Source organism: Hyperolius riggenbachi, chromosome 5, assembly GCF_040937935.1.
Source record: "Hyperolius riggenbachi isolate aHypRig1 chromosome 5, aHypRig1.pri, whole genome shotgun sequence".
Classification (NCBI taxonomy): domain Eukaryota; kingdom Metazoa; phylum Chordata; class Amphibia; order Anura; family Hyperoliidae; genus Hyperolius; species Hyperolius riggenbachi.
In genome coordinates this window covers 57,024,372-57,167,592 of record NC_090650.1, presented here as the reverse complement: position 1 = coordinate 57,167,592, position 143,221 = coordinate 57,024,372, and the positions used below count along the sequence as shown (strand labels likewise).

The following is a 143,221-nucleotide window of genomic DNA, read 5'->3' as shown; positions in this document are numbered from 1 at the left end:
AGATGGCCACTAATGATCCAATCTTTTCATCCAATTTTACCGAATCCATGTAGCATAAGGATAAACTGAGTGAATATACTGAATGGATAATTAATGGTGGCCACTAACTGTCCAATTTCTAGCGAAAAATCGTTTGAGCGATCAGAAATTCTGATCGGACGAAAAATCGTTCACTACACCATCAACTAACCAATCTTTGCTTCCTATCTATCACGACCACCAAGAAAATCCAAATTTTCGTTCGACGAAAATTCATTCGGGCGACATTTTTTTCACTCGTTCATAATCGATTGTGTTCACCAATGGAGATTATTTACAACCAATCCGATCAGAATTTCTGATCGCTCGAACGATTTTTCGCTAGAAATTGGACCGTTAGTGGCCAGCTTAAGGCAGATCCCTTATGTTACATAGAAATGGTAAGATTGGATGAAAAAGATGTATCATTAGTGTCCACCATCAAGAAAGTAGCACCAGTGTAGTCATTCCAGTCTGGTTGGAATGCGAGAAATATTTGTACTATAAGGTCTCATTCACAGTGGGACGTTATTGTCCTGAGTTATAAAGTCATAACGCAGGATAACGCACTGTAATGTTAAGCCTATGCGACTTTCACAGTGCGACGTTAACGTTGAAGCGTAAATGTTGCGTTATGGTAACTCACTGCTTGCAGTGCGTTACCTTTAACCGCAAACGTTAAACAGATACAGATAGGCATACTTTTCATTGCCTGTATGCTCCACTGTATCTACTGTATGCCACGGTAATGCAGCATCAATGTGCGTTACCACCTTTTTTTTGCGTTGTAATGCTGTGTTGCGACTTTAACGTCGCATTTGTATGTGGCTAAATGTGCCCACCAACGATCCAATTTCTAGCGAGAAATCGCTTGAGCGATCAGATGGATAATAAGTGAAATTGTTCAGTGCACCATCAATAAACCAATCTTTTCTTCCCATTTATCACAACTGACAAGAAAATCCAAATTTTAGCTTGACAAAAATCCAAGCGAACTAGTGTTTTTATAATTGTTCATAATCAAGAATATTTACAACCAATCTGATCACATCTGATCAGAATTATCTGATTGGTTGAATGATTTTTCGCTAGAAATCGGACCATTAGTGGCCACCTTTAGAACATGCTGTGCCTCCACATAAACAATTCAAAGTAGTACCTTCCAAAGGATTGCATGGGCACCAGTTGAAACAATAAGAATTGATTGTACTCCAGTGTAAAGACAGTTATCGCAGCATTGCACATTGTACATCACCCATCCAGGTTGTGGCACACACAGAGACCGCTTCAGCCAACTATTGTTTCACATGGACTGTGCTGGATCAGGCTCCATGGCCGGGATAAGGCTCCTACATCTGGAAGGTACAGCTTAGCAACATACAGCAATTCCTCTCTTCAAGCATAAGAATCTTCTTCCAAAATTAGATTGCCTCGTTACAAATTATATTGATAAAGAGATAAATACAATCCCTAATGCTGGGAATACACGGCTCGATTTTGAGCCATTTAGATGGCTCGATAGATAATTTCCAACATGTCCAATCTCCGGCCCGATCGTTTCGCTGCACGATTCCGCATTGAAGACAATGCAAAAAAGATAAGAAAAACAAGCTGAAAATAAGAGACTCACCTGCGGAATCGATCGAGCGTGAGAATCGAGCCGTGTATGCCCAGTATAAGCTTGGTCAAACCTGAATGAGAGATAGTGGTAAGGAAAACATCAGTTACTTTTGTCCATATAATTATCTTAACATTTGTATAAAGCTTTTCTCCTGTTGGACTCAAAGCACTTGAAAGCTGCAGCCACTAGAGGCACACTCAGTAGGCCACACCGCAGTGTTAGGGAGTCTTGCCCTAGGACTCCTTACCAAATAGGTGCTGGCTTACTGAACAAAAAGAGCAGAGATTCCAACCCTGGTCTCCTGTGTAAGAGAGGCCGAGCCCTTAACCAGTACCCTATCCAGCCATATAACATACCAACACTATTACTCGTCTGTCCTCGCTCACAAAATGATTAGGAAGTAGAACACCATTTAAACAGAATAGAGTGGGCCTGTTTATAAATGGTGGTAATTTGATCTCCATGTTTGGTTGTGGTTGGGTTTTTTTTTTTGCTTTCTCTCTTTTTTGTTTTCCCAATTTATGGTTTTGAAAGCCATGATGGAATGTGCTCCCAACACTGTTTTAAAGAGAAACTGTAACCAACAATTGAACTTCATCCCAATCAGTAGCAGACACCCCCTTTCCCATGAGAAATCTATTTATTTTATCAAACCGGATCATCAGGGGGCTCTGTATGGCTGATATTGTGGTGAAACCCCTCCCACAGTGTGATGTCAGGACCATGGTTCTGACATCACACTGTCGGAGCCTTGTTGCATTGTGGGAAATGACAGCTGTTTACAGCTGTTTCCAACTGCTAAAAACGCAAGCAGCATCTCCTTCCACTGACATCACTTGCCAGCAGTATAAACGTCACCATGTGATAAATGTCAGAATGTAAATCAGGGAGAGGAAAGATTTTACAATGGGCAAACACTGACTAAATCATTTATACATAATTATTGTAAAAATGAAGCACCTTTTTTTTAACTGTGATGAACTCAACTATCCCAAGGTTAACTCAAGTACCCCCAGGGATAGACACATTTCATATTGAGAACTCAGGCACTACAATGGCCCTTGTATCAATCATCCTCACTACCAGACTTTTTCCTGTTGTGACACCACAGATTATTTGCAACAGGAGAAAAGCTTTTACAATAACACAGTCATAGCTGAAATGAGGAACAAGAGCCCACGGTCACCTGACTGCAACTTTAAGTAAATAAACAAGATAAGTATACTTGTTTGTGACATCTGCCATGAGGCAAGCAAAAGAGCACTTTTAGGGCTTGTTCACACCTAGGGCATTTGTGCCTATTTTTTAGCGCTGGCGATTTTACAAATAGTCCTAAAAACAATGAATCCTTATGGGACAGTTCATATCAGCATGTTTCGTCTACTTTACGCTCAGCTGCCTGTACCATTTTTTGGGCGATTTTGCTACAATGGAACGTATAGGAAAAACGCAAAAGGCTCACAAATTCGCTTTGAAGAATAAATACATTGCACATTAACTCAAAGAGCTAATTTCCCGACTTGCGTCAGGGAGTGAATGACAAAACCGCTCTGGAAAAGTGCTTAGAAAAGCGCTTTTATGTCTTGCGTCAGGAAGTAATAAAGCAAATTGCTCGGCAAAAGCGCTTCGAAAATCGCTTTACAAAAAATCGTAACTCGCATGTAAGCGCCGGGGGGGAGAGGGAAAGAAAAAATTACTTACAAAATTGCAAAACGCTGGCTTCAGCGATTGCGATTTTAGATGTGAACAAAGCCTTAATGCATATCTACGATATTACAAAACATGACATATGGATTGTATATTTCATTCCCTGTCTTGAATTGGGCTTAAAAGTGACCCTGAATTAGAAAATGAGTACCGTTGCTGATGCTACATACACATGCCAGATTTTTGACACTTAAAGGGAATCTGAAGTAAACGAATAAAATAATGAATTGTAAGTGTAGTACAGCCAAGAAATTTAATATTTAGATATGGATTAGAGGTGCCAGCAGGATAAAAATTCATAAAACTTTTAAAAGTGCTTGGAGGAAGTGGTGGGCTTGCCTCCCAAAAGCAAACAAGAGATCCTGTTTTATATAAATTAACACATTTATTGTACGGTACCCCACACAGAAATGCAACGCATTTCGCAGGTCAAGCCCGCTTCATCAGGCAAAAAATGGGGACAACAGGAGATCTGTAGTAACGGATTCAGCGCCTCATGCTAGCCTGGATGCTAGCTTTTCTGAACCATCTTCCACCTCAGCTTACCAAAAGGACCATAAAGGGCAACCAACGTTAATTCCTTACCTAGGGCACCATTTAATCCTAATTCTTCTCTGCCTTGATGGAATATATTGGATGTTTATAGGTGAAAACATGAAAACTCAAGAAAGAAAAAAAAATATTTTCCTGTGGCTCCTCCCCCTTGTCCTGGAACCCCAATGCTGTGAAAGTGACTCGGCTGAGGTGGCCACCCAGGACCCCTCTGGCCGTGACTCTAGTTTGTGTTTTAGTGTACCCTGAGGTCCCATAAAGCTCTGGCATATTGGAACTTTGGCAACAGCAATGCCCAAACGAAGCTCAATACAACTGTTCCCCTTTCTCTCCCCGCCCACAGGAAACCACTCTATTGTCTGCCGCGCTGTTGTCCCTACTCCTTTCTCCATAAAAACAGAACTAAAGGACGACAGTGAAACCCAAAGGATCAAGCTCAATCTTGATGAATGACACTGTGGGCATGTGTACCTAGCATTACTTCATCTGTTAAAATCTCTGGAACTACTGAAAAATTAAATATGCACTTTTCACTGAAGGCATCCCCTGATGACATCATTTTTATCATGTGGTGGGTCACTAGTACTTGGGTTTGTATTGGAGCTTTAAAGGAAATCTTAACTGACTTAAAAAAAAAAAAAGAGTTTTACTTACCTGGGGATTCTGCCCGCCCCCTGCAGCTGCCCTGTGTCCGAGCTATCGCTGAACAATCCTGTGCGGGCCCGGCCGTGCATATCCTCGTTCGCGCTTTCGTTGCCGGAGCATCTTGCGCAGGCGTATTATGAGGTTTTCTCGTACTGCGCCTGTGCAGGACACTCCTTGCGACAGGACCGAGAAAGAGGAAGCGAGCAGCTGGGGCCACTGAGGCGCAGTGACTTGCAAGTCGGCGATAACGAAACAGAGGCGGAAGGGGACTGGAGAATCGTTCTGTGATGGGGCAGGCACAGGGCAGCTGCAGGGGGCTGACAGAAGCCCCAGGTAAGTAAAACTCTTTTTTTAATGTCAGTTCAGGTTTCCTTTAATATAGACCATTTGGGACTATTCGCGTTGCTTCTCTTGTGTCCTGGCGCTGCTTTGTAGTAGCCTACTGTTAAACACTTAAGGTCCTGGCGTTTTAAAGACAACAAACATGGATAGGGAACTGGCTAATGGACAGATAACAAAGAGTTGTGGTAATGCCTCAATGGATCATACTCAAAATGGGTGACTGTTAGCAGTGGGGTCCCACAGGGGTTTGTACTGGGTCCAGTGCTCTTCAATTTATTTATTAATGACCTAGTAGATGCAGTAGTGAGCAATGTTGCTATTTTTGCAAATGATACAAAATTGTGCAGAATCATAAACTCTCAGGAAGATAGTGACATATTGCAACAGGATCTGGATAGGATGGCTATATGGGCACATAAATGGCAGATGAAATTCAATGTTGAAGAATGTAAAGTCATGCATTTTGGTCGTACCAATGGTCTAGCACCATACAAAATAAATGGGATACAGTTGGGGGCATCAAACTTGGAGAAGGACTTAAGAGTACTCATCAACAACAAGTTAAAGTGAGCCTAAAGTAATAGCAGCATAGCAGCAATAGCAGCATAGGGGGCGATATTCTGGCTGGGAACGCGAAGAATCACTCGCGTTCCCAGCCTGTCGGCCGGTGACGGCGAAACCGGAAGTCGTCGCCGCCGTCCGGTCCAGGGACATCTGATGGAGTCAGCGTGGGCACTGATCAGCTTCAGGGGGCTGAGGGAAGCCCCAGGTGAGTTAAACTCATTTTTTCTTCCTGACTTTAGGTTCACTTTAAATAATCGAATTTAATGCCAAGCCGCTGCAGCTAAAGCTACTAAAATTTTGGGATGCATTAAAAGGAAAATAAAAACTCGAGATGCTAGCATAATATTGCCCCTGTTTAACTCTCTAGTAAGGCCACATCTGGAATATGGAATTCAGTTCTGGGCACCACATTACAAAAAAGATATTGCAGTTTTAGAGCAGATGCAGAGACGAGCAACAAAATTGATACGTGGGATGGAAAGTCTCGCTTACCAAGAAAGGTTAGATAAACTGGGTTTATTTAGTCTAGAGAAAAGACGCCTTAGAGGGGAGGGGATCTAATTAACATGTATAAATACATCAGAGGGCAATATAAAAGCTTGGCTGCTGAGCTTTTTGTCCCTAGGCCTTCTCAAAGGACTAGAGGACATGATCTGCGCATGGAGGAAAAACGTTTTAGCCATTTATTTAGGAAAGGGTTCTTTACAGTAAGAGTGATTAAGATGTGGAATGCATTGCCACAGGAAGTAGTTATGGCAAACTCTATACCTGCATTTAAAGGGGGCTTAGATGCTTTCCTTGCGTTGAAAGACATCTATGCCTACAATTACTAGGTAATGACCAGTGGTGATGATCCAGGGATTTTATCTGATTGCCATATGGAGTCGGGAAGGAATTTTTTCCCTTTTGGGGCTAATTGGACAATGCCTTGTAAGGTTTTTTTTGCCTTCCTCTGGATCAACAGGGATATGTGAGGGAGTAGGCTGGTGTTGTACTTTGTTCTCTGGTTGAACTAGATGGACGTACAGTGGTATGTTTTTTTTCAACTCAAAAAAAGTATGTAACTGTGTAAAAAGAAACTGTGACCAAGAATTGAACTTCATCCCAATCAGTAGCTTATATCCTCCTTTCCCATGAGAAATCTTTTCCTTTTCACAAACGGATCATCAGGGGGTTCTGTATGGCTGATATTGTGGTGAAACCCCTCCCACAGTGTGATGTCAGGACCATGGTCCTGACAGTTCCCTGTCTGTGAACCTCATTGCATTGTGGGAAATAACAGCTGTTTACAGCTGAGTCCAACTGACAAAAAAGCAAGCAGCATCTCCTTCCACTGACATCACCTGCCAGCAGTAAAAATGTCTCCATGTGATAAATGTCAGAATGTAAATCAGGGAGAGGAAAGATTTTACAATGGGCTAACACTGACTAAATCATTAATATATAATTATTGTAAAAACGAAGCACTTTTTTGTTACATTATTTTCACTAGAGTTCCGCTTTAAGGCCATGCTCACAGTGGGGTTGTGTTGCATTCCCTGGAACAGCAGAAACACAACACATCAGGAAAGCGGAACCACACATTATGCTTGCGTCACGGTACAGCGAAGCATACAGTCAATGAAAAGTATACTTCACTTTTACTGTTAGTGCACCTTTCGCAATAGCGCACTGTGAACGTCGCATAGGTGGTGCATTGCAGTGTGGTAAGCTGCCATTACAAAGCGGCTGTTACATTGCACATCACCACCATGAACGTGGCCTAAACTTTAAAGAGGAACTCCAGTGAAAATAATGTAATAAAAAAACGCTTCATTTTTAAAGTAATTATGTATAAATCATTGTTAGTGTTTGCCCATTGTAAAATCTTTCCTCTCCCTGAATTACATTCTGACATTTATCACATGGTGACATTTATACTGCTTTTGAGCAGGTGATTTTTTTTGGAAGTTGGAAACAGCTGCCCATAATTATTCATAGCCCCTGGCAAATTTTGACTTAAACTTACTTTTATTCAACCAGCAAGTAATTTTTTTGATGTGAAATGACATAGGTATCTTCCAAATGATAATAAGACAATGTACAAGAGGAATTATTGTGAGAGAAAAAAAACATTCCTCAGCTTTTATTTACATTTGAGCAAAAAGTGTCCAGTCAAAAATTACAGTCACAGTCTGTGGAAAAACCCAAAGTTTTATACCATTCCAAATAGTCCAAGCTGTTCTAAAGCATCATCATTACCCTGATTAATTGGGCACAGCTGTTTTAATCAACTCAACAGGTGAAAAACAGCAGCTCTCTGCAGTTGGTTTGTGGACAGTCATGGTTAAGACAATGGAGCTCAGTGAGGACCTAACGCTGCGCATTGTTGCTGTTCACATGTCAGGAAAGGTCTACAAGGCCATTTCTAAATGTTTTCAAGTTCCAGTGGCTACAGTGCAAAATATTGTTAAAAAATACAAGATGTTCTGCACTATGGAAAATCTCAGAGGACATGGTTGGTAGTCAAACAGTGACACCTGTGCTGGCCAGGAGGATAGCAAGAAGTGAAAGAGAATCCAAGGATCACCACCAAGGCCATCGTAGTGAATCTGGGCTCTGGTGGTGGCAATGTCTCAAGGCAGACAATTCAACGGACACTGGACACTGCACACTGCTGGATTCCACGGAAGCAAACCAAGGAGGACACCACTTCTCCAGATAAGGCACACAAAAGCTCACTTGGCCTTTGCAAATGCAGATCTGGACAAAGAAGAAGACTTCTGGTCTTCTCTGTTATGGTCAGATGAAACAAACATGGTGGTGGGAGCTTAATGCTTTAGGGGTGTTTTTCAGCCAGTGGACCAGGGAACCTAATCACAGTAAATGGCACCATGAAAAAAGAGCAATACATGAGGATTCTTAATGACAACATCAGGCAGTCTGCAAAGAAACTTAGCCTTGGGCACCTGTGGACATTTCAGCATGACAATGACCCAAAACACACAGCAAAAGTGGTGAAGAAATGGTTAGCAGTGGCCCAGCCAGAGTCCTGACTTGAATCCAATTGAGAATCTGTGGAGGAAGCTACAAATCAGGGTGATGGCAAGAAGACCCTCCAACCTGAAAGATTTGGAGCACATTTTAAAAAATGAATGGGCAAAAATATCTGTGGAGACATGCAAAAAGCTGGTCTGCAATTATAGGAAGCGTTTGATTGCTGTAATAGCCAATAAAGGCTTTTCTATTGATTATTGAGAAGGGTATGAATAATTTTGGACTGGACACTTTTTGCTCAAACGTAAAAAAAAAGCTGAGAATTTATTTTTCCACAATAATGCCTCTTGTAGGTCGTCTTATTATCTTTTGGGAAACACCTATGTCATTTCCCATCAAAAAATGACCTGCTGGTTGTATAAAAGTAACTTTAACCACTTCCCGACCGCCTAACGCACAGCGGCGGCCGGGAAGTGGAGCCCTGAAGGACCGGCTCACCCACAGAGGCGGCGGTCCTTCTAAGGGCATGGGCGGAGCGATCGCGTCATCAGTGACGCGATCCTCCGCCCGGGATCGTTACTCGGGCATTTTGTCTCCGCTCGCCGGCCACTTAGCAGAGCCGGCGAGCGGAGGAATCCGCATAGCTGCCCAATCAGGATGTATAAGGCACTTTGTTAGGTAAACAAAGTGCCTTATACGTGCTTCCTCCTCGCCTCGTGGTCTCATTGTTCCAGAGACCACCAGCGAGGAGGAAGCACTTTGTAAGTCTCACTGCACATTGCTTTTTTTTGCCCACAGCCCCCCTGATCTCTCACCCCAGGCCTCATACCCCCCCTGATCACCCCAGCAGACCCCTGCCCAGCACCCTAGCACCCTTATAAAACCCCCACCCCCCCCACCTGCCACTAACTAGCGACGCTGCCCTTTAGTTTAGGTCCCTAACTGCCTCCTAGTCACCCCTGATCCCCCCCCCCTACCTTTAGATCACCCCCACACCCCATCCCAGACTACCCCCCTGTATACTGTATACATCTGTATACAGCTACCTTACCCCCTGATCCCCCTCTGATCCCCCTCTGATCACCTGTCTATCACCTGTCCATCACCCCTCAGCACCCCCACCCATCAGAGCAGACCCTAACTGCCCCGCGGGGGTAACCGATCACCTGCCCAGGCCCTCGATTGCCCTCATACCCCCCTTCTGATTACATCCCCTGCTGTTTGTTTACATCTGTCCTCCCCAGCAATCACTAACTGATCTTTGATCAGTAACCCCCTGTGTCTGCCTCTCATCAGATCAGGACTCAGTCTGCCCCGTGCAGGCTCCTGATCAACCCCCCACCCCCTCAAATCGCCCTCAGACCCCCCCCCCCCTAATCACCGTCCAAGTGCATTGTATTTGACTGTGCTGCGCTTGTATTCAATTGTGCTGTAATTGTATTTGATTGTCCCGTGATCGGCTTCGATTGCCCCGTGATTGTTTGATTGCCTGAGACCCCACTTCCCGCCACACCCAACCCCACCCTCCCCCCCACCACACCCAACCCCACCCTCCCCCCCCACCACCTTCCGAGTGCATCAGATTTGCTTGTGCTGTGATTGGAGTCGATTGTGCTGTAATTGTATTTGATTGTCCCGTGATCGGCTTCGATTGCCCCGTGATTGTTTGATTGCCTGAGACCCCACTTCCCGCCACACCCAATCCCACCCTCCCCCCATCACCTTCCGATTGCATCAGATTTGATTGGGCTGTGATTGGATTTGATTGTGCTGTAATTGTATTTGATTGTCCCGTGATCGACCACGATTGCCCCGTGATTGTTTGATTGCCTGAGACCCCACTTCCCGCCACACCCAATCCCACCCTCCCCCCATCACCTTCCGATTGCATCAGATTTGATTGTGCTGTGATTGGATTCGATTGTGCTGTAATTGTATTTGATTGTCCCGTGATCGACCTCGATTGCCCCGTGATTGTTTGATTGCCTGAGACCCCACTTCCCGCCACACCCAATCCCACCCTCCCCCCATCACCTTCCGATTGCATCAGATTTGATTGTGCTGTGATTGGATTCGATTGTGCTGTAATTGTATTTGATTGTCCCGTGATCGACTTCGATTGCCCCGTGATTGTTTGATTGCCTGAGACCCCACTTCCCGCCACACCCAATCCCACCCTCCCCCCATCACCTTCCGATTGCATCAGATTTGATTGTGCTGTGATTGGATTCGATTGTGCTGTAATTGTATTTGATTGTCCCGTGATCGACTTCGATTGCCCCGTGATTGTTTGATTGCCTGAGACCCCACTTCCCGCCACACCCAATCCCACCCTCCCCCCATCACCTTCCGAGTGCATCAGATTTGATTGTGCTGTGATTGGATTCGATTGTGCTGTAATTGTATTTGATTGTCCCGTGATCGGCTTCGATTGCCCCGTGATTGTTTGATTGCCTGAGACCCCACTTCCCGCCACACCCAATCCCACCCTCCCCCCATCACCTTCCGAGTGCATCAGATCTGCTTGTGCTGTGATTGGAGTCGATTGTGCTGTAATTGGATTTGATTGTCCCGTGATTGTTTGATTGCCTCTGAGACCCCACTTCCCACCAACCCCAGTACCTCTCAAATACTCCCTTTTTGCTAGGTAGGTGCTCTTTTTTTCTGGGTAGTCTCGGAGGAAAACCCCATAAATTTAGCAATCCAAAATGGCAAGAAGGGGGCTTTCCGATGACGAGGTATACAGGTACATGGACCAGTCGGATGAGTTCTTTTGGGAAGAATCATCCGTCGAATCTTCGGGGTCCGAATTTGAACCTGTAGAAAGCAGTGGTTCCCTGACCGATAGTGATGACGAGGCTATGGTCCCGGCTAGAGCCAGGCGTACCAGACCCCAAGTCGTTAGACCGCAGGTGGCGCAGGATCCGCCTCAAGGGCAGCAGGGTGGTGCTAGCGCTGTTGATAGTTTTCTTGGTGAGGCAGGCACCAGCAGCGCAGCATCTCCTGGACTTAGTGCCAGTGCTTCCGTAGACCCTGGCGAAGTGGTGAGCGTCAGCATGGAAGTTGATACTGGTACGGTGGCAAGTGCAGTAGTACCCCCGTCGCAGCCACCAAGAAGAAGACGGGCCCGTAGTACCCATAGACTCCCAGAGGTGCTGGCACAACCAGATTGGCAATCCCCTGATTCCGCCGCACCCGTAGTGCCCCCTTTCACCGCCCAGTCTGGAGTCCAGGTGGCGACAGCTCATCTAGGAACGGCCCTAGACTTTTTGCAGCTGTTCATCACCCAGGTTCTCTTGGACTTAATTGTGGTTGAGACCAACCGTAAAGCCACACAATTCATCACCGAGCACCCGGAGAGCATGTATGCCCAGCCTTTCCGGTGGAAACCAGTCCAAGTTTCCGACATTAAAATCTTTTTGGCCCTTATCCTTCACTTGGGACTAATGAAACAGAATGTACTGCGGTCGTATTGGTCTACGAACCCAGTAAATCATGTTCCCTTGTACCCTGCTGCCATGTCCAGGACACGATTTGAGTCCATCCTGCGCTTCCTGCACTTCAACGACGACGAAACCTGTCATGAAAAGGGCCACCCTGCTTATGACCGGCTCCACAAAATTCGGCCCCTCATAGACCACCTGTCATCAACATTTGCAGATGCTTATATCCCTGAACAGAACATCTGCGTAGACGAGTCCCTCTTACGCTTTACCGGGCGCCTTGGCATCAAACAGTACATCCCAAGCAAGCGCGCCCGGTATGGGGTGAAACTGTATAAGCTCTGTGAAAGGGCCACAGGCTATACATGTCGTTTTAGGGTCTATGAGGGAAAAGACTCAAAATTGGAGCCGGTCGGATGCCCTGACTACCTGGGGAGCAGTGAAAAGGTTGTGTGGGACTTGGTGTCACCCTTGTTCCAGAAGGGGTACCATCTTTTTGTGGACAATTATTACACAAGTGTGGCCCTCTTTCAGCACTTAAAGTTAGAAGGAATCCGATGCTGTGGCACTGCGCGGCCTAGTCGCCAGGGCTTCCCCCAACGGCTCGTTACCACCAGACTTTTACGGGGGCAGAGGGTCGCCTTGCGTACTGAAGACCTGCTCGCGGTGAAATGGAGGGACAAGAGGGACGTTTACTTTCTGTCCACCATTCACACAGACACGACAGTCCAAATTCAACGGGCAACTGCGGTCATTGAAAAGCCCCTTGTCGTCCACGAATATAATGTCAACATGGGAGGGGTGGACTTCAATGACCAGAGGTTAGCGCCCTATTTAGTTACCCGGAAAACAAGACGCTGGTATAAGAAAGTGTCTTTTTATCTGATTCAATTGGCAGTTTACAACAGCTTTGTTCCCTACAGTAAGGCTGGGAGAACTGGATCTTTCCTCCAATTTCAGGAAGAGATCATTATGGACATCCTGTATCCAGGAGGTGCCAGGCCCCCCCCCCCCCCCAGATGCAACTAGCCGACTGCATGGAAGGCATTACGCCTATCAGCTTCCGTGTGCCCCAGGTCAACGCATCCGAAGAAAACGTTGCCGTGTCTGCAGCAGGGCTGGAACAAGGACTGACACCATTTATTATTGTCCCCGCTGTCCTGACCAGCCTGGTCTATGCGTAGGGCCGTGTTTTGAGAGGTACCACGAGCAGGTACACTATTAGAACCTAGGGAACTCCAGACACAGGAGTAGGCACACACTCAGTGGTCTTTCGCACATTGTCGCAGGGAGAGAAGAGGTAAGCTTGAAGACCAAACGGGTAAGCATAAAAATGGGAAGAAGGATCGGTTTCCATGCTTGATATTGCTGATCTGTCCTGGGTTGGCGATATAAGACGGCATGTTTGAATTTCCCTTGAGTGTGGACACCCCCGGTTTATATGTGATTTGGGCCTATGATGATGCTTTAATGCCACACAGAGTCATCTCTATTGGCAGGCATATTGCTGTATCCTACAGGCATAATGCTGTATACTAAAGTTCTGAGGCCCAGTCACATAAGTTGGTGGCTCACCCTGAGTGCAGGGTGGCACGGGGTGTCTCTCTCCTGAGGTTATCACTGCCATTGATGTGGAGGAAGATCTGCCATTGATGTGGAGCAAGGTATGTTTGCCGTTCATTTTTCCTTTCAGCCCAGAGTGCATTACTTGTATACCCAATATAAGGAGTATAGCAGAAACTCCTAATGCTGGCCATACATGTAATGATTGCAGAGACCCTAAAATGCCAGGACAGACTCCACAAATGACCCCATTTTGGAAAGAGGACACCCTAAAGTATTATGTGAGGTGCACGGTGAGTTCATAAAAGATTTTAGTTTTTGTCACAAGTTAGCAGAATTTTTTTTTTTATTTTTTTTTAACAAAGTGTCATTTTCCGTTAACTTGTGACAAAAAATAAAATTTTCAATGACCTCACCATTCCCCTCATGGAATACCTTGTTGTGTATTCTTTCCAAAATGGAGTCATTTGTGGGGTTTGTTAACTGTCCTGGCAAGTGGGCGGGGTGCTAAATTTTGAGCACCCCTGTAAAGCCTAAAGGTACTCATTGGACTCTGGACCCCTTAGCGCAGTTAGGGTGCAAAAAGGTGCCACACATGTGGTATCGCGGTACTCGGGAGAAGTAGTACAATGTGTTTTGGGGTGTATTTTTACATATACCCATGCTGGGTGGGAGAAATACCTCTGTAAATGACAATCTTTTGATTTTTTTACACACAATTGTCCATTTACAGAGTTATTTCTCCCACCCAGCATGGGTATGTGTAAAAATACACCCCAAAACACACTGTACTACTTCTCCCGAGTACGGCGATACCACATGTGTGGCACTTTTTTGCACCCTAACTGCGCTAAAGGGCCCAAAGTCCAATGAGTACCTTTAGGATTTCACAGGTCATTTTGCGGAATTTGATTTCCAGACTCCTCCTCACGGTTTAGGGCCCCTAAAATGCCAGGGAAGTATATGAACCCCACAAATGACCCCATTTTAGAAAGAAGACACCCCAAGGTATTCCGTTAGGAGTATGGTGAGTTCATAGAAGATTTTATTTTTTGTCAAAAGTTAGCGGAAAATTGATTTGTATTGTTTTTTTCACAAAGTGTCATTTTCCGCTAACTTGTGACAAAAAATAAAATCTTCTATGAACTCGCTATGCTACTAACGGAATACCTTGGGGTGTCTTCTTTCTAAAATGGGGTCATTTGTGGGGTTCCTATACTGCCCTGGCATTTTAGGGGCCCTAAACCGTGAGGAGTAGTCTGGAAATCAAATTCCGCAAAATGACCTGTGAAATCCTAAAGGTGCTCATTGGACTTTGGGCCCTTTAGCGCAGTTAGGGTGCAAAAAAGTGCCACACATGTGGTATCGCCGTACTCGGGAGAAGTAGTACAATGTGTTTTGGGGTGTATTTTTACACATACCCATGCTGGGTGGGAGAAATAACTCTGTAAATGGACAATTGTGTGTAAAAAAATCAAAAGATTGTCATTTACAGAGGTATTTCTCCCACCCAGCATGGGTATGTGTAAAAATACACCCCAAAACACATTGTACTACTTCTCCCGAGTACGGCGATACCACATGTGTGGCACTTTTTTGCACCCTAACTGCGCTAAAGGGCCCAAAGTCCAATGAGCACCTTTAGGCTTTCACAGGTCATTTTGCGGAATTTGATTTCCAGACTACTCCTCACGGTTTAGGGCCCCTAAAATGCCAGGGCAGTATAGGAACCCCACAAATGACCCCATTTTAGAAAGAAGACACCCCAAGGTATTCCGTTAGTAGCATAGCGAGTTCATAGAAGATTTTATTTTTTGTCAAAAGTTAGCGGAAAATTGATTTGTATTGTTTTTTTCACAAAGTGTCATTTTCCACTAACTTGTGACAAAAAATAAAATCTTCTATGAACTCACCATACTCCTAACGGAATACCTTGGGGTGTCTTCTTTCTAAAATGGGGTCATTTGTGGGGTTCGTATACTGCCCTGGCATTTTAGGGGCCCTAAACCGTGAGGAGTAGTCTGGAAATCAAATTCCGCAAAATGACCTGTGAAAGCCTAAAGGTGCTCATTGGACTTTGGGCCCTTTAGCGCAGTTAGGGTGCAAAAAAGTGCCACACATGTGGTATTGCCGTACTCGGGAGAAGTAGTACAATGTGTTTTGGGGTGTATTTTTACACATACCCATGCTGGGTGGGAGAAATACCTCTGCAAATGACAATCTTTTGATTTTTTTACACACAATTGTCCATTTACAGAGATATTTCTCCCACCCAGCATGGGTATGTGTAAAAATTCACCCCAAAACACACTGTACTACTTCTCCCGAGTACGGCGATACCACATGTGTGGCACTTTTTTGCACCCTAACTGCGCTAAAGGGCCCAAAGTCCAATGAGTACCTTTAGGATTTCACAGGTCATTTTGCGGAATTTGATTTCCAGACTCCTCCTCACGGTTTAGGGCCCCTAAAATGCCAGGGAAGTATATGAACCCCACAAATGACCCCATTTTAGAAAGAAGACACCCCAAGGTATTCCGTTAGGAGTATGGTGAGTTCATAGAAGATTTTATTTTTTGTCAAAAGTTAGCGGAAAATTGATTTGTATTGTTTTTTTCACAAAGTGTCATTTTCCGCTAACTTGTGACAAAAAATAAAATCTTCTATGAACTCGCTATGCTACTAACGGAATACCTTGGGGTGTCTTCTTTCTAAAATGGGGTCATTTGTGGGGTTCCTATACTGCCCTGGCATTTTAGGGGCCCTAAACCGTGAGGAGTAGTCTGGAAATCAAATTCCGCAAAATGACCTGTGAAATCCTAAAGGTGCTCATTGGACTTTGGGCCCTTTAGCGCAGTTAGGGTGCAAAAAAGTGCCACACATGTGGTATCGCCGTACTCGGGAGAAGTAGTACAATGTGTTTTGGGGTGTATTTTTACACATACCCATGCTGGGTGGGAGAAATAACTCTGTAAATGGACAATTGTGTGTAAAAAAATCAAAAGATTGTCATTTACAGAGGTATTTCTCCCACCCAGCATGGGTATGTGTAAAAATACACCCCAAAACACATTGTACTACTTCTCCCGAGTACGGCGATACCACATGTGTGGCACTTTTTTGCACCCTAACTGCGCTAAAGGGCCCAAAGTCCAATGAGCACCTTTAGGCTTTCACAGGTCATTTTGCGGAATTTGATTTCCAGACTACTCCTCACGGTTTAGGGCCCCTAAAATGCCAGGGCAGTATAGGAACCCCACAAATGACCCCATTTTAGAAAGAAGACACCCCAAGGTATTCCGTTAGTAGCATAGCGAGTTCATAGAAGATTTTATTTTTTGTCAAAAGTTAGCGGAAAATTGATTTGTATTGTTTTTTTCACAAAGTGTCATTTTCCACTAACTTGTGACAAAAAATAAAATCTTCTATGAACTCACCATACTCCTAACGGAATACCTTGGGGTGTCTTCTTTCTAAAATGGGGTCATTTGTGGGGTTCGTATACTGCCCTGGCATTTTAGGGGCCCTAAACCGTGAGGAGTAGTCTGGAAATCAAATTCCGCAAAATGACCTGTGAAAGCCTAAAGGTGCTCATTGGACTTTGGGCCCTTTAGCGCAGTTAGGGTGCAAAAAAGTGCCACACATGTGGTATTGCCGTACTCGGGAGAAGTAGTACAATGTGTTTTGGGGTGTATTTTTACACATACCCATGCTGGGTGGGAGAAATACCTCTGCAAATGACAATCTTTTGATTTTTTTACACACAATTGTCCATTTACAGAGATATTTCTCCCACCCAGCATGGGTATGTGTAAAAATTCACCCCAAAACACATTGTACTACTTCTCCCGAGTACGGTGATACCACATGTGTGGCACTTTTTTGCACCCTAACTGCGCTAAAGGGCCCAAAGTCCAATGAGCACCTTTAGGCTTTCACAGGTCATTTTGCGGAATTTGATTTCCAGACTACTCCTCACAGTTTAGGGCCCCTAAAATGCCAGGGCAGTATAGGAACCCCACAAATGACCCCATTTTAGAAAGAAGACACCCCAAGGTATTCCGTTAGGAGTATGGTGAGTTCATAGAAGATTTTATTTTTTGTCACAAGTTAGTGGAAAATGACACTTTGTGAAAAAAACAATAAAAATCAATTTTCCGCTAACTTTTGACAAAAAATAAAATCTTCTATGAACTCGCTATGCTACTAACGGAATACATTGGGGTGTCTTCTTTCTAAAATGGGGTCATTTGTGGGGTTCCTATACTGCCCTGGCATTTTAGGGGCCCTAAACCGTGAGGAGTAGTCTGGAAATCAAATTCCGCAAAATGACCTGTGAAATCCTAAAGGTACTCATTGGACTTTGGGCCCTTTAGCGCAGTTAGGGTGCAAAAAAGTGCCACACATGTGGTATCGCCGTACTCAGGAGAAGTAGTACAATGTGTTTTGGGGTGTATTTTTACACATACCCATGCTGGGTGGGAGAAATAACTCTGTAAATGGACCATTGTGTGTAAAAAAAATTAAAAAATTGTCATTTACAGAGATATTTCTCCCACCCAGCATGGGTATGTGTAAAAATACACCCCAAAACACATTATACTACTTCTCCTGAGTACGGCAATACCACATGTGTGGCACTTTTTTGCCGCCTAACTGCGCTAAGGGGTCCAAAGTCCAATGAGCACCTTTAGGCTTTACAGGGGTGCTTACAATTTAGCACCCCCCAAAATGTCAGGACAGTAAACACACCCCACAAATGACCCCATTTTGGAAAGTAGACCCTTCAAGGTATTCAGAGAGGGGCATGGTGAGTCCGTGGCAGATTTCATTTTTTTTTGGTGCAAGTTAGAAGAAATGGAAACTTTTTTTTTTTTTTTTTTTCGTGTCACAAAGTGTCATTTTCCGCTTACTTGTGACAAAAATTAATATCTTCTATGAACTCACTATGCCTCTCAGTGAATACTTTGGGATGTCTTCTTTCCAAAATGGGGTCATTTGGGGGGTATTTATACTATCCTGGAATTCTAGCCCCTCATGAAACATGACAGGGGGTCAGAAAAGTCAGAGATGCTTGAAAATGGGAAAATTCACTTTTTGCACCATAGTTTGTAAACGCTATAACTTTTACCCAAACCAATAAATATACGCTGAATGGGTTTTTTTTATCAAAAACATGTTTGTCCACATTTTTCGCGCTGCATGTATACAGAAATTTTACTTTATTTGAAAACTGTCAGCACAGAAAGTTAAAAAAATCATTTTTTTGCCAAAATTCTTGTCTTTTTTGCTGAATATAATAAAAAGTAAAAATCGCAGGAGGAATCAAATAGCACCAAAAGAAAGCTTTATTAGTGACAAGAAAAGGAGCCAAAATTCATTTAGGTGGTAGGTTGTATGAGCGAGCAATAAACCGTGAAAGCTGCAGTGGTCTGAATGGAAAAAAAGTGGCCGGTCCTTAAGGGGTAGAAAGCCCTAGGTCCTCAAGTGGTTAAGTCAAAATATATATTTATATATAAATATAGTCTTGTCTTTAACTGTCCCCCAGAGGAGCTCACACAATCTAATCCCTACCATAGTTATACGTCCATTGCAGTGGCGTTCCTATTATGGGGCGGCAGGGGGCGCCCCGCTCCGGGTGTCGGGTAGCCCCAGGGGGTGTCATGAAGGCCTCCCACAGAGGGGGAAGCAACACAGAATGGAGGGGTGTGGGGAAAGCGGCGGGGAGGGGGGACGGACCCCCCACCTCCCTCACCTGGGTCCCCTCCTTCTTGCGCTTCCCCCCTCCTAATTATCAGCAGCTTTAGATATGCGGCAGGAGCGGGCGGAGAGGACTTACTCACCTGCTTCCTGCGTTCCAGGCGATGGCGCACAGCGTCATCGTCACGTGACGCTGATCTCCGCCTTCTCCACCGCCCACTGTGCTTCCTGATTAGCGGAAGCGCAGTGAGGGACAGAGAAGTCGGAGACCAGCGTCACGTAAGGATGACGTGTGCGCCATCTCCAGGAAGCAGGTAAGTTCTCTCCGCCCGCGCCTGCCCGCTTATCTAAAGCTGCTGCTAATTAGGAGGGGGGAAGTGCAAGAAGGAGGGGGCCCAGGTGAGGGAGGTGGGGGGTCTGGCCCCCCTCCCTGCCACCCCTCCTTCCAAGCTTCCCCCATACCTGGGGCAACTATACTACTGGGGCAACTATACTAGTTATTCTGGGGGCAACTACACTAGCTATACTGGGGGCAACTATACTAGCTATACTGGGGGCAACTATACTAGCTATACTGGGGGCAACTATACTAGTTATTCTGGGAGCAACTATACTAGCTATACTGGGGGCAACTTTACTAGCTATACTGGGGGCAACTTTACTAGCTATACTGGGGGCAACTATACTAGCTATACTGGGGGCAACTATACTAGCTTTACTGGGGCAACTACACTGGGGGCATCTATACTGGGGGCAACATTACTAGCTATACTCGGGGCAACTATACTAGCTATACTGGGGGCAACTATACTAGCTATACTGGGGGCAACTATACTAGCTTTACTGGGGCAACTATACTAGGGGCATCTATACTGGGGGCAACTATACTAGCTATACTCGGGACAACTATACTAGCTATACGGGGGGCAACTATACTAGCTATACTGGGGGCAACTATACTGGGGGCAACTATACTACTGGGGCAACTATACTAGCTATTCTGGGGGCAACTATACTAGCTATTCTGGGGGCAACTATACTAGCTATACTGGGGGCAACTATACTAGTTATACTGGGGGCAACTATACTAGCTATACTGGGGGCAACTATACTAGCTATACTGGGGGCAACTATACTAGCTTTACTGGGGCAACTATACTGGGGGCAACTATACTAGCTATACTGGGGGCAAGTGTACTAGCTACACTGGGGGCAAGTGTACTAACTACACTGGGGGCAAGTGTACTAGCTACACTGGGGGCAAGTGTACTAGCTACACTGGGGGCAAGTGTACTAGCTATACTGGGGGCAACTGTACTAGCTATACTGGGGGCAAGTGTACTAGCTACACTGGGGGCAAGTGTACTAGCTATACTGGGGGCAAGTGTACTAGCTACACTGGGGGCAAGTGTACTAGCTACTGGGGCAACTATACTAGGGGCATCTATACTGGGGGCAACTATACTAGCTATACTCGGGACAACTATACTAGCTATACGGGGGGCAACTATACTAGCTATACTGGGGGCAACTATACTGGGGGCAACTATACTACTGGGGCAACTATACTAGCTATTCTGGGGGCAACTATACTAGCTATTCTGGGGGCAACTATACTAGCTATACTGGGGGCAACTATACTAGTTATACTGGGGGCAACTATACTAGCTATACTGGGGGCAACTATACTAGCTATACTGGGGGCAACTATACTAGCTTTACTGGGGCAACTATACTGGGGGCAACTATACTAGCTATACTGGGGGCAAGTGTACTAGCTACACTGGGGGCAAGTGTACTAACTACACTGGGGGCAAGTGTACTAGCTACACTGGGGGCAAGTGTACTAGCTACACTGGGGGCAAGTGTACTAGCTATACTGGGGGCAACTGTACTAGCTATACTGGGGGCAAGTGTACTAGCTACACTGGGGGCAAGTGTACTAGCTATACTGGGGGCAAGTGTACTAGCTACACTGGGGGCAAGTGTACTAGCTACACTGGGGGCAAATGTACTAGCTATACTGGGGGCAACTGCACTAGCTATACTGGGGCAACTACACTAGCTAATACCTTAAATTACAGTTTGCTCCGTCCTCATCTGGTCATGACCACGCCCATGTTTCGCCGCGGCGCACAAAGCACGCCGCAGGTTGTGGCCACGCCCATTTTTCCGGGGGGGGGGGGGGGGGGGGGGTGTGATTGCGGTGGTGGGGGTGGTGTCTTTTAATACCCAGCACCGGGTGCCAAAAGCCCTAGGTGCGCCACTGGTCCATTGTAGATTAGGGCCAAATTAAATTAGGGGAAGCCAATTAACTTATCTGTATGTTTTGGGATGTGGGAGGGAACAGGAGTGCCCAGAGGAAACCCATGCAGATACAGGGAGAAGATACAGACACTTTGCAGATAGTGCCCTGCCCTGGCTGGGAGTCCAACCAGGCAGGGACACAAAGATGAGAGTGCCATCCACTACACCACCATGCTGCCGAATGTGCCTTGTTTGAAAGGAAATAAACATGGCAACCCTAGTATCGCTCCCACTTATAATTTCCTTTTTAATTAAAGAAAATTATTTTTGGTTAATTTAGAATAATAAAATATTTTTTCCTGTTTCGTTTTTAATGTTTTCCAGTGTTTGTGGAAATGGATAATGGGTACATACACTCACCTAAAGGATTATTAGGAACACCATACTAATACAGTGTTTGACCCCCTTTCGCCTTCAGAACTGCCTTAATTCTACATGGCATTGATTCAACAAGGTGCTGAAAGCATTCTTTAGAAAGGTTGGCTCATATTGATAGGATAGCATCTTGCAGTTGATGGAGATTTGTGGGATACACATCCAGGGCACGAAGCTCCCGTTCCATCATATCCCAAAGATGCTTTATTGGGTGTAAATCTGGGGACTGTGGGGGTCATTTTAGTACAGTGAACTAATTGTCATGTTAAAGAAACCAATTTGAAATGATTCGAGCTGATGTGACATGGTGCATTATCCTGCTGGAAGTAGCCATCAGAGGATGGGTACATGGTGGTCATGAAGGGATGGACATGGTCAGAAACAATGCTCAGGTAGCCTGTGGCATTTAAACGATGCCCAATTGGCACTAAGGGGCCTAAAGTCTGCCAAGAAACATCCCCCACACAATTACATCACCACCACCAGCCTGCACAGTGGTAACAAGGCATGATGGATCCATATTCGAATTTTGTTTACGCCAAATTCTGACTCTATCGAGACTCATCAGACCAGGCAAAATTTTTCCAGTATTCAACTGTCCAATTTTGGTGAGCTCGTGCAAATTGTAGCCTCTTTTTCCTATTTGTAGTGGAGATGAATGGTACCCAGTGGGGTCTTCTGCTGTTTTAGCCCATCTGCCTCAAGGTTGTGCATGTTGTGGCTTCACAAATGCTTTGCTGCATACCTCGGTTGTAACGAGAGGTTATTTCAGTCAACGTTGCTCTTCTATCAGCTTGAATCAGTCTGCCCATTCTCCTGTGACTCTAGCATCAAGAAGGCATTTTCGCCCACAAGACTGCTGCATACTGGATGTGTCAGGCCTGTCTGGTCAATAACCACAGGTCAAGCTGTATGCTCATATGACTGACCCAGAGCCCACCCCATAACACCTGCGCAAACTCTTACCTAACACAATACTACAATACACCCTGCAGGTAGCTGTAGCATACAGTTTGACAGATAGTTATCACCAAACAACCTGAATATTCGTGGCAATGTAATACTGGGCACAGTAGATGAAAATACAAGATATTCACCTGAGGCCTAGTAGATGAAGCTATCCAGATGAATGAGCCAAGTAGCAGAAGTGTCAAGAGTTCTTGGTGGCAGTAAGGGAGTCCCGTTAGACACTTTCCAGAGATAGCGTAGTCAAAGCCGGCCAAAGTTAGTCCAGGCAGAGTTCATGCAAATCCGTGTCCAAGCAGGGGTCAATCCAGACGGCAAACAGTGTAGTCCAGGTACAAGGCAATTGTCGGCAACAGGAATCAATCAGAGGTTAAGCATGTACAGGATACAAGGCAATAGTTGGCAACAGGAATCAATCAGACAGTGAGTGCTACCCAGCAACAAGCCAAAGCTAATGCTATCACGGGCAATGACTGGGGGCGCCCACCAGGTTTAAATATTAGGACTAACCAATCAACAGAAAGCAGAATTTAAAACAAACCAATAGTATTCCAGCCTGTTAGCTATCAGCCGCTGGCGTACACTGGCGGTTCTTACAGGATGTTTTTCCTTTTTCACACCATTCTTTGTAAACCCTAGAAATGGTGGTGCGTGAAAATCCCAGCAACTGAGCAGATTGTGAAATACTCAGACCGCCCCTCTGGCACCAACAACTATGCCGCGCTCAGAATTGCTTCAATCACCTTTCTTTCCCTTTCTGACATTCAGTTTGGAGTTCAGGAGATTGTCTTGACCAGGACCACACCCCTAAATGCATTGAAGCAACTGCCATGTGACTGGTTGATTAGATAATTGCATTAATGAGAAATTGAACAGGTGTTCCTAATAATCCTTTAGGTGAGTGTAAGTACACCTATACTCATTGCACCTGGGGAGGGCAGATATCTGGGGGACCGGTGAACTTAACCGCTTGAGGACCATTGGCTTACACCCCCATAGTGACCAGGCGAGCTTTCACAATTAAGGCATCTGCAGCTTTAAAAGCTTGCTGCAGAGCTATACAACTAAGCAAACGAATGAATCTCCCCCCTTTTCTTGCCACCAACAGAGCTTTCTGTTGGTGGCATCTGATTGCTGCTGCAATGTTTTTTTTTATTTCATTTTTTTTTTATACATTTTCTTATTCTTATTTTTGATTAAAAATGTGCTTATTTTCTTTTGCTTTCCCTTCCCACCCTCCCTCCTCCCCTGAGAGCCAATCAGCGTGATCAGCTCTCAAAGGCATTAGCTTATGAGAGGCGATCATCATCAGTGCCACTCGAGGAGATCACAGCGCTGTACATAAATAACGGCTGTTATCAGCAGTTACACAGCAGGCTGAACACAGAGCTCCGCGTCACGGCAAGGAACAATCGTGCATGCGTGTTCCCTGCAAATCCCTGCCCACCACTTTTGACGCCTTTCGGCTTTAGGCGGTCCTAGGGCTGCCACCTTCCACGCGTTAGGTGGTCGGGAGGGGATAAAGGGGGCTCTCAGATTGCACCATAAGTGTGCCCCTCCCCTTGGCGGCTTAAAATGCATTTTGTTTACAATGTGCAAATATCACCTAGGAGAAAACTTAGGAGAAAAAGTGGATTGGATCAGGCCCAGTGTGTCAAAAATAATTATAAGACTAATGTGGCCCCCTGAGCCGGCTAGAACACACCAATGAGACTGAAAGTGACATCACTTCTGGGTCTCATACAGTGACGCAATATGCAAACAGGTAGGACCATCCTGCTCTGTGTTGTGCTTTTCTGCAGCATATCGCGTGTTACCATAGTAACATTAGCATCACTCCCATACCATGGGTCACACTACTTGCGTATTGCGCAGTACACTGCTGGCATTAGTAATGGTTATATTGCACACAGCGATATTACTGGTGGTTATTGCATCAACCCCATAGTGTGAACTTAGCCTTGAAACTGCATCACTGATCATGAAGCAATTTAACACTTCCCAACTGAGGGGTTTTACCCCTTGACCACCAGAGCAATTTTCACGTTCCAGCGCTCCTTCCATTCATTCGTCTATAACTTTATTATTACTTATCGCAATGAAATGAACTATATCTTGTTTTTTCGCCACCAATTAGGCTTTCTTTAGGTGGGACATTATGCCAAGAATTATTTTATTCTAAATGTGTTTTAATGGGAAAATAGGACAAAATTTGGGAATTTTTTTTTATTATTTTTCAGTTTTTGGCCATTATAGTTTTTAAATAATGCATGCTACTGTAATTAAAACCCATGAAATGTATTTGCCCATTTGTCCCGGTTATAAAACCGTTTAAATTATGTCCCTATCACAATGTTTGGCGCCAATATTTTATTTGGAAATAAAGGTGCATTTTTTTCAGTTTTGCGTCCATCCCTAATTACAAGCCCATAGTTTATAAAGTAACAGTGTTATACCCTCTTGACATAAATATTTAAAAAGTTCAGTCCCTAAGGTAACTATTTATGTATTTTTTTTAATTGTAATTTTTTTTTTTTTTATTACAAAAAAAAATAATTGGGGAGTGTGGGAGGTAAGGAGTAAATTTTTCGTGTAAAACTAATTTATTTGTATGTGAAAAATGCTTTAGGGTGTAGTTTTACTATTTGGCCACAAGATGGCAACAGTAACTTTTTGTTTAATGCGACCTGCAAGCGTCCTTCCGGACGCTTGCAGGAAGTACTATGAGGCTGTGAAAGTTTTTTTTTCACAATGATCACACTGCGATCACGCTATCGGAGAAGCAGCGGATCATTGCGAGGCTTAGATCAACGAACGGGAATGGATTTTCCGGTTCATTGATCTCCGGGCGAGCGGCCGGCGGCATGTTTACGAGCGGTAGTGCGCGCTAGAGCGAGCGGGAGCGCGGGCAGCGGCGGGAGCGCGGAAAGTACGGATTTCTCCGTCCCTGGTGGTGAAAGGATGGAAAAAGGGACGGAGAAATTCGTACGCGTGGCAGTAAAGTGGTTAAGACCGATTTATTAATATTATTTAGTATTTATATAGCGCCAACATCTTCCTCAGCGCTAAACAGAGTTTATAGTCTTGGGCTCAGAATCTAGCCCCTACCGTTGTCATTTGTCTATCATAGTCTTGGGCCAATTTTAAGGAGAAGCCAATAAAGTTATCTGTATGTTTTAGGGATGTGGGCGGAAAGTGGAGTGCCTGGAGGAAACCCACGCAGACATGAGGAGAGGGACACAAACTCTATGCTGATAGTGCCGTGGCTGGGATTTGATTTCCAGTTATTTTCTTTTCGTTTTGGCCTCACGCTAAAGATATCTTGAAACTCTGTTAATTTCTAACAGAACTAGTAAGAAAAAACATGGCCGTTTAATAACAGGCGCTCATGGCCGTGAACCTCGTGCACCCATAGACGGCCCGCACGTGACTGCGCGCACTCCGCGCCCGTCCACTACTGCTGCCTGACTCCCGCCTTTGTGCCGCACATGCTTGTTAAGAGGCTGGCATGGACACAAAGGACACGGGAGGACACAGGGACAGGGAGATTATTATACAGGATAAGAAGCAGAATTTGCCGAATTCTCATGAAAACATAATAATGCTTACCATAAAACACAACCCAGCTATGATTCAGTATGATTCATTCTTCAGACCAAACACTTGATGACAGAGATATAATAATAAGTTCTTGGAACAGTGCTATAGTGTTGTATCTGATTTGCTAACATTTGGCTGCGGTTGTATGAGAAGAATATAGGAAGATTTATTTCCTGAATGGACTCTGAAATGTTTTTGTTGTGCCCTGAAGAGGTAATATAACAGGTAACCGCAAATGGTCTCATTTGCCTCATCTGATTTACAGCATACGTTACATTTTCTGATTGACTAAAGTACTTGTATTCAACATATACGGTATTTGTATTCACAAGTAACAATCTACAGTGGGATGCAAAAGTTTGGGCAACCTTGTTAATCGTTATGATTTCCCTGTATAAATTGTTGGTTCTTACGATAAAAAATGTCAGTTAAATATATCATATAGGAGGCACACACAGTGATATTTGAGAAGTGAAATGAAATGTATTGGATTTACAGAAAGTGCGCAATACTTGTTTAAAGAGAACCCGAGGTGGGTTTGAAGAATATTATTTGCATACAGAGGCTGGATCTGCCTATACAGCCCAGCCTCTGTTGCTATCCCAAACCCCCCTAAGGTCCCCCTGCACTCTGCAATCCCTCATAAATCACAGCCACGCTGCTGACAAACAGCTTGTCAGAGCTTACTGTGTTTATCTCTATAGTGTCAGTCTGCTGCTCTCCCCGCCTCCTGCAGAACTCCAGTCCCCGCCTGCATCCCTTCCCTCTCTGCTGATTGGAGGGAAGGGACGGGGCAGGGACCAGAGCTATGCAGGAGGCGGGGGAGCAGCTGAGACTGACACTACAGATGTAAACACAGCCTCACAGCACGGCTGTGATTTATGAGTGATTGCAGAGTGCAGGGGGACCTTAGTGGGGTTTGGGATAGCAACAGAGGCTGGGCAGTATAGGCAGATCCAGCCTCTGTATGCAGATAACATTCTTTAAACACACCTCGGGTTCTCTTTAAACAAAATTAGGAGAGTGTGTGGGTTGACTCTGACTGTTCTCACCATTCATCACTTCTGTCTATCCAAGATTTTTCTTGGTCTGCGACTTCGAGCCTTAACTTGAACTGAGCCTGTGGTCTTCCATTTCCTCAGTATGTTGCTAACTGTGGAAACAGACAACTGAAATCTCTGAGAAAGCTTTCTGTATCCTTCCCCTAAACCATGATGGTGAACAATCTTTGTCTTCAAGTCATTTGAGAGTTGTTTTGAGACCCCCATGTTGCTACTATTCAGAGAAAATTATAAGAGGAGGGAAACTTATAATTGACCCCCTTAAATACTCTTTCCCATAATTGGATTCACCTGTGTATGTAGGTCAGGGGTCACTGAGCTTACCAAGCCAATTTGAGTTCCAATAATTAGTTCTAAAGGTTTGTGAATCAATAAGATGACAACAGTGCCCAAATTTATGCACCTGCCTAATTTTATTTAAACAATTATTGTGCACTTTCTGTAAATCCAATAAACTTCATTTCACTTCTCAAACATCACTGTGTGTGTCTCCTATATGATATATTTAACTGACATGTTTTATCGTAACAACCAACGATTTATACAGGAAAATCATTTTATTTGGAATGCATTTTATTTGGAAATAAACGTGCATTTTTTCAGTTTTGCGTCCATCACTATTTACAAGCTTATAATTTAAAAATGTTTGTAGTATACCTCCTTCACATGCATATTTAACTAATTTATGTTTTGTTGTTTTTTTTTGTTTAACTGTAATTTTTTTTCTTCTATTAAACATTTTATTTGGGTAATTTTTTGGTTTTGGGAAATAAACAGTTAATTTTAAATGATAGTGTAATGCTGTCGGGGAGGGGAGTAACTGCAGCTCTGGGCTTCCGATATTGCTACAAATAAAACACAATGGCAGCGCAGTGCGATGTTGCGCTGCCTTAGTTTGCACTGTGCTGCCTTAGCGATAGCAAGTATTCACACAGGTACAAGACAGGACTGAAGATTGGAGCGTAACTAGTAGCAACCACAGCTCACAGTCATGTCCACAGAAGCAGAGCAAGCTGGCTAACAACAGTCACCAGCAAGCATTCAACCAGGCAAGACTACAGGATAGAACATAACCAATTCCAACTGCAGCCCATAGTTATGTTCCCAGAAACTAGAGTAGCAGGAATACTACCAGTCACCAACATGGTGATGGCAGAATCCAAGCTATCAGGATAATGGACTTCACTGATCCACCGTGGATGCAGCGAACGTCCATCAAGCATGGAACTAGGCAATACACAATGATAAGAAAAATAACAAACAACTCAACTAATGGATAAATATACAGTAGATTAGCAAGTCTGCATATATATTTATCAAGAACTAGCTAAAGCACAAGTAATAAGGTCGCATAGAACTACAATAACAGAACTATACAGAATAACAAGGTGCCCAGTAGATCAGCGTACTGACCACTATGACGGGCGAGGTACAAGATGGGAGGCAGACTTTTATGCAGGTATGCAAATCTCCACACAGCTGAACGGTAATCACTCAATCCTCAACTGGCTTGATTATCATTTGCTAGCTGGCTGTGAATGCAAAGGACCCCCATAAGAAATACATGCAGAATTATGTAACAACATGCATGCAGGAAATCCAGGGCTATTTGGCCACAGCTCAGCTGCAACAAGCAATTGAGGGAATGATGACAGCATCCTGAGCATCCTGCCCAGAACTGCAGAGCGATTGCATATGACAATGAGACCCATTTCAAATGCACAACCGAATGCAAGCAGATAAGCCAGAACTATCTGTTTGCAGCTCCACTGCAACAAACAGAATACGCTACAGGAGGGATCCTTACAGTACCCCCTCCTTTAAAGGCGGATTCCAGACGCCTATAGAAACTGGCATAATTCTCCTGAACCACCCAAACCAGAAAATCAGATGTAGAAAGTCCAGAAAACTGATCTAACTGATAACTCATGAAGGTCGGGAAAGCCCGACAAGACCAAAGTCCAGAATCAGGCACACCGAGACTGAACCAATCGGAACCAGATCCTCCAGAACTATGCCCATCAGTACTACAAGCTCCAGTGTGATACCCATCAGAACTGTGATTTTCAGGAAAAAGCCCCCTGAAACTCTCTGAGCGATACCCACCACCTTCCAAGGACTGTCCAAAAATACCAAACCTTTTAATGCAATGCCCACCAGAACTGTCCTTTCCAACACAGTACCCACTGTCGAACCAGTCCAAGGCACCAGGACAAGTTTCCTCAGAAATCTCCCAGAACATTTTGAAGCTCCATAGAGATCCCAAGAGGTTAGAATGCCCTTTAGGCTCACATGGAGAACTATCAAGAACCCCTATCAAACCTAGGGCAATTCCAAAGTCAGGGTTACAAGGACAAACATCGAGATCAGGGCTTTTAGGGACCAGAACCATCTCTGGGCATGCAGGCAGACTGGCAATATCAGAACATGTCACCACTAAGGAAGCATCTGAGTACGCTGACACACAAGACACACTTGTGCAGTCTGGCACACAGAGCACATCTGGGCACACGGGTACAAGATAAACTTCTGGGCACGTCAAGGAAATGCGGACCTCAGAGTGAGTCACGATAGGACCGAAACCAGGACTGGGCAAAAAAATCATCATGATTAGACTTTTCAGCTACTGGACTCTTACTAAAGAATACAGAATCAGACTTAGGGGTCACTGATTCCACCAAGGTTATTAACAAGTCATGTTCAGGGGCATTAACAGGACAGGACAAATCTTCTGATGTATGCACTGAACTAGATAGAGTCTTCACAACTTCCTCTGAACTGGACAGAGACTCATCGCCAACTACACTGGATTGGAGCTCCAAAAGAGCTTCCAAACAAGTCAGTATTGCAGCAACCCCCACTGAACTGGGCAAGACTGAGAAACTCACTGGACAGGAAGGGGACTCTGGAACCTCTGCCACACTGGACAGAGAACCACAATTTTCCAAGATACTAGGCATGATTTCAGGAACACTCACTAAACAGGACTGAAATTCTGAGACTTCTGTTATTTTTACCAGAGAGTCAGAATTATCCATGTTACAGGGCAAGACTTCTGAAACATTCAGAGGACAGGGCTGGAGTTCCCTGGCTGCTACAACATCAGACAGGGAGTCAACAACATTAGTCAAATCATAAAGTGTACAAGGCAAGGCATGCAAAACACTTGCTGACGAGGACAATGCTTCAATGGCTTCTGTTTCACTGGACAAAGATTCATCAAGTTTTACTAAAGTGGGCTGTAATTCCAAGACAGCTGCTAAACAGGTGAATATTACTGCAACACCAACTGAAGTAAGCAGAGCCTCTGAGTCCTCTGCTAGAGATCTTGAGGCATCCAAAGTATTGGGTGAAGCATAAGACTCTGCGACCTCAGCTTCACTGAACAGTCCAGGTTGCAGGGCAAAACCATGGAAGCACCTGCTGGACAGCATAATGATTCTGTGACCTGAGCTTCATTGGACATAACTACTGAGTAATTCATGGTACAGGGCGAATTTACTGGAACATTTTCTGGATAAGGCAATGATTCTGTGATTTCAGGTTCACATAACAGATGCTCTGAACCATTCGCGGAACTAGAGCAAGGTGTGGAAACAGAAGTATTATAATACAGAGTTTGCGAATCTAAACCACAGTTCTTCAACTGTGAAGTTGGAAAATTCAGTTGCTGGGGTTCTAAGGCTACCAAACATGATTGCTGAGACTCAGGAACTAATGCGGTGCATCCATTGGTGTCTGCTGGATCATATGGTTTGCAGGATGCAGAAAACAAATCAGTAGGAATTTGTTTGTATTTTTTCGCAAAACGGTTTGCGATCAATTTAACAAATTCCAGGGGTCATCAAAAACCTCCCCGTTTTCCTCAGCAACTTCCTCAGCCCAAGTTCTCATCTTGCTGTCAAGCAGGTATAAGATAATAAACCTGGACTGCTGAAATGTTGTAGCTGATCTGAAAAAAGAACATGAATTCAAAATTTTGCAATTCTGCAAGAAATTCAAAAAAGACATATTGCCACCATTATAACGGGTTAGAGAAGCAAGGTGTGCATCTGGAGTAAGGCTAGCAGGAGAAGTCGTTGCTAGGGGCAATGGAGAGACCAAATTGACATTGGTTACTGACTGTTGCTCACACTGACTCCCAGAGTGATCATTCAAGATCTCATTCCATGCATCAATTAGCGGGATTACAAACTCGTGCACACACAGATTTATTTCAATCAAAGAAAAAGCAGACTCAATGCATGTATGCAAAATGATGTTACTCTTAGCAGTGTAAAATTCATAGAAATGTTTTCGATCATTCTCCAATTCATAAATCAAAGCTTCAATTTCCCATTTTTCAAATGGAGGATCCCATTCATTCTTGTCAGGAACTAAACAATTATTCTGGGCATAATTAACAGTTGGACCAGTCTGCAGGAAGCTAGTTGGAGTGGACTTGGCTTGGTTTACTCCTGACAGAGAATCAACTCGATTAACTGGATCATTACTAGGGTATTTCCTATTTAAGAACCTCTAGGACTTGTAATAAGTGTTGAACTGCAGAATATGCAAATGTTCCTTGCTGCACAAACAATTTGATTTGCTCAATGCTCTGTAATATTTCCTCATAAGAATATTCAGACAATTCTTTTAAACAAAAATCTTTATTCTCCCTGGCTAGCAAGGAAAGTTCATTGATAGTTTCATAGGTCCATTTGACTCCCACTAATGACAATTGAATTTCATTACCTGCTAATGAATGCGCGGTTACTATGAACGACACTGATGGTTGTGAACATTTTCTGGAACTGTAACAGGTGGCGGGGATACCGCCGCGGCGGAGAGCGGCATGGACGCCGTCTCCGCGTATCAGCCGGCGGCGGTCCCCGCCTCGCTATCCCACACAGGTCCTTCGGACGCACACAGGGCACGCATTACGCATGCACGCGCCTGGCGGCAGGACCTTTATGCAGCTAGATGGAGAGTCAGCTGACTCGCCGGTCAGCTGACTCCAGCTAGCTGTCGGATTGGCTGGGCGGCTGGGCGGCGCTGCAGAAGCGCTCCCAGCATATAAGGAGCTATGTGTCAGTTGATCCTCGTCTGCTGTCGTGAATACTTAGGTTGTAACACAAAGAGGTAGCGCCACTAAGGATCAGCTGTACACCACACTATCCTTCTCCCAATTAAACAGGTGACATGGGCTCAACATCAATCTCTCAATATACTAATAGCTTATAACATATCCTATATCAGTCCATTGGGCTAAAATGGAAACAAAGCAGTCTCTAAAGTGACTTGATCGCCTATCTTCAGAATCCTTCAATTTTTTCCACGAACGATGGCAATAGATATCCTCCACCACACCCTTTGTGCCAAACTCACCGTCCACCTAGACCCTCAGACAGGTCTAGTCACGCCTTGGGACCATTACCAGGTTGTCCCCCACCTCTCTGGCACGGATAATGATGATTCACCCTTGTCCCTCTCTTCACCGATCACCGTCTTCTTAATATATATTGCTGGACTCCAAAACCTCAATAAAAAGGACCTCTCATAGCGTAATACTGTATAGCATTTATTACTTTAAAACACAGATTGCACTCACGTTTTCCAAGTTAAAATCAAAGCACAGAGTTTTTCTTGAGGCGGGCTCTCCCCCGCTACTGTTGGCCGCAGGCAGGCTGGTTGCTGTAGTCCCTCCGTGTGCTACACCGTTGGTGCGCGCTCCCCTCCGGCTACACTCCACGTGAGACGCCTGCCGCTCGATAAACGCTTCCTGCTTGCGTGGTTAGGCTCCGCCCGACATGTTTCGTCATCAAATGACTCATCAGGGACCCTGATGAGTCATTTGATGACGAAACATGTCGGGCGGAGCCTAACCACGCAAGCAGGAAGCGTTTATCGAGCGGCAGGCGTCTCACGTGGAGTGTAGCCGGAGGAGAGCGCGCACCAACGGTGTAGCACACGGAGGGACTACAGCAACCAGCCTGCCTGCGGCCAACAGTAGCGGGGGAGAGCCCGCCTCAAGAAAAACTCTGTGCTTTGATTTTAACTTGGAAAACGTGAGTGCAATCTGTGTTTTAAAGTAATAAATGCTATACAGTATTACGCTATGAGAGGTCCTTTTTATTGAGGTTTTGGAGTCCAGCAATATATATTAAGAAGACGGTGATCGGTGAAGAGAGGGACAAGGGTGAATCATCATTATCCGTGCCAGAGAGGTGGGGGACAACCTGGTAATGGTCCCAAGGCGTGACTAGACCTGTCTGAGGGTCTAGGTGGACGGTGAGTTTGGCACAAAGGGTGTGGTGGAGGATATCTATTGCCATCGTTCGTGGAAAAAATTGAAGGATTCTGAAGATAGGCGATCAAGTCACTTTAGAGACTGCTTTGTTTCCATTTTAGCCCAATGGACTGCTATAGGATATGTTATAAGCTATTAGTATATTGAGAGATTGATGTTGAGCCCATGTCACCTGTTTAATTGGGAGAAGGATAGTGTGGTGTACAGCTGATCCTTAGTGGCGCTACCTCTTTGTGTTACAATTGTTGTTTGATAAGGGAGGAGGCGAACAGGGGGAGGCTGTGTTAACCGTTAATACTGGTATTGTTCACTCTGCAGGGCACATCTAGTGCTGGCGCGCGTGTGCTTTGGTATAGTGAATACTTAGGTGTTAACGCTCAGACCTTAGTTCAGTTCCTAGGTGTTGATACCAAGGACGTCACACCTCAGTTTAGGATTGTTATTGTATATTTACCTGTGTCTTGACTCTGGCTATCCCTGACTACTCTTTTCTCTTATCGATCTTCTACCTCTGCCTATCTGATTCAAAGTTGCCGACCCTGCCTGTTTACCGACTCTGAATCAGCCTTCCGTTCCTGTACTGCTGCCGCCTCTCTGTTGCCGAACCTCTGCTTGTCTGACCTTTCTCCCTCCAGTGGAATGTCTCCCACTGGTGGGCTATCTCTGAGGCTTGCCTCTTTGAGACGCTTGCCCTAGCAGATTGTTACTGCTAGAGGCTGAGACTCCTCTTCCAGCCTTTTAGAGGATCTCACATACGGGGTTCCCATTCAGAGGTAACCACACCTCTGAGGAATCGCTGTGTGGTGGACATTTCCATGATCTTGTGTTTTGACATTGTCATTATTGTTATCACTGTTTTAGGTGTCCAGAGGTTAGTCATACTTGTATTATTGGTGATTCTGCAGATCATCAATAATCAGGTATATATCTGTATTCTTGGTGATACTGCAGATCACCAATAATCAGATTCTCTCTGTGTGTTGACACCGATCGTTACAGGAACGTTTATGTTTAGTTTTATGCAAGACTTTAGACTTTGCTGCATACAGATTACTTTTAAATACTGCTGAAGAGACATGTGATTGACTAGCAATCAGGAGTTCATTAAGAGGACATAGTAATGGATATATTCTTAACCAGTTATGAATCACAAAAGCTATGAATTTTAAAGGCTTTTCTCTCAGAGAAGTGTAATTCAAAACATCAACTGCCCAATCAAGAGCTTGCCCTTAACCTGCTGGGCGGTCAGGACGAGCTCAGCTCGTCCAGTACCGCCGGAGCCTGCCGCTCAGGCCCTGCTGGGCCGATTTGGCTCAAATAAAAAGCAGCACACGCAGCCGGCACTTTGCCAGCCGCGTGTGCTGCCTGATCGCCGCCGCTCTGCGGCGATCCGCCGCGAGCAGCGGCGAAAGAGGGTCCCCCCAGCCGCCTGAGCCCAGCGTAGCCGGAACAAAAAGTTCCGGCCAGCGCTAAGGGCTGGATCGGAGGCGGCTGACGTCAGGACGTCGGCTGACGTCACTCCGCTCGTCGCTATGGCGACGATGTAAGCAAAACAAGGAAGGCCGCTCATTGCGGCCTTCCTTGTTTATTCTGGGCGCCGGAGGCGATCGGAAGATCGCCTCCGGAGCGCCCTCTAGTGGGCTTTCATGCAGCCAACTTTCAGTTGGCTGCATGAAATAGTTTTTTTTTAATTAAAAAAAACCCCTCCCGCAGCCTGCCTGGCGATCTTAATAGAACGCCAGGCAGGTTAAACAGAGTGCAAACTATCTGATCAGCCCAGGTAGAAAATGTTGAAGCCTGAAAATCTGGATTTAACAAGAATCTAATCAATTCTGACATAAATTTGCTTGCTGTTTCACAGTCAAGCTTTTCAAATCTTTCAAAAGACAGGGAACCATAACACACGGTGTTAGAAGCCTCCTCCATGTGATTTTGTGTTGGGCCAGTCATAATGTAATGCTGGGGGGTCATACTTTCTGACCACCCAGCACAACAAGGCTAAGAACTGGATAATGGAAGAGGTTACACAGGCTGCCCAGAGTAACTGCAGCTCTGGGCTTCCGATATTGCTACAAATAAAACACAATAGCAGCGCAGTGCGATGTTGCGCTGCCTTAGTTCGCACTGTGCTGCCTTAGCGATAGCAAGTATTCAGACAGGTACAAGACAGGACTAAAGATTGGAGCGTAACTAGTAGCAACCGCAGCTCACAGTCAAGTCCACAGAAGCAGAGCAAGCCAGCTAACAACAGTCACCAACAAGCATCCACCCAGGCAAGACTACAGGATAGAATGTAACCAATAGCAACTGCAGCCCATAGTTACGTTTCCAGAAACTAGAGTAGCAGGAATACTACCAGTCACCAACGTGGTGATGGCAGAATCCAAGTTATCTGGATAATGGACTTCACTGATCCACCACGGATGCAGCGAACGTCCATCAAGCTGCAACTAGGCAATACACAATGATAAGAAAAATAGCAAACAACTAAACTAACGGATAAATATATATTAGCAAGTCTGCATATATATTTATCAAGAACTAGCTAACGCACAAGTAAGAGGTTGCATAGAACTACAATAGGAGAATTATACAAAGTAACAAGGTGCCCAGTAGATCAGCGTACTGACCACTATGACGGGCGGGGTACGAGGATGGGTGGCAGACTTTTATGCTGGCATCAGCCAATGGATGCAGGTATGCAAATCTCCCCACAGCTGAATGGTAATCACTCAATCCTGAGCTGGCTTGATTATCATTTGCTAGCTGGCTGTGAATGCAAAGGACCCCCATAAGAAATACATGCAGCATTATGCAACAACATGCATGCAGGAAATCCAAGGCTATCTGGCCGCAGCTCAGCTGCAACAAGCAATTGATGGAACGATGACAGCATCCTGAGCTGCCCAGAACTGCAGAGTGATTGCAAATGACAATGAGACCCATTGCAAATGCCCAACCGAATGCAAGCAGATAAGCCAGAACTGTCCGTTTGCAGCTCCACTGCATCAGACAGAATACAGTACAGGAGGGACCCTTACAGTTATAATGTGTGTAAATTGTCTTGAAAAATGAATTTAGATGTAGTTTTACTATTTGGCCACAAGATAGCCACATTGAGTTTTTTTTAATGTCCTCCTCATAATATGTGACCAAAAAAATGGAAAATGCTTCAGAATCTAACCCTCAACTGCAGACCTGATATTCATATACATCTACTGGACCTTAGCACTACAGGATCTTCTCAAAAAATTAGCATATTGTGATAACGTTCATTATTTTTTGTAATGTACTGATCAACATTAGACTTTCATATATTTTAGATTCAAATACACACAACTGAAGTAGTTCAAGCCTTTTATTGTTTTAATATTGATGATTTTGGCATACAGCTCATGAAAACCCAAAATTCCTATCTCAAAAAATTAGCATATTTCATCCGACCAATAAAAGAAAAGTGTTTTTAAAACAAAAAAAGTCAACCTTCAAATAATTATGTTCAGTTGTGCACTCAATACTTGGTCGGGAATCCTTTTGCAGAAATGACTGCTTCAATGCGGCGTGGCATGGAGGCAATCAGCCTGTGGCACTGATGAGGTGTTATGGAGGCCCAGGATGCTTCGATAGCGGCCTTAAGCTCACCCAGAGTGTTGGGTCACGCGTCTCTCAACTTTCTCTTCACAATATCCCACAGATTCTCTGTGGGGTTCAGGTCAGGAGAGTTGGCAGGCCAATTGAGCACAGTAATAACATGGCCAGTAAACCATTTACCAGTGGTTTTGGCACTGTGAGCAGGTGCCAGGTCATGCTGAAAAATTAAATCTTCATCTCCATAAAGCTTTTCAGCAGATGGAAGCATGAACCCACTTTTGAACCAGAAACAGCGTCAGAAGCACCTGACCTGGGCTACAGAGAAGCAGCACTGGACTGTTGCTCAGTGGTCCAAAGTACTTTTTTTCGGATGAAAGCAACTTTTACATGTCATTTGAAAATCACGGTGCCAGAGTCTGGAGGAAGACTGGGGAGAGGGAAATGCCAAAATGCCTGAAGTCCAGTGTCAAGTACCCACAGTCAGTGATGGTCTGGGGTGCCATGTCAGCTGCTGGTGTTGGTCCACTGTGTTTTATCAAGGGCAGGGTCAATGCAGCTAGCTATCAGGAGATTTTGGAGCACTTCATGCTTCCATCTGCTGGAAAGCTTTATGGAGATGAAGATTTCATTTTTCAGCACGACCTGGCAACTGCTCACAGTGCCAAAACCACTGGTAAATGGTTTACTGACCATGATATTACTGTGCTGAATTGGCCTGCCGACTCTCCTGACCTGAACCCCATAGAGAATCTGAGGGATATTGTGAAGAGAAAGTTTAGAGATGCAAGACCCAACACTCTGGATGAGCTTAAGGCTGCTATCGAAGCATCCTGGGCCTCCATAACACCTGATCAGTGCCACAGGCTGATTGCCTCCCTGCCACGCCGCATTGAAGCAGTCATTTCTGCAAAAGGATTCCCGGCCAAGTATTGAGTGCATAACTGAACATAATTATTTGAAGGTTGACTTTTTTTTGTTTTAAAAACACGTTTCTTTTACCGGTTGGATGAAATATGCTAATTTTTTGAGATAGGAATTTTGGGTTTTCATGAGCTGTATGCCAAAATCATCAATATTAAAACAATAAAAGGCTTGAACTACTTCAGTTGTGTGTATTTGAATCTAAAATATATGAAAGTCTAATGTTTATCAGTACATTACAAAAAATAATGAACTTTATCACAATATGCTAATTTTTTGAGAAGATCCTGTATATACATGCAAAAGAGATTCACAAATGGATGAGGTCTTTGACTTCCGAAATTTCTATAGTGCTACCAAGAGCTTTAATTCAGCCATCAAACAGTGTGGTTGATTTGGACAATACAGTGAACAGCTATTTTAATGCCCAATTGTTGCCATTACTAGAGCTAGCCAGTCTCCAAAATTCTAGTGTCGATCCATGACTCAATGCTCTTCAGACAGGATGACGTCTACATCATTGCAGATGGTCTGCCTGGTTTAGGGTTTGAAACTGTAAAATTTAGCTTACAAAATGGAGGTACCCACTACAGAAATGAAAGACACTAAAATAATCACTCTGCAATGTGACATAAGCCATTATAAAGATGTGAAAAAAGCCATCGAATCAGTGCAAAAAAGTTTTCCGAAAATTCCAATCAAAGGCATCTTTCTCAGTGCTGTTGTTTTGTACGATGGGCTGCTGCAAAGTTTAAATCTGTCACTTTTTAAAAAGGTCTCAGCCCAAAAGTTGATGGGGCAATCAATCTACATTGCGCTACACTGAACAAAAAGCTTGACTATTTTGTGTGTTATTCATCTGTGACGTCATTCATTGGAAATCCGGGACAAGCGAATTATGCTGCTGCCAACTCTTACCTGGACATTTTCTGCCAGTACAGGAGAAATATTGGCCTTTCTGCCCAGTCTATCAATTGGGGTGCCCTCAACCTTGGGGTATTACTCAATCAAAGCCACATTCATAAACTTTTACAAGCAAGAGGGATTCTTCTCTTGGACACCCAAGAAATTCACTAGTATCTGAAACAAAGTCTATGGCTCAATAACACCCAACAAGCAATAGTCAAACTTGATTTTAACACCATGTATGGCAACCTGATTTCACACATTCCAGGGTTGAAGAAGAGATTCTATAATGTGGTGTGTGAAGAACATAAAACACAAGAAAGAATACATGAAATAGATCAGTCTCCTAAAGTGAGTTATGAGCAAACAGAGGACTACATTTTGTCCGTAATGAGTGAACTCACTGGAGTGCCTTCAGGGGACATCACCATGAGCGATCTTCTGAACGCACTGGGGATTGACTCGATGTTGGCGCTGACACTACAAAATCGGATCTTTACTGAGAAAAGTTGTTTCAAGGGGCCTAACACCTGGACTGTAGCATGTCGGAGAGGGATCCATGGCAAAAGTCACACCAAAAATGACGTAGTTCATGCAGAGTTGTGTTTTAATTGCAGGGCAGAAATCACAGTACATTCCTACATTTGGGTCCAGAGTGTGTACACGTTGATCAGGTAGTGTAAGGGTTAGGCCCGCTTCAAACTGACAGACCAAATGCCGCGTTTACCAAGATTGAGCGCTAACAGGTCTGTAAGGACCTTAGGTGTGTGGTGCTACATGTGCGCTCAACTAAACAGACCAGCGTGGGCTTGTAGCAGAGGCCAGGATGGGAAGTTATTAGTGGAATTATGCAATGGAACCAAGCAGACCAGCTTTAGTGTACAACCGGATTATTATTTATTTTTTTTGGGCTTATTTGTGAACGCCTCCATGCTAACTAGTTACACGACCATGCAGCCATGCGAGATTGAGTGCTAACAGGCTTGGTATGTGTGGGTAGGCCTCTCATAATCACGTTCTTGTGACCAGAAGCGTTCTGTGTTTGCGTAGTAAGTCTGACTTGAACTGCAAAAGCGCAGAACACTCCTGTGATCACGAGAGGTGCACCCTGACGCCGTGCATATGCAGAAGATGACGACCCGGCCTGGGTCTCGGATCATTCAGAAGGGGACAGTGGAAAACTGAAGCACAGCGGAACAGCAATGTTAGACCCGATAGATTTCTACGGGTTGGGAGAAGCCCCAGGTAAGTAAAGCTGCACTTTAATAAAGGAGTACATACTATAAAAAAATGTTATGAAACACTGGTGTTCAGTGAGAAGCTAATCATCCTGAAATGCATTCTCAAATTGGGCTAACAAATATATATGCATTGAGGGGTACGTAATAATAATTCTAGCATTCGTATAGCACTTTTCTCCTGTTGGACTCAAAGCGCTTAGGAGCTATGAGCATGCTCAATATGCCATGGGGCAGCATATTGGCGTAGTGGTCAGCGCTCTTGCCTTGCAGCACTGGGTCCCAAGTTCGAATCCCAGTCAGGTCAACATCTGCAAGGAGTTTGTATGTTCTCCCCGTGTCTATGTGGGTTTCCTCCGGGCACTCCGGTTTCCTCACGCATCCCAAAAACATAAAGATAAGTTAATTTTAATTGGCTTCACCCAGAATTGGCCCTAGATTACGATATATATACTATATGATACATACATAGACATAAGACTACGGTAGGGATTAGATTGTGAGCCCCTCTGAGGGACAGTTAAGTCACAAGACTACAGACTCTGTACAGCGCTGCGGAAGATGTCGGTGCTATATAAATAACAAATAATAATAATGCCATCCTGCAGTGTTAGGGAGTCTTGCCCAAGGCCTCTGCACTGAATACTGAATAGGAAGAGCCAAGATTTAAACCCTGGCCTCCTGTGTCAGAGGTGGTGCCCTTAACCAGTATATTAAGACGAGAGATGTGGCGAACGGTTCCCGAACCGTTCGCCGGCGAACATCTCTAAATCCATGGGCCTCTTACTACTTCCGGGTCGCAATGACCCGGAGTAGTACGCCTGCGCTGCCCGGCGGAGCGCGTCCTAGATCGCGCTCCCGTTGCCGGGCACTCTCTGCGCATGTGCGTGACGTCATGAGTGACGTCACGCTCATGCGCAGAGAGTGCCCGGCAACAGGAGCGCGATCTAGGACGCGCTCCGCCGGGCAGCGCAGGCGTACTACTCCGGGTCATTGCGACCCGGAAGTAGTAAGAGGCCCAGAGAGGTTCGCCAGGCGAACTGTTCGGCCCAACACTAATTAAGACCCCTGTCAAACATGTGGTGTCACAGTACTTTCCTCTGCCATAGTTTATCACAGTGGCCATTAGTCTCTATGAGACAGGCCGCAGTGCAATGCAATGTGACAGATGTGCTCTGGGTAACGCAGAAGCTGCAGTGCATTACCCTGCGATTCATGGAACTAAGCAGTAAGTCCCGTGTTAATTCTCTAAAGAGGAGCTGTCAGCCATACTATCTCAGAAAAAAAACCCACATATATAAGTAGATAAATACTTGCTCCACTTTCATAATACATGTATTGCACTGTTTGATTGCCATCTGGAGTCGGGAAGGAATTTTTCCCTTTAGGGGCTAATTGGACCATGCCTTGTAAGGGTTTTTTCGCCTTCCTCTGGATCAACAGGGATATCTGAGGGAGCAGGCTGGTGTTGTACTTTATACTGGTTGAACTCGATGGACGTATGTCTTTTTTCAACCAAAATAACTATGTAACTATGTAACTGTCCACGTTTTGATTTTAGTAATTTTTCTATAGTAAAACAAGAGAAAATCCTTCTTAGGATTCGCCATTTTAACAGTGTTTATTTTGAAGCCAATCCTAATGTCATTTCCTCCCTTACTCTCCTCTGTCCGATTGTGTATGCATTGCCCGCCCTTGTCCCAGTCTCCAGGCACTCCCACCTAGCTCTGCAATAGAAAGTGCATTGCCACAGCATGAGAAATATTGGCCATTCAGAAAGGGGCTTCAGACACTTAAACACTTAGGCCACGCCCTTGCCACACCTATAATCACACCCCTAATCATGCATGCCAAAAAGATTTCATAAGAAAAAAACTGTATGTTGTATAATTTAAACCACAATGGTCCTTTCTATCCTAGATCATTTTCCTTATATCAATATAAAGGATGGGCATACCGTTTAGAGTCAGTTAAGCATATTTTTCAGTAGAAAGTTACATATATTTACCTAGATCTGTACATCAGTACTCCTGAAAGAGTGACAAATGAAGGAGGAAGATGGACAGTGGGACTGGCTTCCCAAGGAGGGCGAAGCACCAACACCAGGTGCCCCATAGCAACAATCGCCGGCAGAGCCGGGACAAAGTCCTCCAGCACCCAAGGCTGAAACACAAAAGTGCACCCCTCCATCACTCCCACCCCAGCCATCACATACTGATTGCTATTAGACTAAGAGGCGCCCCAGGACCCTCAACCCCCCCAACACCCTAATCTCTAGTTATCTGGCTTGCAGTCACAGCCATGTGTCCCCTTTTCTTATTTCTCTCTGCTACAAACACAATAGGGGAGTGATAGCTGAGTGAGTTGTGCGCCCCCTCCTACACTGAGCCCTGAGGCTGGAGCCTCTCTCGCCTCTGCCTCGGCCTGGCCCTGATCGACGGACCCTGAATTACACCTCCCTCGGAGGGGGAACAGTATTTAACGTCGCCGGGGAGTTTTGCGGCAGCAGGGAAAGCTGTCATGTGGCTCTCCTGGTGCCCAACTCACCCACAGCATACTATTACATACGCAAAGAGGGACTGTCCCTCCAAAAGAGGGGCAGTTGGGAGCTATGCATGTGTGGGTATGCCTCTCATAATCACACTCCTGTGGTCAGATGCGTTCTGTGTGTGCGCAGCAAGTCTGACTTAAACTGCAGAAGTGCAGAACACTCCTGGTCACAGGAGCGCAATCACGAGGTGCGCCCTAACGTTGTGCATATGCAGAAGACGACGGCACGGCCTGGGTCTCGGATCATTTAGAAGGGGGCAGCACAAGCCTGGAGAACAGCAGAAAAGCAGCGTGAGACCCGATAGATTTCTACAGGTTGGAAGAAGCCCCAGGTAAGAAAAACAGCACTTTAATGTGTGGAGTGGTGGTTGGATTACAGTGTAATGGTTAAGGGTATTGCCTCTGACACAGGAAACCTGGATTTGAATCTCGGCTCTTTCTGTTCATTCAGTAAGCCAGCACCTATTCAGTAGGAGACGTTAGGCAAGTCTCCCTAACACTGCTACTGCTATAGAGTGGCTGCAGCTCTGATGCTTTGAGTCTGCCAGGAGAAAAGAGCAATATAAATGTTATTTGTCTTGTCTTAATAAAGGAGTACATACTATAAAAAAATGTTATGAAACACTGGGGTTGCTAATCATTCTGAATTTGGGCTAATAAAATGCAATTCATGCCGTTTCCATAGGTTTATTTCCAAGATATATACACTAACCAGAAATCTTCATACAATACAAAATAATGTATTTCTTATTTCCCCTCTCCATTGAGTAATGAATAGAGTAGACCATCTCTTCTCTAATATATTCCAATCATATAGCCATACAGCGCCATCTAGGGAGTTCCAATGTTACTTCACCTCTGCCGTCACCCGGAAGAAGCTGCAGTAATTCTACCTGAAGCTGCGCGTTGCTTGATTACGCAGCCGTGACTCGCCTGGTATATTACCTCACCGTCGGGAGCGCGCACGCAGAGGTAGGCGGGGTGAAGATTCAGGAAGAGCGGACGCGCGTCTCTATCGGTTGTTGTCTAGACTGCCCAGGCAGCGGGAGCGCGCAAGAGTTGAAGGGTCGACGGGAACGCGCAGTGTCGTGCTGCGCAGCCGAAGGATGGAGGAAGATATTTTGACCACCCTGAAGATCCTCATCATTGGGGAGAGTGGGGTGGGCAAGTCCAGGTAAGGAGAAGCCAGGAGGCCGCCTGGACTGGTAGGGCTTGGCAGCTTGCCACACTGCTTTCACAAGGACAGGCCTGGGCAGTTCCAGGGCAGATAACACTGACATCTGGCACTATTGTGTGTACTCTCCAGCTGCTCAGGCCAGGGAATGGTGAGATCGGTAGTCATGTAATGTGTGTAGATGCTCCTCCTCTGTACAGCTTCTTCACTTGTTTTGTACAAGTCATGTTAGTAATTAGACTAACTAGAACTTTTTCAGGGGCTAAATAGATTTGGGAGTTTCTGATTAAAATGTACCTGAGACTAGAAAAAATAAAAGCATTTATATGTACCTGGGGCTTCCTTCAAGTCATCCTGAGCTGAAGCTTGGGATCAAAATCACCTGAAGAGAGAGAAGCCTCGGGATCCTATTGAGGCTTCCCTTAGTGGTCTGGTGTCCCTTGTTGCTGAGCGTGGCCTTCTCTCCACATTGGGGTCCGCAGCTTTTCTCCCTGTATAGTGGCCGCGCAGTAGCACGAAGACCGCAGGTCCAGCTTACTGTGCATGTGCAGGCGAGCTCGCATGTATCGTGGTCACGCAGGCTACTGCGTGGCCACGATACAGGGAGAAGGGCTGCGCTCAGTGACAGGGGACATCAGAGCAGGGAGTGAAGCCTCAATAAGGTCCTGACTGAGGATTTCCTATCTCTAGGTAAGTATCTGAATTTGTACCCGAGCTCCGGCTTGGGTCCACTTTCAGGCCATGGGCTCCCCCAGCTGTCTTCCTGAGCTGCTTTGACACTATGCTGGCCATTCTGGTAAATCCTCCTGCCGCCTTCTAGTGCCTATTGTGTAGATTAAGTCGTAGAATGTTCCTGGCCAGGATTGTAGAGTCGGTGCAAAAATCATCCAACTCCGACTTATTGAAACCACCGACTCGAGCAAGAGGAAGATTTACCAGGAAGGCCAGTGGAGGATCGAAGTGTCCTGAAAGGACGGCGAGGGAGCCCATGGCCTGAAGGGGGCTGGAGGAAGTCCCAGGTATGTATAAATGCTTTCATTTATTTAGTCTCAGGTTTCCTTTAAGAAAGACCTGTAAGAAAGAAAAGTGCCCCTGGGCGTTATTTACCTTGACAGGGGTATGTCTCTATTATAATAATAATAAATATCTTAAGAGGCTTCCCCTGTCCTCCTCAGTAAAGGGGGTCCAGCGTTGGGCCCCCCAAAGACCTACTTGTCGGCTGCCTTTTGGAATATACACTAGCGGCTTCCCGCTCAGGCTCCAGCGGAAATAGTCAAGCCAGATCGGATCCGCTTTACTGTGCATCTGTCTTCACTGACAATAGTTTTGTAAATACGTTTCTTGCGTTTTGTTCACAAGGTATGTCAAGGTTTTGCAGCCTGAAAATAGCTTCTGTTACCTGGGCTTATGTGTGCTTGTATAGTTTTGATAACATGCTAATGATAGGTCCCACTCTTTCATACTCCTTGTTAACTGCAAGAAGTTTATTATGTGTCACTGTTATGTGTCATTTCCATGCATTTAATTATCCCAACATTAATGCCTAATCCAGCTTGATGGCATGTTTTCTCCAGTTGATTTACGTTCACCTAATGCTGCAGCATTCTTTCAACAGGACTGTTTTAGCAGCATTAGCTAGGTATTGTTTTGTTCTGTTTAGTAGTGTCCCATCTGAATTTATTCCTGGCTGATAATTCTTTTCATCGGGTTAAACTGGACCTAAAATCTTGCACAGGACAGAAGGAAAACAGAGAGAAATGCAACCTGTATGTATTAAGGGCCCTTTTGTACTATCTTGCGTTTTGCGATCTTATTCTGAGCGCTAATGGATCACAAAACGCAGGGTACAGTAAAACTAATGGAAACGGCAGCAACATTTCCATTAGTACGATTGCATTGTGTTGCATTCGTCCTGAGCGCAATTGCTGTCCTGCTGCGTTTCGGATGTGTTTGAACTCCTATACCGAGTATAGTAGTTCAAACAAAAATTGCATTAGTGAAAATTAGTTTGAAACAAAATCGCAGCTCGATTGTGATTGTGATTGCATTTTATAGAGGAAAAGAGCCCTTAGAGAGTTTAACACATGCTGTAATTTGATCCCTCGGCTGTGTCCGCTCATTTGTGAATACAAGATGTTAACAATATCTTGGATTGTTAACAATCCATAAAAGCATGAAGTAGACAAACTGAAGATTTATTGCAGGATGTGTATCAGCTTTATCAGCTTTAAAGAGAATCTGTATTGTTACAATCGCACAAAAGTAAACATACCAGTGTGTTAAGGGAACATCTCCTATTACCCTCTGTCACAATTTCGCCGCTCCCCGCCACATTAAAAGTAGTCAAAAACAGTTTTAAAAAGTTTGTTTATAAACAAACAAAATGGCCACCAAAACAGGAAGTAGGTTGATGTACAGCATGTCCACACATAGAAAATACATCCATACACAAGCAGGCTGTATACAGCCTTACTTCTGAATCTCAAGACATCACTTGTGTGTGTTTACCTTCTGTCCCCTTCAGCTCTCACCCACTGAAGTGACAGGCTTCCTGCAGACAGCTCTGCCTATGTTCTTAATTCCTCGGTATGTGACAGCCCAGCTCCTTTTTACAGCCTAACAGAGGAGGATTTTTATCCAGCTCTCTTCTATCACTGATAAGATAGCAGAGACGCTGCAGGCTTATGTAAATAACACACACACTGGAGTGTGCATAGAGGAACAGACCAGCACGGAAGAGTTGGCAGCCTTCCAGACACAGGCCGACAAGTCTGACAGGGGAAAGATACATTGATTTATTACAGAGACAGTGATAGTACAAAGTGCTGCAGTAAGCCACAACACATTAGAATAGGTTTAGGAACTTGTAGGATGGTAGAAAAAACGTTGTAATTTTTGTTACAGAGTCACTTTAACAAAGAAATGTTTTAGTTTAAAGGACTTCCGAGGCCAAAATCCGGCCCCCAAATGTAAAAAAAGTTATCTACCTGTATGACTTTCTTAGGCACGGAGGACGCCGTCCGCGCCCTCCGTGCCGTTCCGCCGGGTCCCCGCCTCTCAATACGACCCCGAATGGCTCCCGACCCCACGGCCAGGGTCGGGCTCTGCTGCCTGTATAAAGATGGCCGCCGACCCTGGCCGCGGCTGCGCACTCCGCATGGCCGCTACTGCGGCTGCGCAGCACTAGGGCCAACCCCCCGATCCACGCTACAGGAAACAGCCTGTTGCGTGGATCGGGGGGTTGGCCCTAGTGCTGCGCAGCCGCAGTAGCGGCCATGCGGAGTGCGCAGCCGCGGCCAGGGTCGGCGGCCATCTTTATACAGGCAGCAGAGCCCGACCCTGGCCGTGGGGTCGGGAGCCATTCGGGGTCGTATTGAGAGGCGGGGACCCGGCGGAACGGCACGGAGGGCGCGGACGGCGTCCTCCGTGCCTTAGAAAGTCATACAGGTAGATAACTTTTTTTACATTTGGGGGCCGGATTTTGGCCTCGCAAGTCCTTTAAAGAAAATCTGTAACTAAAAAAAAAAAAACCCTGACGGGGATACTTACCATGGGAGGGGAAAGCCTCTGGATCCTAACAAGGCTGTCCCTCGTTGAAGTGCTGGGACCCTGCAAAGTGCGGCGAGGTAAATATTTACCTATCACGATCCTGCGCAGGCGTACTAGCTGCTCTTTGTTGGGGTAAGGTGGAAATAGCTGAACCCAATTGTATCAGCTCTACTGCGCAGGCACGAGCCGTCCTCCCTGCGCTCCAAACAGCTTGCAGGCGTCCTACTGTACGCGTTGCAAGCCTCACCACCGCGCGCTTCCTCCTTCCGTCTTGATAGAGGAAGTGCGCGTAGTGAGGCTTCGTGCAAGCTGTTTAGAGCGCATGGAGGACGATGGACTTATGGGTAACTAACCCCTTGTCGTCCAGCCGCACAGCTAAGGCAATTATGCCTCATTTAAATCACGAATTCGAGTCCTTAGGTAATAGTACTCGTGAGCCCATCACTGATTAACGCCGCCGGGAGTAGGGTGAGCCATTTTTCAGCTTTACCCTGTGCCCAAATTTTCAGGCAGCTTAATCCTATGTATGCTCTTTGTCCCCAAGTACAGCTCTTGAGTTTATATATAAATATGTTAATATAATATAATGGAATATTATATATTTTTCAGTTCTGCTTTGAACTTTCCTTTGTGTAACATGGACATGTCATAGATAGAATCTTATTTATGACATGTCTGAACCCATTATTATCTTTAATGTCTGTGAGCAGTTAGCTTGGCAAAATGTACTCCCCTCACTGTTTGTTGGCCACCAACACATCTGTTCAGATTTGGCCCTTGAACTGTGGACCAAGGGATCAAGTTTCAACCAAATATCTTTATTGCATTGGCCAAGATTCATACTGGCATTGCTAAAGCAAGGGGAAAGGGGAAGACATGGAAGGGGTGGGATCGGGGTACAATGGGTAAGCAGTCCATGGACATTTTTAGGTAGGGTTTACTCACCTTGGGACGGTGAAGCATCTGAATCCTAAAGGGGCTTCTTCAGTCCTCCTCTGTCCTCTCGATCATGCCCTGGGACCCCTAAAAGGCCTCTTCGCGTATGTGCGCTAGCTCCGTCTACGTCAGGGGTGGAAGGAGGCGGTGGAGCAAGGGGGCGAGGAGAAAAATGGGTCCTAAGGCATGGGGCCATCTCTCCTCCTAGGTGAGTATCTAACTTTAAAAAGTTAAGCTGTCCTTTTTAAAATAACTCCAGATACTTTAAGGGCCAGTTTCTATGAAATGCAAATCTCTGCAATGGATCTGCAACCAGTGCATGTCGATGGAGTAATTTCCGTTGAATGCAGTTGTGCTATGGTGGAGCAATACGGTGTGCTGCAGGGCAAAATATGGATTGCATGCTGCAGATTTCTGCAGCATGCATCCAATTCCCCAGCACTGCAGGGACAGCCCCATCTGTGGACTTACACATCTCGTCCCAGAAGACAACTGCGGGGAGACGCAATGTAGAATGCCTTCAGCTAGTGGAAATGTGCCCTAAAGCATGAGATGTAATTGTATAGCGCTGCACGCCCTTCGCCAGTCCTCACCGAGTGACCTACTCCCTGCCGGACAGGAAGTATGACGCTAAGATTCCCGCATTTCTCCGTCGTAATCATATAATTCTGTGCATGTGCACCACTGCAAAGATATTTACATTTTCTGCGTCGCCTATTGACTTTCTTTACTTGCGTTGCCATGGAAGTCCGATAGTGATGCACTGTTGACTTTGCGGCTTCTTGACTGATGCGGTAAGTGTGCTATGCCCCTGTTATGTGTGGTCGTGTTGTCCGGAAGCTCCCAACCACACTGCCTTTCACGCATGCTCACTTGGAAGTTAATTATGCTGCCAGTGGTAAAACACTAAATATCTCCGCTTTCATGCCTTCTACACTCCCCATATTTTCAGGGTAGAGAGGGGGCACTTGAACTACCTCTATGACAAATTGCTGCCCTGAGCCCTGCTGGTTCCAGAGATAGCTTACAGAAAGCCATCACAAGAACCAGCAGGACTCGGGGCCAGCAATTTGGCACAGAGGTAGTTTGGGGGTACTCTCCCTACCCTAAAATTTGGGGAGTGTAGGAGATGTGGAAGCAGGGCTGTGGAGTCGGTACAAAAATCTTCCGACTCCTCAGTTTCTGAAACCACGACTCCGGGTACCCAAAATGGCTCCGACTCCGACTCCTTAGTCTAATATTTAACAGGGCTGTGGATTTTGTACAAAAATCATGCGACTCCTCAGTTTCTGAAACCACGACTTCGACTCCGGGTGCCCAATATTGACCCAACTCCGACTCCACAGCCCTGTGTGGAAGTGGAGATATTTAGGCCTCTCACAGTGCAACGTTAGTGGAGTGGGGGTCGAGAAGTCGGGGCAATTTTGGGTACCCGGAATTGGAGTCGGAGTCATTGATTTCATAAACTAAGTAAGGAGTTGGAGTCGCCTGATTTTTGTTCAAAATCCACAGCCCTGTTAAGTATTAGACTAAGGAGTCGGAGTCGAGGAGTTGGAGCCATTTTGGGTACCCGGAGTCGTGGTTTCATAAACTAAGGAGTCGGAAGATTTTTGTACCGACTCCACAGCCCTGGACCTTAGTCGCCTGTTAAACAACATTTAACGCAGAATAACGCACTGCAATGAAAAATCAATGCCCCGTTCACAGTGCACACGTTGCGTTGGTGACGAACGCTGCACGTTAAGTGAAAGTGCTGCATCCAGTGCGTTATACATGTTATCAGCTGCGTAAAGGTGGCCACTAATGGTCCAATTTCTAGCGAAAAATCGTTCGAGCGATCAGAAATTCTGATCGGATTGGTTGTAAATAATCTCCATTGATGGGCACAATCAATTACAGACTATTATAAAATCATTCGTCCGATTGGTTTTTCGGCAAACCAAAATTTTAATTTTCTTGTTGGTTGTGATAGATAGGAAGCAAGGATTGGTTCGTTGATGGTGTAGTGAACGATTTCACTTCCGGTCAGAATTTCTGATCGCTCGAACGATTTTTTTGCTAGAAATTGGATCATTAGTGGCCACCTTTAGACTGTTTGAACATGCTCAGTAATGACTTGGAGACATACTTTTTATTGCCTGTATTTTCTACTGTATATGCTGTATGCGTTAGTAACAATGCATTGCTACTTCTTGGGCGCGTTGCGTTGTAATTTTCATGGCTGTGGAGTCGGTACAAAAATACTCCGACTCCTCAGTTTCTGAAACCACGACTCCAACTCCGACTCCGGGTACCCAAAATGGCTCAGACTTCCGACTCCGACTCCTCAGTTTATGAAATCAACGGCTCCACAGCCTTGGTAAGTTTGCGTTGCGACTTTACCGTCGCATCAAAACGCATCGTCCTACTGTGAAAGAGGTTTTAGTGTTTTACCACCGGCAGCATAATTACATAGGAAATGTGGCCGTGCAGGCTCCTACTGCGCATGCGGGACAGCTCAAATTTACCAGCAGCACAATCAGATACATCACACCATTGCCTTGCATTGTCATTGTGTTACCCTGTGGTGAATCAGGATAACACAACACACATTTGCAAGGCAAGTGTAAAAGGGGCACTGAAGTGTTTCAGGAGTGTTCTAGCTGTACTTCTTGTCTTTGTTTTCCTCAGAGATAGAAATGGACACTTACTTATTTTGGAAGTAATCCCAGGCCACAATCTGGCCTGTGCTGATGTGGCACTAGCAGATAGAATGTTCTGTGTGGGAGAGAAGGGATCTCTTCAGTGTGCTAAAAACTTTGTTTACCTTTTCACGGTGCATGTCATGTGACCATGAATAGACGTTCTGTCAGTGTGTCACCTGTTCTGTAGGTAGATGTTCTCTCAGTAAACTTCAGGTACTGTTAGGTCTGTTCTTACGGTTTCCTTTTGTAGTTTTAATAGTTAGTACTCACATTTCTAACTTATTTCTGTGTAAGAGTTTTCCTGTTAGGTTTGAAGTTTACAGTTTAGTTACAGCTTGGCTTACTTGTGGTGGTGTTTTTATTTTTTTCTCTGTAAAGTGAGTGTAAATGGTAAGATGTGCTTGGTACTCTTCATCTTCCAAATGAACTAGTTAAAAATGACAACTGTACCATTCGTTTTCTCTAGACAAAGCTTTAAAAGTTCATTCTGATCAATAATGCAGATATATTGCATTATTGATTTAGCCCCGGCAGCACTGCAGCTGTCAGAAATGAGGCTGAAAGCACTTGTCTCCATAAACCTCCAGCTGGCACTGTGCTGACAGGATCTGGCAAACATCGTTGTGAATGTGGTCTGTTAGTGCTGGTTCACACTATAATCGCTAACATTTCTGAAAGCGCTTGTGTAATGAAATCTTATGTGAGTGTTCTCACATGAGCGATGAGCTTTTTTTTTTTTTTTGCAAACGTTGGTCCTGCACTATTTTCTGGGTGATTGCGCTTCAATGCAAGGTATAGGAAAAAGTCCTTGGAACAGCGATTTTGTGAGATTTTTTTTTTTAAAGAAAATTTGCTTTTATAAATCCTTTAGTTCCAGCTCAGAGTGCCCATTTGTCTACACACACAAAATCGTAAAACAAAAATGCATACAAAATCGATTGCAAAAAAAACCGCAAATCACTCTAAAAATGCCAGGAATTGCTTTACAGTGTGAACTAGGACTAAGCATTTTTTATTTTTTTTTTAAATAGAAGGCAAAATGTGGTCATGTGGTAGAAAGAATGGGGCTGCAATGACAAAACTCTGATTTCCTGTTCACTCCTTTTTACACTGGCACCATGGACTGATAAGTAGGTATGAACTCCGCAGGTCGGGCTCCGCATTCTGAATAAACACGGAGCCTTTAAACTTGTGGCCACAGCAAAAGGGTACCTCACCCTTGTCCCCAATAGCCAATGTACTTCATTTTGTGTTCCATTGCGTTTCACATCACTCCAATTAGTCCTCCTTCCAGGTTTGAAGGAGGAAATATTGGAGAGATGGAATGCTACGTGGAGCGCATATGCTAAAGGAGGCGACAGGTTTAAAGGCTCAGTTTCATTTGGAACTACGGAGCTCTTACCTATTGGTAAGGCTTAAGTTTGTTTTAACCTCCCTGGCAGTAAGCCTGAGCTGAGCTCAGGGTTGGAGAACTTGGCTGGGAGTGGTGAGCCCGAGCTGAGCTCGGGCTAGCAAATAACCTTGTTTCTGTGGTGTTTTGGAGTCCCGCACGCGATCGGCGCTTCGCAGCAGGTCTCCAGCATCTCTCCCTTTCTCTCCCTGGGTGCCTGCATCACTATACGGCTGCCGGGATCCCCATAGCCCCGTTCTTCCTCCGGGGACCCGGCAGCCAATCAGTGCGGCGGCGTGACGTTGGAGGGGTGGGCCAAACTTTTAAAGTGGACCTGAAGATGAACGCAAGGCAGAAGGATAACAGAGAAATGCTGTGTGTGTGTGTGTGTGTGTGTGTGTGTGTGTGTGTGTGTGTGTGTGTGTGTGTGTGTGTGTGTGTGTGTGTGTATAGAGTTTAGCATGTCTAATTCCTCCTCATTTGTCTCTAATCACAAATTGTAATTTGATCTGTCACCTGACTGCCATGGCAGAGATGGCAGATAAGCTAATTTGAAAGCACAGGATGACAATACAGCCATTTGGTTCCCAACGCTTTCTGAGTTAAGTGCTTCTGCCTAACTGTTGGTGATTTTTGCCTGGATTTTGACTACTCTCTGCCTGCCGCCTGCACTGACCTCTGCCCGTATCTTAACTGCACCGACCTCTGCCTGCATTTTTTTTACTGCTCTCAGCCTGCTGCCTGCACTGACCTCTGCCTGCATTTTGACTACTCTCTGCCTGCCGCCTGCACCGACCTTTTCCTGGATTTTGATTACTCTGCCTGCCACCTGCACCGACCTCTGCCTGGATTTTGATTACTCTCTGCCTGCCTTATTTGTACAGTTTCACAATTTTTTTTAAAGTTTATTCATATTTTATTTAATTCAACAAATTTGTGTTTTAGTCTTTTATTTATATGCAGAATGTCTACCAGGCTTTTATTCTGACATATTTTGGTGAGTTATGACTTACGAATTGAAGGCCTAAAATTCTTAAAAAATTTTTTTCCTCTTTTGACTCATAATACCAGACAGAAATGCACCGCCAGGGAGGTTAAAGATTACTGCTCCGCTATCCTCTTGAATCCAGCGTGAATGCTGGATGGCTGACGCAGCTTTAAGGTGGCCATTAAAGCGGATCCGAGATGAAAAACGAACTATAACAAGTAACTTGTCTATATATCTTATCTAGAGTGCAGCTAGATTTGCTGTGTAACCTATCTAAAAACGGCTTCAATAGTTTATGATTTATTCCTGTGATACAATGAGGGCAGCCATGTTCTGTTTGTCACACGCTGAGGGCTGGAGATGCTATCAGCTTGCTTGTGTGTACCGTGACAAATTCAGTCCCCTCCCCGCCTCACTCCTCCCCTCTGCCTCTGAATTCTCTGGCTAGTAACCTCCTCCTCCTGCCCAGACTGAGCTCCCATAAGCCCTTGCTACAGTGCCAAGGCTCTCTAAAAAGCTGTGGGTGAGGCTTGTTTAGTTTATAGGCAATTAGAGTATTAAAACAAAACAAAAGTATTTGGCTTGAGGAATGCCCTATAAACTATATAGCCTCATCTACACGTGTAGATGAGGCGGCGATCCGGCGGCTCGATTAGCCGCCGGATCGCCTCTTCCGCGTCCCCGCTCGCTGCGCCGGATTCGATAACCCGCTCGTCCCCGCCGGCACCGCTTATCTTCCGCTCGATTCCCTACCATTGTCCCCTCGCGGGGAGCGAGCAGGGAATCGGCGGAAGCAAGATCCGTCCTGTCGGATCCTATCAATCGAGCCGCATGAGCGGCTCCATTGATAAGGAACATCGCGGCCGCATCTACGCGTGTAGATGCGGCTTAAGAAAGGAACACAATTATGTAATGAGTGAAAGTTTTTATCTCGCATCCACTTTAACTATACAATTTGTTTGGATGATAGATTCCTCGTTTCGATACTAATATCAATTCCATCAGTATTACTATTGAATTGGAGCATCGATCCTCCGAAGAAGTGTATCGTTATATTCCTCCTCTAGGTTAATGGCTGTTCATTCTGCTAGGCCCTTATTTCCCAGACTAAACTGGGAATGTGATCTTAGCTAGTGTGACAATAGTCAGGTGAAATCGAGAAGGGGGGGGGGGGGGGAAATACCTTTCCCAATTTCCCCCCTGTACTTACCCATGGCCAGTAATTCATATTTAATTTACTCTTCTGAATATATTCAAAAACTATGTACTGCATTATTTACCTCCCATCTGTGTACGTACCCCCATTCCCATACCTATACCATACTATAGTATATACCAGTGATGGCTAGCCTTGGCACTCCAGTTGTACTGGGACTACAAGTCCCATGAGGCATTGCAATACTCTGACAGCTCTAAGCATAACTCGGGGAGGCAGAGGCATGATGGGATTTGTAGTTTTGTCACAGCTGGAGTGCCAAGGTTAGCCGTCACTGGTGTATATACTATACTATACCATAATCTATATATAATTCCCCTCCTGTCTTACCCTGTATATATTTATATATTTATGTAATAGATATATAGGCACAATTTCACTTTCCCCATAAACATAAGTCTCCCTTTGTTATACAGATAGAAAACTGCGCTCCCCTTCCCTCACACTTCCCTGTATGCAGAAATACAGTGTAGTATTTATCACCCTGTGTATACATGAAATTGTGTGAAATGTTTGTAATATAAAATAAGTTTTGTGTGAGCCACATCCACTTTTGGTCATTACAACTTTTTGACCAACCAGTTGCTACATAACTCCACCCAGGTGAATTTATTTTGAGCACTCTGTATGAAGTTAACAGTCCAACGCCGTGTTCTCTCTTAGTTGTTGGCAAAAATATACCTGTAAGTAACTAACTTGCTAAGACAAATTAGCTAAATACAGTAGACTCTCGTTACAGTAAACACTGTTATTGTAGACTTCTGCATATAGTAAACTCAGTCTTCAGGTCCCAGCAGATGCGTCTGTATAAATATACAATGTATGACCAATTCATATGTGGTAAATTATTTTCCTGGACTCTTGGCGTTTACCATAAAGGAATTCATTCTACTATAGTGTTACACTGGTACACTGCACATCCAGTGGTTTAGACACCCGGTACACTGCACAGCCAATGGTTTAGACACCCGATACACTGCACAGCCAATGAGTCAGCTATACAGCTTCTTGTGTCACCTGCTTGATCAATGGATAGTGACTGGACAGTGACTCAGCCATATGACCCTGAATATGACTGTTCCTGGATTTAGCAATACACAAACCGCATGCAGAGAGGTTACATGTGAGAAATTGCTGGCAGAAGGCAACGCTGAGGTCACAAACACTGGATGGTGCATGAACTTTGCGCTACAGGCTAAAACGTGAAGAAACATGACACAGTGGGGGATGTGATTCCCATAACGGCATAACAGCTTACATTTTTGAGGTTTAGTGGCATTCTTCAGCATGAGTTATGTATGTGTGTACAGAATACCAAGGCATTTCAGCTTCACACAGCCTCTGACTGTTGAGTCAGACAACCTTATCTATATGAGCAAGAGGGAGTCGATTGCCACATTGCTAGGCTACTTATTTGGCAAGAAGACCTTTGATTGTTCTGGAAATGTGTATGGAAGGGGCCGTCCCTCTCATGCCCAATTTTTTTTTTCTTTTATTTTATTGTCCTCTTTAACCACTTGAGGACCTAGGGCTTTCTACCCCTTAAGGAACGGCCACTTTTTTTCCATTCAGACCACTGCAGCTTTCACGGTTTATTGCTCGCTCATACAACCTACCACCTAAATGAATTTTGGCTCCTTTTCTTGTCACTAATAAAGCTTTCTTTTGGTGCTATTTGATTGCTCCTGCGATTTTTACTTTTTATTATATTCATCAAAAAAGACATGAATTTTGGCAAAAAATGATTTTTTTAACTTTCTGTGCTGACATTTTTCAAATAAAGTAAAATTTCTGTATACATGCAGCGCGAAAAATGTGGACAAACATGTTTTTGATAATAAAAAAAAAAAACCCATTCAGTGTATTTATTGGTTTGGGTAAAAGTTATAGCGTTTACAAACTATGGTGCAAAAAGTTAATTTTCCCATTTTCAAGCATCTATGACTTTTCTGACCCCCTGTCATGTTTCATGAGGGGCTAGAATTCCAGGATAGTATAAATACCCCCCAAATGACCCCATTTTGGAAAGAAGACATCCCAAAGTATTCACTGAGAGGCATAGTGAGTTCATAGAAGATATTATTTTTTGTCACAAGTAAGCAGAAAATGACACTTATGTGTATTTGTATGTATTTTTACACATACCCATGCTGGGTGGGAGAAATATCTCTGTAAATGACAATTTGTTAATTTTTTTCTTTTTACACACAATTGTCCATTTACAGAGATCTTTCTCCCACTCAGCATGGGTATGTGTAAAAATACACCCCAAAACACATTATACTAATTCTCCTGAGTACGGCGATACCACATGTGTGGCACTTTTTTGCACCCTAACTGCGCTAAAGGGCCCAAAGTCCAATGAGTACCTTTAGGATTTCACAGGTCATTTTGAGAAATTTCGTTTCAAGACTACTCCTCACGGTTTAGGGCCCCTAAAATGCCAGGGCAGTATAGGAACCCCACAAATGACCCCATTTTAGAAAGAAGACACCCAAAGGTATTCCGTTAGGAGTATGGTGAGTTCATAGAAGATTTTATTTTTTGCCACAAGTTAGCGGAAAATGACACTTTGTGAAAAAACACAATTAAAATCAATTTCCGCTAACTTGGGACAAAAAATAAAATCTTCTATGAACTCGCCATACTACTAACGGAATACCTTGGGGTGTCTTCCTTCTAAAATGGGGTCATATGTGGGGTTCCTATACTGCCCTGGCATTTTAGGGGCCCTAAACCGTGAGGAGTAGTCTTGAAACGAAATTTCTCAAAATGACCTGTGAAATCCTAAAGGTACTCATTGGACTTTGGGCCCTTTAGCGCAGTTAGGGTGCAAAAAAGTGCCACACGTGGTATCGCCGTACTCAGGAGAAGTAGTATAATGTGTTTTGGGGTGTATTTTTACACATACCCATGCTGGGTGGGAGAAATACCTCTGTAAATGACGATCTTTTGATTTTTTTACACACAATTGTCCATTTACAGCGGTATTTCTCCCACCCAGCATGGGTATGTGTAAAAATACACCCCAAAACACATTGTACTACTTCTCCCGAGTACGGCGATACCACATGTGTGGCACTTTTTTGCACCCTAACTGCGCTAAGGGGCCCAAAGTCCAATGAGTACCTTTAGGATTTCACAGGTCATTTTTGTTTCAAGACTACTCCTCACGGTTTAGGGCCCCTAAAATACCAGGGCAGTATAGGAACCCCACTAATGACCCCATTTTAGAAAGAAGACACCCCAAGGTATTCCGTTAGGAGTATGGTGAGTTCATAGAAGTTTTTATTTTTTTGTCACAAGTTAGCGGAAATTGATTTTAATTGTTTTTTTTCACAAAGTGTCATTTCCGCTAACTTGTGACAAAAAATAAAATCTTCTATGAACTCACCATACTCCTAACGGAATACGTTTGGGTGTCTTCTTTCTAGAATGGGGTCATTTGTGGGGTTCCTATACTGCCCTGGCATTTTAGGGGCCCTAAACCGTGAGGAGTAGTCTTGAAACAAAAATGACCTGTGAAATCCTGAAGGTACTCATTGGACTTTGGGCCCCTTAGCGCAGTTAGGCTGCAAAAAAGTGCCAATCATGTGGTATCGCCGTACTCGGGAGATGTAGTATAATGTGTTTTGGGGTGTATTTTTACACATACCCATGCTGGGTGGGAGAAATACCTCTGTAAATTACAATTGTTTGATTTTTATTTTTTTTTACACACAATTGTCCATTTACAGAGAGATTTCTCCCACCCAGCATGGGTATGTGTAAAAATACACCCCAAAACACATTATACTACTTCTCCTGAGTACGGCGATACCACATGTGTGAGACTTTTTTGCAGCCTAGGTGCGCTAAGGGGCCCAACGTCCTAATCACAGGTCATTTTGAGGCATTTGTTTTCTAGACTACTCCTCACGGTTTAGGGCCCCTAAAATGCCAGGGCAGTATAGAAACCCCACAAGTGACCCCATTTTAGAAAGAAGACACCCCAAGGTATTCCGTTAGGTGTATGGCGAGTTCATAGAAGATTTTATTTTTTGTCACAAGTTAGTGAAAAATGACACTTTGTGAAAAAAAAACAAAAATCAATTTCCGCTAACTTTTGACAAAAAATAAAATCTTCTATGAACTCGTCATACACCTAACAGAATACATTGGGGTGTCTTTTTTTCTAAAATGGGGTCCGTTTCTGGGGTTCCTATACCGCCCTGGCATTTTACGGGCCCAAAACCGTGAGTAGTCTGGAAACCAAATGTCTCAAAATGACTGTTCAGGGGTATAAGCATCTGCAAATTTTGATGACAGGTGGTCTATGAGGGGGCGAATTTTGTGGAACCGGTCATATGCAGGGTGGCCTTTTAGATGACAGGTTGTATTGGGCCTGATCTGATGGATAGGAGTGCTAGGGGGGTGACAGGAGGTGATTGATGGGTGTCTCAGGGGGTGGTTAGAGGGGCAAATAAATGCAATCAATGCACTGGGGAGGTGATCGGAAGGGGGTCTGAGGGGGATCTGAGGGTTTGGCCGAGTGATCAGGAGCCCACACGGGGCAAATTAGGGCCTGATCTGATGGGTAGGTGTGCTAGGGGGTGACAGGAGGTGATTGATGGGTGTCTCAAGGTGTGATTAGAGGGGGGTATAGATGCAAGCAATGCACTGGCGAGGTGATCAGGGCTGGGGCCTGAGGGCATTCTGAGGGTGTGGGCGGGTGATTGAGTGCCCTAGGGGCAGATAGGGGTCTAATCTGATAGGTAGCAGTGACAGGGGGTGATTGATGGGTAATTAGTGGGTGTTTAGGGTAGAGAACAGATATAAACACTGCCCTTGGGAGGTGATCTGCGGGCGATCTATTGGTGTGGGTGGGTGATCAGATTGCCCGCAAGGGGCAGGTTAGGGGCTGATTGATGAGTGGCAGTGGCAGGGGGTGATTGATGGGTGGCAGTGCCAGGGGGTGATTGATGGGTGATTGACAGGTGATCAGTGGGTTATTACAGGGAAGAACAGATGTAAATATTGCACTGGCGAATTGATAAGGGGGGGTCTGAGGGCAATCTGAGCGTGTAGGCGGGTGATTGGGTGCCCGCAAGGGGCAGATTAGGGTCTGATCTGATGGGTAACAGTGACAGGTGGTGATAGGGGGTGATTGATGGGTGATTGATGGGTAATTAGTGGGTGTTTAGAGGAGAGAATAGATGTAAACACTGCGTTTGGGTGGTGATCTGATGTCGGATCTGCGGGCGATCTATTGGTGTGGGTGGGTGATCAGATTGCCCGCAAGGGGCAGGTTAGGGGCTGATTGATGGGTGGCAGTGACAGGGGGTGATTGATGGGTGATTGACAGGTGATCAGGGGGGATAGATGCATACAGTACACTGGGGGGGGGGGTCTGGGGAGAATCTGAGGGGTGGGGGGGTGATCTGGAGGGGGCAGTGGGCAGGGGGGGAGATAAAAAAAAATAGCGTTGACAGATAGTGACAGGGAGTGATTGATGGGTGATTAGGGGGGTGATTGGGTGCAAACAGGGGTCTGGGGGGTGGGCAGGGGGGGGTCTGAGGGGTGCTGTGGGCGATCTGGGGCAGGGGGGGAGAAATCAGTGTGCTTGGGTGCAGACTAGGGTGGCTGCAGCCTGCCCTGGTGGTCCCTCGGACACTGGGACCACCAGGGCAGGAGGCAGCCTGTATAATACACTTTGTAAACATTACAAAGTGTATTATACACTTTGTATGCGGCAATCGCGGGGTTAACATCCCGCCGGCGCTTCCGTATAGCCGGCGGGATGTTGCGGCGGGCGAGCGGTGACAGGCGCCGGCGGAGGATCGCGTCACGAATGACGCGATCGCTCCGCCCATGCCCTTAAATGGACCGCCGCCTCTGTGGGTGAGCCGGTCCTTAAGGGCTCCACTTCCCGGCCGCCCCTGTGCGTTAGGCGGTCGGGAAGTGGTTAAAGAGGAATTTCAGCCTAAACAAACATACTGTCATTAAGTTACATTAGTTATGTTAATTAAAATAGATAGGTAATATAATCACTTACCCACCCTGTTTTAAAAGAACAGGCAAATGTTTGATTTCATGAGGGCAACCATCTTTTTGGTTGAAAGGAGGTGACAGGGAGCATGAGACACAGTTCCAACTGTCCTGTGTGCTGATCACTCCTCCCAGTTGCTAGGCAACGCATCATGCTTTGCAAATAATTAGGGGGGAAAAGCCCGGGCAGTTTTCTTTGATGGGTGGAGCTTAGCTAAAAATGATGCTTTGGTAAGAAAAACAAAGTTCTGATGCTGTGAAACTGTTAAAGAAAGACCAAGCCTTTTCAGTTCTGCTGAGTAGATTTTTAGTCCGGAGGTTCACTTTAAGGAATGATTGAGGTCATACATGAACTGTTAAAGGTAACCGGATTTGAAGCATATGGAGGCTGCCATCTTCATTCTCTATTAAACAATTCCTATTGCTTGTAATAATTGTTGTAATACTTGAAAGGCCTGTACCCACCACGCGATTTCCCAGATGATTTTTCTGACTGGCGGTTTTTTTGCTTTTTTTGAGCGACGAGCAATTGTTTCTGCAATCTCGCAATGTGGATACAGGCGCGCGATTACGCAAACATCATTTAGCACCGTGAGACAATAATGACCTTCACATTGGTTCTTTAGGATCCCTGACAACTCTGAGCAAAGTAATGCGATCACTTGACTTCCCATTCGCACCCTCCATGTAATCTTGTGTATCATCGTGTGATGCCGCCCTCAGGAGTATGGATTAGGCAGCACTTGTCGTTGGGGGACGTCGCTGGATCCTTCTCCCAGGGGTGAGTATGCAGATTAAGGGTGCATACACACATAGAATTTTGATTAGCCAATTATTGACCAAATTTATCACCTCCCTGTTGTATGAGGGCTAACAGATTTTGAATATTCTGAACAGATTGTGTCAGTAAAATCGTATACTGTATGGAAGTGGTAAACGCACGCATTCATGCACAGTAGCCGTGAGCACAAATGTGGTCGGGGACCTTTCAGAGGGGACAGCGAGACTACAGAAAGGGACCTGATAGACTGCTAGGGGCTGGAAGAAGCCCCAGGTAAGTACAGTGTTCTCCCCAGAAATTTTTTTCCAGCCGGGTGGCATGAACAAGTAGCCGGGTGGGGCAATATGAGAGAGTGCAGGGCCGGTGCTTCTGTGCGCAACTCTGCTTATAGCATAGGAGGAGGTGAGCTGATGACAGCCGGGTGCTCTTCAAAACTAGCCGGGTGGAGCACCCGGCTAAAAGAGCCCATGGAGAACACTGTGAAGTAAGTCTAATCTCCCCCTGCAAGACAATAAGCTGCAATACAATAGAGAGGAAAATGTGTCATCTGCATTTTCATTTGAGTTACCCACACACTAACCTATTTGCTTGTTCGATTTCCTGCAGATTCAATTAATTTGCTGGCAATCTATACCCCCAAAATGGCCAATTGATCGAATTTCATTGGATCTTGACCAAAAATCCATTAAAAGTATTGATTGTACAGGACAGAAAATCTAGATCAGTAGTCAATCTATAGATCATAACATTGTACAGCATCAAACAGTGCAATGTTGCAGTTTATTTTTCAATAGCTTCCCTGCTGCGATCTATTGGAAATCGATATGCAGCATATGGTTGGAGTTGATTCCTATCATATGCAGCATATGGTAGAAGATGATTCCATTGTGAATACTATTCCTATCAGAGAGGAATTAATCATTTTGCCAAGTTGGGTGGCAATCTATAAAATATGGCCAGCGTTACCCTCGTATACCTCATTTATGCCAGTCAATCAGGTTTATGTTTACGGGAATAGGAGTAGTGGAACATGAGACAAGTGACTTTGTGTTAGAGAACAAGGCTCAATACTATTGATATTTGTGCTTCCAAGTGGGATAAATCGGAACGCTTTGTTGTTGTTGTTTTTTTTGTTGTTTTTTTTCTTGTCGTGATTCCTATTATTTTTGATGAATGAAGCAGAAAACTGTACTTTGTTGGTACATGGCAGGTACTGTTCAAGTGCACTTGAATTCTTGCACAGTACAGGACAGAAGGAAGACATAGAGAAATGCACCCTGTATGTATTTAGAGAGTTCAGCCTGTCCAATTCCCCATCATCTGGGACTAATCACCATCATGATTTGATCCCTCAGCTGTGTCATCTGGCTGCCATGGCAGAACAGCTAATTTGTAAGCACAGGATATTAATTTGTCTGCTTCCATGAAAGCAGGAAGTAGACACACTTAGGCCCGCACAATTTTAGGAAAAAATTGAATCACGATTTTTTTCTGTCAAATTGCGATTTCGATTTTTTTTTTCACGATTTTCTTCAAATCTAGCTTTAGCATTAAATTCACAATGTACAGTAACATTTACAAACATGCATTTACAGAAAATGACATCATACTATCAAATTGATAGTCTGTCATTTTCTGACATGTTTATAAAAGTTACTGCATTGTGAATTTATCCAAACAAATAGCAGCTATTAATAAATGGAAAGCTGAGAGCCACAGCAGATTCTGGGCAATGGCCTCTTACTGGGCAGTGGTGGTGATCCAAGTTGTTTGCTGGACAGGATAGTGGAGAGAACAGATCCTGGGCAATGAGCAAATGTACAGTACAGAGTGTGACCACGGGAGAGAGGGTGCAGAACAGGAGTGCCTGATGTGCGGATCCTTCTCCTCCACAAACACGGTGCTGGCCGCATTACACTACTCACTACCGCTGTGACTCCTTCCGGCCGGAAAGAGGAAGCATGCAGCGTGACCAATACAAACAATTTTACGCATGATACGCTTAAAATAATACGCATAAAAAAGGCCGCATGCTAAAATTCTACGCGTGAAAAATTGCCACTTTGACCATTAGGAAATCGTCTTGCCGCATGATTTTCAGGTGAGTGATTCAGACACTACTGCAGCCAAAGAGATCAGTAGGATAGCCAAGCAACTGGTATTGCTTAAAAATAAATATGTAAGCCTCTCTTTAGGTTCCCTTACAGATTACAAAAAAACAGTTAAACTTCTTGCCAACCGCTCCATGCCAATTGGCGTGACGCGACGGCAGCCCTAGGACCGCTCCACGCTGATTGGTGTTGACAGCCTTCTATGGGGCTAGCAGGAGATCGGTACGCTCCGCCTTCAGTCTCCCAGCGCCGTCTATAAACATTGTACAGCGCTGCGATCTGCAGCAGCGCTGTACTGGGGACAGCCGTGTGACACAACTGTCCCCGCTGTAGGCACAAAAGTGATAGGCTTCAGCCTATGACAGCCGATCACACTGATTGGCTGGCGGGCGGAGGGACTTGGGAGTATAAAATAAATGAACAAATTGCAAAATGTAATTAAAAATAAAATATTTATTAAAAAAAACAAAACAAAAAACTGGAATCACTTGTGGTGTGAGGTGTGCGGCCCTGCAGCTATGCCTTAAAGCAGCAGTGGCCCAATTAGTAACATATGGCCACATGGGGGGTTTAACACTGCGGTCCTCAAGTGGTTAACTTCTCTGAACCCCCATTCTATGCCCATACTGTCCTTCAGTGACCCTCCACTCCAGCCCCCAGTTGTGGCCAGTCCCGTGCATCACTGGGAGTGTCCTGTGCATGCACAGCAGCGATTTTCCCATACTGGGCATACGCAGAACGCTGCTGTGCACAGGGACGAGCCGAAGAGGCCCATGGCTGGCCAGCTTTGATGAGGTCACTGTTGCTTGTTGGAGGGTCCCCGAAGGACAGCGTGAGCTCAAATTGACAGCAGGGGGCTGCAAGAAGCCCCAGGTAAGTTACACTCCCTTTTTTTTTTTCTTTTACTTTACCTTTCTTTTTTCTTTAAAGGGAACCTTAACTGAGAGAGATATGGATGTTTCCTTTAAACCATACCAGTTGCCTTGCAGTCCTGCTGATCTCTGACTGCAGTAGTGGCAGAATCACACACCTGAAACAAGCATGCAGCTAATCCAGTCTGACTTCAGTCAGAGCACCTGATCTGCATGCTTGTTCAGGGGCTGTGGCTAAAAGTATTAGAAACACAGGACCAGCAGGAGAGTCGGGAAACTAGTATTGTTTTAAAAGGAAAAATCTATATCCTTCTTAGTTTAGGTTCCCTTTAAAGATTTCCTTAATGAAGATTGCTGTAAAAACAGTTTGACTTACCTGGGGCTTCCCCTAGCCCCCTGCAGCCATCCTGTCCCGCGCCGGTCCTGCACGATCCTCTGTTCTCCTGCCTCGGTGCAGTTCCGTTACTGCCAACTTGTAAGTAGACGGGAACTGCGCCAGCACACCCGGGCCACGCGTATCATTACCGTCCTGCAGTGGACGGTAACGCGAAGAATGATACACGTGGCCCGGGGTGCACAGGCGCAGTTGCCGTCGACTTGCATAGATCACATCCCCCCACCCCCCCAATATTGTACATAATTGTTCAGAGATCACCTACTATCTGCACGTTTGCTATTCTCTCTGCCTTCCTGTAAAGGCTGGGGTGGTAATGAGCTTGTAAATAGAAGAGACTTTTAAATAACTCTCTATATACTCGATGAATAATGAGTCTATGGAAGCACCACATAGCAAGTGCTCCATATTAAGACTATTTAATTATAACTATTATTGAAGAGTCAAATCCCACTGTTTAGTGTGAGTCACTCAAGTTTTAACAATAAGCTCAAAAGCCTACTGAGCTATTAAATCCTCATCATAAATGGACCTCCCCTGCTCCTGTATATTTAGCTTCTTTCCACAAGCTCAATTTCAAAGAAGCAAAAACAGATCACTCCTGGCACCTTTGTACTCTGTTTATAGTCTGGAACCTTGCTGTTCTTTCTATGAACACTTGGAATATTATTCCAAAGTGCATCCTATATTTAAACTGTGCAGCCGCCGAAGGTGATGTCGCAAGTGGCATTGTGATTGCCCTGTGACAGTGCGAAATTCCACTCGCAGTGATGTCGTATTATAAATGACCACATTGAAATGGAGCAAGAATGATTTTAATGGGGCCTGTTTATGAAGCTGTGGTACAAATGTAGAACGTAGGTTCTCACCTTTTAAAGCAAAATCTCCAGTTTGTGAAGATTCAGTGAAGCATTGTATCTCTCTATGGTCACGTGAAATGTGGTGATAGTCCAGTAGTCATGTTTATGGGACTGTGGAGGATCTTGCCATGGACAATGACTCCCAACATGTGTTTAAACAGTATATTTTAATGTAATAGTTTTTACTGCATCCCCATTATTCTGGTTTCCCTATTACATTTCTCCATTTGACCTGTGATCCTGTGGCAGCATGTCAGACTGTGTGCAAGGCTTCTGGTTGGATTTCCCAGTATTGCAGGGGAAGGTAACTCTCTTGCTCAAGCAAAAACCCTCAGGGAAATATAGAGGCACATGGACGCATTATTCAAATGAAGAGACTCTGTGATTTGGAACTCAGTTTTTTAGAAAGCCAACAGAACTTGAAGATTGTGAAGTACTGTATATACATATGAGAAAAATGCAGAATGCTGGTCTGGTCAGCAAACTGTGTTGCGGTGAGCTTGCATTTTTACCACAATAGTGTCGGGGATCACTGTGGAGGGGTGCACTCAGTTTTGGAAGAGGGGTGTGAAGGTGCACACACTCTCACAGATTGAGTGAATGGTGATCTGATTCTGGACATAGTGTTTGAACTGGATTACGCCATGTTGTGTCCTGTTTTCTTTTGAGGAAATATATAAGAGAAAACCTGAATGCTGGGGTCTGAGAAAGGATCATAGTAAGCCGATTATGCTGATCTGTGATTAAATCAGCCATTTAATAACAATAATATTTATATAGCGCTTTTCTCCCTGGGGACTCAAAGCGCTGTGACCCTGCATTATGCAGTCTCAAAGGCTAGGGAAAAGAGGTGAGTTTTTAGCCTTTTTTTAAAGTTGTCCAGAGAAGAAGCCTCTCGTACTGATTGTGGAAGTGAGTTCCATAGAGTAGGGGCTGCATAGGAAAAGGCCCGAGCACCAAATGTTAAGTGTATCCTGGGAATAACCAGCTTCATCTTGTTGGCAGAGCGGAGGGTGCGTGGAGGGGCATAAAGTTCCAATAGATCCGCTATGTATTTGGGTCCCATGTGGTGTAGAGCCTTGAATGTCAGCAGGCAGATCTTAAAATTGATTCTCCATTTTACTGGCAACCAGTGAAGAGTTTGCAGTACTGGGGTGATGTGTGAGCTGCGGGGGGCATTGGCTAGGAGTCTGGCTGCAGCATTCTGTACTAGCTGTAAGGGGCGCAGAACCTTATCTGTAGATCCGATTAACAGGGCGTTGCAGTAGTCTAGGCGGGAGGATACAAATGCGTGAACCAGGGCAGGTAGGTCTTCAGCTGGGATAAGGTGTTTGATTTTCGCTATATTTAATCTGGTGAGCTTGTATTTTATCTGGTGTTTAAAGCACGGTGTGTGTAATACACACGGAGGGCTGCACGAGGAAGGTGTTGGTGTAAGGGACGTATTCTGCAAGGAAAACTGGATTACGCTATGTTGTGTTCTATTTGCTCCCTTTGAGTCACATACAGGAAGAAAGGAGATCGTTGGAGTGAGATTATCTGAAAATACCTGTGTTGCTGTTCTGTAATTAAATCCGCTACTAACATCGGTCAGGGTTGTGGAGTCTCAGTTGGAGTCGAGGAGTCGGGGCAATTTTGGGCACCTGGAGTCGGAGTTGGAGTCGTGGTTTCATAAACTGAGGAGTCGGAAGATTTTTGTACCGACTCCACAGCCCTGGTATTTTGCATTACTTGTGACTGGATTCTACTGTTGAAGAAGTTGTGGAACTGTTCTTTTCAGGCACTTATTGGGACTGTTGATATATGAGGAGTGAGCACTGTACGGACTATTTGTATACATCAAGATTACGTGCCTACCCTAGTTCCAGTGACGGGCAGCTTCCCCCTCCACTATGGATGGCATCCAGCCTTGTACAGACTTGATAATGTCCTGAAGCCGGGACCCGACGGTAGAGTAAGTGCGACGCTGGATGCCGTGATGAGCGGAGGGGAGCAGCAATTGTCAGGAGGAAAGGTGAGAGGCATTTCTCTTCTGTTGCTGCATTTTATGACCACTACGATAACTGGTGATCATAGTGATCACTTGATCCTGATCTGTGCGGGGAGAGGTCAACTGTCAAAGGACAGGCCCTGGCAAAGATGGTACACAAATGGGGTGTAGATTTCAATCAGCTGCCTCCAGAAGTGGTTAAGATACTTGACCCCAGGGCTGTGGAGTAGGTACAAAAATCTTCTGACTCCAAATCCTTAGTTTATGAAACCACTTACTCCGACTCCAGGTACCCAAAATGACTCCGACTCCTCGACTCCGACTCTTTAGTCTAATACTTTCCAGGACTGTGGATTTTGTACAAGAATCATCCGACTCCGAATCCAGACTCCGACTCCTCAGTTTATGAAATCACCAACTCCGACTCCAGGTACCCAAAATTACTCCAACTCCTTGACTCCGACTCTAAAGCCCTGCTTGACCCGATGCAAAACTAACTTCGGTAAGGTAGGCATAGAGCTATGTTGATGCTGGATCCATATACCTTATATACTCGCGTATAAGCCTAATTTTTCAGCACAAAAAATGTGCTTAAAAGTTAAGCGTGTTGGCTTATATGCGAGTATATACGGTACCTTTTGGCATTGTCCGTTGCTATCCTCATTTTCCCAGGTCCCCATAATCACTCCTTTTCAGACAGGAAGAGGCAGGCTTGCTGTGATGTTCCCTTATATCGCTCTCCCATTTTCATTTCTCCTTGAAGAGACTTATTTTTTTTTTTTTTTTTTTCTTCAAGGATTCGTTATGGAGACCGGGGAGGAAGGAATAATAAGAGTAACGCAAAATGCACAGAAGCATGTGGATCCAGCATGACTATACCTCTGTGTTTGCCTCAAAGTAGCTCTGCCTCGGGGCAGGTGAACTTTAAAGAGTTCTCTCTTTTGGAACAATCATAGGACAGTCAGGATACACTTTTGATCAATTGGAGCCCATTGTAAAGTCTTCACACAAAATATTGCAGCCTATTTTTTCCCAACATAGTCTCGCAAACGCCATATGTGATTTGCCTATGTGAGCTTCACTATTCACTGTAAGGAACACTCCCCAAGCATCTGCTTCAGTCTGAGTCATTGCTTTTCACAAATGCTTGTAAAGTGTGCAGTTAAGACACCTGTCTGAACATAGCCTTAAAATGCTAATACTGCTGTGTTGTGCTTTGCGGTTGAGGCGTGCTTCTGTACATGGAGATGCTACAGTGGGTTAACTTCTTTTCTTTATATCAACATGCAGAGTTGACATTTAGGGAGTTGCACTGTATGGTTGTTTGTGTTGAGTGTGAAGCACCTATCCACCGGCCTCTATCTGGGTGGGGTGGGATTGTTGATGGAGCCTGTATTGCTGTGTGAAAGGAATGAATTACGTAATATTGCAGCTTGGCAATTCACTGTGAATAATACACTGATGTGATTATGTCATTCTTGAACATGTTGGTGCTGCTCACATTTGCCTCTGTTCAGTAGAGCTGCTTGTCCTTGCCTCAACTCTTGACTTGTGATCGTTATGTGGGCTGTCACTTGATAAAAATGACTGCAAAATTGTTTACTACCGTGCTTGAAACCGAAAGTAATCTTGGTATTTCTTCTGTTCCTCAACTAATAACAATGCTTTAAAATTTTGTTTCAGCACTGAGGCCATGCATATCATTTTTTTTTTTTTACCCCCTCAGGGGCAAATCCAGGATTTCCAAGGGGGGGGGGGTTCCTGAAAGCGGTGTGTGGGCGTGGCCAAAACATAGTGTGGGTGGAGCCAAATACTAGCAGTTTCTAGGCTAAATTGCACCCAGGGTTAGGGCGTAAAATGCGCCCCCAACGTTTAGACAGGTATAGGTGCCCGCAGTATAGGTAGCCAGCTATAGGTCCCCCCCCCCCAGTATAGGTAGCCCATATAGTTGCCCCCAGTATAGGTTAGATAGGTATATGCCCCCCAGTATAGGTTAGATAGGTATATGCCCCCCAGTATAGGTTAGATAGGTATATGCCCCCCAGTATAGGTTAGATAGGTATATGCCCCCCAGTATAGGTTAGACAGGTATATGCCCCCCAGTATAGATTAGATAGGTATATGCCCCCCAGTATAGGTTAGATAGGTATATGCCCCCCAGTATAGGTTAGATAGGTATATGCCCCCCAGTATAGGTTAGATAGGTATATGCCCCCCAGTATAGGTTAGATAGGTATATGCCCCCCAGTATAGGTTAGATAGGTATATGCCCCCCAGTATAGGTTAGATAGGTATATGCCCCCCAGTATTGATTAGACAGGTATATGCCCCCCAGTATAGGTTAGATAGGTATATGCCCCCAGTATAGGTTAGATAGGTATATGCCCCCCAGTATAGGTTAGATAGGTATATGCCCCCCAGTATAGGTTAGACAGGTATATGCCCCCCAGTATAGGTTAGATAGGTATATGCCCCCAGTATAGGTTAGATAGGTATATGCCCCCCAGTATAGGTTAGATAGGTATATGCCCCCCAGTATAGGTTAGATAGGTATATGCCCCCCAGTATAGGTTAGATAGGTATATGCCCCCCAGTATTGATTAGACAGGTATATGCCCCCCAGTATAGGTTAGATAGGTATATGCCCCCAGTATAGGTTAGATAGGTATATGCCCCCCAGTATAGGTTAGATAGGTATATGCCCCCCAGTATAGGTTAGATAGGTATATGCCCCCCAGTATAGGTTAGATAGGTATATGCCCCCCAGTATTGATTAGACAGGTATATGCCCCCCAGTATAGGTTAGATAGGTATATGCCCCCAGTATAGGTTAGATAGGTATATGCCCCCCAGTATAGGTTAGATAGGTATATGCCCCCCAGTATAGGTTAGACAGGTATATGCCCCCCAGTATAGATTAGACAGGTATATGCCCCCCAGTATAGATTAGACAGCTATATGCCCCCCAGTATAGATTAGACAGGTATATGCCCCCCAGTATAGATTAGATAGGTAAATGCCCCCCAGTATAGATTAGATAGGTGGAGGAAGGTGCCCCTGTGTGGGGAGAAGATTGCCCTGGGAAGAGAAGAGAGAAAAAAATTGTGGCGGCGCCAATAAGGGATGTGGGAGCCGGCTTTATTCCTCGCTCCCTCCCTCCCTCTGAATTCCCCTCACCTGCGGTGATTGTGTGCCCGGCTCCCCCATGAGTGTGTGCGCAGCGGAGCGGTAGGTCCTCTTACCGCAGATCAGGCGCATCGGCAACTGGAGTCTCCTGCTTCCTGTTTACCATGACGTCACAGGAAGCATAGAGACTAGTTGCCGGTGCGCCTGATCTGCGGTAAGAGGACCTACCGCTCCGCTGCGCACACACTCATGGGGGAGCCGGGCATACAATCACCGCAGGTGAGGGGAATTCAGAGGGAGGGAGGGAGCGAGGAATAAAGCCGGCTCCCGCATCCCTGGGCCCCTCGCTCTAGTCAGAGTCCTTCTCGCCGCACACAGATATGAGCAGGCGGCAGCTGTGCATCTGTGGCTGCCGCTGCTCAGATTTAGAGGGAGACTTCCGGTCTTGGTGCAGGGGGGTGTTCTGTACACCCGGAACAACCCCTTCCGTGCGCTTCTGCCCCTGTGGGTACTGCTGGTGTATAACCTGTACATGCTGAGTTGAGTCTCCTTATCTGGGGCTTTTTGCAGCCCCCTGCAGTCATCCTGTGCCCACACCGTCCTTCCACAACCCTTCAGCCTGCAACCCCCTCAAATCTGGCTGGTCGTGGCCAGTCGCAGGCTACTGCGCACGGCCGAGCCTGCACACACCCTGATCGTGCTCCTGTTAGTGCCTGGGGCGTTTTGCGGTAGCAATTTTTTTTTTTTTTTTTGTACTGCACATGTGCAGGACACGGCAATGCACAGGGCCACGATGAGGAGGCCCGTGGCCAGCGCTAATGGCTGGGGCATCGCGGAAGGACGGTGCAGGCACCGTTTTTTTAAATACTTGGTGTACCTGAAATGGGTTTTGTGGGGTTATTTATACTTACCTGGGGCTTCATCTAGCTCCATTAAGTGTGTGGGATCCCTCAACATCCTCTCAGTTCCCTAGGAAATCACCCCCAACCGTAATCTGGCCAGTCATGCACTTTTGCTTATGCATGGCCTGGCAGCCTCCACGCTACTGTGTCGGGGAACGTGACGGCGGTTGCGCAGCCGAGCCGCACATGTGCAAAAGAGCTCGGCTGGCTGGATTACCGGGGTGATTTCCTAGAGGACAGCGAGGCACCCCGCGCACCTAATGGGGCTGGAGGAAGCCCGGGTAAGTATAAATAACTGTACAACACCCATCTCAGGTTTACTTTTAAGTAACAAAACCTGAGGCACTGATTTTCCTCAACCAGGAGACCATGTTGTTAAAGATATCGTGACAACGTTTCTGTACTGTGCACCACTCCAATATAAAACTCTTTACAATTTTTTGAAAGGGTATGCTCTTTGTGTGTTCATTTCTGCTGGTTGCAACTGCTAATGGAAGATTATGGGGTTAGGTAGGAACCTAAAAGCTGTTTGTGTGTTTCTACTGGTTTCAATAGCCAAGGTAGGAACAAAAAAATGTGGTAGGAATTGTGCTATAATAGCACCAAAGTGTGTCCACCAGTAAAGAGGTGCCTAATAGTTGCCTGCCAGGTTTTGGGGACTGCATTGTTACAGCTGAGGGTTCTGGAAAATAAGCCAGGTGCAGCACCCAACCACTGTGGTCAGATATCTCGGGTTCAGTAGGTCACAGGAAGGCTCAATTAAAGTAATTGAAACTGCCAAAAAATTTACCACTGCATTGTCACCTGTTCCTTTTGAAGGAGATAAAACTGTAGCAAAATCTTCATGAAATCAGAAGTCAGGGCTGGTGCACACTGAGCGGCTTTTTCAGTGTGAATCCGCTTGGCCAATGTATCTCAATGGGGTGGTTCACACCAGAGCGGGAGGCGTTTTGCCGAAACGCATACTCCCGGGGTGAGGCATTTTTTGAATTGTGGATGCGTTTCTGCCTCAATGTTAAGTATAGGAAAAACGCAAACCGCTCTGAAAAACGCCAGTTCAGAGCGGTTTGCCAGGCGTTTTTGTTACAGTAGCTGTTCAGTAACAGCTTTACTGTAACAATACATGAAATCTACTACATCGAAAACGCTTCACAAAACCGCAAAATGCTAGCTGAAACGCTACAGAAAAAGAAGAAAAAGCGTTTCAAAATCTGCTAGCATTTTGCGGTGTGCACCAGGCCTCATTGATTGTTACAACTGGTTTTGGCTGAAGAGACCCTTTCAATTGGGTTGTGGTAATGGAGAAAAAAGTTAATGAATTCATTTGATTTTAGAGTATCCTCACCATGCTGATGGTGAGGTTGCATGTACAAGTTCTGACATTTTCACTTTGAATTCAATATGCTAAAAACTGCATTTTCTTTCTCATTTTGCAGCCTTCTGCTGAGGTTCACAGATGACACATTTGACCCCGAGCTTGCTGCTACCATTGGTGAGTGGCCTTCTACATAATACCCCTGCAACTTTGTATAAGAGAATTGTAAGCTTAGATGTTCAAATAGGACAGCATTGCTACATATTGGAAAGTGTCTCTGTAAATATCGGCGAATCGGCGGGTAGCGGCGGCGATCGAGTACCACACGCAGCTAGCAAAGTGCTAGCTGCGTGTAGGGAAAAAAAAATTATGAAAATCGGCCCAGCAGGGCCAGAGCAATCCTCCTGCGCGAGTTACCCCGAGCTCAGGTCGGGATAACCCGCAAGGAGGTTAAACTAATACCACACTAATAAATAAAGGTTTCAATGTTTTTATTAAACACACCATGTAAACATTCGCAGTGCAGGTGGAAAAAGTATGTGAACCCCTAGACTAGTGACATGTCCAAGAGCTAATTGGAGTAAGGTGTCAGGCAGCTGGCGTCCAATCAATGAGATGAGATTGGAGGTTTTTTTTTTTTTATTTACAGCTGCCCTACCCTATAAAAAACACACACCAGTTTTGGGTTTGCTTTTCCTAAGAAGCATTGCCTGATGTGAATGATGCCTCGTACAAATGAACTCTCAAAAGACCTACAGTTAAGAATTGTTGACTTGCATAAAGCTGGAAAGCGTTATAAATTATCTCCAAAAGCCTTGCAGTTCATCAGTCCACGGTAAAACAAATTGTCTATAAATGGAGAAAGTTCTACACAGCTGCTACTCTCCCCAGGAGTGACCGTCCTGTAAAGATGAATTCTAGAGCACAGCTCAGAATGCTCAATGAGGTAAAGCAGAATCCGGGCTGGTGCACACCAAAACCCTGCTAGCAGATCCGCAAAACGCTAGCAGATTTTTAAACGCTTTTTTTTATTTTTATAAGGCGTTTTGCTAGCGTTTTGCGGATTGCTGCTGCGGTTTTCAGTATAGTAGATTTCATATATTGTTACAGTAAAGCTGTTACTGAACAGCTTCTGTAACAAAAACGCCTGCAAAACCGCTCTGAAGTGCCGTTTTTCAGAGCGGTTTGCGTTTTTCCTATACTTAACATTGAGGCAGAAACGCATCCGAAATCCAAAAAATGCCTCACCCAGGCATTTTTCGTTTCTGCAAAACGCCTGCCGCTCTGGTGTGCACCACCCCATTGAAATACATTGACCAAGCAGATCCGCAGCCGCAAGCGGATCTGAAAACGCCCAAAAAGCCGCTCGGTGTGCACCAGCCCTCCTAGAGTGTCAGCTAAAGACTTGGGGCTTGTTCACACTGAGTGTTTTGCGTATTTTTTTAAGTGCTGGTGATTTTAGAAATTGCCCTAAAGGCGCTTGTGCAATGATTCCCTATGAGAGTTTACACATATGAGCGGTTTGATTGCGTTACGCTTCCAAAAACGCTGCCTGTACCATTTTCTGAGCACTTTGGCTCAATGGAAGGTATTGGGAAATTGCAAAGCACTTAAAGCGCTTTGTATACCGATTTCCCCATCGCTTTTATGAATAAATACATCGTATTTATTCATTTCCGGGTGAAAGAGTTCACTTCCTGACGTCAGGAAGTGGAAAAAATGAATCACTCTGCAAAAGCACTTACACAAAATCGCTTAACGCTAAGAAAACGCCGGGAATCGCTTGAAAAAATCGCGCACAAAAGCACTCAGCGCTTACGATCGCGCTTGCGATTTATAATGTGAACAAATCCTTCCAAAAGTCATGGCATATGCTAACATCCATGTTAGTGAATCTACAATATGTAAAACACTAAACAAGAATGGAGTTCATGGGAGGATACCACAGTGGCAGCCACTGCTGTCCAAAAAAACATTGCTGCATGTTTAAAGTTTACAAAAGAGCACCTGGGTGTTCCACAGCAATACCAGCAAAATATTCTGTGGACAGATGAAACCAAAGTTGAGTTGTTTAGAAGAAACACACAACACTTTGTGTGGAGAAAGAGGAACCGCACATCAACATCAAAACCTCATCCCAACTGTGAAGTATGGTGGTGGGGGGCATAATGGTTTGGGGCTGCTTTGCTGCGTCAGCCTGGACGGATTACTATCATCGAAGGAAAAATGAATTCCCAAGTTTATCAAGACATTTTGCAGGAGAACTTAAAGAAAACCGGTAGGGGGAAGCCTCTGGATCCTATCTCTGCCTCCCCCCGTCCTCCTGTGTCCCACGGCGGTCTCGCTCTGGCCCTCCGAACAGCGGGAATGTAAATATTTACCTTACCGGCTCCAGCGAAGGCGCAGTATCGGCTCTCCGCTCAGAGATGGGCGGAAATAGCCGATCGCTGTCGGCCCGCTCTACTGCGTATGCGCAATAGCCAACGGAGATCGGCTATTTTCTCCTATCTCCGTGCTGAGAGCCGCAACAGCGCCCCTGCTGGAGTCAGGGAAGGTAAATATAGCAAGCCTTGTCAGGCTTGTCGAACGTGGATTGCAGGAGACTTCGGGGGAGTCAGCGCTGGATTCACTGCAGCTACAGCAGAGGGGGAAGCCTCATTGAGACCCTGACGCTTACCCCTACCGAGGTGAGTACCCCCAGGATAACTTGTTTTTGTTACAGCCTCTTTAAGGCCATCTGTCCACCAGCTGAAGCTCAACAGAAGGGAGTTGCCACAGGACAATGACCCAAAGTAAATCAACAACAGAGTGGCTTAAACAGAAGAAAATATGCCTTCCAGAGTGGCCCAGAGTCCTGACCTCATCCCGATTGAAATGCTGTGGTATGACCTCAAGAAAGCGATTTACACCAGACATCCCAAGAATATTGAACAGTTCTGTAAAGCGGAATGGTCAAGAATTACTCCTGACCATTGTGCACGTCTGATCTGCAACTACAGGAAACGTTTGGTTGAAGTTGTTGCTGCCAACGGAGGTTAAACCAGTTATTAAATCCAAAGGTTCACATACTTTTTCCACCTGCACTGTAAATGTTTACATGGTGTGTTCAATAAAAACATGGAAAAATTTATTATTTGTGTGGTATTAGTTTAAAAGAAATGTCAAGCAAATTAATTTAACCAGGCTCTACTTACCTGGGGCTTCCTCCAGCCCCTTGCAGCCGACATGTCCCTTGTTGTAGCTCTGCTCCCAGCCGCCGGCCCGGGGTCCCACACCGCAGCAGGGGGGTTAACTCACCCTTGATGCCACCTCCATGTGCTGCACTCCATGTTGCGATCTACCTCTCCAGCTGTGAAGGTGGAATGCCCAGTGGAGGGCAGCACACAGAGGCATCATTAAAGAGAACCCGAGGTGGGGTTCTGACAATGCTATCTGCACACCCAGCCTCTGTTGCTATCCCAATCCCCTCTAAGTTCCCCCTGCGCTCTACTGGCCCCCATAAATCACAGCCGCGCTGTCGACACGCAGCGGGCTGTGTTTACCTCTTTACTGTCACTCTTGCCGCTCCCCCCGCCTCCTGCATAGCTCCGGTCCCCGCCCACATCCCTTCCCTCCAATCAGCGGGGAGGGAAGGGACGTGGGTGGGGACCGGAGCTATGCAGGAGGCAGGGGAAGCGCCGAGACTGACAGTAAAGAGGTAAACACAGCCCGCTGCGACACACTGCGTGTCGACAGCGCGGCTGTGATTTATGGGGGACAGAAGAGCGCAGGGGGAACTTAGGGGGGATTGGGATAGCAACAGAGGCTTGGCTGTATAGGCAGACCCAACCTCTGTGTGCAGATCGCATTGTCAGAACCCCACCTCGGGTTCTCTTTAAGGATGAGTTACGCCACCCCTGTCACGGTCCGCTGTGCTTGTGTTCTGATCCAAATTATCTGGAATGCTCATCCCTAGTAATATTCTTTATGTAAATGAAAATAAATTTGACGGCGTCCACATTCCTCTTCCTGTTGCTTCGGGTAGGAACCTCATGCTAGTCTGTGTAAACTTGAACAGCTTTTAAAGGGAACCTAAAGCGAGGCTTCCATATTTGTTTCTTTTTTAATGAAAACCAGAGCTGCTGCAAGGAAAACGTTTTATACATACCTGGGGCTTCCTCCAGCCTCATAAGCTCCAATCACTCCTGCGCCGCTGTCCTCCTCTCCCCGCAGCTCCGGTACCTGGTCCGGTCACTTCTGCTAGTGACGGACAGTCTGACGTAAGAGAAGTGCGCTGTTTGCGTATCTCTCCAGCAGCCGCTACGTAGAGGGCGCACTTCTCTTGCACAGACTGCCCGCGACTGGCAGAAATGACCGGACTCTGTACCGGAGCTGCGGGGAGAGGAGGACAGCGGCGTGGGATCGATCGGAGCTTATGAGGCTGAAGGAAGCCCCAGGTATGTATAAAACTTTTTCCTTGCCGCAGCTCTGGTACACTTTAAGTAATACCAGTTGCCTGGCTGTCCTGCTGATCTCTTTGGCTGCAATAGTGTCTGAATTACACACCTGAAACAAGCATGCAGCTAATACAGTCACACTTCAGCCAGCGCACCTGATCTGCATGCTTGTTCAGGGTCTATGGCTAAAAGTATTAGAGGCAGAGGATCATCAAGACAGCCAGGTAATATGCACTGTTTAAAAGGAAAATAAATATGTCAGCCTCCATATACCTCTCACTTATTGGTGGCTACTAACGATGCAATGTTCCAAATTATCTTTTACGAAAGATTATTTGCATGAACAATTGTAAATGATCGTTTGGGACCACTAATAGACAAAAATGTCCTAACCAATCTGATCAGACTGATGGGATCATTCTGAAAATTGGATCGAATTCACAAATCTGATTGGATTGATTAGGGGATTTTTTTTCCGTTTAGTGATCACGAATGATCATTTCCGATTATTCATACGAAGAATTGCTCGTTCAGCAAATTGTATCTTTAGTGGCCACCTTTAGGTTCCCTTTAACACTTTTCAACAAATCCCAGTGTTTCAGTCTTGGCAAATAGCTGCTTGTTGTTGGGCCTGATCCCTCCTGCCTCATTACTCAGAAATGGATACACGTCTGGCTGTAGCTGCAGAGTCTGTAGTTACTACATATCCACATACCTCCCTACTTTTTGAGATGAGAAAGAGGGACACTTAAGTCATGCCCCGGCCACACCCCTGATCACACCCCTATCACACGTCTAGTCACGCATACCATAAAGATTTCTTAAAGGGAACCTTAAGTATCCAGAGCTATCCTCATTATTAACCACTTGAGGACCTAGGGCTTTCTACCCCTTAAGGACCGGCCACTTTTTTTCCATTCAGACCACTGCAGCTTTCACGGTTTATTGCTCGCTCATACAACCTACCACCTAAATGAATTTTGGCTCCTTTTCTTGTCACTAATAAAGCTTTCTTTTGATGCTATTTGATTGCTCCTGCGATTTTTACTTTTTATTATATTCATCAAAAAAGACATGAATTTTGGCAAAAAAATTATTTTTTTAACTTTCTGTGCTGACATTTTTCAAATAAAGTAAAATTTCTGTATACATGCAGCGCGAAAAATGTGGACAAACATGTTTTTGATAAAAAAAACCCATTCAGTGTATATTTATTGGTTTGGGTAAAAGTTATAGCGTTTACAAACTATGGTGCCAAAAGTGAATTTTCCCATTTTCAAGCATCTCTGACTTTTCTGACCCCCTGTCATGTTTCATGAGGGGCTAGAATTCCAGGATAGTATAAATACCCCCCAAATGACCCCATTTTGGAAAGAAGACATCCCAAAGTATTCACTGAGAGGCATAGTGAGTTCATAGAAGATATTATTTTTTGTCACAAGTAAGCGGAAAATGACACTTTGTGAGGAAAAAAAAAAAAAAAAAAAGTTTCCATTTCTTCTAACTTGCGACAAAAAAAAATGAAATCTGCCACGGACTCACCATGCCCCTCTCTGAATACCTTGAAGGGTCTACTTTCCAAAATGGGATCATTTGTGGGGTGTGTTTACTGTCCTGACATTTTGGGGGGTGCTAAATTGTAAGCACCCCTGTAAAGCCTAAAGGTGCTCATTGGACTTTGGACCCCTTAGCGCAGTTAGGCTGCAAAAAAGTGCCACACATGTGGTATTGCCGTACTCAGGAGAAGTAGTATAATGTGTTTTGAGGTGTATTTTTACACATACCCATGCTGGGTGGGAGAAATATCTCTGTAAATGACAATTTGTTAATTTTTTTTACACACAATTGTCCATTTACAGAGATATTTCTCCCACTCAGCATGGGTATGTGTAAAAATACACCACAAAACACATTATACTACTTCTCCTGAGTACGGCGATACCACATGTGTGGCACTTTTTTGCACCCTAACTGCGCTAAAGGGCCCAAAGTCCAATGAGTACCTTTAGGATTTCACAGGTCATTTTGAGAAATTTCGTTTCAAGACTACTCCTCACGGTTTAGGGCCCCTAAAATGCCAGGGCAGTATAGGAACCCCACAAATGACCCCATTTTAGAAAGAAGACACCCCAAGGTATTCCGTTAGTAGTATGGCGAGTTCATAGAAGATTTTATTTTTTGTCACAAGTTAGCGGAAAATGACACTTTGTGAAAAAACACAATTAAAATCAATTTCCGCTAACTTTTGACAAAAAATAAAATCTTCTATGAACTCACCATACTCCTAACGGAATACCTTGGGGTGTCTTCTTTCTAAAATGGGGTCATTTGTGGGGTTCCTATACTGCCCTGGCATTTTAGGGGCCCTAAACCGTGAGGAGTAGTCTTGAAACGAAATTTCTCAAAATGACCTGTGAAATCCTAAAGGTACTCATTGGACTTTGGGCCCTTTAGCGCACTTAGGGTGCAAAAAAGTGCCACACATGTGGTATCGCCATACTCGGGAGAAGTAGTACAATGTGTTTTGGGGTGTATTTTTACACATACCCATGCTGGGTGGGAGAAATTTCTATGTAAATGGACAATTGTGTGTAAAAAAATCAAACAATTGTCATTTACAGAGATATTTCTCCCACTTAGCATGGGTATGTGTAAAAATACACCCCAAAACGCATTATACTACTTCTCCTGAGTACGGCGGTACCACATGTGTGGCACTTTTTTACACCCTAAGTACGCTAAGGGGCCCAAAGTTCAATGAGTACCTTTAGGATTTCACAGGTCATTTTTGTTTCAAGACTACTCCTCACGGTTTAGGGCCCCTAAAATGCCAGGGCAGTATAGGAACCCCACTAATGACCCCATTTTAGAAAGAAGACACCCCAAGGTATTCCGTACGGAGTATGGTGAGTTCATAGAAGTTTTTATTTTTTTGTCACAAGTTAGCGGAAATTGATTTTAATAGTTTTTTTTCACAAAGTGTCATTTTCCGCTAACTTGTGACAAAAAATAAAATCTTCTATGAACTCACCATACTCCGTACGGAATACCTTTGGGTGTCTTCTTTTTAGAATGGGGTCATTTGTGGGGTTCCTATACTGCCCTGGCATTTTAGGGGCCCTAAACCGTGAGGAGTAGTCTTGAAACCAAATGTCGCAAAATGACCTGTGAAATCCTAAAGGTACTCATTGGACTTTGGGCCCCTTAGCGTACTTAGGGTGTAAAAAAGTGCCACACATGTGGTACCGCTGTACTCAGGAGAAGTAGTATAATGCGTTTTGGGGTGTATTTTTACACATACCCATGCTAAGTGGGAGAAATATCTCTGTAAATGACAATTGTTTGATTTTTTTTACACACAATTGTCCATTTACATAGAAATTTCTCCCACCCAGCATGGGTATGTGTAAAAATACACCCCAAAACACATTATACTACTTTTCCTGAGTACGGCGGTACCACATGTGTGACACTTTTTTGCAGCCTAGGTGCGCTAAGGGGCCCAACGTCCTATTCACAGGTCATTTTGAAGCATTTGTTTTCTAGACTACTCCTCGCGGTTTAGGGCCCCTAAAATGCCAGGGCAGTATAGGAACCCCACAAGTGACCCCATTTTAGAAAGAAGACACCCCAAGGTATTCCGTTAGGTGTATGGCAAGTTCATAGAAGATTTTATTTTTTGTCACAAGTTAGTGAAAAATGACACTTTGTGAAAAAAAACTAATAAAAATTAATTTCCGCTAACTTTTGACAAAAAATTAAATCTTCTATGAACTCGTCATACACCTAACATAATACCTTGGGGTGTCTTTTTTTTTCTAAAATGGGGTCACTTGTGGGGTTCCTATACCGCCCTGGCATTTTACAGGCCCAAAACCGTGAGTAGTCTGGAAACCAAATGTCTCAAAATGACTGTTCAGGGGTATAAGCATCTGCAAATTTTGATGACAGGTGGTCTATGAGGGGGCGAATTTTGTGGAACCGGTCATAAGCAGGGTGGGCTTTTAGATGACAGGTTGTATTGGGCCTGATCTGATGGATAGGAGTGCTAGGGGGGTGACAGGAGGTGATTGATGGGTGTCTCAGGGGGTGGTTAGAGGGGAAAATAGATGCAATCCATGCACTGGGGAGGTGATCGGAAGGGGGTCTGAGGGTTTGGCCGAGTGATCAGGAGCCCACACGGGGCAAATTGGGGCCTGATCTGATGGGTAGGTGTGCTAGGGGGTGACAGGAGGTGATTGATGGGTGTCTCAAGGTGTGATTAGAGGGGGGAATGGATGCAAGCAATGCACTGGCGAGGTGATCAGGGCTGGGGTCTGAGGGCATTCTGAGGGTGTGGGCGGGTGATTGAGTGCCCTAGGGGCAGATAGGGGTCTAATCTGATAGGTAGCAGTGACAGGGGGTGATTGATGGGTAATTAGTGGGTGTTTAGGGTAGAGAATAGATGGAAACACTGCGCTTGGGTGGTGATCTGATGTCGGATCTGCGGGCGATCTATTGGTGTGGGTGGGTGATCAGTTTGCCCGCAAGGGGCAGGTTAGGGGCTGATTGATGGGTGGCAGTGACAGCGGGTGATTGATGGGTGGCAGTGACAGGGGGTGATTGATGGGTGGCAGTGACAGGGGGTGATTGATGGGTGATTGATAGGTGATTGACAGGTAATCAGTGGGTTATTACAGGGGAGAACAGATGTAAATATTGCACTGGCGAATTGATAAGGGGGGGTCTGAGGGCAATCTGAGCGTGTAGGCGGTCGATTGGGTGCCCGCAAGGGGCAGATTAGGGTCTGATCTGATAGGTAACAGTGACAGGTGGTGATAGGGAGTGATTGATGGGTGATTGATGGGTAATTAGTGGGTGTTTAGAGGAGAGAATAGATGGAAACACTGCGCTTGGGTGGTGATCTGATGTCGGATCTGCGGGCGATCTATTGGTGTGGGTGGGTGATCAGATTGCCCGCAAGGGGCAGGTTAGGGGCTGATTGTTGGGTGGCAGTGACAGGGGGTGATTGATGGGTGATAGGTGATTGGCAGGTGATTGACAGGTGATCAGTGGGTTATTACAGGGAAGGACAGATGTAATTAATGCACTGGCGAATTGATAAGGGGGGGGGGGGGGGTCTGAGGGCAATCTGAGCGTGTGGGCGGGTGATTGGGTGCCCGCAAGGGGCAGATTAGGGTCTGATCTGATAGGTAACAGTGACAGGTGGTGATAGGGGGTGATTGATGGGTAATTAGTGGGTGTTTAGAGAAGATAACGGATGTAAACGATACATTTGGGAGGTAATCTGACGGCGGGTTTGCGGGCGATCTAATGGTGTGGGTGGGTGATCAGATTGCCCTCAAGGGGCAGGTTAGGGGCTGATTGATGGGTGGCAGTGACAGGGGGTGATTGATGGGTGATAGGTGATTGGCAGGTGATTGACAGGTGATCAGTGGGTTATTACAGGGAAGAACAGATGTAATTAATGCACTGGTGAATTGATAAGGGGGGGTCAGAGGGCAATCTGAGCGTGTGGGCGGGTGATTGGGTGCCCGCAAGGGGCAGATTAGGGTCTGATCTGATAGGTAACAGTGACAGGTGGTGATAGGGGGTGATTGATGGGTAATTAGTGGGTGTTTAGAGAAGATAACAGATGTAAACGATACATTTGGGAGGTAATCTGACGGCGGGTTTGCGGGCGATCTAATGGTGTGGGTGGGTGATCAGATTGCCCGCAAGGGGCAGGTTAGGGGCTGATTGATGGGTGGCAGTGACAGGGGGTGATTGATGGGTGATAGGTGATTGGCAGGTGATTGACAGGTGATCAGTGGGTTATTACAGGGAAGAACAGATGTAATTAATGCACTGGTGAATTGATAAGGGGGGGTCAGAGGGCAATCTGAGCGTGTGGGCGGGTGATTGGGTGCCCGCAAGGGGCAGATTAGGGTCTGATCTGATAGGTAAAAGTGACAAGTGGTGATAGGGGGTGATTGATGGGTGATTGATGGGTAATTAGTGGGTGTTTAGAGGAGAGAATAGATGTAAACAATGGATTTGGGAGGTGATCTGATGTCGGATCTGTGGGCGATCTATTGGTGTGGGGGGGTGATCAGATTGCCCGCAAGGGGCAGGTTAGGGGCTGATTGATGGGTGGCAGTGACAGGGGGTGATTGACGGGTGATTGATGGGTGATTGACGGGTGATTGACAGGTGATTGACAGGTGATTGACAGGTGATCAGGGGGATAGATGCATACAGTAAACAGGGGGGGGTGGTCTGGGGGGGGGGGGTCTGGGGAGAATCTGAGGGGTGGGGGGTGATCAGGAGGGGGCAGGGAGCAGGGGGGGGGATAAAAAAAAAAATAGCGTTGACAGATAGTGACAGGGAGTGATTGATGGGTGATTAGGGGGGTGATTGGGTGCAAACAGGGGTCTGGGGGGTGGGCAGGGGGGGGGTCTGATGGGTGCTGTGGGCGATCTGGGGCGGGGGGGGGAGAAAATCAGTGTGCTTGGTGCAGACTAGGGTGGCTGCAGCCTGCCCTGGTGGTCCCTCGGACACTGGGACCACCAGGGCAGGAGGCAGCCTGTATAATACACTTTGTAAACATTACAAAGTGTATTATACACTTTGTATGCGGCGATCGCGGGGTTAACATCCCGCCGGCGCTTCCGTATAGCCGGCGGGATGTTGCGGCGAGCGAGCGGTGACAGGCGCCGGCGGAGGATCGCGTCACGGATGACGCGATCGCTCCGCCCATGCCCTTAAATGGACCGCCGCCTCTGTGGGTGAGGCCGTCCTGCAGGGCTCCACTTCCCCGCCGCCCCTGTGTAGTGGGCGGTCGGGAAGTGGTTAAGGGGCACCTGTAGCTCGCTATGATGATTAAGGGAGAAGTGACAGCTGGGCCAGCCAGCACACTTGAAGTTTGGCAGGTGTTTGTAGGCTCCTGGAGGGTGAAGTCTAGGGTGCCAGGACATCTGTGCCTATAAGCTCCTGTGATGTAAATCCGGGCCTGCTAAGCCAAATGTTCCCTACATACATAAGTTAAAGAGACTCTGAAGCGAGAATAAATCTCGCTTCAGAGCTCATAGTTAGCAGGGGCACGTGTGCCCCTGCTAAACCGCCGCCATCACGCCGCTAAACCGGGGTCCCTTCACCCCCAAACCCCCCACTGCAACACTTGGTCGCAGACTTGGTTGCTCCTGGAGGCAGGGCTAACGGCTGCAGCCCTGCCTCCAGTCGCGTCTATCAGCGGCGCATCGCCGCCTCTCCCCCGCCCCTCTCAGTGAAGGAAGACTGAGAGGGGTGGGGGAGAGGCGAAGATACGCGCTGACAGACGCGCGTGGGGCAGGGCTGCGGTGGATAGCCCTGCCCCAACCAGGAAGCGCTCCCCTGCTGCACCGAGGGGATTTGGGGGTAAAGGGACCCCCGTTTAGCGGCGCGTTAGCGGCGGTTTAGCAGGGGCACACATGCCCCTGCTATTTATCAGGTCTGAAGCGAGATTTATTCTCGCTTCAGACTCTCTTTAAAGAGAATCTGTATTGTTAAAATCGCACAAAAGTAAACATACCAGTGTGTTAGGGGACATCTCCTATTACCCTCTGTCACAATTTTGCCGCTCCTCGCCGCATTAAAAGTAGTTAAAAACAGTTTTTAAAAGTTTGTTTATAAACAAACAAAATGGCCACCAAAACAGGAAGTAGGTTGATGTACAGTATGTCCACACATCGAAAATACATCCATACACAAGCAGGCTGTATACAGCCTTCCTTTTGTATCTCAAGAGATCATTATACACAGGCAGTGTGCATAGAGGGGCCAGGAAAGGGGAGATGCATCACAGAACCACAACACTGAAGAACTTTGCAGCCTTCCAGACACAGGCTGACAAGTCTGACAAGAGAGAGATAAGTTGATTTATTACAGAGACTGTGATACTGGAAAGTGCTGCAGTAAGCCAGAACACATTAGAATAGCTTTTGGAACTTGTAGGATGATAAAAAACAGGATGTAATTTTTGTTACGAAGTCTCTTTAAAGGAATACTATCGACTCACATATTTTTTTTTTCAATTCACACAGGAATTGTTTGGGAAGTGCTGCTAAGTACTGGTGTATACATATACATGCTGGTGTAAATAACTTCTTTGTTTACTGTTAGCAAAATACCTTCAAACTTTACTGAGGCTGACTGAGCCATGAGGAGAGGGGAAATTCCCCTCACACTTGATCAGTTAACTCTATGTGTAGCTCTGTGTGTGACAGAGAAGAGAGCTCCCAACAGCTGCAGCTCCTGTGTTTCTGACTGACGTGTCTGAAGAGAGCAGAGGATATGTAACTAATTCTCACAGCTTTTCATACTGTTTTTGCTTTCAGATTTTGATATGTTTGATATTTGCTTTCTGTAGTCTGATATGCAACTCTGGCTGTGCATTGAAGCAGACACCCCTTCTGCAATTGATTTGTCCCAATATAGCTAAATCCTACCCTCAATAAATTACAGCTTTTGCCTCTGATATTTAACATGAAAAGTAGGAAAATGTTTACACAGCTACTTAGACATTATTTGTACATTGTCATTTTAGAACATTTGGGTATCGATAGTATTCCTTTAAGTAGCCATGTTCCTCAGATAACAAAAAATTAATCTGATCTGAGTGACAGGGAGGCACAGTGGCAGGCCTGGGGGCACAGCACAGGAGCAGGCTTGGCGCCCATAAGGTTGTGGTGCCCATGGCATGAGCCATACCTGCACCTCTCTAGACACGCCTGCGGGTGGTCCTGCTCCTGTGAACTATCGCTACCACGATATTTCACTCGCTGCTACTGTTAATTTATATAACGATGTAAATTAAGACAGAAGCGGCCGCGAGTGAATTATCGCGGTAGCGATAATTCATAAGAGTAGGACGACCCGCAGTTAATGTTACGCACATTGCTAAGGAAGCAATGCGCATAACTTAGGAAGGCACTCTCCTTACATGCCAGCGATCGCTGCTATGTAAGGCGTGCATAGCGCGCACTACAGCTCTTTAAGCTGTGCTGCTTTGGCAGCGCAGATTGATGAATCAAGTCTAATGTATGCAGTTTTATGTTCACTAGCAGCTACACTGCAGCTTCACTACAGCTTGATGAACCAAGCCCAATGTGAACTGTCCATATGAATTGCATTTTTTGGTGCATTATGCATTGCACAGACAGAGGGTAATTGTGTGCTTTGCCTGAAGGTTAGAATGTGTAAGGTGTAAGTTGTAGCTACAGTAATGGCACAACTAACTATTCTGCATCTACAGAGTGAGGACATTGAGTACTATACCACGGTACGGTTACTGTTCTTTTATTGTCTAAACCAAATATTGAAGCTGCTTGAAATTTCATGTGTATATTTATAATTTCAGGCAGCAATTTAAAGCAATTTACTGTTGTGTATTATAAAAGATAGCCTCAGAGTCAACTCCAGTGAGCAGTGAGTTACTGAGTCAAAACCAGGTTGCCACAGATCCATCATAGGCCTGGTGAACTGCAGCATTTAGACACCTGGGAGTCTCGAGTATAGCAGCCCTAATCACTGCAGTATATAGAGCTGAAGTGAAAGCCATGCGTTTTGTTCCCAACAAAAGTGATCCTTGAAGCGTAGCCCGCATTACTTTTGCGGTACGGTGCTCCTCCCGATCGCATCGCACTACAACGCACAATGCGTCATTCATATGATCCTGCGCTAGAGTGCACGAACAGGGTCATATGCTGCGTGACGTACTCCCTGCTGGGTATAAAGTACGTCACTTAGATTCCTGGGTTCCACCGGCATATTCCTGTCCCGCAAATGCGTGCTGCACATTCGCCGCCAACATATTTAAAATTTCTGTCACCCATTGGCTTACATAACGTGCGTTGCTGCAGATGTCTGGTAAAAAAACAAGGTAACGCAACTCACACTTGCAAGGCAACTGTAAAAAGAGGCCTTAAAGAGATAATGAAGCCTCTTAAAATCCCACTTTTTTTTATATTTATTTTTATTATAGGAAACGGCAAGAATAATGACCTCTGGTCAACACAAAATTACTTACAACCACATTGTATCACAAAGTTAACGATAATAAAGTGTTGCCTACAAATATGATGTACAATAGAATAACACAGTAATACAATTGAACTTTGGTACAGCTGAGACCCTTTTTATTATGTATTATAAAATATAGCCTCAGAGTCAACTCCAGTAAGCAGCGAGTTACTGAGTCAAAACCAGGTTGCCACAGATCCACAGATCTCTTAGAGGAGATCTAATTAACATGTATAAATACATCAGAGGGCAATATAATAGCTTGGCGGATGAGCTTTTTGTCCCTAGGCCTTCTCAAAGGACTAGAGGACATGATCTGTGCATGGAGGAAAAACGTTTTAGCCACTTATTTAGGAAAGGGTTCTTTACAGTAAAAGTGATTAAGATGTTGAATGCATTGCCACAGGAAGTCGTTATGGCAAACTCTATAGCTGCATTTAAAGGGGGCTTAGATGCTTTCCTTGCATTGAAAGACATCCATGGCTACAATTACTAGGTAATGCCTAATGATGTTAATCCAGGGATTTTGGCTTCTTGCACACTGCAGGCGATTCCGATTCAGATTCCGTTTTTTAATCAGTTTTTACCTCCGATTCCGATTTGCAGTGTGCAAGAAGCAAACTGCAAATCGGAATCGGAAGTAAAAACAGATTAAAAAGCGGAATCTGAATCTGAATCGCTTGCAGTGTGCAAGAAGCCTTAATCTGATTGCCATCTGGAGTCGGGAAGGAATTTTTCCCTTTTGGGGCTAATTGGACCATGCGTTGTAAGGGTTTTTTCGCCTCCCTCTGGATCAACAGGGATATGTGAGGGAGCAGGCTGGAGTTGTACTTTGTACTGGTTGAACTCGATGGACGTATGTCTTTTTTTCAACCAAAATAACTATGTAACTGTATTTAACAAGATGGGTGAGGGAGGAGGAAAGAGGGAGGGGGAGAAAGTGAGGGGGAGTTGGAGAGAAGGTAAAGTTGGGAGGAGAACTCAGAGAGAATATAATGTGGGGAAAAGGGAAAGGGGGAGAAAGGGGGATAAAAGAGTACCACCAAAAACATTTATAATGGCAATGCATTCTTCGAGATCCCGTATGAATGCACTACCATAGACCTGCTAGGTTGAATAGCTCTTCTGCACTCCTCGATCAGCCTTTGGAAATTCTCGCATACCTGACTTGTTCCAAAGATGAGTACATGCATACTTCTGCACGCAGGGTGGAGTGCGCTTGTCTTTGGATCTACTCAGAGACACGAGTAGTTCCAAAGGTTGCCTCAGGAGTGCCAAACATCTAGCAGGATGACTAACTTTAACCAGGTACAGCGCAGGAAAAAGGGGAAGGACTGGGAAAACTTTATGGTATCCAGAGCCTTCCTTCTACCTAGGTAGTTTTCCAACCTGAAATGTGTTTTCGTGCTTCAGGATTGCTTGGAAGAGTTGAAGCTTTTCCTGTCCAGCCTACAGTAATTAAACTAACTTGACTTTCTTATTTTCTAGGTGTTGACTTCAAAGTGAAAACCATTTCAGTTGATGGTAATAAAGCAAAGTTGGCGATATGGGTGAGTACTGCAAGTACTGCACAGCCTGTTTTCTGTTAGTACTGCAAGTTGGAAATAATAGGCAGGCAACTAGCATTATCGTATGGGCGTAGGGTTTGGCAGCTTAGAAATTTGTATCATGACAGGTTCCCTTCAAATGGTGACAACAACTTGGAAGTCCGTTTCATATATAGAGCCATGAGTGTACACTGTATTAGTGTATACAGAACAATTAGTGAATAGATTTGTGCGTTCTAGTAAATTAATTTAAAGTGTGTGTTACATTTGGCAGTGCTGTCTGATTTGTTTCCAAGTTTGCACATTCTCACTGTTTGCGTTGGTATCTTCTGGCTACCAAGGTTTCCTCTCACATACCTAAAACATACAGCAAAGTTTGATTCTCCCCAAAAATTGGCCTTTGGCAATGTACTGTCTATGGTAAGGATTAGGCGTTTTTTACACTGCAATTCTGATTTTTCGATTTGTGATTTTAATTGCAGTGTTCTCCCCAAGCTCTTTTAGCTGGGTGCTCCACCCGGCTAATTTTGGTAAGCTGTCATCAGCTTGTCTCCTCATCCTCTTCTTCCTATGCTGTAATGCACAGAGGACAGAGTTGCACAGAGGAGCACCTCACCTGCATTCCTCCATTGGGCCCCACCCCGCTACTTTTTCATGCCACCCGGCTGGAAAACAATTCTGGGGAGAACACTGAACTGGATGCTAGCATTACAAGAAGAAAAATGCAGTATGCAGGATTTTTATTTTTTTTTAATCGAATCAACAAACTGATTTACTTGTAAAAATCGCATCAAAATTGGAATCGCACATAGTGTAAAAGAGCCCTTAGATTGTATGCTTCTGAGGGTCAGCTAGTGACATGATAAAGTACTCTTTAAAACAGTGAGGAAGATATCAGCACTATATACCAGATCTTTCATACTATAAGACTCTCCTGACCATAAGACTCACCAAGGTCTAGAGGACAAAAAACAGGGACACACACATACTAAACCTGGGGCATCTTGTGGATTGTGCCCCCTTATACCTCTTGTGTCCTCCTCTGTCCCCCTTGTGTCATCCTCTGTCCAAAGTAAATTATACCATGCGCTAGGCTTATTTTACTCCAGATTGCATATACCCTGGCAAGGGGAGCCTCACAATGGTGAATTTATCCAATACACTACAAAACGATCCACTGTAGTGACAGTCTTCAAATAGCAATCACTTTATTGTTAACTACATACAGATCCCCTAAAAAAACAGTCTGCCGAAGCCTGGATGGGCGGGCGATACTAGTTACGGCTAGAGGGCAGCGTGGTGACGTCACCGCTCCGCTGAGTCAGAATCTTGCTCGGAATTGTAAGGCAGCGGGGAGCGGCGAGCGGATACTAACACCTTCAGCGGTAACCTGGCGATGCCAACACGCCGGTTGAGTGACTGCAAGACGGTGGGAGTCCCTTGGAGGTGGTGAGAGCCCTCTAGGACACCGAGCTTTACTGGCAGGAGGTGGTGAGAGCCCTCCATGGCCACGCTGTTTGTATGGTGTCACACCCGCTTTGCTGATGCTTTACCCGCCTATACCTGCTGATGAGAACCTTGTTGCTGCTGTGTGCTTTTTTTTTTAACAGGTAAATTTTTATTGAAAATTTCCTTTTTTTTTTGTTACAACATAACATACTATAGGACCCAAGAGGTCCAACTTCTCTACCATAACTGAACAATGGGTCATTACATCATTGGTAGGAAGTCGAGAGAAAGAAGAGGATAGATTCTTCAACGAGAAAAGTCGTGAAGAAGAAGAGAAGAAGAAAAATCATCTCACCATATCAATACATGTGACTGTCATTATGTGGAGTCTCATTCCATTGCTGGATTTTGCGAATGATTATTGAATCAGAATAAAAAGAGCTTGCCTGTATAAGTTCTAGAGTTAAGTCTTAATTACACTAATTCCTGATTGTGATAGTCAGGAGAGACCATCAAGGCCTATCGCCCTGTGTATTGTAGTGCATGTACCCCCCCTCCCACCAGATCCCGTCCGCAGCCACAGCCACACCATAGATTCCTCATTAATTATCACATAAGGATATTTCGCAGAGCCTCTGCACAAGTTTTGTATGCAAGTATTATGTTGTTTGTTGTATTTCCTGCTGCACCTCATCCGAATCTGTAGTACTATATTAGTATTTCTAGCCTGTTAGCTGTGTTCTAAACATCAGTCAGCACATTCCTGCAATATCTGTCACACCATCCCGACCAGATGTTATCAAATTTAGTGGGACAGTTCCTACTTTTATAAGTCAACTTGCATAATGGTAGCATTTTGTTAACCATGTTTATCCATTCAATCTTGGTAGGCACAACAGACTGGTTCCAATGAGCTAGAATTACTTTCCTAGCTATATGACATAATGTGTAAATCATTGCTATTTTGTATTTGCTGTAGCTGCCTTTAACAAATATACCCAGCATCACCATTTTGGTGTCGAATTTGAATGGGGAATCTATCACATTGCGAATTGTTTTTTCTATTTGGTCCCAATACCTGGCCAGTGCTGGGCATGACCAAAACATATGCATGAAGCTTCCCTCTGTCGAGTGACATCTAGTGCATAAGTTCGAGTGTGCTGCATTGATTTTGTGTAGCCTAACCGGCGTATAGTATACCCTGTGGAGATATTTCAGCTGGATTAATCTGTCCCTGGACGAGATCAGAACCGATGCTCCCCTAGCCACTGCCTCCTCCCACACCTCTCCTTCTATTTCCCCCCCTAGGTCCCGTTCCCATTGGCTACGGAGCCTATCTGTATTATGGCCCAACTGGTTCATAATTTCTGCATAAATAGCAGAAAGCGGCTTGTCTAGGTGTTTGGTTATCAACAGGTATTCAATTGGGTTGGATTTAGTCAAAATCCTTCCCCTGCCAAATTGAGCTTTGGTCGCATGTGATAGCTGGTGATATCTAAATTGCATATAGTTAAGGAGATCATTTGCTAGTTTAAGTTCAGAGAAGGATAATAGGATTCCATCTGGGGCGATATCCTTTAATATTTTAACTCCATATCTAGCCCAGACGGCTGGGTCAGGTATAGTAGAGAATTGAGAGGCATATGGGTTGCCCCATAATGGGACCATTGTTGAGGAGGTGTTAACTTGCGATGGAGGTACTGCCGTGCCCTAATAGGAGTTTTCATGACAGTATTGATATTTGGAGTGGAGTTGGGGCCTCTAAATGGCAGGTTTAAAAGGGCTTCGTAGGAGCCCATTATGGCTGCTTCTACCACCAGCTGCTGTGTGCTTTAACAGCTAATTGGATGCAGGACATTGTGTGGCAACTGTAAGCTCTCAGCACAATTCTTGGAAGAGCCTAGTACCTGGACTACACTGCCCAGCATTCCATTTTTGTCCTTTGGATCACAATGTGTCTCATTGCTCCCGGGAGTTAAATGGACTTTGTGCATGGGTGTGTGAGTGCTACTGTGTGACATGCCGGCTCTGTATTTGGCTCAGTATTATACCACAGGCTGCCCTTTTTAGTGGGGTCCTCCTCTGTCCCCCTTGTGTCCTCCTCTGTCCCCCTTGTGTCCCCCTGTATCATCGATTTGTCCCCGTGTCCTCCTCTGTATGGGCACAGCACGGGGAGTCCCCAACATCGCGGCGGGTTGGAGGTTCATATTGGCAGGCGTTCACAAGTCAGGAACTTCCTGCATTTGGACTAAAAGACACAGTAACTTTTTTCCCCACTTTTGGGAGAGAAAAAGTGAGTCTTATAATCTTAAAAATACAGTAAATTAGTGGGCAATCTCTTTGCTCACTAATGGAAAAGCCATCTGCTTCTTTATTCCATCCTACAAGTCAGTGGTCGCATGTACATAAAAAAGGACTTTGGTGCACAGAATTATAAAGATTGGTACACAGTGCACACAGCATCATGCTAATGTCACTGTGAGTCCTGTGCTTTGTTGCTGCACCTCAGCTCAAACTGACAATGTTTTAACCAGGAACACTGTTACGAGTGTGCTCCTTTGGACAGGAAGGCAGTGCTCTGTCATTCTTTTACTGCAAAATAGCACATAGGGCCACATTTGGTCCGCGGGCCTTGTGTTTGACGCCTGTGCTCTATAGCAACAGAACTACAGCCTTGTAACACATCTGTACAGCACTCAGCCTATAACTGTCACCCAAAGGATCAAATCCCTATCTATGCGGGCGACATGCCTTGTTTCTGTAAACTTCTTTACTTGTTCTGAAGGAGCCCTGTCATGTAATTATGCCAGCTGATGATTGCCTGCTCCAATGGCTGATGAAAAAATGTATTTTTCATTTTTTTTTATTATTTTGTCAGTATGTAGAATGATGGTTCTCAGAGGAGTAAAGCCATCCCATATAAACTCGCCTCCCTATCTGATTGTATGTTAGTATATCTGTCTTTCTGTAACCACTTTGTTACAAATCTGATTTAACCTAATGTATATAAAGGGAAGTCTACCCCAAACAAGTTTGGCCATCATGATCTTATAGAGGCGCCTGAAGATGGCAGCCTCGACCACTTACTCTGTCATTCTAGGTTTGTTTTATGTATTTTTGGTTTTCAACATTGCCTTGTGCAACCCAACCCGGATAACCTTCGCCAGTGAACAACTACTGAGCATTCGAAACTTAGCTAAATATAATCTACCCCTGGATATTTCATCTACTCTTGATCTTCTGGGGATTCTGACCAGTGGAGCTACAGTGCTGAACCAGACAGTGAGGCTTAGAAGAAGAGGCAAGCGCTCCGGGATCCAGACTCTCTTTCGACGCAGAGGACTGCGCTTTCCACTACCTGGAATCATACTCTCTAATGTCAGGTCCATATGCAACAAACTAGATGAGCTTCAACTACTGATCAGAACAAAGAAGGACTTTCATCTCTCTGCGGCTATTTGCTTCACAGAAACTTGGCTATCTGAGCATTATTCCAGACAACGCTCTGCAGATTTATGGATTTACACTCTACAGATCTGACCGGGACCCACTTACTTCAGGCAAAACCAAAGGTGGAGGACTCTGCTTCTATGTTAATGATAGATGGTGCACGGATGTTACAGTTATTAAGAGGACATGCTCGGCTGGGCTGGAAATATTCTTCATAAACTGCAGACCCTTCTATTCACCCCGTGAGTTTACTTCATTTATTTTGGCTGCTGGGTACATCCCTCCACAAACATGTATGCAGCCTGCGCTCCAAATCACTGAGGGTGGAGAGGGAGTACCCAGATTCTTTTTTTTTTTTTTTTTTTTTTTTTTTTTTTTTTTTTTTTTTTTAATCATACTAGGGGATTTCAACAGTGCTAATCTTTCCAAAGAACTCCCCAAATACAGGCAACACCTCACAAGCGCAACTAGAGAAGGTAAGACACTTGATCGCTGTTACACTACGACTAAAGACTTGTATCGCTCTGCCAGCAGGGCAGCTTTGGGGAACTCTGATCATGCTGTTATACAGCTTATCCCAACATACATCCAAAGACTAAAAACTGCCAAACCTGTAGTGACCACAGTTAAGAAATGAACTAGTGAAGCTGTAGAAAAACTGCAGAGCTGCTTTGATTTAACGGACTGGAATTTATTTAAAGAATCCTCCAGTGACCTAAATGAATACACTGACGCTGTGACATCATATATTACCTTTTGCTAAGAGTCCTGCATCCCCACAAAAAAGTGCACCAGGTACAATAACGATAAACCCTGGTTTACATCACATCTTAGGAAGCTGCGCCTCGATAAAGAAAAGGCATATCGTACAGGCGATAAAGTCCTCCACAAAGCTGCGAAATACAAACTGCAGAGAGCCATTACCGCCGCAAAAAAAGATTATTCTCAAAAACTTGAGGAAAAATTTTCTAATGCCGACTCATCCACAATATGGAAATCTCTACATGAAATTGCAAACTACAGGAAGAATAAATCTCCCCCCTCACTACATAACCTGCAGCTTGCAAATTAACTGAATACATTTTATTGCAGGTTTGACACTACCAACAAAAGCCAAACACAACAAGTCAATTTGCATCTCTGCAACAAGCAAACTGAGCACTCCTCCAACCAGCCATTGTCTCCACCCCCTGCAGTGCCTCAGTATGTACACAACACAGCAGACCAGACACAATCTGCTAACCTGTCCCCAGATGTGCATGCTCTAACAATATGCCAATCAGATGTAAATAGACTCTTTAAAAGACAAAAACCAGGAAACAATGGGGCCAGACACTATCTCTGCGAAATGCTTGAATCTCTGTGCCGACCAATTAGCGCCTGTATTCACAGACATATTCAATGCATCTCTAGAACTCTCAATTGTTCCTGCCTGTTTTTAAAAGCTCAACTATTGTACCAATTCAAAAAAACAAAACCTACATGCTTAAATGATTACAGGCCTGTTGCCCTGACATCACTGGTCATGAAAGCATTTGAAAAACTGATAATGACTTATCTGAAATCCATCACAGATCCCCTGCTGGACTCTTTGCAATTTGCCTACAGGCCTAATAGATCCGCAGACAATGCCGTGAACATGTGTATGCATTATGTACTACAGCATCTAGACACCCCAGGAACCTACACCAGGATTTTATTTATAGATTTCAGCTCTGCATTTAATATCATAATTCCATCACTGCTGCACAGCAAGCTCTCCCAGCTACACATACCTGAATCCATCTGCAAATGGATAACCGACTTCTTAACCGACAGAAGACAGCGTGTTAGACTCGGTAAACTCACATCAAGCTCTCTGACAGTCAGTACTGGTGCACCCCAGGGCTGTGTGCTTTCCCCACTGCTCTACTCACTTTACACCAATGACTGCATCTCCACAGATCCATCTAAGGTTCTGAAGTTTGCAGACGACACAACAGTTGTTGGTCTCATAAAAAATGGGGATGAGTCTGCATACAGGCATGTGGTGGGACAGCTTTCCTCCTGGTGCAGCAGCAACAACTTGGAACTAAATGCTCTCAAAACTATGGAGAGGATAATAGACTTTAGGAGATCTCCCACCCCCCACCCCACCACCCCCCCAGCACCTCCCCTTAATCATAAATGGATCCACAATAACCCAAGTAGTCATTCAAGTTTCTTGGGTCCACGATCTCAAACGACTTTAAAATGGGACAACAACACTGCCACTATTGTCAAGAAAGCACAACAGAGCATGTACCATCTACGGCAGTTGAAAAAGTTTGGCCTACCTCAAAATCTAATGGTGCAGTTCTACACTGCAATCATCGAATCCACCATAACCTCATCTATGACTGTATGGTTCGGCTCCTGCTCAGCATTAGAAAAGGGGAGGCTGCAGCGCATCATCCGATCAGCGGAAAGCATAATTGGCTGTAGCTTTCCTTCCCTGCACGATCTTTACGCTAGCAGGTGCAGAAAGAGAGCAACCAAAATTGCCTCTGACCCCTCTCACCCAGCTCACTCCATCTTCCAGCGCATTCCTTCAGGGGTAAGATTCCGGTCAATCGCTACCAAAACCTCTAGACACAGGAACAGCTTTTTTCCTCAAGCGGTAGCCGTACTTATTGCTGAACCACGTTAGAGCTGCTAGGACTGAAAGTAATCAGCACAGAACTAAACATGAACAATTCTCACATTGCTTACTGCCACTATACCTATAATGTCCTTAACTTGTAATATTCACACTGTCTGTCCTTGTATTGTTTTTGTTTGTGTTTGTTAAGCAACTGCCAAGACAAATTCCTTGTAGGTGCAAACTTACTTGGCGAAAATAAGTTGATTCTGATAAAATTGATTCTGATAACCCAGCACTGGATATGATTTAAGAGCTTTGCTGAGAGATGGATTGCTCACTTAGGCCAACAGCATCCTCTAGTGGCAGTAAGAAGTGGCACAAATATAAATGCAACAGAAGACTACAAGGTTTGAATCATGCAGCTAGGTCAGTTGATAGTAATTTTAATTTATAATGTGTCACTATTATCAGGTTAAAACGAAACCTCCTTCAAAATATTCCTGCTACGTCTTGCACCAAAATATGCCCTGTATACTTTGTACTTGCTACTCATTACGGATGTGCATCTTATTTTACCATCCGCAAGTAACGGGCAGTAGCGGTACTTGTCCTGTATATCAAGTACATATATTGGCTGTGAGGAGGAAATTGGGATCATAAGTCAAGGCATGCTGCCTTCTGGGGATTGTCTTATTGATCAGAACCTGAGGGTTACTCTTGATTGATGAAATGAGGAGGATATCGATCATGCTGGTCACTGCTTTCTGACAACCTTATAATGTGGCTGGTATTCCTCTTCTATATTGTCTATGGTGTGGGACACGACTTTGTATGGCTGGACACCAAGGTGTTAAGCAACGTTCACAGTGGAGCATTGCGGTGCGGCATAAATGCCGCTTTGTAACGCAGCTTGCTGTATGACAATGCACCACCTATAGTGACATTCACATTGCAGTGGGTGCATTGAGTGTGTGGCATCGTAATGTTCTGTAGGCAGTGCGTTACCACAACGCAGGCATTAAGGCTGTGTTTCTACTGGAGCAGAGAACGGACATTTTTTGTCCTTTCTCCACTCATCGCAAAACTCACAGTAAATAGCTCCTATTTCATATATAGGAGCGATTCACACTAGTCATGCTGCAACAGATCTGAGATCCGTTGCGGTAAGCAGGCTGCACTTCTGTGTAGTCCACAATAATCCCAGACAGATATAGCCTATGGGGGGGGGGGGTTAACGCATCTGCCCTGGGCTCCAGCCGAACCACAGTGGACCATCAGAGTGGTAACTACACTGGCCGCTCCTGCTGGCTACATTTGATCCGTCGCAAGTGGGAACTAAGCCTTAAAGTGAAGCATACTATATACATCAGGGCGTCTGATTCAAAACAATTTTGGGTACCTGGAGTCGCAGGTTTCAATAAATTAAGGAGTCGGATGATTTTTCCACCAACTCCACAGTCCTGGTAAAAATTGGACATCGGAGTTGGAGCAATTTTCATGTGAACACTAGAAATCCAGCGCAGGAGACTTGGGCGCAGCTGGAAGCCGAATTACATCATTCCCCACTATCCACATGGACCTGGAGGGGGAATAGTAATTAACACGGCTGGGACTTGTGCAGCAGCAGAATCAGCCATATACCGGCTGTATCCTGTGCCCAAGTCTCCCGGCGCTGATTCCTCTCGTATGCATTTTCAGGTACCTGTAGTAGGAGTTGGATGACATTTGTACCGACTCCACAGCCCTGCTATTCATGTACTGTATGCGACGCATCACGCGTTTTATTCCTGCTGTTACAGGGAATGTAACTGCCACTGTGAACATAGCCTCAAATGGATTGTCAGTGTTGGGATATTTGTTGCATATGATCTTGCATAGGTTATGCAGCTGCACTTTCTAGTGTTTTTGTGAACTGTGGTGTGGGTGCTAGTTCTTTAGCTTAAAGAGGAACTCCAGTGAAAATGATGTAATAAAAAAAGTGCTTCATTTTTACAGTCATTATGTATAAATGATTTAGTCATTGTGTGCCCATTGTAAAAGCTTTCCTCTCCTTGATTTACATTCTGACATTTATCACATGGTGACATTTTTACTGCTGGCAGGTGATGTTACTGGAAGTACCTTCTGCTTGCTTTTTTGGCAGTTGGAAACAGCTGTAAATGGCTATTTCCCACCATGCAGCAAGGTTCACAGACTGGAAACTGCCAGGAAAATGGTCCTCACAGTCTCCTGTGGGAGGGACTTCACCACAAAATCAGCCATACAGTGCCCCCTGATGATCAGTTTGTGAAAAGGAAAAGCTTTCTCATGGGAAAGGGGGGTATCCGCTACTGATTGGGATGAAGTTCAATCCTTGGTCACGGTTTCTCTTTAAACAAAAGTTTTGGTGTGCAAACAGTGCAAGTGTTAGTAAATGGAGTGCAAGTTCGTGCACGGTGTGGGGCAGTAGATTTAATGCATAGTGCAGATTTTCTTCCGCCCCGTAGTGAAACAGGCCCCATGTGCCTGTATTTACATTTCAGACCCGCTAATCCTGTTGTGTTTTGTGATGGCCGTAAACAGTCTTTTACCATTTTTCTGCGGTTTGTTTCTAGGGCTGTCAGTTCACACGTCTGACTAGAGGTGCAGTAAATTGCCAGACTTATTATCCACAGTTTGTCATTTGTAGAATGATACATTTCCTAGATGGGTTCCAGCATATAATGCACTGCCAGTTTGTTTGCTGTGTTTGTCTGGCAGGCCTCCCCAGGACTGTCTGAGAAGCGGAATGAATAGCGCCTTCTGTGGAATATTCATTACAGAGCCAAAAACCGAGTCCTGGGTAGCTTGGCCTTTAAACCTTTTTAAAAGCCTTGAACATGCATCGAATTGCCAAGCTTATTTTATTTTTTTGCATAATGTATTCTGTGCAATATGATAAATGGAAAGGTTTTTTGGTTTTTTTTTCTCCACAAACCGTAAAAAATGAAACTGTTTCCCCACCGTAAGTACGAGTACAAAAAATATAAAGGTAAACTGGTAGGTTGTGATAAAATATTAATAGTGAAGAAGAATAATGAAAGACAAGCAGGCGGAACAATTGCTTTGGTCAGTGACCAGAATCGTGCAGGGAGATCGAGTCACATGAGTTTCACAGTTGTGTGATACAGCACCTGCTACGTATCACATAAACATTGTGGATACTCCAGTCACCACAAATACACTGTCTCACATAAATAGAGATGGCTCTAACCTCCGATTTTAGGTTCGCGATCCTCGAACACGAACTTCCGCACAGCAGGGTTATAATCCCTAAAGGATAGAAATCACATTGCATTCCTAAATTGAGGGCATCAAGTGCTTTAAAACATCTTGCGTGTGTATACATCAATCAGGTAGTGTAATTAGTGTACTGCTTCACACTGACAGACCAAACTCACTGTGTAACGCACCGCAAACAGCTGTTTGTGTAGTGATGGCCGTGCTGGACTGGTGCGCACCATGGCGAGATTGCTCTTCCTCAGTGATGTCAGGTTAGGTAATGTCTGACTGCCTTATCAACTTTCGATGGTTCTTTCTCTACCATTGTTAAAGCTTACATCTATTCCACTGCGGTGTCCCAATCGCCACACATTTTTGGAAGGCCTCAGAGTCCACCAGCTGGAATGGTAACAGCTGGCGACCTAACAGTTCCACCATGCCAGCTGTCAGACCCCAGGCAAGGGGGTGACTGGCAGACATTGGCTTCTTCCGCTCAAAGATTTCCTTAACGGACACCTGGCTGCTGTGGGCAGAGGAGCAAGATTGGCTACCACCACACATCCAAGGAAGGCAGCAGGCACGGCACGCAAGTCTCAAATCAGGGAGGTAGTGACGAAAAATAACAATACAGGAGGACTCCTTTGAGAATCTGTTATGGAGGGCAAGTCTGCCATCCATTCAAGTGAAAGGTATGCACTGACTGCCAGGTATAATACAATGTGCAGTCACAGATGCAGTGAAAGGTATTCAGTGACTGCTGGTATAACAATGTGCAGTCACACAGGTGCAGTGAAAATGGATGCACTGACTGCTGGTATATAAAGCAGCATGCTGTCACACAGATGCAGTGAAAGGTATGCACGGACTGGTATATAAAACAGTGTGCGGTCGCACAGGTGCAGTGAAAAGGTATGCACAGACTGGTATATAAAACAGCGTGCGGTCACACAGGTACAGTGAAAAGGTATGTACGGACTGGTATATAAAACGGTGTGCGGTCGCGCAGGTGCAGTGAAAGGCTATGCACAGACTGGTGTATAAAACATCATGCGGTCGCACAGATGCAGTGAAAGGTATGCACGGACTGGTATATAAAACAGCGTGCGGTCACACAGGTGCAGTGAAAAGGTATGAACGGACTGGTATATAAAACAGCATGCAGCAGTCACACTAGGCACTAAATGTGCTGGGCCTGGCACTGTATAGCAATTATCAAGGGCCAGCTGCGACAGACAGGGCTGTATATGCAGTGTCAGTGAGCCACACAGACAAAAAAAACCACATCACAAGAACATTAGCTCTCAAAAGAACTGTTTTGGGGTGCTTTTCATCAACAAATATCAGCAAGGAGAAAGCTAACAGACCTCCTATCGCTTTCACTACCTCTCCAATGTCTCTCCCTTCTCTCTCTAATACTGCAGCACTCAGAGTGAGATCATGGCTGACGCTGCTGCCTTATATAATGGGGGGGGGGGGGGTCCAGGAGGGAGTGCAGCCTGATTGGCTGCCATGTGTCTGCTGACTGTGATATAGAGGGTCAAAGTTAGCCCAATGATGTAGTATAGGGGGCGGGTCGAACTCGCATAGGGTTCGCGTTTGATAGTGAACGCAGACCCACGATGTTAGCACGAATAAGTTTGCATGCGAACCGTTCGGGCCATCTCTACACATAAACATGCTGGATACTCCATTCATCACAAATACCGTGTCTAATGCGCATACCCGGCATAGCAGAGTTTATGTAGCATTGCAAATGTTATTTTGGTTTGTTGCTAAAAAACCTACTTTTCCTGTAGCGTGGTTACATCATGATGCCTACAGGAAGCTGCTAAGTGATGCATGCTGGGAAGAGAAATCCAGCATTAAAGGGAAACTGAAGTGAGAGGAATGTGGAGGCTGCCATCTTCATTCCCTTATGAATCATGCAAATCAGTTGCCTGGCTGTCATGCTGAGCTTTTGGATTTAGCATACAGCCAGTGGAGTCGGGCTACAGTCAAAGCATCTGATCTGCATACTTGTTCTGGGTGTAATATTTAAGTTATTTGAGGAAGAGAATCAGCAGTGTAGTCTGGCATCTGGTAGCTTGGCAGCCTCCATATTCTTCTCACTTCATGTTCTCTTTAACAAATAGTGGTTCTTTCCTAGTACAGTTTTATAAGTCAGATTTGGGGCAACATCTACTGCACAGTAAACAAACACCCAAACATCATGTAGAAATTGTTGCAAATGGAAATTTAATTCAGGATTTCTGTGCTGCTCGTATTCCATGCTCACTATTTGAGGGCAGCACGGTGGCGTAGTGGTTAGCGCGCTCACCTTGCAGCGCTGGGTCCCCAATTCGAGTACCAGCCAGGTCAACATCTGCAAGGAGTTTGTATATTCTACCCAAGTCAATGTGGGTTTCCTCCTGGCACTCTGGTTTCCTCTCACATCCCAAAAACGTACAGATATGTTAATTAGCTTCACCCTAAATTGGCCATAGAGCAGGCATGGGCAAACTTGGCCCTCCGGCTGTTAAGGAACTACAAGTCCCACAATGCATTTGCCTTTGAGTCATGACTGTGGCTGTAAGACTCCTGCAATGCATTGTGGGACTTGTAGTTCCATAACAGCTGGTGGGCCAAGTTTGCCCATGTCTGCCCTAGACTGTGATACATGCACTACACGATACATACATAGACATATGACTATGGCAGGGATTAGATTGTGAGCCCCTCTGAGGGACAGTTAGTGACAAGACAATATACTCTGTACAGCGATGCGTAATATGTCGGCGCTATATAATAGTATACTTAATAAAATAAAAAATTACTGTATATTCAACTCTGTATGCTACAACCATGTATGCAGCTACTCTGCTTGTCCAGGAGATGGAGCTGTGGTACAACATATGCAGACATCGAATTCTGTTTTTCTGTTGTAAATAGTAAACCCTTTTACACGTTATATTTTTGTGTGTGTCTGTTACAGGACACTGCCGGACAAGAGCGTTTCCGAACCTTGACACCTAGTTATTACAGAGGCGCACAAGGTGTAATATTGGGTAAGAAAATCTTGTGCTTTCATGTGTTTATTTTGTTCTATTAATGATAGAATTTTGAAAGTACAGGTGCAATGCGAAAAATTTGAATATCGTGCAGGAGTCCATTTATTTCAGTCATTCAACTTAAAGAGGAACTCCAGTGAAAATAATGTAATAAAAAAAGTGCTTCATTTTTACCATAATTATGTATAAATGATTTAGTCAGTGTTTGCCTGTTGTAAAATCTTTCCTCTCCCAGATTCACATTCTGACATGTATTACATGGTGACATTGTTACTGTGGGCAGGTTATGTAGCTGTTTCTAGCTGTTCTGGCTGTTACAGACAGCTGTAAACAGCTAATTCCTGTCTGTGAACATTGTTACATTGTGGCAGTTTGCCCAGAGTACCGCGGTACCAGAGTTTCTTGTGGGAGGGGTTTCATCACAAAATCAGTCATACAGTGCCCCCTGATGGGTTTGTTTGTGAAATGCAATAGCTTTGTCATGTAAAAGGGGGTATCAGCTACTGATTGGGATAAAGTTCAATTCTTGGTCGGAGTCTCTCTTTAAAAGGTGAAACTTCTCTATGAAATAGGATCCCTTTGCAGGTGTTTTGGATGAATTAGCTGATTAGAGTCTGACACTGTTGAGCCTAGAATATTGAATCTTTTCACGATATTCTAATAGTCTGAGATTTTGGGATTCTCATAAGCTGTAAGTAGTGATGAACAGAAATTACGTCCATGCGCAATTACGCATCGTAATACGCAATTACGCATCATAGACGTAATGCGTATTTGTTACCATTCGTAATTACGCATGAATTTACGCATAATTTCATGTCGACTTTGGCGGTGAATAGCAAAGCCCCCATACATGCTATTGCTACAAAAATTGCTACATATGTTAAAGAGAATCTGTAAATTCTTACAATGAAAAGCATACCATTCTCTTTATTATGTTCTCCTGGGCCCCTCTGTGCGGTTTCTGCCACTCCCTGCTGCAATCCTGGCTTGTAATTGCCAGTTTTAGGCAGTGTTTACAAACAAGACATGGCTTCTAACCAGAGTATGATAGGCTGAGAACAGCTCACTGTGTGACTCATACAGAGCTTGGAGAGGGTGTGTAAAGCTTCTGCCAATGACAAGCAGTGCTGCACATTCCACACATTCCAGCCTGAGCCCGACAGAGCCGACAGAGGAGAGAAGATAAGATATTTATTACAGAGACAGTGCAATTAGAAAAGGCTGCAGTAAGCCAGACTACATTAGAACAGGTATAGGAACTTATAGGATAGAAGAAATAAGGCTCAACAATGTGTTAGTCTCTTTAAGGCGAATAGTGGGTACAAGTTACAAAAATAATTGTTCAAAAAGACCTTGTAGTTTTTGAGAAAATCAATTTTAAACCTACAAAAAAAATGTTTTTTACACTCATTTTTCTTTGCATTTTTAAAATTGATTTTCTCAAACTACAAGGTTTTAAAAAAAAAAAAAAAAAAAAAAAAAAAATTTGACTTGTACCCACGATTTTCCTTAACGTGTAGCAATAGCATGTATGGGGGATTTGCTATTCACCGCCAAAGTCAACATGAAATTCTGCGTAAATTCATGCGCAATTACGAATTATTATACGAAGTCAATTGAACTACGAATTTATTACTTGTAGGCATACTTGCCTAAATTTACACTCAATTGGGCGTAATCGTACTTAGCAGATTACGATTATCACTGGCTGTAAGCCATCATCACCACAATTATAACTAATAAATGCTTGAAATATCTCGCTTTGCATGTACTGAGTCTGAATTACTGAAATAAATGGACTTTTGCACCATATTCTAATTCTTTGAGTTTCGCCTGCAAAATTTTCCTTGATCATTACAAATCTATATTAATGAATAATATTAGTTAATGGTTTCATTTGACCAACTAACTATTAATGGTGTGGTCAGAATGAATAAAGTTTTTCCCAAGTCTGCATGTAGCCAATTCCACATTATTCAGTAAGATTGTTAAAGTGCAAATTAATTTGAGATGATTGAGAATAATGCTAAATATTATGAAAAGCTGTTGTAAAATACACTCACCTTAAAGAAAACCTGTACTGAAAATAAAAGTCAAAATAAGCATACACAAGTCATACTTACCTTCCATGTAGTCTACTCCTCAGTGTCTTTTTCCTGTCCCGCGTCCTATTTGTTCACTATGATCAAGGGAATTTTCCGTCCTCCATTTTGAAAATAGCCATTACCCATAACAGCTTTCTGATCAGCACACTGTTAAACTGTAACATCGCCCACTTGAGCCATAGGGAAACATGGGCATTACCTGGTACATCCGTTTTCCTCTCAGCTATAACTGACAGCAACTGATATTTTACTGACAGCAACTGATATATTTCAGATCTGACAAAATATTGTCAGAACTGGATGTGATTATTGTCAGAAGAAAATGGTGAGCTTCTGAGAGGAACTGATGGCAAGGTAACTCTGCAATGTTCATTTGAAGTTACCTCATGTGTTTATTTTAAATATTTTTACTCAGTACAGGTTCTCTTTAAGGATTATTAGGAACACCTGTTCAATTTCTCATTAATGCAATTATCTAATCAACCAAACACATGGCAGTTGCTTCAATGCATTTAGTGATGTGGTCTTGGTCAATACAATATCCTGAACTCCAAACTGAATGTCAGAATGGGAAAGAAAGGTCATTTAAGAAATTTTGAGCATGGCATGGTTGTTGGTGCCAGACGGGCCGGTCTGAGTATTTCACAATCTGCTCAGTTACTGGGGTTTTCACGCACAACCATTTCTAGAAGGGAAAAACAACCAGTATGCGGCAGTCCTGTGGGCGAAAATGCCTTGTTGATGCTAGAGGTCAGAGGAGAATGGGCCGACTGATTGAAGCTGATAGAAGAGCAACGTTGACTGAAATAACCACTCGTTACAACCAAGGTATGCAGCAAAGCATTTGTGAAGCCACAACACGCACAACCTTGAGGTGGATGGGCTACAACAGCAGAAGACCCCACCGGGTACCACTCATCTCCACTACAAATAGGAAAAAGAGGCTACAATTTGCACGAGCTCACCAAAATTGGACAGTTGAAGAATGGAAAAATGTTGCCTGGTCTGAGTCTCGAGAGTCAGAATTTGGCGTAAACAGAATGAAAACCTGTATCCATCATGCCTTGGTGGTGGTGTAATGGTGTGGGGGATGTTTTATTGGCACACTTTAGGCCCCTTAGTGCCAATTGGGCATCGTTCAAATGCCACGGGCTACCTGAGCATTGTTTCTGACCATGTCCATCCCTTCATGACCACCATGTACCCTTCCTCTGATGGCTACTTCCAGCGGGATAATGCACCACGTCACAAAGCTCGGATCATTTCAAATTGGTTTTTTTGAACATGACACTGAGTTCACTGTACTAAAATAGTCCCCACAGTCACCAGATCTCAACCCAATAGAGCATCTTTGGTATAGGATAGAATGGGAGCTCTGTGTCCTGGATGTGCATCCTACAAATCTCCATCAACTGCAAGATGCTATCCTATCAATATAGGCCTTGTTGAATCCATGCCACGTAGAATTAAAGCCAATGGGTACCGTATTAAAAAAGAAAGTCAGATACTCACCTAAGGAGAGGGAAGGCTCGGTCCTAATGAGCCTTCCCTCTCCTCTCCCGGTGCCCTCGGTGCTGCGCTGGCTCCCCCGTTCGCGTCCGCCGCCGCAGGGACTTCGGAGGTCTTCGGGAGCACTCGGGCTTCCGAAGACGGGCCGCTCCATACTACGTATGCGCGAGTGCGTCATAGAGGGCGCTCGCGCATGCGTAGTATGGAGCGGCCGCGTCATCGGGAGCCCGAGTGCTCCCGAAGGCTTCCGAAAGCTCCCGAAGGCATGCGGAAGTGGCAGTATTTGACCGAACTGGTCGAATACTGCCACGGGGGATCCTGCGTGGGACCGGGCACCGGGAGAGGAGAGGGAAGGCTCATTAGGACCGAGCCTTCCCTCTCCTTAGGTGAGTGTCTGACTTTTTATTTTTTAATACGGTAAACATTCACTTTAAGGCAGTTCTGAAGGCGAAAGGGAGTCAAACACTGTATTAGTATGGTGTTCCTGGATAGTGTAATGGTTAAGGGCTCTGCCTCTGACGCAGGAGACCTGGGTTCGAATCTCGGCTCTGCCTGTTCAGTAAGCCAGCACCTATTCAGTAGGAGATCTTGGGCAACTCTCCCTAACACTGCTACTGCCTCTAGAGCGCGTCCTAGTGGCTGCTGCTCTGGCGCTTTGAGTCCGCCAGGAGAAAAGCGCAATATAAATGTTCTGCGTTCTGCGTTCCTAATAATCCTTTAGGTGAGTGTAGGTTAATCAAAAACTCTGGAGGAAGAAAAAGGACGTACACCCCAAGCAATTCAAACAATTTAACTATATTAAAATACCATAACTTTATTAGTTGTATCAAAAAATAGAAAGTCATTAAAAATACACATCAACAGGTGGTTGATCAAGCCACCATCAGACAACACTCATGTCCTCCATACACACCACAAGCTCACAAAGGGAACATGCCCCTATCCTGTAATGTGATCTCCAAATTAGATGCCAAACTGACAATTCAGTTCGTGAATTGCTGAGCGCTGAGGGGTGGATCGGGAGTCCCTGTGACGTCACGATGTCGTCACTCCGTTCGTTGCCATGGCGACGGGGGAAGCCCTAAAGGAAATCCCGTTCAGAACGGGATTTCCGGATGGGACTTGGCGCTGGCGGTGATTGGAGACGCTGGGGGGGCGCCGCAGGGAGCAGCCAATCATGTAGCTAGCACTAGACTAGCTACATAAGAAAAAAAAATGGGCGAAAAAACCATACGGCCGCGGGAATCAGAACGCCCAGCAGGTTAAGACCAGCCTAGAGCTGCCACTGACTAACAATCAGACATTAGGTGAAATGAAGAGGCAAAGGAGACAGCCAATACAGTAGAATCTCATAGTAAACTCTGATATAGTAAACTCAGTCCTCAGGTCCCAGCAAATGCGTCTGTATAAATATTCAATGTATGACCAATTCTGATACAGTAAAATACTTTTCCTGGGCCCTTGGAGTTTACTTTAAAGGGATTCTACTGTAGGAGGAGCCTTCCCGTCCTACTACTCAAATGTTGCAAATGTTCTGCCGGGCAGAACCAAAAAGTAAAAACCGCGATGCAGGAGAAGGCCACATTCATAGAGGCTTCCCTGTATCACGTTAGACGTGAGTGTAGTGAATCAGAGGGAATAAAGGAGTCATGCAGTTTAAGGCCCATTCAAACTTGTACATTTTTAGAGCAATTTCAGCATTGCTGCAAATCGCTAGCGGTTTGAAAACACGTGTACAATGAGAGTATATGGAAGTGTTCTCATGTAAGCGATTTGCTGAAACACAAATGCGTTGCCTGCAGCCTTTTCTGAGCGATTAACGGTTCAATGTTAAGGGTTGGAGCGCTGGAAAATCGCTCAGAAATCGCTGGCCTGTTCACAATCGACAGTTTTACCAGCGATTTTTTTTTTTTTTTTTTTTTTTTTTTTTTTTTTTTTTTTTTTTTTTTCCCAGCCAACCTTGCAGATTACTCACAAAAGGCTAATTGAACTAGAAATCGCAAAACGCTAATCGCTGGAAAAATGCTGGAAAAATGCTTTCTATACACTGTCGCCAGAAAATCGATTTGCGTTTAGCGATTTCTAGTGTGAATGGGCCCTAAAGGAGCAGCTGCAAATGAACGGCTCATGGCAGACCTCTTGTATCTGAAGAATCAGCGCAACTGTAGCTGGAAGCGGGAGAACATCACCGTAGCAGAACACAGCTTGCTACCGAGACCAGTGGCGTAGCAATAGGGGGTGCAGAGGTAATGACCGCATCGGGGCCCTTGGGCTAGAGGGGTCCTGAGGGGCCCACCCCTCAAATACAGTATTAGCTGGTCCTGTGCTGATAATATTCACTTCTATAGATGATTTGAATAGTGGTGATCATAAACACACAGTTCCCCATCCCCTTCTTGCATCTCTGACACTGTGGTTGTCCTTGGTTGGTTTTGGTGTGTTGTATCAATTTTTATCTATAGCATGCTTGGGGGGCCCCAATGCTAAACTTGCACTGGGGCCCACAGCCTGTTAGCTACGCCACTGACTGAGACGTATTTCACAGCTGGTTACACTTCTACTGTCTACTGAAGAGGTCCTAATGAATTAAAAGACCAATATCACGAAAATCATAAACATTTAAAATAACGTAAACACGTACAAATAAGAAGTACTTTTCTTCCAGAGTAAAATAAGCTATAAATTACTTTTCTCCTATGATGCTGTCACTTACAGTAAGTAGTAGAAATTTGACAGAACCGACAGGTTTTGGAATAGCCCAGCTCACCCATGAATAGATGGACTAATCCTAAACCTGTAGGAGAACAGAGGCGCCAGCAGGATAAAAGTGGATAAAAACTTTAAAATTTGCTGGGAGGAAGTGGTGGACTTACCTCCATAAAGCAGACACGAAAGACTGTCTGAATAGTAGTCACATTTATTACTTAATGCCCCAAAACAGTGCAACGCGTTTCGCAGGCCCAGCCCGCTTCATCAGGCAATAAAAATGGGGACAAGACAGAATTTCAGCAATAGCAGGTGTAGCCCCTCAGCGCCTACCCTGAGGCGCTACACCTGCTATTGCTGAAATTCTGTCTTGTCCCCATTTTTATTGCCTGATGAAGCGGGCTGGGCCTGCGAAACGCGTTGCACTGTTTTGGGGTACTAAGTAATAAATGTGACTACTATTCAGACAGTCTTTCGTGTCTGCTTTATGGAGGTAAGTCCACCACTTCCTCCCAGCAAATTTTAAAGTTTTTATCCACTTTTATCCTGCTGGCGCCTCTGTTCTCCTACTGCTATACCGTGTCCACCCCTGGTGGAGGGGTGATCTACCCCCTTTCGCATCTACAGAGAGCGACTTCTTATCCCTGAGTGAGGACAGGTCTAATCTTCTTTACCTGCCTATACAGTGGTTGCCTGTGTGGTAACCCATGTTTGTGAGTATAATTTTCTCACGATAACCTTTACTTCATTTATGCTTAACATACTACACTATATTGGGCTCTCGGTTTCTCTACACTTTAATCCTAAACCTGTCTCTTCTGTCAGATTTCTATTGCGCACTGTAAATGACCGCAAATAGGAAAAAAGGTAATTTATGGCACATTTTACTCTACTTCTTATTTGTATGTGTTTAAATATATTTTTAATTTTACAATTTTCGTGATAGTGGTCCTTTAAAGACCATTTTACAGTAAGTTACCAAACTACTACCGCATGTGTGAAGATCTTTGTGAATTCAGATAAAAAAAAATCAACAATACTTAATGCGGTATTTTACTGATCCATCATTTTTTACCAAACAGATCTTAGTGAATTGAAGCCATCCTCTTAACCTCCTTTCAGGTGACAAACGTTGATAATGGTGTACGTGGCTTGAGATTTCTCCATTGTACACTTTTTGTTTCAACATTCTCCCACTCAATGTGCAAATATTTCCAGTCTATTTCTTGTTTATGTGAATATTTGAATGGAGGTTCCTTGTTAACAGTGTATTTAGTAGCTGCACTGGCCTTGTAGTGAGACTTAGCACATTATACTCTCATTTTCCTGTCTTTAGTTTATGATGTGACAAGAAGGGACACATTTGCAAAGCTGGACAACTGGTTAAATGAGCTGGAAACCTACTGCACAAGAAATGACATAGTAAAAATGCTAGTTGGAAACAAGATAGACAAGGTAAGTAAAGTGTTTTTCTCCCTTATGTACTGTGCTACTGTTATAAACTTTTAGCAGGCTCTTTAAGTAAAATTTTGTTGCTGCAGAGCCAAATTTTTCCTGCACCTGGGGAAGCGTGCCAACTTTACCCAACCTGGCAGGCTATGCAGAGCAGGTGGCTGTTATAGTTACCTGTCCAGACGGCTGGATCAGCTTCTTCTCTCCTCCATCGCATCGGCCATGTAATCCCGACATGTCTTCTGGGTCCTGATCACGTAATATGACAAGTGAGATGTAGTCAGCGTTACAGCGCCACCCGGTGATGGAAGAGTCTTTCACCACCCCTCTCCCACCACCAAGAGGCGCTGACACCATCTCCTGGATTCCGATCACGTCCTATCATGTGATCAGGACCCAGGAGACATGTCGGAAGTTCACTCCCTTTGCAGTGAGTGGAGGAGACGCATTGCTAGGGTGGGCCCCAAGTTACTTTTGCCCCGGGCCCCAATGTAGCTAGAACTGGCCCTGGCCGCACTGAGCAGGATGCATTGTGCACAGTACCATAGAGCTGCTCACATTTTTTTTTTTTTCCCCCCCGCCAAGCCCAAGGGACTCTGTGCTACTGCACAGGTGCTTGGTGTCCTGCGTAGAGTGGCCACATGGATGGGAGTGTGGTTGCGAACTTCCAGAGGGTCCCAGTGCTGGATCAGTGGTCTCACGGAGACCTGCCATACAACCCTTTTTTTCCCATGGATTTAGTGGAGGGAGGAATCGGAGTGTGGTTTGGACCACAGAATTTCCATAGACTGAGGATAGACTGCAAATCCATAGAAAGTAACACACCAGCACATGCCCGTGCTAATACACTTGTTTTCGTATAGAACAAGACTGTTATCATTGAGGTGAGCCACCTCACCATTTTCTCTATTTTATATTGCTTTTAACTCCCATTTTATTTAACCTGTGCGTCTCTTTACCCCGTTTGTGCTTTTTGTAAAACTAGCGGCCATAAATGTTGTCATACCGTTTTGCATCTGAATACATTGTGTTTTTCTTTTCTTATTTTTAGGACAACCGAGAAGTAGACAGGAATGAGGGTCTCAAGTTTGCACGAAAACATTCAATGTTATTTATAGGTGAGAATGTTTGTACAGTAATATTTTTTTTTTGTTTAATTGGCTGCCATAAATGTCATTACACAGGACTATTTATAGTATTATACAAAGGTGCCATTTACAGTAAAAAGGCATCACAACAAAATATTTGATATATTAGAATGAAATCCATTATTCAGAATACCCAATTTTATGTTGTTTATCCTGGTTTGAGCATCAGAAAGCCTTCCTGTCAGAAACGCTTCCTATATCCATATATTGCTGTATATTGTTATGTAATCCCGCCCTCCTAGTGATAAGCCTAGGCTTTTTATTTATGCAGCCTTCTCCTCCCAGAGCACTCTGGGAGACCAGGTGTTATTTCTGGGTAATAAACCGAGGCACCAACACTGGATGAAATACGGTACATTAAAAACCGTTTAAAAAGGAGGTGGTGGTGAACTTACCCCCAAGAAGGTAGACTCGATGAGCATAGAATAAAAAAAAAAAATTCCACCATCAAAAAATAATCCAATTGCAACGCATTTTGTGGAAGAAACCCCGCCTCACCGGGAACGTTTTTTTGCAAGGTTTTCAGGCTTGCCGTCCGGAGGTGACCAACTTGAAAACTTGGAAACTGATACTCCAATAATTTACCTGTTGAAGCGGGTTTTCTCCACGAAACGCTTCACAATTGGAGTATTTTCCGTCAAATAATGTGCGCTTATTTGGCGAGTGTGCAACCCAAAACTGCTCTAGGCGAGTGTCTGTTATGTAAGGAAGACACGAGTTATGTGATTGGGAATCTAGCTCTCTTTTAGCCTGTAATATCCGTGACAAGCGGGTTATTTGATGGACTTTAGGGACACATGGTTACCTTTCTACTGCCTATGACTTGCAATTGGCGTGTCACGTTAAGATTTTTTTGTACACTATGAAGCTTTTTTGCAGTAACATGCAAGAGGATATTTTTGCAAGATTGACGGGAGTGGGCTGGTTTCTTCTGTATTGCTGCCTGGTGCTCTGGTGGACTGACCTCTTTGCACTGCACAAGGGAGTGCAGCCAGGTATCTCTACATTGGACCTGGGAGCTTTGAAGCTGGCAGTGTTCTGCAGGGTATAGGGGAACAGGGTTTGGTCATGTTGTGTGATGCAGCCAGGGGGGCTTTGCTCAGCACAAAGGCACTCTTCAAGTATCCATCTGCCCCACTGCTAACATTTGAGAATTAAGATCGACCCCAGTCCACAAGAGAAGTCCTCCAGGCGAGATCAGGGCGGCTTCAGCTGATCACAGATAAGTGTCTCTGGAGCAATGCAAGCATCCAAAACCCCTCATCCCGCTCAGACTGTGGAGCGCCTATTCCACAGCAGCCAGTTTCGCACATTGGCCGCAGAAGTCCAGCCTTTCTTAACATGGCCTGACAAAACCTGAAGCAGCCAGACTTTGGGTCCTGGCCATAACATATGCAAAAACCTAAATAAAGGAATCTTGGAAACTCACTTCTATAAAATTGTGGCATACTCCTAAGAAAGCTATATGCATTAAGGGGAACTTTAGGTGATGCTACTTAAAGTAGGGGGGTTCTTGGTTAATGCAGTCATATTGAAAGTAATACATGCTATGATAATGCTGAGAAACACCATCTGATGTCTTCAACAAATCCACATGCATCGGCAGTTTTCATTTTACTTTTGTAGGTTATCAGATCAGGTCCGCTTTCAAATAATTATAGGCTCCACAGTCTACATGGGAAGTTGTTGGATCACCCAGGGAGCCGTAGGGTATGGCAGAAGAACACTTTGGTATAAATTCCTCCTGACCTTCCATTAATAGAACCTCAGACTGTAAAAACCTTTAATTCACAACGGAGACAAAAAACAATCTGTTTCTTTACCCACAGCACTATTTATACTGTTCTACATCTACATTAGCTCATCTTTCCTGCTTTGTTGAACCACATCTGAAGAAGTCAATATGGTACTGATTGTGTTCGAGAAACAGGCACATTACTAAAAAACAGTATCACTGCCTACAGCTACCAGAAGACGTTATTTGTGTAATCGTTTGACACGTTGTAACTTCACCTGCTCCAAGATTGTTTTTCCACCCTGAATAGCGTGTGCTTGATATCCTTTTACCCTGAGGTGATGCTGGCCAGAGCGGGGCATGACATCACGCCGAGGAGTGGATTCTTAAGTCTCACTGTGTGATTCACTCCATTGTTGTTGCTACGATGTTCTCAGCCTTGATCCATACATGGGATTAGTTTTATGTGATTAATGTAATGGTTTTGTCTTTGTCTGAGCTCCCTCTGGATCATTAGGTGAACCTTGTCAGGCCTCTTTTTTCCTCAAGCAACTGAAGGCTGTGAATTCACCACTGGTCAGCTGCTCCCATCAACCGGCCGATAACTAGCTAGTGGTGGACATGAGGCCTCCATGTTGGTTCCCATGCTCAGATGCAGCATGAGACCTTTTTTTTTTGCGGCCAGAGCTGTGGAGTCTGAGTTGCGGAGTTGGAGTTATTTTGGGTACCTGGAGTTGGAGGTTTCATAAACTGAGAAGTTGGATCTTTTTTTTTTTTTTTTCCACAGTCCTGGTAAGTATTAGACTAAGGAGTCAGAGGAGTTGCAGTTGGAGAATGTTTGGGTACCTTCAGTCAGTCGGTGGTTTCATAAACTGAGAAGTCGGATGATTTTTGTACAGACTCCACGGCCATGCAGGTGAAGCGGCAGCGTGTCAAACCTGACACAGGTACTGTTACCAAATGCTGCCATTTGGCCTCATGCAGGTGCAGCCAAATGGCGCTTGTGGCTAGCTGCCGGGCAACTGAACTTCTCGACAGCAGTTCAGACGTCTGTGGAAAAGCATCCTCAGGTATCGCCTGTAATTTTCTGCTTTTTTTGCAGTTTCCTTTTAATCTGGCTTTTGTACTGCCTGTGATTTGGCCACGCTCTGCTTGCTATCTGTAACTCTTGAGCTTGCTTGATTGTCCATCATTCTTTCTTCATATGACTGATTAGCCAGGAACCAGAAACTTACAGCAGCCAAACACACAGCACCTTTCTCTTACCTATGCTAAATTCCTGAGGTCAGGATTTTAACCTGCAAGTCCAGCGCCCATTTTTTTGTGGTTTTACATTTCATGCCAAATGTGTTTTGGCTCATGCCAAGAATCACAAGGCTGACCCCCAGATACTGTGGCTGTAAATTTTAATGATACCTAATGTGTTTTCTTTTGATTATTGAAAGCAGCTTTGTCAGATTGGGAAATCTGTCATTGCCTCCCGCTTGTGTGTAGATTTAGTACAAAGTCAGCGTAGCGCCTGATAGAGTCAACAGAATCGGAAGATTTTCACCTGATTAGTTACTCCTGATCTCTGGAGATAGATTTCAAAAATTACGGGACTTATGTAAGTTTATGGCTTAGCTTTATTGTACCAAGGATTTCTTCTAATTTGTTTTTCCTTAACCACTTTAGTACCAGCAGTCTCTGGCCCCTTAAAGAGGAACTGTCGCAAAAATCTTAAAATTTAAACGCATGTAGTAAATCTCTTCCAGAGTAAAATGAGCCATAAATTACTTTTCTCCTATGTTGCTGTCACTTACAGTAGGTAGTAGAAAGCTGACATTACCGACAGGTTTTGGGTCAGTCCATCTCTTCATGGGGATTCTCAGCATGACCTTTGTTTATAAAGACACTACCTGAAAAAGATTTATACAAAGATGCTGGCCAGCCTCCCTGCTCACCGTACACTTCTTTGGCAGTTGGACGGAGCAACTGCCATTCACTAAGTGCTTTAAAAAAAAAAGAAACCCTGGAGAACCCCCCCATGACACGTTGATAATGTCAGATTTCTATTACTTACTGTAAGTGACAGCAACATAGGAGGCAAGTAATTTATGGCTCATTTTACTCTGGAAGAAGCCTACTTCTTATTTGTATATGTTTACATGTATATTACATTTTAAGATTTTCGTGACCGAGGCTCTTTAAAGAGACTCTATAAAAAAAAATTCTCCTGGGGGGTACTCACCTCGGGAGGGGGATGCCTCAGACCTGTAGCTGCAGGCAATCCAGCGCTGGCTCCCCCGAAGCGTTACGCAATCCTCGCTCAACAAACCTGACAAGGCTTGATCTATTTACCTTCCCTGCCTCCAGCGGGTGGCGCTGTTGCGGCTCTCTGCACGGAAATAGACTATCTTCTGTCGGGTCCGCTCTACTGCGCAGGCGCAGACGGCTTGGGACACAGGAAGACGGGGGAAGCCTCCATAGGTTCCGGAGGCTTCCCCCGCCCGAGGTGAGTACCCCCCAGGGGAACTTTTTTTAATTACAGGTTTTCTTTAAGGAGCAGAAACCGCTGGTACAAAAAAAATGGGGCCTACTGATGTAGAAATCTGGTAGGGGTAACAGGTTCCAAACAGGGCGTAATTTCAATTAGCGCGGTCTGGAACCGATTAAACAGACTTAAAATACGGTTTTCTTTTTTTTAAATTTAAAGCCCTGTTTTGAATACAATTTGTGCAGTGGTATTTTTCTGGGAATGTACCAGCTATTAATGTTCCTACAAGGACACTATTAGTGGGACATGTCCGGATTGAGCTCGATCCTGTGGGCAAAAATTTGGGGAAGAAGTGCTGTACAGACGTGTTTCCAGCAAGATGTGTTCTCTCAATGGCGGTGGGAAGAAATGTGATGGTGATGGTGGTGGGGGTAAGGAGGGGACAAATGCACTTTTGGTGTTGGCTTATGATCCAGTATGCTCAAAATACCAATAAAATTGTTGAAACTAATAGGCCAGTATGCTGGATCACCTCCGTATCATGTAAACTAGAGTTTTCAATTTTACAACAGCACATTTGGCTAAAAATTAGAATGGTTTGTTCCTTGGTGATGTGGCATTGAAAAGAGAACTGCAGTACCTCAAATCCATTAAAGTGTAACTGTCAGGCATAAAATCAAAACACAAATCTTTATTTTTATCTGGTAAACAAGTAATAAGAATGCTAACCAGGCAATCCAAAAATTGAATATCACTCTTACTTCTCCATAAAACATCATTCCCCAGTTTCCCTGGCTCTTTATCTGGTACATCTTCCGCACAAAGGAAGTTGCAGGGCATGCTGTTTTTTTTTTCTTCTTTACTTTCCCCTCAGACATAACGAATGCAGCCTGATTGGCTGAAGCCTCTTTCCCTCCCGTTTTCCTGTCCCACACCTCTGTTCCTCTGATTGGCCAATATTTCTGATGCTGAGAAGCTTGGTGGGAGTATCTGAAGACTGGGAGGTCGGCGGTCAAGGATAAACAGACAAAGTAAGGGAGGAAATTATGTCAGGATTGGCTTCAGGATAGGCAGTCAACATGGAAAATCCTATGCAGGATTTTCTCTTTATTACTACAGAGAAATCACTTAAATCAAAATGTGAACAGTGCAATACATATGTTACGTGAGTAGAACAAGTATTTATCTACTTATATATGTGTTGTTTTTTTCTGAGATAGTATGGCTAAGAATTCCTCTTTAAAAGCCCCATTCTCTTGAGTGAATAGTTAGTGCCCCACTTATGGACTCTTTGTTCCTATTGTTAGCACCAAAGTGGTAAACCGGTATGATTACCTGTGGGGTTCTCTCCCATTAAACAGGTCATCTTCATGGGCCATTAAAAAAAATGTTGATTCAATCTGATTGGCACAAAAACTGTTGATCAATAACACGACTATTACAAGTGAAGTTAGTGCTAAATCTTTCTGGTGTCTTTCATCTGATCGCCACTTTTTATATTTTAGAAAAAAATAGCAGCGTGTTTTGGTAGATGGCAGGTTTGTTTTATGAGGAATATAATTTTATTACAAACGCCAAACCCCCTTTTTTTTTTTTTTTTTTTTTTTTAAATCTTTTTTTTTTATTTTACTTTCCACTTGGTTATTTGACTGGAGAAGTTTTTGAAGAGTCTTTAAATAATGAAGGCCCTGATTCACTAAACTGCAGTAAGATTGCTTTGCGTAGGCAGCACACAACTACTTTACCGATACTACCGCTGCAGGCATAGCACAGATCAGGTCATTGGAATGTGGGGATCAGCAGGCATCTGATTGACGCCTGTGTTAATTGGTGACAGTTAGGCGCCCAAGCAGGGTGAGATGGCTGCTACATAGGAGTTAAACTTTGTGGACGATTGGCTACAACTTACACTCATTTGGACACCAGGGTTAGGAGGTTCGGATGCAAACATCTCAGTGATAACTACCAAATTGTTTATAGTACATATTTTTCCCTCTGAAGAAGCAGGTCACACCTGCAAAACAGATGTCAGGCACTTGACACCCCCACTGCTCTGTACTTGCTGTATACCCAACTGGAATAAAGGGTTTTTAAAGGAACAGTGCCCCGTTTAATTTTCTTTTTAGATTAACAAACTGTATACAGCTTGGAATTGAGCTGGACAAATTCACTTTCTGTTTGGATTGGACCAAATTCCAACCTGTATACAATTTGGATGAATTTTCTGTGCAAGTCTGAAAAAAACTTTGTGATAAGAAGGCCATTCTGTTCTGTATGGACCCATATATATGTATCTCTACTACGCTGCTGTAAAACAAGATAATTTTTCTTATTCGACCAGCAGCTGGAGCTCCAAGAAAATGACAGATTTTCATTTGGGAAATTTTAGCACTTTACGGATTTTAAAAATACTTTGATGTCCTGTTTTCCTTCTACCTCAAAAAATTAACAAATACAAAAAAAAAATCTTGACCATACATGCCATTTATTTCCTACGACATAACACGAGTAGTAAGTCAACTGCTGGCGCAAGCAACTGGCTTGCACATATACATATATTTCTTAATGATTGTGGTCATCCACTGTTGTGATTGTTTGCTTCTCTTGTCTGTTTCAGAGGCCAGCGCAAAGACCAGAGACGGTGTTCAGTGTGCCTTTGAGGAGCTTGTGGAAAAGATTATTCAGACCCCTGGACTCTGGGAAAGCGAATCCCACAATAAAGGCGTCCGATTGTCAGACGAAACCGGCGGGCGGGGAGGAACTTGCGGGGGATACTGCTCCATGCTATAAACCAGTTGTACTCTTTCTAGTTAATCCTATCTAGTGATGACAGTTTTCTGTATATATAAACTCATTTACAGCTAATCTAGGGACCTTTCCAGTTTGCACATATTTCTTTGTATCATGAGGCAGATATTTTGTAAGATATTGTCCAGCGGATCCGCAGTCTGACAACGCACGAACCTTGCTGACCCTTTTTATTTAGTGTGGCATTAACAAGCATAGTAACTAGCGCCACGTGTTCCTGTACTTTTAACTCTTTCGTACATTGCGACATTCTGAAATGTGCGTGCAGTTTCTTTGTTTTTGGCTTCTGCACTTTGGTTAGCTCGTGTGTTTAACTCTTTCACAAGCCCTCTGCTGAGCCAGCTCCGCTCTTGTCTCCAGATGTACAGAAAAAGCATGTTCAAACAGATGTCTTTTTATTATGTTGCCAAGATATCACAGTTACCTTTGGTAAGTAATGACTACCATTGTATGGCGAATACGCTTGTAAGTAGCACACTGCCTGAGAACTTGCCACCTCCCTCGTGTGCTTGCTGAGTAGAAGTGGACCATGGAATCTATTGAGGCCACTCAGCATTGATTTTCAGTTGGGTTACTAAGCCTAACTTATGTGATACATGCTAAAAAAAGCGTATACTGGCATTCACAGATCTTTATAGGAGCCTTTCCAGGTAATATCTGCTATGGAAAAAAGTAGGGCTTCATTTATAAAGAAAGATTAAGCATTGAAATGTGTGTAGGACCCCTATTGCTGATATCCTGAGAATATTAGTCATCTGGCTGCAATGCTAATCTGTAGCTCTTTCTAAATCACTCACAAGGTGTGAGGATACAGATCAGGTGTTCTGATACTATCCAGATGAGTCACTTGGAAAGTGTTGTAAGTTAAGGGCATTACAGCCAGGTAACTTTTGTTGTGAGGTAATAAACAATGGCTGCTTTCACTTGTCTCTCATAGTATGTGTACTTCATTCAGGCAGCTCCATATTCCTGCCTCTTTCTCAGCCACCTCACTAATTAGTGAACTGAGAGAGAAAAATGCCCTCTGGTAGTTAAGACCCATACACGTTAGATTAATGTCGTCCAATGGGGATCACACCTGATTCCTTTGGGTGACATTGCGGGGCCGAAGCTATACAGATGCTGAGTCGGCCTACAGGCTGATGTGCTCTGTTCCAATTGAGGGGCAGAGGGACGGCACAGTGGGTGGGGCGAGCATCAAAGAAAGCTATCGGCTGTCACTTGAATGAGTTTATCGTCCTGGAGGATTGTAATTTTTACAGCGGTAATTGCAGTAAGATCACCTGCACAAAATTTGCTTTTTCAAGTGTGACTGGGCCCTAACGGTGAGTGCAGATGAGTTAGGAGATGCTTACTCCTCTGTTTACTTAGCAAACAAACATGGTGCTGCTGTCCCTATCAAAGCACAGATTCCTGCAAGAGTGATATTCAGAAGGAGACACCCCAAAATAAAAAGTTTAAAATGAACAATCTTACCTCAGCAGAGGAATGAGATCTCAATAGAACACATTTATTATGACCCCCCAAAAAAGTCTAAGTTTACTGGTGCTACCCACTTCCTCAGGTCAAAAATCAGTACCTGTGAGAAGATCACCACAGGCTTGGACCGCCTATATCTGCTGTAAGTGTGTTCACAAGGCTCCAGGTGAAAGGGAACGTAATCATTATCTTTTGAGGTCCTTTATTTTTTTGCTTGATTCTGATCTGAGAAGTTAGTGTAGTCTACTGAAGCAGAAGGGGAATTTTGACTTGTTCCTCTAGAACACACAGTATATTGCAAGTCTTCTGTTACGAGACTGTTCTAGCTAGTGGATAAAGTAGTACTCTAGCCTTGAGGTTCAGCCTCCACAAAAGACATTAAAACTATGGTTTTGAGATGTGGTATGAAACTGGAGCTTGTAGAGAAAACCGAAGTAATCTCACAAACTCCCTACCAAATTTGCCCTTGCCCGTAGTAGAATGAGAGCCACACTGAGGAACAGTCAGTGATTGTGCTCTGTAAAGTACTGCATAGAATTGGTGCTATAAAAACACTAGTAACAAAGAATATCTGTGACTGCCAGTAGACGCTGTTTTAAGGCAGTTTTTAGGCTTCCCATAAAGGTCTCTTCATGTCATTGTACACAAGACTAAATGACGTATGTACGTTGCATGTTATGACAAGTATTGTTCCCTTCCGCCAATCTGTGGTTTACAATCCTGCAATTAATGTAAGTACAAAATGTAGTTATTATATAGAAACCATTTTTTTCCCTGAGGCTTGTAACTCTACCATATTGAGGTTGTGGGAATATTTTCACTAATGTTAATGTTAGAGATAAAGATGATACTACTCTGTAAATTCTTATTGAGGTAGTGTCTGGTCCATTTTTCGAAGCATCTTTTTTATAGCTGCAGTCACACAAACCTGCAAGATTCCGCTAAACCGTAAAAGCTTCACTCCATCGACTTGGCCAAAGTGTTTACACTATTAAAAGACTTATGATGGACTATTGCCTTCAGCTTCATAAAAGCATATTTCATTTACTTAAAGCACATTATAACTTATTTGCAACTATGAATAAAACTTCAGATTTAACTGTATGGTTTTCTAACCTCTATGTGTCGGATTTGCTTTTCTGCTTGAGTCTTTTCCATGTATTGTACTGCTTATAGCAGCTCTGTTGGTTCCTCTACTAAAGCAGCCTACGACATTCTAGTGGAAGCTGTATTTAGACAACATAACTGATAGCATAACATAACTGACATCTACTAAGGTTTACCCTGGCAGGAGATCAGTGGAGAAGTGATTGTCCAAACCTATTGCACCTCAATTCGTGGGAACTCTTTAAAAGGATGGAGCTATGATGTATGCGTTTTTGGTGGTTCCCAGTAATGCAGAAAGCGGCAATGCCAACAAGCAGTTTAACAGATGTACTTATACAGGAAATCTATCCTCAGGGTAGGTACCATTCTAAAAAGTCTGAATTATTCGTTTTGGAAAATGCAGTAAAGAAAATCACTGAGAACCTGGATCCGGTCATAGTCCTATACCAGTACTATTCGTCAAAACTTGTGTAACCTACCTATCTTACCAATTTTATTTCTTGACATCGGCAGGACAGATTATTATGTATCTTATGAATTGTCATTGGTATTTCTGCCTTTTGAAAAACTGGATTTTGGACGTACCCGTGTTCTATGAATGCCTGCCGTGGTGGTCCAGTCGTGGCCATAAAATGTACACTGACGAGTGTTTTCACATAAGGAGAATTTTCTTAAAGAGTACTTGAACTGACATGAGATGAACATGGAAATGTATAATGCCAAGTCTACTCAGAACTTATACGTGCTCACTTTTATTTTTTCATTTCAAGGCTTAATAAATCCCAGTGCCTTATCTATGCAGATGAAGCAGTTGAATTCAGGGGCAACTCCCCTGAAAAGGAAATAGAAACCAAAACACTTTACAAAGCTCAAAAGCTTTCTTTTTGGGAGCTGAATGAAAAAGGTTGTAGGTCACATTGACATGTCTCCAATGCTCAATTCACAGATTGCATTTAAGACCATAAATTAAAAATAAGCATATATGATATGTAAATTCATTAAAAAAAAAAGTGTACTTAATCTCTTTTTATTTTTTCCACAAAACTACCCCAACATGGAGTTAACAACAACAGTTACATCAAAATAATGCTCGGTGTTGGCGAGAAGGAGCAAGCATCAGCATATTAAGAATAATATGTACATCCCCAAGAGCGCGCCCCTCCATATACCCCTTCACCTAGTTACTACCTAATCCTTCAAACATTGCTAGTGCACATACAATTAAAGTTTATTTCCAGTTAATTTTTTCTTCAAGTTGCATCTACAGTTTAGATGATTGCTACCCTGGTCAGATAAGAAAAAAGCTGTTCATCTGTTAGAAACTATGGCCTCAATAACACTAAGCTTTATCAAAAACTTTATCAAACGTTTGATAATTTACCTCATGAGTAAAATCTAATTTATGAATTCACTAAGGTGTTATATATTTATTGAACATTTTATCGATAAAACATTCGATAAATCTATAACCCCTTAGTGAATTTAAAATTAGATTTTACTCATGAGGTAAATTATCAAACATTTGATAAAGTGTTTGATAAAGCTTAGTGAATTGAGGCCTATGACTATTTTCTAATACCTGTTTTACTAGATTTAAAGAGAATCTGTACTGTCCAATTTGTACAATAAAAAAAAAAAAAAAAATACCAATCGAGTTACTGTGATCTCCTGGATTCCTCTTTGCCATTTCCGCCACTCCCCGCTGTGATCCTGACTTTTAACCACTTCACAACTGAGGGCTTTTACCCCTTGAGCACCAGAGCAATTTTCCCCTTTCAGCGCTCCTTCCATTCATTCGTCTATAACTTTATAATTACTTATCACAATGAAATGAACTATATCTTGTTCTTTTCGCCACCAATTAGGCTTTCTTTAAGTGGGACATTATGCCAAGAATTATTTTATTCTAAATGTGTCTTAATAGGAAAAGATGTGGGAAAAAATTATTTTTCAGTTTTCGACCTTTATAGTTTTTAAATAATGCATGCTACTGTAATTAAAACCCATGAAATGTATTTGCCCTTTTGACCCGGTTATAAAACTGTTTAAATTATGTCCCTATCACAATGTTTGGCGCCAATATTTTATTTGGCAAATAAAGGTGCATTTTTTTTCAGTTTTGCGTCCATCCCTAATTACAAGCCCATAGTTTATAAAGTAACAGTGTAATACCCTCTTGACATAAATATTTAAAAAGTTCAGTCCCTAAGGTAACTATTTATGTATTTTTTTTTAATTGTAATTTTTTTTTTTTAATTACAAAAAAAAATAAAAAATTGGAGTGTAGGAGGTAATGAGTTAATTTTTAGTGTAAAAGTAATGTATTTGTATATTAAAAATGCTTTAGGGTGTAGTTTTACTATTTGGCCACAGTAACTTTTTGTTTATGCAACCTGCAAGCGTACAGGTCAGGAAGTATGCGTGCAGGTAGCAGTTGATCATTGTGGGGGGCAGAGATCAACGAAAGGAAAAGGTTTTTCCCATTCATTGATCTCCGGGTGAGTGGGCGGCGGCATGCACAAGCACGGGGGCGCGTGGACGAGCGGGCGGCAGCGGTGTCAGGTGCGGATTTCTCCGTCCCTTGGTGTTAGGGTGGAAAAAGGGCCGGAGAAATCCGCACCGCTGGGGGTAAAGTGGTTAATCGACAGTTTTTGGCAGTGTTTACAAACAAAAAACATGGCTGCTAACCAGGAAGGTGTGTGTGTGTGTGTGTGTGTGTGTGTGTGTGTGTGTGTGTGTGTGTGTGTGTGTGTGTGTGTGTGTGTGTGTGTGTGTGTGTGTGTGTGTGTGTGTGTGTGTTTACAGTTTACTACAGTTTACTACAAGTTTTTATTACATAGTGAACTCCAGTCAGGGATTCTCAGTTTCTCAGCATGGGAAACTCCCTTCCCCCTCAGACAAGCTGAAGTTGAGCGCAAAGAGCTGTCTGTGACTAATAAACCTAATAAACAAAGCACACACACACAGCCTGCAGGGGGTGTGGAGGGGGCATGCATAACTTCTCCCTATGACAGCAGAGGCAGTGCATTCCTCTCTGGCTCGAAAAGGCTTGACAATGAAAAGAAGATTAGATATATTACAGAGACTGCAGCTAGAAAAGGCTGCCGTAAGCCAGACCACATTAGAACAGGTATAGGAACTTATAGGATAGAAGAAATAAGGCTGAAAATTTAACCTCCCTGGCGGTAAGCCTGACGTACGCTCGGGCTAGCCTGTGCAGAGGATCACATGGCTCGGGAGGATTTTTTTTAATGAAATGCGATTTATATGCTTAAGCTAGCACTCGGCTAGCTAATTATGCCCCCCCCAAGTTTTGCTGCTCTCCACTGATCAGGGGGGATTGCTGCCGTAATAAGTACCCCCCAGGGATCCTGCGATGGCGCAGCCTCCCAATCAGCTCCAGGCTTCGCTATGGGGAGGATCGGGACTGCACATGACATAGACGTCAGACGTCATGTCCGATCGTCGCCATAGTGACGAGTGAAGCTGAAAGGTGAATGGCTATCGCAGAGGGGTAAATATTGCCGGCGGTGATCGGGGGGTTTAGTTGGGTCCGGCGGGGCTTGGGGGGCATAGTTAGCTAGCGAAGTGCTAGCTTAAGCATATAAATTACATTTTATTCTTTTAAAAATCCTCCCGCGGACGTATCCTCTGAAACTGCGTATCACCAGGGAGGTTAAGCCTCGGTACACACATCCAATTTTGATTGGCCAACTTTACTCCTTCCATGTAGAATGAAAGCTTATCTACACAATCTGTTCATATTATTCAAAATATGTAGGACCTCTTACTGATTGGGCTATCAAAATTGAATGTGTATGTAGCCTGGTACACACCTTCAACTTTGATTGGCCAATCACTTCCCAATTTTACCATCTCCATGTTAGTATGAGAGCTTACCTACACAATCGGCTCACAGTACTGTGTTCAAAATCTGTTGGCACTCACACTACATGGTAGTGGTAAAATAAGTTAAACAAATTTGAAGGCTTAATCCACCTTTGCATTCCCTTCAGTGGGAGATCTTCTAACTCCGAATCATTATGGGTGACAATTGAGTATCCGTAAGCAGGCTAAGGATAAATGTCCTGTCTTCCAGTGGCTGTGTGTGCAGCTGGGGATATAGCCACATGAGATTAATAAATCGAAACAAAGAAGTGGGAGTAGCCAAGAAAAAAATTTATTGCAGGTAAATTTGTGTAATTTTTATGTAAGCTTTACCTCTACAGGTCCAGTGCTGTTGCTTCTAGCACAGCCACATTTATGTATGTTTTAATGCGTACATTAACAGATTGATCCAGGTTAGGAAGAAGTCATCGCTACCTAGGTTGTAATAAAAATACGACCTTAGGTTTAAAAAAAAAAACAGGACTTGAACTTTTCATATCATTTGCAGGCAGCATCGTTTGTAGCTTTTACTTTACTTTTTTAAATAAATAGAGCCTACTTCTTTTTTTTTTTTTTTAAATACCTACATTAAACAGCAGGATACTATTTAAGCAACATTTGAATATTTTCAAATATTGCTGTGTATTGGACAAGAGATCTCTTAAAGGGATACTGTAGGGGGGTTGGGGGGAAAATGAGCTGAACTTACCCGGGGCTTCTAATGGTCCCCCGCAGACATCCTGTGTTGGCGCAGCCACTCCCCAATGCTCCGGCCCCGCCTCCGGTTCACTTCTGGAATTTCTGACTTTAAAGTCAGAAAACTACTGCGCCTGCGTTGCCGTGTCCTCGATCCCGCTGATGTCACCAGGAGTGTACTGCGCAGACACAGACCATACTGGGCCTGCGCTGTGCGCTCTTGATGACATCAGTGGGATCAAGGACACAGCAACGCAGGCGCAGTGGTTTTCTGACTTTAAAGTCAGAAATTCCAGAAGTGAACCGGAGGCGGGGCGGGAGCATCGGTAAGCGGCTGCGCGGGTACAGAATGTGAAGCCCCGGGTAAGTTCAGCTCATTTTCCCCCGACCCCCCTACAGTATCCCTTTAATGAGGGCTGGCTTATGTGCTTTCTGCCAAAAGTTTCCATCGTGTTTTGTTGTAGAAATGATACGATAAGCATCCAGCCAGGGTCTGGCAGCAGCCAAGACCAGGTGGAGGCTTAAGACTTCGAATCAGCAGGTGCTTCTCATTGTCATTTGACCGTGGCGCAAATCTCAGTCCCCAGAAGACAAACATGCCTTAATCTTCCACTTGAAGAGCTACCAAAAGGTAATCACGGGAAAAAAATCATCCTTTCTATCACAAGAGATTGCAAATGCAGTTAACAAACCAGCCCAACTGTTCCGCACAGTGGAAAAACTCTGCAACCCAGCATGTCAAAAACTTAATATCGAGTCTTCAAAGGACCTCTGTGACCAATTTGCCCATTTCTTCACAGACAAAGTCTCCGCTATAAGGTCCGCCATCCAACTTACAGCATCTGAGCCTAATATAGCGCCGAAGACCATTAGCAGAGACAACGTAACACCTTGGTCAAACTTCAAAGAAATTGATGAAGAAGTCACATCAAGCATCCTCCTTCACGTCCGCCTAACTACCTGTGACCTGGATCCTGGCCCAACACAGTTCATGTTGAACTGCCCCGACCTGTTCGTACCGGTATTCCTCAAAATTGTTAACTGTTCCTTACAATCAGGGATATTTCCTGCTTTACTGAAGGAAGCAATCATCAGGCCTCTCCTCAAAAAACCCTCCCTGGACCCAGATGCAATGACCAGCTACAGACCTGTCTCTAACCTCCCCTTTCTGTGCAAGCTAATTGAAAAAGCTGTATACCTCCAGCTAGAAGCCAGAATCCTACAAAATAACAGTTATGACCCATTCCAGTCTGGCTTCAGGAAACACCACAGCACTGAAACTGCCCTCATCCAAATATGCAACCACCTGCTCATGGCAAGAGACAGAGGAGAGTGCTCGATCCTCATACTGCTAGACCTTTCTGCAGCCTTTGACACAGTTGACCATGACATCTTGATAAACAGACTACAGGAATACTGCGGCATTGATGGCATAGTACTTCAGTGGTTCCAATCCTTCTTGAGTGGCAGAACCCACAAAGTGTCTATGGGGCCCTTCCTGTCCACCCCTGTAACACTTAAGTATGGGGTGCCCCAGGGCTCAATCCTCTCTCCCCTGCTTTTCACGATTTACATGCTACCGTTGGGAAAACTAATCCAAAAACATGGCCTGACATACCACTGCTACGCAGACGACACCCAACTATATCTTTCCTTCAAGCCTGGTGTGACAGACCCAACTCTAACTATAAACGCCTGCTTACGTGAACTACAGCAATGGATGAATGACAACTGGCTGAAACTAAATGCAGACAAAACTGAAGTCCTTCTGATTGGAGGGCAGAGCATGATAACAAAACAACTTAAAGAGACTCCGTAACAAAAATTGTATCCTGTTTTTTATCATCCTACAAGTTCCAAAAGCTATTCTAATGTGTTCTGGCTTACTGCAGCACTTTGTACTATCACAGTCTCTGTAATAAATCAATGTATCTTTCCCTTGTCAGACTCGTCAGCCTGTGTCTGGAAGGCTGCCAAGTTCTTCAGTGTTTTGGTTCTGCTTTGCACTCCCCCCTCAGGGGGGAAAGAAACACACAAATGATCTCTTGAGATTCAAAAGGAAGGCTGTATACAGCCTGCTTGTGTATGGATGTATTTTCTATGTGTGGACATACTGTACATCAACCTACTTCCTGTTTTGGTGGCCATTTTGTTTGTTTATAAACAAACTTTTTAAAACTGTTTTTAACCACTTTTAATGCGGCGGGGAGCGGCGAAATTGTGACAGAGGGGAATAGGAGATGTCCCCTAACGCACTGGTATGTTTACTTTTGTGCGATTTTAACAATACAGATTCTCTTTAACTTGCAGTCTTCACCACTGGGAATAGGAGGCACGGATCTACGCAGCTCTGATCATGTGCGTAGCCTGGGAGTTCTAATTGATGGGGATTTAAACTTCAGAACTCAAATCTCTGCGGTGGTGAAATCATCCTATTTTCACCTGAAGAACATTGCAAAAATCAAGCACCTCATACCCCCAGAAGATCTGCCAACCTTAGTCCACGCCTTCATCACATCCCGACTGGACTACTGCAATGCTCTCTACACTGGCCTTCCAAAAAAGGTCTTGTACCGCCTACAGCTGATACAGAATACTGCTGCCAGACTGCTAACCAACCAACCCTGTCACTGCCACATAATACCAGTCCTGCATTCCCTTCACTGGCTACCTATAGAATGGAGGGTCCTATTCAAGATCGGCCTACTGACATTTAAATCCCTGAATAATCTAGGCCCTGGATACTTGAAAGATATGTTACAGCTGCGTAGCAATCCCCGCATTCTCAGATCCACAGGTTCTAATAATCTAGTCATACCCAGAGTCCACTTGGAAACTTTTGGTCCCAGAGCCTTCTGTCATGCTGCCCCTATGTTTTGGAACTCCTTACCTCAACAGATCAGGACAGCCCCATCCCTGGATGTGTTTAAATCCAAACTGAAAACCCACCTGTTCAGTCTGGCATTTGCAGAAATATAACTTTTGTTGTGTGAATACTTCATCCTACTAACTACTGAATCTGAGAGAGCCTAAGCGCTTTGAGTCCTATGGGAGAAAAGCGCTATAGAAATGTTATTGTATTGTATTGTATAATCAGGTGTGGCCTTATATGATGTGACTATACAGCCTGTGTAATAGTTGAAAAACCTCTCAAGAGTGCAAGAATCTATGGTGATTACCTGACGGGAAGAGTGAATGGTGGTTCATGCTCCAGCATATATTTTCTCCTACCTTCTGGACTTCTGCTATGCTCTAGGAAATTCCTCCTGGTGCTGGAACTGTCTGTTCAATCATTTCCCTAATCTGTTATAGATTCATTAGGGTATCCTGATCACCTGGGAGTTGGTTGGCATGTTTTATGGATTATAGTATTAATTGGTGAAGGATATGTGGACCACCAATACTAATAAAGAACATGGGATGGGGAAGTCACTGAAGAAGTGTATCGCTTTTAATTTATCCACAAGGGATGCATATTTTATAGTATTCTGTTTAGGTCTAAGGCTAGCTTATGATTGGAGAGATTCTTCAGGAGTATATCCAGTAAGGCGAGCAACACAGACTTTTTAATAAAAAAGCATAGGATGGGAGAAGGTCAACTTTAGTCTGTTTTTTCCTTCAGAAATAAGAAGGTAGAATTCCTGCACAGAACATCGTGATATTAACCTCTACAAAAAGGTTGTGTAAATTTTAACCATATTTAGAATTTTCTGAGGTATACCTGCAGTGATTACTGAAATCGATATGACTTGGATGGATTTCCCGCATTGTGTGTGTTTTATGCCTGGACACTTAACTGTTCTGTGGTGGACATGTTATCAGAACCACATGCTATCCCTGGCTCCTCGGCTGGATTACATTTGAGAGCTTTTTTGGACAGTGATGTACATATAACTCCAAATGACACTGTAACCTGTAGAGAAGAAATACAGCATCCTAACTGTCTCAAAATGAAAAACATATTTGTCCAAAGAACATCGTCCTGAAAATGATAACGAGGAGAACCTCTTGGCTTCACAACAAATGTGGATTTTGAAGGACTTGGATAAAGGCATTTGCAGAACGTGAAAGTAATAAACTACTTTATAAATCAGATTAAGCCCTGGTGTACGGCTATAACTCAGAAGCAAAAAACACTTAAGGGAACAGAAAATTAGCTAAGCTTTACAAGACACAGGTTGATAATAGAAATAAATTACAAAAAGGTCAGATCGCTGCAGCCTAAACACTTCAGTCTTCAGACAATTACGTGTGGATATTTCCACAATTAGGACTGGGAAAGGTGGGTCAAATGACAGTCATGAACAATGAAGTCTCCTGAGTCATAGACCTGTGCACACATGCACTTTTATTAGTAACACAAAGAAAAAACTTCTTGCTGAAAATATGTGTACCATCCTGGAAACACAGACAGGGTTGTAGGAGCAGGTGCTGCAAGTGTGAATGGGCCCGTACTCCTGGAAAGCCCATGCTGGACTGCAGCGGTGCATGTTGGAGAGGTGACTCACCTATCCGGATGCTGTGCTGTTGTTCTTCCTCTACTCCACATGTCCCATTTTCATGGCTCCACATGGCGCTGCGTCTACTCGAGAGATTAGCTGGAGTGTGATGTCCGTTCATACGTGCTTCAGGGAACAGTGGCCTGGCATTGCCACATTGGTGTCCTGAGGTCTGTAGCCACACAATTGTGTAAAAGGAACCCTAAGTGAGAGACATATAGGGCCAGATTTATCAAAGCATTACCAACAGTTTTTTCTTCTAAAACTGTTCTAACCAGCAGAGGAAATGTTCTGCATGATAGTAAGAAACTTTTTAAATCCTACGTAATAGTGGCAGTTTAGCATGGATTTTTTTTGTGCTGCACTATAGTTAAGAAAAGTGCAAATCCATTCCTAAACTGCTGCAGATTAACCTTCCTGGCGGTAACCCCGAACGTAGTTCGGGGTAAGCCGCGCAGGAGGTTTTCTCAGGCCCTGCTGGGCCGATTTGAGTAATTTTTTTTTTGCTGAACGCAGCTAGCACTTTGCTAGCTGCGTCAGCACTTCGATCGCCGCCGCCCTGCGCTCGATCGCCGCTATCCGCGTCGCAACAACCCCCCCAGACCCCTGCGCTGCCTGGCCTATCAGCGCCAGGCAGCGGCAAGGGGTGGATCGGGACTCTCTTAGACGTCACGACGTCCATGACGTCGGTGACGTCATCTCGCGCCCTCCAGGAAATCCCGTTCTTTGAACGGGATTTCCTGATCGCCGGAGGCAAACGGCGGGGCTGGGGGGATGCCGCTGAGCAGCGGCTATCATGTAGCGAGCCCTAGGCTCGCTACATGATTTAAAAAAATAAATAAAAAAACCGGCTGCGCTGCCCCCTGGTGGTTTTTAATAGACCGCCAGGAGGGTTAAGAAGTGCTTCATAGCAGTTCTCCAGATAGTGCAGCACTGCAGGCTAGGTGTGATTTGTGAAGTGCTCCTCCCCCCCCTCACTCAGAGCCTGCTGACAGCAGATGTGTTGGTTACCTCAGCAACAGTAATTCCCCTCACACACTGCACTGTCTGAGAGACCTTCCTAACTCCTATTCCTAACAGTTTAAGAAGGAATCTGCACTATTTAGTGATTTCTTACGATGTCTGAGACAATTCTGCATGGCTTTCTAAAAACCTACTAATATTTTGTCTCAGACACTTGATAAATCCAGTCTTCCATATTTATTTAAATATTTATTAAACAATGCACATTGCTTGGCTGACCTGCTGATCCACTGCCTCTAATACTTTTAGCCATAGAACCTGAAGAAGCATGCAGATCAGCTGTTTCTGACAACAATATGACCTGATCAACTGCATTCTTGTTTCAGGTGTGTGATTCAGACACTACTGACCAGAAAGATCAACAGGACTGTCAGGCGACTGATATTGTTGAAAAGGAGATGGCAGCCTCCATATGTCTCTCACTTTGGGTTCCTTTTAAATCCACAAACTCCCCAACCATTTAGCAACCCTCATTGTGGTCAAATATAACTCTACTGATGCTTAAAGTTTCTACACCTATTAGCAGAAGATTTTTGATAACTCTATGTCAAAGTACAGTTTTGTCTTCCATGTAGGCACACAGTTGCTGTATGTAAGTTCCTGGATTAGGTGATGCCAAATAAGTCTCTTGTAAAATACTTGGTAAGGAGCCCCCACACACTGGACACTCCCTTCACCACTGACTGCCTGCGCTGTAGCCTGAAGTCTTCACAGACAGATTCGAACTATGCCAATACCCTTTCAGTCTGTGGTAGATTGTATAATCCAGACAGTAGAGCAGCCACGCCCCACAGAGCCTGACACGTGTCACTCACAACCGCTTCTGTTGTTCTGTGATACAATAAAGGAATAGTACAATACACAGGGCTGGATTTACCATAAGGCACTGTAGGCACGTGCCTATAAGAGCCTGATAATGGAAAGTCGGCTGTCACAGGAGCCCCACTGGCCGTGAACACGCAAAACCGTCCGATCCGATTCTAGCACACAGATTGAGAGCTATGGACGCAATCTGCGTAGAATTGGCGGAGTTTGAGCGTCACGACGCAGTAGGGAGCCTGTGAGGTTACGAAAATACACTTTTACTCCAACCCAGGGGTAGATTTGCCACCATCTCTGTTTTCTATCAGCCCAGAGATAACTGCTAACTGGCTATAGACCTGTGAAACAAACAACCGGTTAAAACTGTGCAATTCCTATCTATCTATCAAAACAGTAGCGTCCCTTCGGAAGTTTAGGTCTCGTCTGTGTATACTGAATAGAAGGTTTTACTGAGAGGTAAAGACCTTTTAAAAAGCCTTTATTTGTTACAATATAAATAATTAATATATACAGACAATCGTGACCAATTAAACGATGAGAGACAGTGATAACACAGTACATAAAAGAAAAAGGGATAAAAAGAACGAATACTTATGATTCTGTGGAAAGTCCGTTCGGGAAAAGACAAAGTTCCTTTGTTGCAGTTAGTTCGCAATATGGCCGAACCACATGGCCGTTGCTCCGCCTGCAAGATGGCCACTGCTATTTCCCCAAGCAGTGGCAGTCTTTTCGGTATGATGGAAAGTGGGGGAATTGGCTGGGGGTCCTCATGCAATCAGTTTTGAGCACTGACATTTCTGGGCGGAGTCTCAAGCTCAGCCCAGGGGCGTGTCAGGCAGTGAGTTCTCAGGGGAGGAACTTCCAGCCATCCACAAAATATGTCCAATTTCATACCCCGCCGGGGTTTTGTCGCACATGCAAACCGATTTCATATTCAGATTGGGCTGAGAATACACGTTCATAGGACATCAAACTTGCAATATTTGGGGCGCACGGGGACCCCATTATTCATATCTCAGCCCCTGCTCGGGTTACCTGGCTATGTCTAGTATCACCATATTCTACAGAATTAGGGAAACAAAATTATGTAATTTTCATATTCCTCCCATGGATGGTATTTGCAAAATGTGACAAAGTTATCAACACCATGCATTCCATACTCAGTTTAGTCGGTGCCGTCAAGACTGGGAGGAATGTAGGTGTCAATAGACCTCATGCTGTGCTAGCTTCCCCTGTTGAATAGACTCTGTTGGTATTTCAGCTCTGCCCAATTAGCACATTAGTGTCACCAGAGCTTTTCCGGGAGCCTTAACAGGATTTCTTGCTAAACCAGGTTGCTTTAGCCATATGCTAACGCAGGCCCATTCAGCCCTCATGGCAAAAGGGGGGGGGGAAGGCAGGAAGGAAAAACTTCTATTTTAAAAATAAAGAATGTCAGTTTTCCGATCACGGTTGCGATCGGACACTCGGCCGCGAATCCTCGGACGACTGGGCGTCGCCCGGCGTCACACCTCCCCCTTCCCGAGCTCTGCTCAGGGAGGTGTCAACAGGACGCCTTCCGTAGCAGCTATTGGCGCTGTTGGGTCGGGTTCCCCCTGACACCGCGACAGCCCATCAGCGTTTTGGTGTCGGCTGCCTGCTTTGTGTTGGATCGTAAAGTCGTACTGCTGCAATGACAGGCTCCACCGTAGGAGCTTGCCGTTGGTTCCAGCAGTACGGTTTAGCCAACTCAGGGGATTGTGATCAGTGACGATCGTGAAGGAGCGGCCGTACAGATACGACTGCAGTTTCTGTAGGGCCCACACGATCGCCAGGCACTCCTTTTCAGTTGTGGAGTAGGCTACCTCTCGGGGCAGGAGCTTCCGGCTCAGGTAGAGGATAGGGTGTTCATCCCCCTTTCCATCCACCTGGCTGAGGACTGCGCCGAGACCGTAGTCAGAGGCATCGGTTTGCACCACAAACCGACGACTGAAGTCTGGGGCCTGAAGCACAGGGGCGCTTGCGAGGGCCTGCTTCAAGGCCTGGAAGGCATTCTCGCAAGCGGGGGTCCAGCTAACAACCTTGGGGTGCTTCTTGCTAGTGGCATCGGTCAGGGGCTTCGCCAGTGTACTATAGGCGGGAACAAATTTCCTATAGTAGCCGGCGGTCCCCAGGAACGCCTGGACCTGTTTTTTCGTGATAGGTCGAGGCCATGCCAGGATGGCGTCCACCTTTCCCGTGTCAGGTTTCAGGGTGTTACCCCCCACCCGGTGACCTAAGTACTGCACCTCGGTCATGCCAATCTGACACTTACTCGGTTTAACCGTCAGATTGGCCATGGCCAGCCTCTCTAGTACCTGGGACAGGTGTTTGAGGTGTTCTTCCCAGGTGGGGCTGAACACCGCAATGTCATCCAGATACGCTACAGCGAACCCTTGCATTCCCTCTAGCAGGTCGTTCACGGCCCGCTGAAACGTGGCGGGGGCGTTCTTCATCCCAAAGGGCATCATCGTGAACTCGAAGAGGCCGAAAGGGGTGATGAAGGCCGACTTTTGCCTCGCGTCAGGTGCAAGTGGTATCTGCCAATACCCCCGGCTCAGATCCATGATTGATAGGTACCTGGCTGATGCCAGTGTATCTAGCAGCTCATCAATGCGAGGCATGGGGTAGGCGTCTGTAGTGGTGATGGCGTTCAGTTTCCTGTAGTCTACGCAGAACCGAGTTGTCTGGTCCTTCTTGGGGACCAGGACAACAGGGGCTGCCCAGGCACTACTGGACTTTTGAACCACCCCTAACTCCAGCATCTCCCTCACCTCCTTCTGCATGTCCGCCTGTACCTCGGGAGAGACACGGTAAGCGGATTGCCTGATGGGGGGATGGGTACCTGTATCTACCCCATGCACCGCCATACTGGTCCGCCCCGGGATACCGGAGAAGGTGTGCTGGTACTGGCCCAGCACCTTCTGTAACTGCTCTTGCTGGGCTGAGGCGAGCTGTGGATTGACGTTTAGGTCGCCGTCCACATCTCGTACGTCAGCCAGCAGGTCTAACAGGGGGTCTGCCTCTCCCTGCTCTAACCGGCTGCACACTGGCAGCGCATACTGGGTCCTGTCATGGTGGGCCTTCAGCATGTTTACATGAAAGCTCTTCTGCTTCCTGCCCCCCATGTTCACTAGATACGTCAGAGGGTTTAACCGCTGCACTACAGTAAAAGGCCCCTCCCAGGCTGCTTGCAGCTTGTTCTGCCTCACGGGAAGAAGGGCATATACCTTGTCACCCACATCAAATGACCGCTCTCCAGCAGTGCGGTCGTACCATGCTTTTTGTTTGGCCTGAGCCTGGGCCAGGTTGTTGGTCACTACTGCGGACAGGGACTCCATTTTGTCCCTGAACTTGAGGACGTAATCGACCACGGAGACATCAGTGGGGTCGCCCTTGCCCTCCCATGTCTCCCGCATCAATTGTAAGGGTCCTCGGACATTCCTCCCATACAGGAGTTCAAACGGGGAAAACCCGGTTGACTCCTGCGGCACCTCCCTGTACGCAAACAACAGATGAGGCAGGTATCGTTCCCAGTCCCCACCTTGCGACTCAACAAACGTGGTCAGCATTTGCTTCAGCGTCCCGTTGAACCGTTCACACAGTCCATTGGTCTGCGGGTGGTAGGGACTGGAGACAATGTGCGTCATGTGTATCTTTTTGCACAGGGCCTCCATGAGTTCGGACATAAACTGGGATCCCTGATCGGAGAGCATCTCCGCAGGGAACCCGACTCGGGAGAAAATGTTAAGTAGCGCGTCTGCTACCTTGTCCGCCCTCAGGGAGGAAAGCGCCATGGCCTCAGGATAGCGGGTGGCGTAATCCACCACCGTCAGGATGTACCTTTTGCCACTGCTGCTGGGAGTGGGCAATGGTCCAATTATGTCGACTGCCACTCTGTGAAAGGGCTCACCTATGATTGGCAGTGGACACAAGGGAGCCTTGCGGGGGTTCCCAGCCCGTTTTACCTTTTGGCAAACAGTACATGAGCGGCAATAGTTGGTCACATCGATCCGCATCCTGGGCCAGTAGAAATGACCCTGGATACGGTCAAGTGTCTTGTGGATTCCCAAGTGCCCTGCCAGGGGAATGTCATGTGCGGACTTCAGCACATGCCCCCGGAAGGCACTGGGTACCACAAGCAACTTGGTACCCACACTTGTTTCACCTTCGGTGGGCTGTACAGGCTCGCTGTACAGCTTACCACCTTCCCAATATACCTTGAAGGTATCTTCATTCGTGAGGGGCTCCGAAGCCTGCCTTCTGAGTGCCTCGAGGCTAGGGTCAGTCTGGAGTGCTTGCACAAATGCAGCACTCTCGCTCTCAGCCAGCTGGCCCGTGGCATATGCAGTTAGTGGCTGAAGGCTACCATCCCTGTGGTCAGAGGAGGGGGAGGAGGCCGGAACCTCTTCCACCTGCTCTGAGCCCAGGTTCTGAGCAGCGCGGCTGCGTGTTACTGCCAGTACAGGTACACCTTCAGACTGGCACATACTGGCATTACTCACATCCTGGCTGCATGCATGAATTACAGTGACAGGTACAACAACATTTTCATCACAAACAATCGGTATATCAAACACAGGTACCTGTGACACAGGTACTATTGGACTCGGTACCCCTGGACTGGGCACATTCAACCCACCTCCCCCCTGTTCTTGCCCCTTGGTGCAAAGTACCTTAGTGTGGGCGGAGAGTCCGTCTCCCTCCTGGCAGTCTGAGGGGCTTGGGGCAGGTTCATAATAGGACACAAGCTTGCCCAGGTCGGTCCCCAACAAAACTGGGACCGGCAGTTGGTCCAGGACCCCAACAACCTTCTCTTGAACCCCCACCCCCCAATCGATGGACACCCGAGCCTGGGGAATGCGAGAAAGAGTGCCCCCCACTCCAGTGAGGGTAAGGTATTTGTCAGGGAGGATATTTTCCGTCGGGACCAGGTGCGCACGCACCAGGGTGACATCCGCTCCAGTGTCGCGGAAACCGGTAACAAGCTGGTCGTTCACTGTAACCAGCTGGTGGTTGCTCGTAGCGGAGTGGATCCCTCTCCCACCTGCGAACATGACGTTGTTGGGTGCTCCCGGCTGGGGTGCGCTGGCTGGCGGCAGTTGCCGTGGGCGAGGTGTAGGTGGTGCAGGAGCTGGCGCGGTCTGCCTCCGCTCCGGGCAGTTAAACTTCATGTGTCCGGGCTTGCGGCAAAAGTGACAGGTGATGCCCTCTGTTACTGCAGGCCTGGACGCAGCAGCTGCGCTGGAGGGCCTCTGGGGCGCACGGCTCACAGAGGTAGGAGAGTCTGCAAAATTGTGGGACTGACCTCCTCTCCAGCTAGATGGGGCAGTCCTGCGGGTCTCCGGCACCCTGGTCGTTGCAAAGGTCTCAGCGAGGTCTGCAGCGACCGTCGCTGACGCCGGTCGGCGCTCCAGCACAAACTGGCGTACATCAGCCGGGCAAATGTTCAGAAACTGCTCCAGGACGATTAAGTCCTCCAGGACACCGTAAGACCCTTTAGTGAGGCCTAGCGTCCACTGGCGGAGTGTGGTGAGCAGACTGCTGACCACATCTTGATAAGAATCAGTAGATTTTTTCTGCCAGGACCTGAACCTTTTCCGGTAGGCTTCTGGCGTCAGCTGGTACTTAGTGATTATAGCCTCCTTTATAGCGGTATAATCATTGTCCTTTTCCACAGGCAGCTCTGAGAAAGCATCAAGCGCTTTGTAGCGCAGCAAGGGTGTCAGATGTCTGGCCCACTGGTCTTGGGACAGACGATACTGACGGCAGGCCTTTTCGAAAGACCTCAAAAACAAGTCAATGTCAGTGTCTTTTTCGATAATAGCAAATTTAAATTTTGCACTTACTGGAGCGGCAGTCCCTTCAGCAGGGAGGCTGGGCGTTGAACTCCGGCTGGCTTGCTGCACTTTCGCCATGTTCAGCTCATGCTGTCGTCTCTCCCGCGCCTCTGCAGATTGGCGTTCCTCTCGCTTTTGCTCCGCCATGTACTGCAGGTACTTGTCCACATCAGTTTCCATCAGCTTTTGCAATGCCTGCTGCATTACTGGATCAACATAACTGGACAGTCCAGTACTGGCCGGTTCCAGGCGAGTACTTTCAGGGGTTCTGGGGTCGGGGATCACACTGACAGCCTCCTGCGTATCTGTTGCCGCATTGCCCGCGGGTTGCTCAACCTCGGTACGCACAGGATCTTCAGTCTCTGGTTCCCCTCGACTTGCGTTAGATGAGCCGGTGTCCTCCACAGTGGACACCTCCAGCGTCCGCAGATTCTGGCTATCCCATCGGTACAAGTCCGTTATCAGGTCCTGCTGTTTCTTGCCGCGGATGTCCATGCCTCTCGCCTCGCACAGACTCTGCAGGTCGGATAGGACCATGACCTTGTAATTCCCGGACATTTCCATGCCAAATAAAAGAAAACTTAGGGGAGGGGTACTGGTTACACAGTCTCTCTGTATATATGAAAAATATATTGCACTCAGTCACTACCAACGAATTAGTTCGTTTCTCGATAGGGCTAATTCGATAGCCCTACCTGAGATACTATCAGCACACACAGATCCCAAACGCTGCCGACCACTGTCACAGGAGCCCCACTGGCCGTGAACACGCAAAACCGTCCGATCCGATTCTAGCACACAGATTGAGAGCTATGGACGCAATCTGCGTAGAATTGGCGGAGTTTGAGCGTCACGACGCAGTAGGGAGCCTGTGAGGTTACGAAAATACACTTTTACTCCAACCCAGGGGTAGATTTGCCACCATCTCTGTTTTCTATCAGCCCAGAGATAACTGCTAACTGGCTATAGACCTGTGAAACAAACAACCGGTTAAAACTGTGCAATTCCTATCTATCTATCAAAACAGTAGCGTCCCTTCGGAAGTTTAGGTCTCGTCTGTGTATACTGAATAGAAGGTTTTACTGAGAGGTAAAGACCTTTTAAAAAGCCTTTATTTGTTACAATATAAATAATTAATATATACAGACAATCGTGACCAATTAAACGATGAGAGACAGTGATAACACAGTACATAAAAGAAAAAGGGATAAAAAGAACGAATACTTATGATTCTGTGGAAAGTCCGTTCGGGAAAAGACAAAGTTCCTTTGTTGCAGTTAGTTCGCAATATGGCCGAACCACATGGCCGTTGCTCCGCCTGCAAGATGGCCACTGCTATTTCCCCAAGCAGTGGCAGTCTTTTCGGTATGATGGAAAGTGGGGGAATTGGCTGGGGGTCCTCATGCAATCAGTTTTGAGCACTGACATTTCTGGGCGGAGTCTCAAGCTCAGCCCAGGGGCGTGTCAGGCAGTGAGTTCTCAGGGGAGGAACTTCCAGCCATCCACAAAATATGTCCAATTTCATACCCCGCCGGGGTTTTGTCGCACATGCAAACCGATTTCATATTCAGATTGGGCTGAGAATACACGTTCATAGGACATCAAACTTGCAATATTTGGGGCGCACGGGGACCCCATTATTCATATCTCAGCCCCTGCTCGGGTTACCTGGCTATGTCTAGTATCACCATATTCTACAGAATTAGGGAAACAAAATTATGTAATTTTCATATTCCTCCCATGGATGGTATTTGCAAAATGTGACAAAGTTATCAACACCATGCATTCCATACTCAGTTTAGTCGGTGCCGTCAAGACTGGGAGGAATGTAGGTGTCAATAGACCTCATGCTGTGCTAGCTTCCCCTGTTGAATAGACTCTGTTGGTATTTCAGCTCTGCCCAATTAGCACATTAGTGTCACCAGAGCTTTTCCGGGAGCCTTAACAGGATTTCTTGCTAAACCAGGTTGCTTTAGCCATATGCTAACGCAGGCCCATTCAGCCCTCATGGCAAAAGGGGGGGGGGAAGGCAGGAAGGAAAAACTTCTATTTTAAAAATAAAGAATGTCAGTTTTCCGATCACGGTTGCGATCGGACACTCGGCCGCGAATCCTCGGACGGCTGGGCGTCGCCCGGCGTCACATCGGCTTACTCCCCTCCCCTAGTGCCCCTATGCATGGTCCCGAGCAGAGTGTAAGTGAGAGGTTACTAACCCAGCTCTCTGCATTCTAATGGCCAGACTTCATTCTGGGGCATCTGTAGCTACCTAATACTTGGGGCACCTCTAGCTACTTAATACTGATGGTACTTCTGGCTACCTATTGCTAAGGGAGACCTGTAGCTACCTATGACAGGCAAGGAAAGTAAGGGAGTAGTGACAGCTGGACAAGCCAGTACACTTGCAGTGCGGTTCACGTCAGAGTTTTGTAAGTTCATAGAGGGAAAATTCTAAGGTGCCAGGATATCTGTGCCTATAGGCTCCTGAGATGTAAATCCGGGCCTGACAATACAATAACATTTGTAAAGCGCTTTTCTCCCATAGGACTCAAAGTGCATAGATATGTCTCAGATTAATACATGGTTGCAGGGTGGACTGTGTTACAGAGAAAATAGGTATTTATTTATTGTATTTATAAAGCGCCAACATATTACGCAGTGCTGATAATCGCTAGTAATAGAGATGGGCCGAACTTTTTAGGTTTGTGAACCTCGAATGCGAACTTCCGCTAAAGTTTGCGAACCGGCGAGCTCGGCGCACTGCAATAGACTTCAATGGGCAGGCGAACTTGAAAAACTACAAACGCTGTTTCTGGCCACAAAAGTGATGGAACAGATGTTTCAAGGGGTCTAACAACTGGAAGTGGGCATGGCGGAGTGGGATACACGCCAAACGTTCCGGGGAAAATTACGGATTTGACGCAGAGCATGGTTATAATCCCAAAAGGGCAGAAATCACATTGCATTCCTAAATTGGAGGCCTAAAGTGCTTGAAAACAACTTGCGTGTGTATACATGGATCAGCCGGTATTGTAAGTAGTGTACTGCTTCACACTGACAGACCAAACTCACTGTGTAACACACCGCAAACAGCTGTTTGTGTAGTGATGGCCGTGCTGGACTGGTGCACACGATGGCGAGAGTGCAGGCGATGGCGGTTTTCAAGCCCATATGATCGGGCTGAGGTAGCTCAATGACAGAACAACAGTGGCTGTCCAGCTGATCTAACCTTCCAGTATGTAGAGAAAGGGGCCTTGCACATCTCTTGATAAAACTTCACTTTTATTGTAACAAGTTTAAAAGGCATACATGACATGTCCTATGCAAACAGAGAGCAGTACAGGCAGATGGGGAGGTCGACAGCCGTTTCGCGCCGTTACAAGCTGTGGCGCATCGTCATGAAACAACGACCTTATTATCTTGGCTCAGGTGTGCCCCCCAACACTCTTATATAGCCGGTCATTGCTTCATTGTGATACGCAAGCCCCTTCACCGCGGCAAGGTAACTATCACAAAGGGGAATTGACACGTACATGCCTTTTGTTTTGTTGTTGCAGCAGCAGTGCAGCCAGAAAAATTAGGCAGGCATGTACATGCACCAGAAAATATTTCTTTTTGTTAGCGGCCGCTGCTGGACCCTGTTGGTGGTGGCGGAGAAGGCAGACAAGCGGCCTGCAGGCAGAGATGCTGTGTGGGGACTGACTTAGTCTTCGGACAGGCAGTCACACGGCGTGCAGGGAGAGATGCTGTGTGTGGGGACTGACTTAGTCTTCGGGCAGGCAGCAGCCCTCCGGGATCCATGGCTCATTCATTTTGATAAAGGTGAGGTACTGAACACTTTTTTGACCTAGTCTTCGGGCAGGCAGCAGCCCTCCGGGATCCATGGCTCATTCATTTTGATAAAGGTGAGGTACTGAACACTTTTTTGACCTATGTAACTTCTCTTCTCACTAACAATGCCTCCAGCTGCGCTGAAGATCCTTTCTGACAAAACGCTAGAGGCCGGGCAAGCCGGAAGTTGGATGGCAAATTGTGACCGCTCTGGCCACAGGTCAAGCCTGCGCACCCAGTAGTCCAGGGGTTCATTGCTACTCAGACTTTTCGATGGTTCTTTCTCTACCATTGTTAAAGCTTACATCTATTTTTTTAAATTACTTTTTCTGCTGTGTGTTCAGTTCCTTCAATGAGAATCTGTTATGGAGGGCCAGTCTGCCATTCATTCAACTGTGCGATAAACTTTCCATGGTACTTTCTCAGTACCATGGTCACCACGGGTAACGGGCCGGGAATCAGGGTTCGATTCCGGTCCGGAGTAGGAACCTGAGAAACGGCTACCACCACACATCCAAGGAAGGCAGCAGGCACGGCATGCAAGTCCCGACTCAGGGACTTAGTGACGAAAAATAACAATACAGGAGGACTCTTTCGAGGCTCTGCTGTATAATGATGAGACAAATACACTTGACATCCTTTAACGAGAATCTGTTATGGAGGACAAGTCTGCCATCCATTCAAGTGAAAGGTATGCACTGACTGGTATAATACAATGTGCAGTCACACAGATGAAGTGAAAGGTATGCACTGACTGGTATAATACAATGTGCAGTCACACAGATGAAGTGAAAGGTATGCACTGACTGGACTAATACAGTGTGCAGTCACAGAGATGCAGTGAAAGGTATGCACTGACTTGTATAATACAATGTGCAGTCACACAGATGCAGTGAAAGGTATACACTGACTGATATAATACAGTGTGCAGTCTCACAGATGCAGCGAAAGGTATGCACTGACTGGTATAAACAGTGTGCAGTCACACAGATGAAGTGAAAGGTATGCACTGACTGGACT

General features: G+C 45.0%; 1 protein-coding gene across 1 annotated transcript; it reads left to right on the top strand.

Moving 5' to 3' along the window:
- The first annotated feature begins 43,899 nt into the window (after positions 1-43,899).
- On the top strand, positions 43,900-121,584 carry RAB18 (RAB18, member RAS oncogene family). The gene is made up of 7 exons (XM_068235725.1): positions 43,900-44,109; positions 73,372-73,427; positions 89,213-89,274; positions 102,984-103,056; positions 110,719-110,837; positions 111,886-111,952; positions 118,811-121,584. The coding sequence occupies exons 1-7, from the start codon at positions 44,042-44,044 to the stop codon at positions 118,981-118,983; spliced, it is 618 nt and encodes a 205-aa protein (XP_068091826.1). The 5' UTR covers positions 43,900-44,041; the 3' UTR covers positions 118,984-121,584.
- Positions 121,585-143,221: the final 21,637 nt, after the last annotated feature.

Excerpts from the sequence above, each read along its gene's own strand:
- RAB18 (XM_068235725.1), top strand. The coding sequence starts at position 44,042 with ATGGAGGAAGATATTTTGACCACCCTGAAGATCCTCATCATTGGGGAG. Across the intron at positions 103,057-110,718 it reads CGCACAAGGTGTAATATTGG|TTTATGATGTGACAAGAAGG; the intron begins GTAAGAAAATCT and ends TCCTGTCTTTAG. Across the intron at positions 110,838-111,885 it reads TTGGAAACAAGATAGACAAG|GACAACCGAGAAGTAGACAG; the intron begins GTAAGTAAAGTG and ends TCTTATTTTTAG.